Raw genomic sequence first — 144,179 nt, forward strand, 5'->3', positions numbered from 1 at the left:
TAAACATCTTGCTTATTTAGAAGACTTTTTAATAAGTATTTATGATAAAATATTTCAAAAGATTACTAAATCAAAGATTAAAAATTATAATAATAAAAAAATTTATATTAGTACTATTAAATATTTTATTAAATAATTAAGAAATTTAATTTTATAATAAATACATAAAAAAAATTAATGCACTATTTATAATAAACAAATTCCAAAACATTAATATCTTTGTCTTGTCTAATATGAAACTAATATTTTTTTATATTAAAGTTTTAAAATATATTTACAGAACTATATGAAAAAAACCATACAATCTTAAATGTGCTTTTATTCTAATTATAAACTATATAAAATACAAGAATAAAAAATATCTTATATCATTGTATATCTTAAATTATTGCAAAAGTCATCAAATCATTAAATTTATTAAATTTTGTATAAGATTTTAGAAATTTATTATAAAATCATTAATTTTTGTTTAATTTCTTATCTAGACACTCTTGTCTTGAACTAAAAATACAAAAAAAACAAAAAAGAAATTGTTGATAATTTTATTTTTAAAGATGTTTTAAAAATTAATATTTTTCAAATTAATCTTTTTGTAAGTTTTATAATAATTTAAATATTTTTTAATTTAAAATTATTCAATTCTACTTTAATAGATGCTTATGCCAAATATAGTTATGTTACTAAGTCATACTAACATGTAATTCAAACATATTATATCTTTGCATTAAAAGAATAATTTTAATTCTATAGAAAGTTATAGTTTCTCTTTACATATTTATGAAAAATTAGATTTATAATTCACTTTAAAAAATTAGAATCTTATGATAGTTTTTGTTATAGATAATATATTTTAAATCTTAAAAATCTTTTAAATCTAAAAAGTTATTATGGAAGTCTCTTGTGATATGAAAATTACTCTTACAGGTCTTGTTGTCTTTAAAAACTTTTACACGCCCTTTTCTTTCTAACAAAAAATATATATAAATATCTGTAAATATATGTATATATGGAAAGATAGACAAACTCTAGGTCATTATTATTTTTTTAGAATTCATACCTTATTTTTCAATCTTATCTAAAGAGTCAATGCTCTTGTTATGTTTAACAGTATCTATTCTAATTTGTTCTTGTAAATACACATTGTAAAAATATTATTTTTATAATTTTTGTAATTTCTTTTGTTTCTTTGAAAATATATATATATATATATATATTTTTAAATTATTCTACATGGATAAATTATGGATAGAAAAATGACTCTCATATAGTGGTTAGAACTATACTAAAATATAACTTTAAGTATAAAAGTACAGTCTAAGAAATTACTAAAAATAGTACTATGTCTATAAAATATAACTAATATTTTATATAAAACTCATATTTTTTATTTAATAGTTTAAAAGAATTATTTTTTAAAAAAATAAAAATACATTTTCTTAATCAATCAAATAAATCTAAGCAGATAACTAGACAATATTTTTATCAATTAGAACAAGATACTATAAATATTTTGTAAGAGTTTAACTTCCTTTTACTTTAAACCAATCATAGGTGACCTACTAATGATTATTTCTGGGCTTGCACAATATTTTTAAATCTCAATTTAAATCAAAATATTATATAATAGAATGATGTAAATTTTTTTAATATTAATACTATTATTTTTAAAATAATAGGTACTTCATATTTAAAATATATTATATTCTAATATATCTTACAATTCTCTATGGATAACACACAAGCTAATTTTAAATATTTATATCTAATTTGTATCTAAACCAAATAATTTAGTGGCATTATTGTTACATACGTTTTTTAGATATAATTATTTTTTATTACTAAAATATTTTAATTAGTGCATTATTTGTGAATATACCATACTAAATGAAAACCAGAATAAAAGTAATAGAAATTAGATTATTAAAAAGTAACACAATCTTATGAGAAAATAATATTTTTGGAAAAAATTAACATTGGAAATAATTTTAAAAAATATATATATATATATATATATATATATATATATATATATATATATATATATATATTACAGTTAATTTAAAATCTTAATTTAAATTCTAAATTATTTCTTAATATTTTATACTTTTTATAATTGTAAAAAATTATTATTTAAAATTTTAATACAAGATTTGGTTCAAGTTACATATTCAATTAAAATAAGTAAAAAATTAATTTATAAAATTGTTGAATATTAATTTTTTAATATTAAAATTATATTTTATTATTATCATTATTATTATTATTAATGCAATAACATTAAAGTGCAAAATAGCATAAAGAAGCTACATGAATGACTTTTAAAGCAATAGAAACTTATACTGTATTCTAAAGAATATAAATTTTTATCTCTAAAACAAAAGAAGTTTTATAAAACTATATTTAAAGTAAAATAATATAGGATGTATTAGATATATCATATATCATTAATTGAATCTAAATTTTAAAATCAAAATTATATTATTCTAAAATCAATGAGTTGCAATTTATAAAATATTTAAATACAAGTAGCTTAATTTTTTTAATTATATAACTATTAAAAATATAATCATGTTCTTATGTAGGGCCCCAATTTTTGAATTTTACCACAATTCATATAACTTACTTCTATCAATTCTCCTATAATTTTTATTTAAAATCCTCTTATAAATATTTGTCTATTTTTTATTTTTTTAATATACTCATATGAAAAATTATTTGATTTTAAAAGAAAATGAATTAAGTAATTTTTCAGATCACATAGTTCTATACTTAGACAAAAAATCAGCATATCAGTTCTTCATGTCTACTTATTTTTTCATTTTAAGTTGAACAAGTTTTCTACAAGACCTCCATTCTAGGTTTTCACCTCTATTTGTTTACAAGACTAACATTTTCTAATACTAGTACTAAATGCCATAGAAAATATAAAATTAATACAATGGTATACAATAAAATTATATATATATATATATATATATATAATTTATTTATTTAATCATAATTATTAAAATCTAAAAACACTAGTAACATTTTAAATTAAATTTGAGATTTTGTTTTTGAATCATTGATTTTCTTTATTATTTTTATTTTTTAAGTTAATATCATTGGTCTTAATATATGTTTGAGAAAGCAATCTTAAATCTATTAGATTTGAAGAATAAATTCTTAAAAAAATGATCATAAAATTTGCTTGAGATAAATTAATACAAAATTCAGAATAAGAGTTTAAAACTTTCTTTGATATAAGTCTGACTATGCTAGTTAGTTTTTCTATCTTACAATATATCATTTTAATATTTTCATAATTTAACTTAACTATATTCTTTATCAAACTAAAAAATAATTACTATCAATGAAGTACTAAAATTTTAAAAAATCGGTAACAAAATCGGAACGTTTATTGATTTTGAAATGATAATAATAATGTTATTATTATTAGTATTAAACAGCAACAATAATATGATAGAAGGAAAAGAAGAAACAAATTGGGTTTCAAAATGAAGAAGACTCTGTTGCCCCTTGCAAAAGCATTGTGTTCGTCACAAAGGTTTATTCACGTGGCAGAGCCATCAGTTCAGAAAATGCACATGAGTGTCTGCTGGCTTCAAATGAACTCTCCGTAGTTGAGGACCATCTCAACGTTGTTGTAAACGATTTCATGATGGTTGGCGTTTGTGTCGAAGAAGGCATCCTTCAAACACAGGCACTGACAAGTGAAGGGCTTCCATTAATCAGACTGATCTTTTGTATGCGACAAAAGTCCCCAGCTTCGAGAACACAACAGAACAGACACTGCCACACACATGCTGCAATTTCACAAACAAGAGATTCAATGTGGTTTACAAACATCGAATACTCATTTTGTGTTTTTTTTTTTTTTTTTTTTTTTTTTTATATATATATATATTTTTAGTCAGGGTGAGGCGACCTGAACAATGGTTACCCAGGTGGCTGTGGCTTGAGACCATCGCCTACAATAGCTGGAAATTCTTGTCTTATTTTCGCTGTGACTGTTTGAGGCGAGTTGTCTTGGAGAAGTTAATTGCACTGTCGGTGCCATATTGGCCAGTCTGGAAGTGAAGGTGAAATTGCTCTGTAGCATGACACAAAATGAATTTGCTGTAATCGAAGTAAAGCTGGCTTCAGAGTTTACTGAATGCTTTCTCTGTGTGAGTGCATTGAGTACCATGCCCTCTAGCTTTTCGCGAAGCACCCATGTGACAATCAGGGCAGGGAAAGCAACAGATTGAATGGCACTCGTGCAGTGATCATCATTATCTTGAAGGATCTTGAGAGCTCCACCGACTCCGGGTCCAACACCATGATTGTGGGGCGGGGTCATCAACTCGACAAGAAGTCGGATAGCTGCTTTTTCACGAACGTACATTGGCACCCCTTTTGAATCGACTTCACCTGAGAGTAGATGATGGTTATATCACACCCACTTTAATTCACTGCCTAGACTAATTCTGGCTCTTGTTTTTGAAATCATATTGCAATAATACAAAGTGTGTGTGTGTGTGTGTGTTTTTTTTTTTTTTTTTTTTTTTTTTTTTGTTGTTGTTGTTGTTGTAAATCTCATATCTGGCGGATCCGCTGTTGACCACTTTAATCAAGCGTTGATGCAGTTCGGGATGTACATTGCGACCTGCAGTGGGGCGGAGAAGTAAACGAGAAGAATGAACTGCAGCGGTAAGTGTTTGGCACCGACTTTAAGGAACAGCATTCCGGTAGACGCCGACCACACCGATAAAGTATGCGGTCCGGTGAGACGACGGACCGATTAACGTGCCCTTGCGACGGACTACACACTACCGGGTCAGGGCTGTAGGTTTGAATTAGTCCCGAGGGACGATGAGATTTTAGATAATCGCAAAGTTGTCAGTGTTACCCACACAATTTGAGGGGCACCGTGGTGATACCCAAGTTATCCAATGTTGAGATTTTGGTTTCGAAAGGTGCATGTGTCTGTTTCTTGGACACTGTAACTTCCGGATTATTTTTCTGCCCTCGAAAACCCTATTCCCTGAGGTACGTCAGTCTTTCACATTCAGGATCAAGTGGGTATCCAAGAGTACAGCAGTGACCTCGAAGTCACCGTCCTCCACCTACAAACGCAGACTTAGAGATGGAACAGTATTCTATCAGATACTGCTTCTGGATGGCCGGCACAAATGCCTCAACAATGTTATGTGGTTGCTACAGTGCTTTCCAAAATCGATTCAATCCAAGGACTGCAAGAATACAGGCATGGCCGTATATTTCTAATTATAACAGAATGGCTCTCGAAAGAGCGATAGTATCGTATCCTACGTGGGCTTCTTCCTGGTTACAGCGCTGGCGTTGAAACCAGCACCTCATAGTCTAAGTATGCAACGGAACCTACCGAACTGCATCGAAATTGTAGATAGAAAGATTCTTCCTTGAAGACGCCTCTTCTGGTCCCGAAGGTGAACGACCTCAGCCGCGTCCACACAAACAGTCACTTAGTTTAGAGAAACCTAATCACACTGACTAGGATTTAATTATGCGTCTCCGTACGAACATCTTCCCAGTGAATCTGTGCCGAGGACTTCCGACGAACACAGTCTAGTAGGATAACAAAAGAAATCCAAGTTGAGAGGAACTGTGTGAAAGGACCGAATTATATGCTGTGCGAATGCCATTACTTCATCCATGCAACACTAGCAATACGTGAATTCAAAGTTGCGGCTATAGCCGAAAGGAATTGAACACTGCATCATCCATAAGTTCTAATGGTTTGTATAAGGAGGCCACAGGGCAAATGTTGGCCAGGGAGCTTGGCATCGGGAGGGGGGGGGGGGGGGCATTCAGTTGAGCAACATGAGGATGGCAGTCGAGACTGGAAAAGAGGGCGACGGCCACCCTTTGAAGGTGCTGCCCTACCCGTGGTCACAAAATCCTGACCTCGAGCGTTAAGCGTACATATGAGCACAGATCAGTTCAGAGTGTGCTAATCCAAGCTAGACATCCGATAAAGAGGCCAGGATTCCAGGCCTGCCTTGCGCTGCCACCTCCTTTTTCTTCTCTCTTTCTCTCTCTCTCTCTACCCTTTCCTTTCCTTTTCTGTGCTGTATTAACGAATGGGTTGGAATCTGGAAGGCTGCGCTAGCCCTGCTGCCCAGCGGTGCCAGGCGTTGGACATCACCGGGCACCGACACCATCACCTTGTAAGGGTGAAAATGCAAGCGCCCACCCATCGGACCCGTCTGACCCCCCCCCCCCCCCACCAACCCCCACATCCTCGAATTAATCAATCCCACCATGGGTGCCGTTGCAGCGCCCTCCTCCCCCCTCCCCCAACACCCAATCCCTGCACTCCCAATCCTCCAATCATCTCCCAATTCTGCAAATGCACCCTCCAAACTAGACACTGGTACAACAGAAAGAGAGTGAATGATGTATCACATGAATGGGAGCACTCGATTCAATCTTTCATGTTCTCAAATGGGACTAAAATGTTTCAAGACCATAAACCAAATAAACATAAAATATAAATATAAAATATAAAAAGGAGCAAACTAGTAGTCATTTCCATGGATTTTAATGGTGGTTCAAAAACGATTTTGCAAAAAAGAAATTTTTATTACTAAAAGAACAGATGAATTATTTGAATTACAATTTCATTGCTTAAAGTGAAATTTTACTTGCACAATCTTACTACAATTAAAACCTATTATTTAGAATGAAATTTAAGCACTCCAACAAAATATATATATATATATTTATTCATATGATCACTATGGCAAATTTTAGTAAATCAATAATAATACTTATTATTATAATTTCCAATCTGAATGTTAGAAAATCAAAATGCAATGTTAATAGGATATAATATTTTTTTTTAGTATCTTTTTGCTAAAAGTCCCTTTAAAATTTATTTCGAAATTGAAATATTTTACAATTTTGTAAGTACAGTCAAAAGTGCAGTGTGTGTTGTAAGAGTTTCGAGTAAAAATAGAAAAAAATAAAAGAATTATATATATTTATTAATGCCATTCTTTGAAAATGGGTGTTGTGGAGATAAAGTTTCTAAGCATGGGACAAAAATTCTCTTTTAATTTTTGTAAAGCAGATAATCTATGATACAAATAAAGTTAATACAAGAACACGCATTGTGTCGACTAGTGAGTCCATTTGTTTGATTGTTTGTTTGGTTGTGTGTTTGTTTGTATGTGATGGGGATGTGTGCCACAGTTTTAGCACCACCAGGGCAGGAGGAGGGGGGCAAGGGAAGGGAGTACCGGAGGCAGGCTTTGGTGGGGAAGGGGTTAGAGGCTCGTCCACCATGACAAAGTTTGGTCGGAGCGCAGGGTCAGTGTACAAACAGAGGAACCCCTCCCCTTCCCCAAGAACAAAGGACATTTTACTAGGGAAAGGAAAAAGCCATAGCAGTAATAAAAGAGGCTACGGCGTCGCTGCAGGGGCAACAGAACAGGGTCCTCCACAGAATCCAGCTGCGGATGCAGCGTGGACGCCTCCGCTCCATCGCCGGTCGCAGGGCCAGGCCGGGGGCTGGGTAAACACTGTCGTCGCAGTAAAAACATCACCACCGCTGTCTAGCTCCCTGTGGATCTGTCTGTGCTATGTCAACGACTTGCTTTGTGTCTGATCTGCCCTGCCTTGGGTACGTCAGTGATCTTCTGCAGCTCGAGGTACCCTCTTCAGATCGCGTATTCGCTCGAGGAGTATCTTCTGGTCGGTTCCATGAGTAGACTTCGCATTGCAGCGATCCTCAGGCGTTTGTGGGGTTTCTGTTTATTGTACCACCGATTCGTCACTGAAGCCGCTTCCAAGCCACTGACGTATCTGAGTTTGTATGATCTCCGTCTTCGCCGTGTTGAGTTGCCAGCACCTGCAGCGTGATCCTGCTGGTGAGGGTTCACATGTACGGGACTGTCACAAACGCGTGATCCCTTGATTGGAGTGGACTGTTTAGCGAGATTGCAGCGGGGAAGAGCATATCGAATGCAGTAGCACACTTACGTAAAAGCAGTACTATTCTATTAGTTTGTCAAATTGACAATGGAGTTTGTGCCCTTCGGCATCTTGTGCAGGCAACTGTTCTGGCTTCCCGCATGCCACCTTTCCCTTCCTACCTTGCAGGGTTTCATAGAATTTCTTCGAACTCTAAGTTCATGCTTGAGCTCTGCATACATGGTCTAGATCGAAGCTGTCTCAAGAGAATATGCGACGAGTATGGACTAGTGGCCTGAAGTCGTAGAGCTCAACTCGCACTGTAAATCGATCCTTCACATCTTTGAAACTTTTGCCTCACCTCTAGCGCACGCATTGAACATCGATTCTTTGTGTAAGTATGTGGTTGCCACCGCAACTGGAACCTTTGCGCGCATCACAGTGGAAAGATTGAATTCGTGGGTCGGTTTACTGACGTGTTTGATTGTATGATGCAGATTGAGGACTTCCATGTCGGCCTGAACGAGGCATTGGCAATACAAGTGTAGCGCAAGGTGAGACGCCGCTAGCCATTTCATCGACTCCACAATCTTTCTCGTGGTGGCGGAGATGGCTATTAGCAGTACGGGATACTATAGCGGCCAGAATGAAATGTTCATGCGGGACGAAAGCACCTCTAATTCCTTGGCAGCAATGCTCAGCCCCTGCCTTCCTCAAGTGGATCTTCAAGGTTTATGTCCAATCCAACCTAGTCCGCAATTGAGCTCAGAAACCCAGCAGACTAGGATGTCTCTACCAAATGTGAAATTTGTAGTTGACTGCCGCCTCATAGGCCGGATGGACTGCCGTGAATATTGATTTGTGTGTTGGTTGTCACAGCACGACGATATGGTGGAGGAAATTTGGAAGATGATGGTCGTGTGCAAGGAGTCGGACAGAAGCGCCCTTCCTTTGCTACCAACGACAGCACAACTGTGGAGGATGGAGCGGAAGATGGAGACGAAGGCACAGCAAGTGCATCGCACCTGGAGAAGAAGCGGAGGCTGACATTAGACCAAGTAAGGTCGCTCGAGAGGAATTTCGAGGTGGAGAATAAGCTCGAACCAGATCGGAAAATGCAACTGGCCAAGGAGCTGGGCATGCGACCTCGACAAGTGGCTGTCTGGTTTCAGAATCGACGCGCGCGTTGGAAGACGAAACAATTGGAGCGCGATTACGAAACGCTGGAGGCTGGCTTTAAGAGGCTCAAGGCGGATTACGAGTTAGTGCTGGACGAGAAGAACTACTTAAAGGCGGAGGTGATGGTCAAAGTCCATTGTAGACCTTGATTGTCATATTTCTTGTTTGTTTGGTTTGATGCCACTGTAAGTTTTCGGCACCCCGGATAGTGCTCATTGGTGTTTTTGGTTTTCTCTCTAGCAGCTTCAACGGCTGTCTGGAGACACTCTAGGGTACAAACAAGGCGATGATAACCAAGGTGCGGAATCCTCGAAAATTCCCGAGAGAGATCTAGATGTGTCGATTTCCGTTGCAAGGCAGCACAATGCTAGAGCGTCTCCGACCGTCGATACCTCTTTGGCGAAGGAGGAAACGAGGGGCAGCACCGACGGGAGTTCTAGCGACATTGTAGACGCGGACAGTCCCCGAAGTACAGACAGCAGCCGAATATCAGCGATTCAGAGCCACGACTTCCCGCCCGAAAGTTTCATGGTCCACCCTGAGTTGCTCCAGATCTACTCCGAAGAGACACTGCACCCAGATAGTGCTGTGAAACTGGAGGATGGGTTCCACGAAGACCAGTCCTGCAACTATCTTTTGCTCCATCTGGACCATCAAAGCGGCGTACTTCCATGGTGGGACTGAGCACGAATCAGTGTCCACGAGTTCATGTACATACACATCAACAAGATCCTGGCTGAGATTCTCATGATCTCAATCTTCGTTAAGCAACATCCCAACTCTATAGCAAGTCCTTAAACCCGTTCAACAGGATCAATATTCGACGTTCATAACCTACGTCGCAATTGTTCAGAGTGGGTAGCATCATGAAGTCTGGGCTTGCGACAGTTGTTTTGATCAAATCTCTCTCTCTCCCGCGCGCTCGCTCTCTCGTTTCCACGACGAGATCCAACTGAGTTGCACACAGCAGTAGAAGCGGCAGAGTACCATCCTGGGATCTTGAGGCCATTGTGCGTGAAGCGGCTTGGCTTCAAGGCAGAGATCGAAATCATCCTCCATGCTGACAACTTCAAGACGATCTCGGTGTCAGTGGAACGCCAGGACTTGTGGTGGGATTGGCGATGGTGGGACTGAGCAGTGGGGCTGAGTTACAATCCGATGAGCGAATTGGCAAGCAGAACAAAACAAAGCCAAAACCAAAATAAGAGGCGAAGTTGAGGATACATCGTCTAGATATGTCCCCATTGTCTGTGTTATTATTATTATTACTATATTCCTTATTTTTTGCATGATTTTGTTTGTGTTGTGGGGGGTGGATGGCTTCGGAACCCTTTTCTTACATACTTGCCACGTCGGCCATGCTCCGTTCCCTTCGATGCCACATGTACCATGATCCCCGTACATACTTATACGCACACATGTATACATATGTACGTACATATACGGTGTGCAAAGCTGTAGTTGCTTCCAGAATGTTCCCCACTTTGACAAATAGATGGACTGACTCTTCCACTGTTCTTCTGGGGCTGTTCTTGTGAAACTTACATACTTAGCATTCTTGGATATCAGATCTCTCATCTCAACATTTACTGCCTTGTCCATTCAAACAGTTCACATTCGTTGAGGATTCATGTTTTTTTGCATGCACACTTGTTCTTGTATTGTTTGTGCACATTCATTCTTAGAAGTGCAAGATTGCATTTTTAATTTTTTTTTTTTTTTTTAACTTTTTGGTTTTTAGAAAATTAAATTCTGACATAGTTTTAGAGGTGAAAAAAAACCCTCACAATTTTTTTATGAATTTAAAATGTTTGTGTGAACTTCATAGAATTGTGATTTGATATATATATATATATATATGCGTATATCTATATATCTTAAGGTTATGACAAAACAATCTACTTCATTAAAATTGTATAAATATCAAAATATCAAAAGAAGGGAGGTCAAATATCAAAAACTATGTCGTTTGCCTCAACTCTCTTTTTTCTTTGATTCCATACTACACCACCTAACACCATGCCTTGGCGCTCCAAAAAATAGCAAACCCTTTGAAATATAGAAATGTTGACCACTTTTGCAATTGACGAGGAATTTGAAGAATTATTTGAAGAACATTGCTCTCAAATTGATAACAAGAAAACTTCTTTGAGTTTGAGAATAACGAAGAACTTGCAATGGTTTACAATACAATTAACAATTCTTATTTCATATTCGCTTAAAATCCTATATCTAAATTGCATAATTTCATTTTGAATTCTTTTATGAATGAGCTTGATATCAAGTTTTGTTAAACAGCAAGAACATCACAAGAGGACTTTCAGATAGTTCTTTCATCTATCAAAGACCATCTTATTTTTAAAAACGAGAGCCATTGACCACAAATCAATATTGCTTAGCAATTGGATTTAGTACTAGAATGTCTTGGGTCAAATGAGAATGGAACCAAAGTCAGAAGATTAAGAAGGATCTTGTATATTGGCAATAGCACCATTGTCATATTATAATTTTTTATAATATGTAAAAATTAATTAAAATATATAATATATTAATAAGTGTTGAAGTACTTTAGACTGGTTAGTAGGTTAATTTAAAAAGAATTGATGTAAGAAAATTTATTTTAAGATTTATCTAAGTTGATTATAATATTTAAAATATATAGGATATAGATATCTAATATAAAAATTAAAGAAAATATTGGGACTCAAAGATGAAGATCCAAAGCTCTAAGAAGCTTGTTTGGAAGGATGAAGGTAAGGTATGGATGGATGAAGGCTAAAAGTAAAGATCTTTATCCTTATTAGTTAAAGGCTATGCCCAATGGGCATTCAATAGGCTATTTGTGACCATAATAAGGATTTCGGCAACTTTAGAAGAGATATTTGAGAATCAAAAGCAAGGGTTATAAGATTTAGGATTTGGGCTACAATTTGTACACAAATTTTAGATAATTTGGAATTAGGGTGATGAAGTTATAGCCGCTTGAAGTTAAGGTATCTTTTTAAAATATATTTTTTCGATTTTTAGGATAAAAAGAGTTTTATGATAGATTTTGGAGATCAAGAGGTGCAACCACAAGAGTGATTTTAAGATATACATCTCTTGTGAAAGAATTTCTACATTTGAAGTTTTTATGGAGACATTATAGAGCGTTGAAGATAGCATATGTAATTCAAAGGCAATATGAGAGTTGTTTTATTGATAGTAATGGTTGGAGCCATATCTTAATTTTTTTAGTGAATTTTTGGCTCAAAATTTCTAAAAATGTGTATTATTAGGTTAAAAAGCTATATATTAAAATTTTATGGTGTTTGAATACTTATTTTGTGAGATATGAAGAAATTTGCACATGGGTGTATATAAGCAAGGGTTTGAAGCTACTACTAGGATTTTGGCAATATCTCAAGATCTGTAATAAATTTATAATTGAAATTTGTTGTAGTAGTTTTTAAAAGTAAATTAGTACTTTATGTAAAATTTGGATTTGTTTAGACAATCCAATCATGAGATATGAGCTATTGAAGTTTGGAAAAAATTCACCCTAAGGATATACAAGGTTTTATAATATTTTTATCATATTTTTGGTGATCTTTCATATTTAGGAGTTATGTATTAATGTAATTACCTTTATAGGAATAATTTTATATATAAAATTGGTATTTTTTTTTAATCTTGAGGCTTAGTTGAGCAATTAATGATAGCCAAAAGTCTAGCACTTTTTTAAGGCAAATTCTTTCTACCTAGATAATGTGAGCCTCTTTACAAACTCAGTGATTTAGGTCATTTTGTCATTGCAATGATATTATTTGTAGTAGCTAGATATTACCCAAAGCCTTAAAATTAGCCATTTTTTTAACCTACTTAGCTTCAAACATTACACTAGACTTGTTGACAAGACACAATTTTCTCTAAGCTAACATCCTAAGAATGACAAAGATACATTCTTTGACAAGAAGAAGAGATACTTCATAAATAATCATATTATGTATGACATTGACCACTATATCATTGGTCTAATTATTGATTGGTTTGGATCTTGTCCATATGCAACAATGTTTAAGAAGATGGAAATATTCAAAAATTTCAAAAAATATTTTGATTCTAGGTAGTACTTGTTAGCAAACTTGGCCTATGATGTAAGCCAAATAGTTATTTTTGGCTACAAGTATCTAACCATAAAACAATTGATCAAATGAATACTATATATAAAAAAAATAAGATTAGGCAAAAGCCATCAGAGAATTTTGTTACCGCATCAAGATAGGCAATTCTCTTTAGAAAAATTATTTGAAACAAAGTTGTGGCATACAATTATGCATTGGATGTTTTACTAATGTATGATTTAGACTAAAAGATTGCAACTAGATTTGCTATAACATTTTCAACCATTAAGATTTAGTTTGTCTAAACATGATATTCTTTGTATAATGTACAAGTAAAAATAAAAATAATAATTTTACATCTTGTTGCAACTTTTTTTTTCTTTGTATTGTTGTAAAATGCATTATTGAACTACGGTCTCCAAAACCTTAGATTCAAGGCTTCCAAAATTATATAAAAAAAATTAATTTATAAATTAAAATATAAAATAATATAAAATTAGCAAGGAAAGCTCAGCTCTTCTTATACAGCTATTATGTCTTATGTAGCATACATATCTATATTATTGAGTAAGAATCTCTATACTAATATTCTATATTTGATTTATTTAATATATAAAAGAATATGAGGTAAGTACTATAAAAAAGTGATTTATTATATATGATTTTGATATGGGAGAAGTGTCATGGATGGGACCAAATGGAAAGTGTTGTGAGGTGTCATTTACATGAGGTGTTTAGGAAATTTTATTAACATCTCTCCTTCCTCTTTTCTTCATTGTATTATAAATGATATTACATTGATTACTAAAAATGGAAGTTGTAGAGCACCTTAGAGGATTTGTCAAGGATTTATCAATAATGAGATATTATTCTTAATTTTATTTATTTAATTTAATTATAATAGTAACTATCTAATTTATCATTGACTTTTGGTATAGGTGGACTTAATTTTAATAATCTTGCGGCTTCTATTTGTTATAATTTCTTGAATTCGTAACACATTGTCTCTAAGTATTTTCTCCTATATTATGGATTCTAAAGGCATTGTGATCCATTCACAAAGAGCAAGAGCAATAAAAAAATACAAGATATTGTAATGAAATATGAATACAATCACCAACCTTCAATTGAAGCAACTATATCATGGAGACGTGTTCCATTGTCTTTGATCAAAGTGAATTCTTCATGGGACCAAGTTACTTTGTCATTGGTCAAGGTGTTTATATTATAAGAGGATTCAAGGAATAGTAATACTTCTTCACAACAAGATTTGCAACTTTTATCAATAACTTTATCTTATGGAGGATCAATGAGGTTTTACAAAGTTTGTCAAGATTAGATTCCAAGCATTTATTTATCTTGGTCAAATTGTATTCTTCAAGTATTCAGCTTTAGCAAAATAGAATACCAATTTTTCAAGACTCACCAAATGACAAAGGGCATAGTCTCTTTTTGAATCAAATAAGTTAGTTTTGTAATTGAATCATATGGATTTTATTTTATTTTTTTCTAAATTTTGAGTTCTATGCAAGAAAGGCTTTAAGATTGATAATTTTTTAAGATTAACAATTTTATAAGAAATGCATTGTATCATTCTTGGAATTTTATAAGATATACATCCCCATGATATAGTTGTCAAATAGGTTTGTAATATAAATGTATATATATATATATATATATATATATATACATGTGAAAAATACACAAATGACAGAACTAATTAAGTAAGTGAATGTATTAGAATGTATTAGAATGTACTAACTGGACGGTAAAAAAATAAATATCAAATGCTTTGGTATCTAAGTATTGTTGTCTTTGTAATGAGAAAAATGTAGTTCTTTTGACAGTGAAGATGAAATCTGACATTGGAAAAGTCTTCTTATGTTGAAAATGTATCAAAATTTAATCTAAACAAATAATTCTAAGTTTACCAAATTTTGATTACAATAAAAAAGTAACTAATTCATCATGTACATCTTCTTCCAATGAAGGTTGATATATTTTTTTTAATTTAGGACATTAGCCATGAAATCATCAAAAGTTATATCATGTATTAAGAGAATAGGAGAACATTTTTTAAACTTGTGGTTACAAGACGGCAATTTTGAGACATTAGAAAGTAGTTTTAAATGCAAAGCTGCCCTTCTTGAGAACCTCTTTTCACATTCACATTCACATTCACAATTATTTGTGTCTTATATTAAGTCTAATATAAGACATATAGAACAAGTTGTGTCCGACATTGCACAATGTAGGACAAAGTTCCCACAGTCCTACATTAGAAGGGCTTGATCATGTATGTGAATGTAGTAAAAGCATTTTTGAATGCAAATAACACAATGAAGTAATAAAAAACTTCAAACTGCAGAAGGAAAAATTTATCATGTATTTAACTTATTTTTAAAATTTCCATTAAAAGAATCAAACTTGTTAAGAAAATCTTGAGTACTATATATATGTATATATTCATGTATATTTATACATACATACATACATACATACATAGTTTGCTTAGATATATGGGTATAAACTGATTAATGTTTATTCTTGAAAGTAGTATACATGCTTTAATTGATGGAATTTCCTGTTCGTGCCATAATATAAAAACAGTTCTGATATTGAAGTTGAATATTTAACTGTACTTGATTGATAAATATTCTAAACTAAAATCATTTAAGATGATCAGTTTTTAGTTTTTCAATAAATCATATAAGACCTAATTACTTTCAACAGTTAAGATTTTTGACAACAGTATAGATTTTCAAGGTACAACTACCACCGACCTTTTAGAATGATGATTAAATTAATTTCTTGTTGTAGTGATGAATAAAGTTAGTGTGTTGCAAACACTAATTTTCTTTTGATTTGTGCAATTCTTATTTTGTGTCATCTTCTATTTTTACTATTAAAGCCAAAATTAGCACAATATGAAAACCTTAGGAAAGATTTAAACATGTTCAGAGTGTTTTTTAGCAAATGATCTACACAAACCACATTGATTTTTTAAAAACAAGTAATTCTCATGGTTAAAATGTTTAGATGCTCTCTGTGTATAGAATATTTCTTCTTACAGCACTCATATCTGATTATCAGAGATCAAATAGATAAAAAAAAAATTAAAAAATTAAAAAAACCCATTCACAACGTAACAACAATAAAGTTGAAAGACAATATAAAATAAAGTATACAATATTACAACTCTTGTAAAATACAAAAAAAAAAGAAAAAGAAAAAGAAAAAGAAAAGAATAATTTATTGAATTAGATTAATGCAAATAATTAAAAAAGCATATGCATAAACATTTTTCAAGAATATCATTAGCTTGATTAACTTCAAAATAGAAATTTGACATATTTTTTGTTTTTGAATTTATTTTTCTAAAATAAAATATAAAATAAAATATACCAATCAATCGAATTCTTCAAAATTCAACAACCATTTGAACATTTTAAATATTTTTAGGAATTATTTTTATAATAACTAAAGTAATCATGTCATCTTAGAAGTAAAAAAAGTAGTGCTGTTAGCAGATTAAATAAGAAATTAGGAGGTAAAACAGAATTTAAAATTAATCATAATAAATAAATTTTATATACACAACCACTAAATGTTTTATTTTGTTTTTATTAAATAAGAAATTTTCAAATAGAACCAAAACTGCCTGTTTGATGGTGATTCACAAACAGTGATCAATACAAAATAATTCTCCGTTCAAAATTGAAGTTTTATTGTTATCTAAAATACCAAACTCATTCCAACACCTAATTCTAGCATCACCTTTTTTAAAGCTACAAAAAGGCTTCAAAAATATTTCTTTTCTTAGTTAGTTAAAATCAAAAATATCATCTCACAATAGCCTCTAAAAATAATTATAATTTAATAGGCGATGCCAATAATATGTAATAAGAAAAAAAAAAAAGAAAAGAAAAAAAAAACGGCACACTATGGTGATTGCAATTGGAGGTCTCCATCAAATTCTTTCCTTGGGCATGTGTAAATGTGGGGGGGTCCAAAGACCTCTCAAATTTGGCGGGCTTTATACAGGCCACGGTATAGATACCAAGAAACTTAGCGGGGCCGGTATGGCGACTAGGCGGCGGTGTCGGCGCGCGAGGCTTCTTAATACTCGAGGAGCCACTCTTGACCATCAATGAATTCTAGCGACGTGAAGGCTATGGCTTCGACTTGGGTCATGGTGTTCCCCCACGCTTGTCCCGACGTCGCAACTCCAGGGCCCCAGCATTCATATATTCCATAAGTCACCGTCCTGTGAATGAATCACCACAACCACCACCAGTTCATCAAACACCGAAACCTGCAGCCTGGAAGAATGTCGCAATAGTTAAGCAGGAAGAATTCGATGGGAGAGAGAGACAAAGGATTGTTGGGGGGCTGTTACTACTCACTGGTCTCGATTTTTGCCGTCGTGGTTCCAGTCCGTGTCCCACAGTTGCGGCAGAATGATGTCTTCTATATAGCATTCAGAGTACACGATACAAGAGTACTTCCCCATGGCTCTCCCCAGGTAGTTGCTCCCGGTACCTGTGATTTGGCATCCCACAAAGGAGAAGCCGCTGGTGTCGTCGGGATTGTCCCTGTCCTGGGCCGCAATAGACCCGGTGCTGGTCGCAATAGAATGAAAAGTGGATCCCTGGTTACATACTCACAGTGAATGCTCGATAAAGGGGGGCGGGTTAAACGTGAGATAGTGAACTGGATTGATGAGTTAGGAGTGGAGGTGGCGATGGAGTCTTGTACCGTGTACATGGAATGACCGTTGCCGAAGACGAAATCTATGGAGCCTTGGACATAGCAGTTTTTGAAGTAATGGCGTCCTGTGTCATCGCAAAGTGTGTCTTGACCGCCGTAGAAAGCGCAGTTGTGCCGGGTGGCGGCACCTCGGCAGTGTTCCACATATAATTGCAGCAGCTCTGTGAGAAGTGGGTGGGTGTTTATGTATGTGAAGGAGTGAGTGAGATGTGATTGGAAGTCCGAGTGGGCTGTGGTCAAGGAGGTAAAGAGTGCGAGAGGAAGAAGAGGTTTTTTCAATCACCCTGAAAGAAATGTCTCTGGCGATGAAGTTGGAGGCGAACACCATGACGGTAGCACTGTTGAATGATCCGAGCTGTTTGCCGTCAGGGCCAACGTCACTTGCAATGTTGTTCCAGGAGATTGAGGTTGTGGCTGCGCCTGCTCCTTGGAACGTAAGATATGGCAGCGTTCTCGGCACCTGTACCTTTTCCCTGTTGCAATTTATAAGAACATCGGAAGACAGCTGAGTATCAACCCACGTTATTGCAGCTCACCAAACATTGGCGCCGGCGTCGTAGAGGCTCGCCTCTTTCGAATTCTCGCAACCTTTACATTGGTGGTTTAGAGTTTAAATGTCTTACTCATAGTTGCCTGCATTAATTCGAATGACAACTCGAAGCGGGTTTTCTGCAGGAACCGCGTCCACAGCAGCTTGCACACTCAAGAAATCGCCTAATCCGTTAGCATCCACTACGATTTGGCGCAATGTCATGGAACGCCCAGATGAAGGTATATCAGTGGCGGGATTTGCTTGCAACAGATTCCGGTAAGTGAAACCCTGCTCTTGTGGTTCAATTCTCGCCTCGGTTTCCCTTTCTTGGAAGAATATGAAAATGCTAAATAGGACGGTCATTGCAAGCTTCCTACATCTCAGGTCGCCGCCGCCGCCGCCGCCGTGGGCAGGTGTTAGAATCTTCATGACTATCGCGTAGAGTCGATCAATGAAGTCAATATTGCTACAATTTGATCTCGATTACATCTACGACGTATTTTGGCCAGCTCCTCTACCCTATTCACAGCCAGCGCCAGTCATGTTAAACCTCTTCACCAGTTGCTACGCACACTCCAACTCCTTTCAATAATGTCTATGAAACTCATATCTGAACTAACATCCTTCTCGCACTCTCACATTGCGAGAATGGAGTGTATCCTCTACAAATCTGTCAGCATTGCTACACTATAACCTAGAAATCACGATTCGTGATTCAAAGTTGAAGGCACGAATCCCCACGAAGTTAGTACTCGCAAAGGAAAATTCCTCTTATTGATCTGCTTTTACGGGGCCACTTCAGAATCACATTGCAGCTGTGGTTACGGCAAGGTTTGTCTGCACCGGCTAGTGTAGTACATCTTATAACGGCCCCGTGTATGCAATGACATCCACCTAGCCATTGTTGCAGCATGTGATCACAGAGCTTTAGAATTGATGGCCACTGTTGCTGCAGTTTGAAGGAAACGGCATGAAGCAGAAGGGAGAGTTGGAAGACGCTCGTTGGGGTTTCAACGGCGGGCAGGGAGTGCCATCAATCAAAAGGACCGTTTGTCAGTTACGCAGCGTCCCTTCCCCAGCGCTATTCACAGATTCGTCCACATACAACCATCACCAGCACACACTTGTCCTGCTCTGAAGCTAACGTAGAGTTTGACAATCCATCCCTGCAGCTCAACGTGTGGTCGTTTAGAATCGTAAGCCTCGTTTTACAGCCACTGCGGTGGTGATTTTCCACTCGTAAGATAACGATTCATTGAGGAGGAGGAGATCCTGATTGCATCAGCAATTGACTTGAATCCTCAAACAGACCAATCTTGTCGTTCGTCCTCTTGGTTTAGATTGAGGTCCGCCACAGAATACCCGCCTTCACACAAAATGCCGAGTGTAGGGATAACAATGAGCATTGGGTAGTAATTGCTGTCTGCAAGAGTGACTATGAGGACGAAGGATAAACCTCCTTCCAGAAGAAGAGATAGTAGAAGAAGAGGAAGAAGATAGTCGACCAAAGTGGTGTGGAATAGAACCTCGTACGCTGTTGAAATGTGTTCCAGGGTGGCTTTCGAGGTCCACTGTAGTTTTCGTATGACAGCAACGTTGGGATTTAGAAGTCCGGGAGCGAGGCGAAAGTGTTACTGCAGGTTATTATGTTGATGATGGTAGTTGGGTGATGGATGATGGTAGTTCGGAATCGTAGCGTTAGAGGGGTTTGATAAAGGATTTGATGGCAGTTTCCAGCTGCTTGAGTTGCCATTGGCGTTTCAGACAGGAAGGGGGATGGTTTGTTCAATGGTACAGAAAAATTGAGCTGCGGGTGGAGAGGAGATCAGGATGTTCGAGGGACAAAGTGTTCGTGGAATTAGGGTTAGGGCGCTACGGATGTACTTGTCAGGCAGCTGAGAACTATGAACCTGGATACAAGCGGAGTGCTCTCATTGAGGCGGATTTCGAGAAACAGGGAGAGTAAAGCTATATTGCTGAAGCTTGTGACGATGAGAGACATGCGTGGAATGCCTGGCAAGCGCCGAAGAATGTGGTGAGTTGCCTCAGAGTTAGTTGGAGTTCGTTTAATAAGTCATTACACACCTTCAACTTGTTTTCTACTGCTTCTCTTGCACAGTGTGCCGAATTTTTCTGTTTCTGCTACAGCGTGAAGAATCGGAATGTCTGTTTCTAGTGCGGGTCACAATATCGAAAGTGCTGCGATAGTTTATGATCAAGCAGTGTGTTACAATGTAAGCTTAGGCCGGGTGCTTAAGCCTTGAGATCCTTTGGTTGGAGATCGCTGATAGTTTTGGTTTGCAGACACCTGAGTGATACTAGCAAATCACTCAGGAATCTCACTATCTGAATTATTGTTAACCTTAATCCACTTCTCCCATGGCAGCATATGTTGATTACAATTTTTGGTTTTTATGTGTTTTTTTGTGGCAAAAAAAACTTCAATTGATGTTGATGATATAACACCAGTGAAATTGTTGAAGCCATAAAACTGGATCCATTCTAGACGAATCAGGGACAGTTGCTCTTACGGCTCGTCCCCAAATCGAATGGTCACAAATCGCAAACGCTCTCAATCAAACTAAATGTTCATTTAACCTCTGAAAACACCAAAAGTTTTTTTTTTTTTTTTTTTTTTTTTTTTTTCTATTTGCACCCATCCCAGGATTAGTAAGATGATTGTCTAGTGCAAATAGGCAGTACGAGTGAGGAGCAATATTTTCTCTTATTTCTCTAGATATGAGAGGTGTCTGGTATTTATGCTGTTTTGCAATGGACAGTATGGTCCAATTATTGCTTAGCTCCAGTCATACACTTGAATCATGTATATTGAAGACTTTCGGGTGGGGTCAAAGCTCCTAGCTCTTCTATTAATTTTCAGTGCATGCAGGCCCCTACTAATTTTGGAACCGAATTCTGTTTAAGTGTGATAGAGGAGTTCTCAACTTCTCACAAGGATCCTGTCTTGTAGGTTCTTGTTCTGCTATGTTTCATTGTATGAGGTGTGGCGAGTCGTGCGGGGGGCACGGTCGGTGGGCTGGACTTGTAGTGCGATGTGTGCGTGCGGTGCATCGGGGGTGGTGGATTAGGAAGTCGTCCGCATCCATTATAGACTAGATGGTTAGGAGGGTTAAGAAGAGCGAGAGCAAAGGAGCTGCGGAGGTAGAGTGGAAGCGATGGCGGCGACACAATTTCGAATAGGTTTGGTTTAGCAGGGCTCTAATCTTCGCTTAATGTAGTATTAGCAACTGGTTACGAATATCTAGTTTACAGAACTAGGGCTTGAGTACACCCTTGCCTCATACAACCAAAGTGCAATGACCATTTTTGCATGAACATGAGGCACTAAAGTCAATAGCCAAGGGTTTTAGGTGCTCTTGCTCCTTCATAGGAAGAGGCTTTTTGGAAATTACTTTCACCTCCCTAGAAAGGATACAACAGGCCCTCCGATCGACCCATAGATTTGAGGGAAGAGAGATTCCTTTTACCATATGGAACCCACACTTTTTGGCAACCAATCCAAAATCCTACAAATTCCTGAACTACATGGTGTGGGTTCAGTTCCTAGAATTAAGCCAATATCTTAGACATGAATAGTGCCTAAAGTTTATGGTATCTAGGCACGACAAAGTATTGTTTATCAAGGAAGAGTCCTTCTATGCATGTAAGATTGCAAGCCTTAGGATTAAGATAATTATCAATGACATTTTCAAGGTGCTAGACATGATTGATCTTCTAGGTCCAATCCAAATACTATATTCAACTACAAAGTTATTGTCCCTAGACATCCCAATTAATGCATGAAGTACAAAGGCATAGGCCACATATCCATAGAATGCAAAAGGCCCTACTTTCAACAAACAATACAAAGGAGCACAGGATAGTGACAACAATTCAAACCACCACAAAGTCAACTAATACATGGCCAATCTGGACATTAATAAGTCCATCAATAAGTACAAGGATGGAATAATCGAGCATATAATCCTCATCACACTCCATCAAAATATAAATCTTCTCTCCTTCTTCTAGTAATAGAATAACTATTATAATTTAACTATATAACTTAATTACTCCACCACGTGGCCACTCATGAAACAAGCCAAGTAAGAGGCTGGAGACAATCTCCTCCATGCTACTATTTTCTAAGCTAAAGTCAATAATTAGACAAGATGGAGCCTTACCACCATAAGAACATATAGTATACTATGCTATACTATCAATAACACTATTCTAGCTATAGAAGAAACACCATGCACACCAAACCATACAAAGAGCAAGGAGTAGTCTTCAATCACTATATTGGCCAATGAAACATCATCTCTTTATTGATTACTTTCACAAAATAAAGTCTTTCTAGAAATAGCACAACCAATAGCAGAACAAGCAATAATCAAGGACTCTACCACTTTGTCAAATAACATGTCAAATTTTCAATTCATATGGTAGAAGAGATTAGCGAGGAACATACAAAATCAACCAAAAAGCCTTGGGCTAAGCTCCACAAATCCAAATAGTAACAAGAAAGGGCATTGTACTTTAATGATATTAGACTCTTTTTTACATGTGATTTTCTTAATACTAGCCATCAATGTCCAAACTTATAAATGCAAAGTATTCTTGATATTACTCAATATGGAAAGTCCATATTATTATAACATGCTAGCATAGCTTAGCATGATTAATAGACAATCTATGGCATACCACTAGGTTACCATATTCAAAGAAACAAATTGCATGGTCATTCAAGCAAGGCCCAAATACTCCTTTTCAATGAAATAGTAGAAGCCTTCCTTGAGGTTATTGTGAACACCTACAACAACAAGAATCCCTTTTAGAGATGGAAAGACATAGTATGGGATTACAAATAGAAACAAGGTAAAGACAAAATTGTCCACTATATTTGCATAGTATTTATATAAGCCCCCTCCTCTCTCCTCCCATCCTCTCTTAGACATCAACCTTTAGAAATGAGATAGACATCTTTAGATTTGGCTAGTCCCAACTTCTTACAACTTTATTTCTACGGAGTTCCTAGAAACAATCCATCTTCTTTCAATCTAAGCAGCTTAATCCATATATGAACTACTAGACACAAGAGAATTTGGCGGCGATCCTTCATCAAAGAGACTTAAATAGAAGAAGCCAAATCCACTCTCTTTACAAATAGAACAAGTCCTAAGTTGCAAAACTAATAGCCTAGAAGAAGAAGAATACAAAGCTCTTACTACCATATCATGTATCTAACAAGAATGATTATATACTACATTATATTGGCTTTAATGAATATGCAATTTTTCAGACACAATATTCACAAGTTAAGAAAAAGTACCAAGATTAGGAACTTCTTTAAAAAAATAGATTCACAACTTGAAATTATTCTTCTATAGAAACATTACTATAGCATAAATGAATGCTTGTATTGAATCAAACATTACTATAGGATAGATGAATGCTTGTATAGAAATAAGATATACGTCCCCATGATATTGAGCCTTCATATATATATATATATATATATATATATTATCTTTGAAATATATATATTGAGCCTTGGTTTCTAGAAGCCACAACCTATACAACAAGTATACATGACAAAACTCATCAAGTTCTGCTCTTTCTTCCTATTCTACATTCAATTTTTTTCTTTCATACACCATCTTATTCTTCTTTAGTCTCTCCTTCATTTCCAATTCCTTTATAAACAAGCCTCAATTCTTTCATTACTTTACTTTATTAAAGCCAAGTGCTCTATCATTACGGCAATTTTTTGTCATGATAACTCCACAAACACATTGGCTATTATATGGCATTGCTTTAGAGATTTTTTTTGGACTTTAAAACAAGTTTTTGAGTCTTTTTTTTTTTTTTTTTTTTTTTTTTTTTTCGGTGAAAATGGCAGTGTTGCCAAGCAATGAATGTCTTATAAAGGATAATATTAGCAACAAGAATAGAAACCAAAGAAAAATAGAAGAAAATAAGAAATTATGCTCTTTCTAAGACACCTTCTTTGGTTCATTAAGTTTGTCTTATGGTCAAGCCTTCCAAATATCCTTGGGTAGCAATTTCTCAAGAAGTAAATTCAAATTGAGCAACAAAAATGGTGAATTGGTCATTGATTTTGTTGTGGAGTCCTAAAATGGCATTGACAAAATTGTATTTGTTATTGCAATAGAGTCCGTGTTGCAAAGAAAAATCACATTTGGTCTTGCATTGTACAAAACATGCATCCTTTCAAAGAATGAACATGTGTCCTCCAACTTCATGGCCACTATGTGTCTACCCTACTTTTGATCCTTCTTATTAAACCAATGTTGGTACTAATTGACCAATCATATGCAGCCATAAAAAAATTCTTCGAAAGTACATAGTCAACCTAGCATGTTGGCCACAAAGAGGTTGAACTTGTCCTTTGATGCCTTGTTCACTTAGACAACCAATTCCAACAAAGCTCTAATCTTGATTGTTTGCTTTGTGCATATCTCTATCTTGTTGGAATTGTGTACCTTTTAGAAATTTGTTAGGTCTTCCAATGAGCATACAATTGTAGCATATTTATTTATCCCAAATGACCTCTACCACTATCTATAGTGCTTGGGAACTTCTTTGGAGGCATAAAGAATAGAAAAAATGTTTGAAAATAATGGATGTAGAATATTAAGTAGACATATTAGATCAACTTGATATCACTTAATATGTTACCAAAATATCAAGGGATAATAAAGTTTGAATGGTGGTATTATGAATTTGATATTTCAAGTGATCTTGGAAATATTAAGTGTTGAATCCTAGTTATTTGATATTGCAAAAGTGTTATGTTTGAAACCCCCTATTATTCTTACCTAAACCCACTTTAAAGTCTCATTCCATCCCAACCATTAATGAACTCCACAAAATATAGAGTGACAAGCTCAGTTAAGAGATTGTCCATTTCTTGCATTATGCTTTTATCTACTTGAGGAATTATGGCTAAAAAAGCCAAAAAAAAAATACAAAAACTAAACAAAACAAAAAGAAAAACACCTTGTTTGTACACTGAAGTCTTCACAAGCATAAACTTCGATGATGCCTGCTCTTATTACTTGATGCACCTTTTTATGAATAGACTACGTTACCAAACTCAGGGATACATGGCTGGACTCACTTTGTTATACGACAGGCAGCATATCCATGAATCCACAACTCCCTTCTCCAACACCTGAGTTGACGAGCAGTTTTTTAACCTCGGCACAAGTAATTCTCCTTTTTGCAGCTAGTGGAGTTTCTTCGTTGCAGATATTTCGACAAAATCAGACATTTGCTGCAGACTCAGCTTGCACTTTTTGTTATGCACCAAGATCAAAATTCCTAGACCGGTGCAAGACTTATTAGTCACCAACATCGGTGGTGTGCGTCTAGAATAAGTTGCTGGTTAAGACAGTCTGCGACAACAAGGATGCTATAGGTTTGACGCTATTACATTGTATCGAAGCTTAATGGACAAGTACAGATGAGAAAGATTGCGTTCTCGGAATGGTTGATCTGTAATTCTTAGACTCGAAGACAAGAACCATGATGAAAATATACGCCGACAACAGGTTATCAACACGCTATGATAAATGAGGCCGGGAGCTATAGCAAGAGTACACTTAAAGTTCGGAATGCTGCTCAAGTGCAATGATTTACTCATATCGACTGAAATACTGACATGGTTAGTCATTTACTTCCACCTCCCACCGTATTCCATTAATGTTCCCGGTTCTAGAAGGAGAAAGCCCAAGGGTCAATTAATATTTAAACAGGATTATGGGACGACTAAATCTTGGCATCTTGGCATCTCCACTCAATTTGTCTGATACTGTACACTGTAACCTATGGTCTTCTTTTCTCAAAGTGCCTTCTTAATCCAGATGTGCATCGGAATGACCAATGTCAGAATCAGTCAAGTTTAGTTCTGCCATTTGCTCCTCAACAGGAACTATACCTATCTCTGATATGAACCTGAACATTCACACTTCAAATACCTCATTATAACATAACTCTTGGCAAGTTCAGGTACAGATCCTCGTGAAGATATAAACAGGAAGATCTAGAGAAAAACAATTCCACATTAGATAAAGTTATTAGACTAGAAATATTCACTTTAAACATCCAGACTCCATATTTGAGTGCATCATCCTCAACAAGGCGATGTTTGAGTAATAATAAACGCCTAGTATCCTTCTCTGCTGGATTTAAGAAGACCAAGACCAAATTATACGAGTATTGACATGTTACGCAAAGAAGAGACATCTTACCAATTAAGGAGGAGAAAGAGCGTGATGGCGACCAGTATGAGCACAAACACATGTAATAACGGTCCAAAACCTGAAATGTTGCTCGCTACCGCAAGCATGCACAAGAGAGATGCACAGAGGGACATCAAGACTATCCGCAAAAACGTCCATGTCGGTGCCTGAATGATACAGCCCTCCCAAAACCCAAATTACACTTCGAAATTCTCTACACATGTAATACATTACATGCATTGGATCAATACTTGCACATAGATGCGCTTGAAGCAGTCTGGTGACCTCCATGAATACACTCTCTTACCCCTAGCTGGGGTTTTCATGGCAGTTATGTGTTCATATATAAAAATGTGACAATATATTTTGCTGCATACCCTAATTCTACTTTCCGAAATGAGGAAAACTGCGACGCCATTCTTGTCTCTCACAATACATCCAAAAACCCCCTAAAGAAGGCTTAAATCCGATGCTTTGAGTACACAGTTTCTTGCCGAGAGAATTAGATTATCAGCTGATTGCCCTTAAATAGTAAAGATTTCATTTAATCAAGGAAAGAAGATTCACTCAAGGCAGATATGGGTGAAAACAACCATTCCAGTGACAGAAAAATTAGCTTCTAATCCTGATTGGATTCATCCAACATCTAAGTTCAAATTCTTACATTAACACCTTTCGCCAAAGCTCCCAGCAGCACAGCTTCACCTGCACCTGCCTTGGTCGGAGGCTCCTTCTCCATTCCCCTCTCCACCAAACTCTCGGGACCCCCTGACATCACCTCCAGCAACCTTTCCCTCACCTCACTCCTACTGAACGAATTCCAAGTTATAGTACCAAGTCTCTGTGACGAATAGGACCTAGCATTCACAAATTGATTGATCACGCAACTCTCCTGGTTCGTCTCACGAAAACACAAATCGAAGAATCCACGCAATGAATCTCTAAATCCCTAGTGATCAAACCCCACAAAAGTTGTCCTAACTCCTAGCCCTAGAACGAGACACACTCAAAGAGGACTGATACAAAGCAACTACCAAACATCGATATTCCCAATCCAGGACCCATAAACCTCTGTAGAGTTCAGCTGCATGCCGCTAAGAATCACAACAGATCAACAAGTGCATGAATAAGATATTCACTCCAATCCTCGCAAACTCGCAGCCCTATGTCGTCCTCCAACTCCAAATCTGAACTTCATCAAACAAATGACAACTTAAAACAGTATCACTAATTTTGAATCACAGAATTCATTAGCCCTAAGTTTCACAAACAGTTCTGTTGTATTTGAAAAACCCCATTCTGTCTTGTGCATTCGTATCAAGCCAAGGTTCCTATTGCAACAAAGCAGGCCAAAAACGCGACCGTGGGGCCAAATAACCTGCCTCCAACTCTACAATTAAAATGCAAACCAGAACTGAACAAGAAATCGCCAACCTTGCAGTGTCTGATGACCAGAAGTGAATCGGGATGATTCCTTCAACATGTGTATCCTCTCGTGGAAGTTCCGAGGTTCATGTCCCAACTGGCAACCTCCTCCTTCAAAAAAAAAGTTAAACAGTAAAAGGTAACTTTAGTGAAAAGTGGTGTGATTCTTTTCGTCCGATTGGTGTGATACTTCCAACGGCCACCCTGAGTACTCCTTGGCCTCGTGTGTATTTCTTCAGAGAAACTCGAAATGAAATTCACTATTCTAGAAGAGGGAAATCTGAAGCTTCGTCTTGAACATACTTGACACGTGTTTGCGATTCGATAGGACCGTCGAATGTTTTACATTTCTAATGTGCATTTAGGGTCTTCGAGCATCGCGTCGCTCAGTCAAGCAAACATGGGCCTCTGGGTCGCCCTCTCCTGAAAGATTTGGAGGGTGAAATGGTCTACTATTTTAGGAGAGAAAGACGCTAAGGCCTCTGTCTTATAGACGACATGCAACGCTTCAGTGATAGCCGTTGTGCTCTTGCAGCTGGTGGATCGTGAGCACGTCTTTAGTTGATGATTGAACTTTCACGGTGAAACCACTGGATGCAAGTTCCTGCGCGTGGACTCATGTCTTAACTTTTCTGAGCTTGCCCTTCGAATCTGTAGACGAGATTCAAGACAAGGAACTAAGCGTTGGTTTTGTGCAACGCCATTTAAGCTCAAACATATGTTGCTGAGACTGAGTGGGACATTGAAGGCTGGAATTTGCTGCATGTCATAAAAGTGGGTACACTGGCATGAAGTCCAGGCAAGAAATATTCAGCCCATGTTCTAATTTTGTTGTTAACATTTGCAACATATCTAACATTGAGCTGTCCAGAGGGAAATTCTAAGAGGATGATGGTTCACACGACATCTGGTCATCAGGTTTGCTATAGACCTGACGAGCAGATCGAGAAAAGCAAGCCCACGTAGTTATCCTAGACGACTTCTGCTGAACCTTTGCGGCTTGTGCGAATTCAATTGTATCAGGACGAGAAAACTCAAAAAACAATATCATCACCTTGTTTGCATCCTTCAACTGGCGACTGTGGAGTGAAGTTGAATATTGTAAATGTAGCGCTGTATTATCATCCCCAGGCAACCACTTCAAGATCCTTGAGCCCGTCTCCCCTGAAAAATTAAGCGCTCAAGCTCTTAACATTTTCAGGAGAGAAAGACCCAAAGACCCTAATGTGGCTGACACAATAAGCTCCTGCTGAAGCAGCTGCGCACGGGACGAGTTACTCACAGCTGCCTCGACAACATGGCCACAACTAGAGTCCGTCATGCACGGTGCACTTCGATATGAGTCGTCCTGCGACATGGGTCGTATTTCACTGCATTGCGTGGACACACTTCTGCCGCGTACTGGAGATTGAACGTACCTGACCGTTCAACGAGAGTCAATCTTGACGAGAACAATATGTTGACTCCAACAATGACTTGCCGGTGTATATACCCGCTACCTGCTGATGATTGTAGATTTTCCTTTACATTAGAGTTTATATTTACAATTCCTTTCAAGTTCGGCGTTGTCTCAATTTTAGTAAAGTTGGGAATTTGAAGTGTTGAAGACACTGATTTACTGCCACTGCCATGAGGCTGGGTGATAGTTACAGGATCTCAGACTCCAGCAAAGTCTGACCAATATTAATAAATATGGAATGGAAGAATAACGCCGGAAATTTGGTGGATTACTCCGTGATCCGTATGATGCAAGAGGTATATTTGGTGGATTGTCAGCAGTCAAAGTCTATACAGTGCTCTCGTCTGGTCAAAGATAATACTCCCGTTTCCCCATTAGCGCCGCAGGATATGAAGCGTGTAGCGGGGGCAGGGCGGCACTTGCAAGGTACTCAGACACTCTCCAGCTCAGAGTTACTTTCGTTGACATTGCACTCTCAAATTATACTTTTTCTTGAATTATATTTTCATGTTTTCGTCCAGTAACAGCCGTAGCATATCGTGTTCAACTTCTTGGTTTGATATTACAAATCCCTGCGTCAATAGTTAATTGGTTGTGAACGTTTTGTCAGACTCTTCGAGGTATTTGAAAATATCGCTCGGGGGAATGGGATCTTTTTAAGGGCACATATACCCAAATTCGAGCTTCTTCTAGATGCTTTAGAGAACCGCACCAATTTTTAATTAGCTGAGCTTGAGGTGCTGGTATTCTGCCATTTGCATAAAATTTCTTTAGACTTCTGGCAGCAGCGTCTTTTGTTGGCGATTCTTCTCACCCTCACTTTTTGCAATTGCGCGCTTCACTCGGATTCTACTGCCTCTTCTTCTCGTCAATGGGCAGCTATCAAACATGCTGTATGTGGAGATTCAGATCTTAACTACTGACACCAGGATATCGGCAGGATTTACGTAGTATGCTTAATTCAATTACGGTTGAGGTTCGACTGGCAGCAAGGCTGTCCGTCTTCCCAGTGATTGATAAAGCGCTCTATGCAACAAACTCGAATTATGCTGTTGGTATATGAATGGTTTCATGGTTTCCTTAAGTAGGACCACCGGGTGTCATAAGACGAGCTGAGGTTTAGGAACTGTGCTAGTTAATTGAAGTTAGTGTTGTACTTTTGGTGGTTTCGCAGGTAGGGGCCAGCAAATGTAGGTTTCAAACTGGTTTACAACAAAGAAGGGCGTTAAGTTGTCCTAGCTCATCTGCTACTATCTTTATAGTAAAGACACTGGCGTTAAGTTCGAGGCAATTCAATCGACACTCCTGACAGTTGAAGCAACTAGCCACGACTCTCCCACGCAGTAACGGTAAGTTAACACATGCGAACACATAGCAATATGCACTTGAGTGTAATGATTCTACGCAGTCGCTAGCAACTCGTTGAAGCGCACGTTGCTATTAGTGGTAAAAGTATAATCACCCGCATGGTAGATCCCAAGAATCGTGAAAACGATTCGTTCGTTCTATTTCGGTACACAACACTGTTCAACGTCAGCCTCTTCAGCTGCTTGAGGGTCACCTAGACCTGCCTCCCCACAACTTACATCCCGAGTAAACTGGGCAGCGTCTCTAAGCGTAATGGACTTCGAGACCACCTCCCACCTGCAAACTTCAATTGACACAATCTAAAGCAACATTGTTTAGACCAGATCTTGCTCAGTTCATCAGTGCGCAATGCCCGACGTATTCCTATGACTGGTGTGAACTGCTGGTCATTCATGATAGTCGTGGACACTTTTTTATTAATGCACGACGAGCTTCTGTCAGTCGCACGCTGGGCAAACGACCGAACTTCAAAGGTTGTGCTCTACCTTGAATCGTCTGCAACGCGTAAAGGCAATAAAATTACACTTGCTGTGAGCACATGCAGATCGTTCCACTGACATCGAGTGCCAGGATCAAGCCGCAACTATCGAACCTTCCAACTGATCCAAATTTGGGAATCACTGCCGCGCCTTTCTCCGTTAATTAATGGCAATCAGCCGCTACACAATCCCGAGTGAGGTTCCATCATCCACGCCGATTGAGGAGTCTGCCCCTTGTCAATTGCTCATACACATAGTGAGTGGAAGAAGTATGGTCACCATATATTAATACGTAGACAATTCAATTCTAACATTCAATTTTTTTAACTTCAGCTTTCTAACAACAATTTAATTTTTGAAAATTCTTCTTGTGATATTTCTTTAAATTTTGCAAATGTAATATTTTTATTTTTTTCTATATTTTTTATCTTTTTTCTTGTCATCTCATATTTAAAATTAAAGTAATTTTTTAGATCCATTATTTTTATAAATAAATATCAAGGACATGAATTAAACACAAATAAAATCTCAGTACATTCTTGTATCATTTTTTAAAAGTAGATATTCATTCAAAAATAATATTGAAACTAGAATAGCTATTGTCAAAGATAAAAGGACTAGAGACTTTGAAACAAGACTAAAAATAAGAAAGACATTGACAAGAGTGAAGAAGACTTCACTCTTGCCTCCATACATACTATCTAATTAGGAGCTATATAGCAATATTTTATAGGACCTCTAATACATGTCCAATCTCTAAGACACATGTCTAACTTGTTAGATGAGTTTCTTACATGTGTGCCACAATACCAACTTGTACCACAAGCCACCAACATGTGCAACACATGGCTAACTTATTGGATAAGTTGTCAATGTATTAATCAACTACAAACACATCTAAAGTCAAATTGACATCAATGAAGTTTCTAAGAGGCTATACCACAAGATATCAAATCTACATATATTTTATTTTTTACTTAATACTTCTTATCAAGATTAATATGTAGTTCTATAATAATAAATGCTACAAAATATGGACTATATGACCTTGAAGTACCAAAATCTTATATAAGTTGGTTGTATAAAAAAATTGTTGATGCCAAAATAAAGATCCACAAAGCCACAAATATCTTAGGTTGGTTTTTATCTTATTAAGTATAAAAATGTCTTACTTTTAGTTGAATTCAATTTTAAATTATTTCCTAAATTTATATATAATTATTTATGAATTTTATAGAAAATATAATTTATAATCTAAAGATAAGTTTGAACTTATTTTTTCTCTTTATACTATGATAAATACTCTTTTATGCCATGTAAGTTGTAGAAATACGGATTAAATTTTGATTATAGAAAAAATCTAAAAATACATCAAAAAATCAAAAAATACATCAATTTCTTTAAACCAAAATTTTAATCTATTATTTGGTTCTAAAGCTACATAAGGATTAGAAGTAGTTGTGTCAAATCTAATAACAAAAACAAAGAAAACCATATTAATGATTTATATGTGCTTAATTATTTTTTATTAATTCAACTTAGTGATGTAATATCATATCAAAGATAATTAATTAAATTCCAAAATAAGAATATAATATCCAAAATTAACAAAGAAAAGAGATATAAATTTTATAATAGATAATGAATAAACATAAAAATTAAAACATACAATTTTTGAAATTTCAAATTTTAGTTGTAAGTAGAGATAAGAATTAGATTATTTATTAATATATGAAAAAAATTAGAATAATATAACACTACATGAAAGATGAAGAAATAATACATAATTTACAATAAACTTGTGGAATTGGAATACAAGTAGAAATATCTAGATTGAATAGATAATGTTTCACTTACTAAGTTTTAATATAGGTCATGATTTCAAAATAACATTTTAAATCGTAAAAAAATAATTTATTGATATAGAATATAAAATTATTCATTTCTTATATATAAAGAGACAACATAGAATGAAACAATAATGATATCTTAACTAATAATTCAAGGATTTTTTTAAATAAAAAAAATTAATAGTTGACTAGATAGAAAAAAATATAACAATCAATGTCTACTACAAAGATGTTAAGTTTTTAACAAACACATGATATAGAATAATGACTTAATAATAAAAAAATCAAAAAGATAAGCTACAAAAGTCCAATGTGTAAATAAATTGACACATCAAAAGAAATATTAATAATTAAAAACTATTTATTAAAAAAATTAATAATATAATATAGTTCAAATATATAAATATTATAATGCAGTAAGAAAAGAAAAAAAGAAAAGAAAAGAAAACTTATTTTAAGCCAAAATATGATAGATTAGAATCATATATATATATATATATATATATATATATATATCACAAATAAAAAAACATCTATTTAATATTATTACTATAGTATCAATTGAAAGCATTGTAGATGGCAAAGTTGAAATTTTATAATAATATTAGCTATCAAAGTTGATAGAAATTGACAATATTTATATAAAAAAAGAAAAAAATTAAAATATTTTTGATTTATAAAAGAAAAATTATAATAAAATTCAATTTTTAATTACAAAAAAAAATCATGACAAAACCAAGTATAATTAAATAAATTATTTTAGTTAATAATTTTAACCTAAAATTCAAAGAACCACCAACATATTCAAAAATTGGCACAATAAATAATATTAAATTTATATTAATAATATTATATTCAAATAAAATATATACAATAAGCCTTTGTACTATTCAATTGACATTAATGGTATTTGTAAATTAAATGTTATAGATATACATATTTACTTCAATAATTGCCTATATAATAAGGTAGAAGTAAATAGAAGTAGATTAATTTCATAATATTTTTTTAGAATTTTTTTCTAGAAACTTCATAGAAGTGACTTTCACTATACATGTATTTGTAGTTGATTGGTAGGTTAGAAATTTGGTCAATAAGTTAGCCACATATCACACATGTTGATAGTTTTTGGAACAAACTAACTACATGGTGCACATATACAAAACTTGTCTTATAAGTTAAGATATGTATCTTGCAAAGTCAACATATGTTGGAGATCTTATAAAACATCACCACATAGTTCTTATTTAGATAATATACATGGAGACAAGAGTGAAGCCTTCTTCATTCTTGTGAATACCTTTCTAGTCTTTAGTTTTATTTTAAGACTTCTTTGTTTTTTCTTCTTTAGCAATAGCCATTCTAGTTTAATATATTATCATCTTTGAGTGACTTTTTAATCTTTTCAATGACATAAGACTATAATAAATTTTCTTTCTTTAAAATTCATATCCTTGATACTTAGATGCTATTAATAAATCAAAATTGATAATTATAATATAATAAGATATCATGAATATATATTAGTATTCTTATAAATACCTATATGATTAGATAGAAGTAAATAAAAATAGATAAAATTTCATAATACCTTCTAGAAAAGCTTTCTAGAAGCTTCATAGATGTTGTTTTGACTTTACATATGTTTGTAGTTGATTGATAGATTAGAAAATTGATCAACAAGTTAACTATGTATTAGTAGCTTGCAAAATAAGCTAATTATATGGCACACATATAGAAAACTTACCTCAAAAGTTGAGATATATGTCTTGCACTGTCAACACGTTTTGGAAGTCTTGTAGAACATTGCCACATAACTCTTAGATAAAAGTATATATGGAGGCAAGATTAAAGCCTTACTCATTCTTATCAATGCCTTTTAAGTCCTTAGTCTTGTTTCAAGACTTTCTATTCTTCTTGTTTTTAGCAATAACCATTCTAGTTTAATATTATATCATCTTTGAATGACTTTCTAATTCCTTTTAGTGATACAAGAGTGTATTGAGGATTTTTTTTCTTCGAAATTCATGTCCTTCACAGTTTAACAAGAATACTAATTTATTATTTGTATCTTGTTTTAGAGGTGAGTGGATTATCTTACTTCTATTTTTGTATTTTGAAGGTTGCAAACTACTGTCACGGACATACATATAATTACCTATATGAATAGATAAAAGTATGTAAAAGTAGGTTAATTGTGTAATATCTTCTAGAGAAGCTTCTTAGAAGCTTTATAGACGCTGCTTTGACTTTATAGGAGTCTATAGTTGACTTTTAGGTTAGAAACTTGGTCAACAAGTTAGCCATGTGCCACGCATGTTGGAAGCTTAAAGAACAAGCTAACTACGTGGTCTATCCATAGAAAACTTGCCTTGCAAGCAAAGGCATGTGGCCTAGAAAGTCAACATATATTGGAGGTCTTATAGAACATCGCCACGTGGCTTCTAGTTAGATAGTATATATAGAGGCAAGAGTGAAGCCCTCTTCACTCTTGTCAACTCCTTTTTTGCTTCTAGTCTAGTTTCAAGGGTCTCTAGTTTTCTTGTATTTTGGCAATAGCCATTCCAGTTTCTTTCTTAATATACATATTTCTATTTTGTCCTATTTCTTTTTGAGAAAAGTCTCACTTACTCTTTAGCTTTCATCGAGTTCTTGTCCCTGACAGATTGACAAGAGTACACTTACAATATCAGAGCTTTGTCTTTTCTTGATTAAGAGTGGATTACCCCTTTTTCTTGATAAGACATAAGCGCATTAGAAGTTGCGGATTACCCTCTTTTAAACTGATATTGTTCTTAGTATTTTCTTTGTTATCAATTCCTCTCTTCTATTTGTTTTGAGCGTTGTTAGACATCTTCTCTTTTCTAAGTGCTACTATGGCAGAGCTTGTTGAAATGAAGAGTGCAATGGCACAGATGCAAGAACAATTGAGGGAGTTAATGCTTGCGATGCATCAACTCAATTTACCACCACAAGGAGCAACAAGAATGGTAGGAAGTGAAGATATAGAGATGATTGGGGCTACTTCAACATCTGCACCAAACCATGTCCCTTCTCCCAGAATGGAACACCCTTCGAGTGTTAGAGAACCGAGAGTTGCCTTGCCCGAGAAGTTTGATGGTACCAGATCCAAGTTTCGAGGATTCATCAATCAGGTCCAACTAGTGATTGAACTTCAACCCCAGAGCTATCCAACTCCAGGGTCACAAGTAAGATTCATTGGTACACTTCTTTCAGGTTCAGCATTGTCATGGTTTTCATCTTTTCTTGAACGACGAGATCCAATATTGGATAATCTGGAGGCTTTTTTGGCGGAGTTTCGATCCATGTTTGGAGAACATGATGCAATTCGTGTTGCAACCAACAAGATCCGTATTTTGCGACAAGGCAATCGATCAGTAACATTATATGCTTCGCAATTTCGACAACTTGCAACTGATATCAAGTGGGATGATGCCGCACTTGTGAGTCAATTTTTCTACGGATTACAATATGAGGTAAAGAAATTGATGCTTAATTTACCTGATCCTCAAACATTGAGTCAAGCAATTGACTTTGCTGTGAAGTGCGACAATCGACTTTTTGAATTTCGATCCGAGAGTCGCACAAGTGGGCCTCAACGTTACTACAATTCAATGGCAACACCGACGTCTCCTCAACACATACCTTTGGAAGTAGAGGATATGCAAATTGATGCGGTACGTTTCAAACCTCTTACTGAGCAAGAAAAGTCTCGTCGTCGACAAGAAGGATTGTGCTTATATTGTGGAGAACCTAAGCACACTGCTCAACATTGTCCAAAGAAGCGACGTAACTACAAAATGAGGAGTACGGCTGTCAAAGAAGACAACATGTCGGAAAACGAGTACGTCCAGCTACAATAGGGACCGTGCGGCTGGAATCTTGTACAACTTCTAATAAAGGTCCTATCCTCTCCTCAAAACCATCTCCTTGTTTTATAATAGATGTGCGTTTAGGACCTAATAATTACAAAGCCTCTGCCTTGGTAGATTCAGGAGCCTCATCTTGTTTTTTAGATGAAGAATTTGCTAGATGTCATAGAATATCATTAATACAAAAAACTAAACCTGTACACGTAGAAGTCATAGATGGTCGTCCGTTGTCTTCTGGAGATGTAACTAATGAAACACTTCCTGTAGATGTAGTAATAAATGGTCATAGTAGTTGCGTAATTTTTAATATAATTAGATCTCCCTCTAATCCAGTAATTTTAGGCTTATCATGGTTAGAAAAGTATAATCCTCGAATAGATTGGATTTCTCGTAAACTTGATTTTCCTCAGAGCATTAGTAACAGTTCTATTAACCAAGTAAAAAACCATGAGTCTAGTATAGTAAAACTCACACCTATAGGTGCAAAAGCATTTATACACGCAGCAAAAGAAGGATCAACTTTTGCTATTTATGCTGCACCTATTTCTGAAAGCGTAAAGACTTCAAGTGGCATTCTAAGTCAATATCAGGATTATCAAGACGTTTTTGAGAAAAAGAATGCAGATATTCTTCCTGAGCATCGCCCATACGATTGTTCAATCGATCTCAAGGAAGGAACTCAGCCACCATTTGGACCAATTTACAGTTTATCGCAAGATGAGATGGCTGAACTCAAGACATATATTGACGAGAATTTAGCGAAGAATTTCATACGCCATTCAAAATCTCCAGCAGGAGCTCCAATTTTATTCGTAAAGAAAAAAGATGGATCTTTACGAATGTGTGTTGACTATCGAGGACTCAACAAGATCACAATCAAGAACAGGTATCCATTACCTTTGATATCAGGACTCCTTGACCAGTTAAATCAAGCTAAGATCTATACAAAAATAGATCTAAGAGGAGCATATAATCTAGTACGGATCAAAGAAGGAGATGAATGGAAGATTGCGTTTCGAACCAGGTATGGACATTTCGAATATAATGTCATGCCTTTTGGACTCACGAATGCACCAGCTGCTTTTCAACATCTCATGAATGATGTATTTCGTGAATTCTTAGACAATTTTGTCGTCTGCTACCTAGACGATATCCTGATTTATTCTAAGAATGTTGAAGAACATGAAATACATGTTCGTCAAGTATTACAAAAACTTAGAGATGCAGGATTGTACGCCAAGATGGAAAAGTGTGTATTTCACACTACTCAAGTTGACTTTTTAGGATACATCATTTCAAATGATGGTCTTATGATGGATTCTAAGAAAGTCCAAACAATCATGGATTGGAAGATTCCAAGGACAGTAAGAAATGTCCAATGTTTCTTGGGATTTGCCAATTACTATCGGATCTTCATCAAAGACTTCTCACGAATTGCAGCTCCACTTACACGCTTGACTAGTAAAGATAAATTCCAATGGAATCAAGAAGCGGAAGCAGCATTTGAAGCCTTGAAGACATCGTTTGTCTCTGCACCAGTCTTATATCGTGTTGACTTTTCCAAGGCATTTTTTATGGAAACAGACGCATCGGATTTTGCCTTGGGTGCAGTTTTATCACAAATGGGAACAGATGACAAACTTCATCCGATAGCTTTTCATTCAAGAAAATTCTCAGCAGCCGAGATCAATTATGAGATCCACGATAAAGAACTTCTTGCAATCGTGGATTCCTTTCAAGAATGGCGTCATTATCTAGAAGGTGCTTCTAGTCCAGTCACTGTGTATACAGATCACAAGAACCTCGAGTATTTCATGTCAGCACGCGTGTTGAATCGTCGTCAAGCTCGTTGGAGTACGTCTTTATCAAGATTCGACTTCATTATCACTTATCGGCCAGAAAAACAACAAGGTTTGTCCGATGCCCTGTCTAGACGTTCTTATTTTGCACCAAAAGAAGGAGATGCAACTTTTGAGCAACAAAGAACGGTTCTCTTGAAACCGGAGTAATTTCATCTCCGAGCAGTGAAATCAACATTGACTGTTGATTCAACTTTTCTCAAGCAAATCCAGTCCAGTATGTCCTCAGACCCTCTTATTTATGATATCAAGAATAATTCTTCCAAGTCTCATGATTCTTCTAAGTTCGAGTTCAAGAATAATCTATTATATTTTGAAGGACGCCTATATGTTCCAGAAGGAAAAACACGTTTGCGTGTTCTTCAAGCACGTCATGACTTTCCAGCAGCAGGGCACTTTGGATATAATAAGACTCTGAAACTCATATCAAGAGATTTTTGGTGGCCACAAATGTGGAAGTCAGTCAAAGACTTTGTACAATCATGTGATATTTGTTCAAGATCAAAAATTCCTCGACATCGACCTTACGGACTTCTTCAGCCATTACCTATACCAGAACAACCATGGTCTTCTGTTTCTATGGATTTCATCACAGATCTTCCAAGCTCAAGATCTTATGATTCTATATTTGTGATAGTAGATCGTTTCACCAAGATGGCACATTTTATGCCATGTACAAAATCTATCACAGGTGAAGAAACAGCTAAGCTTTTCATTGATAATATCTATCGCTATCATGGATTACCTAAAGATATCATATCGGATAGGGGAACTCAATTTGTGTCGAGATTCTGGAGGACTCTTTTCAAGATTTTAAAAGTGGACATAAAGCAATCTTCAGCTTTCCATCCTCAAACTGATGGACAAACAGAACGCGTAAACCAAGTCTTGGAACAGTATTTAAGGTGTACCATCAACTACCAACAAGATGATTGGACAAACCTTCTGCCATTGGCAGAGTTTGCTTATAATAATACGGTACATTCCTCCACGCAACAAACACCTTTCTTTGCCAATTATGGCTATCATCCACGACTTGATACTTTTGATTTTTCAAAAGTTGATAATCCTGCAGCAAAAGATATGGCAAATCGGTTGTCAGAGTTACATGCAATAATGAAGGCGCAGTTGAAGAAAGCTCAAGAACGACAAAAGATAAATGCAGACGTATATCGTAAAGAGCAACCACAACTCAACATGGGTGATAAGGTATGGTTACTTCGTGGCAATATCAAGACCACTCGACCTTGTGACAAATTGGACTATCGTAGGCTTGGCCCCTTTTCTGTTTCTGAACAGATCAACCCAGTTGCATATCGGTTACATCTACCGGAGTCAATGAAGATCCATCCTGTATTCCACGTGTCTCTTCTTGAACCATATAAGACAGTGGATATACAAGGAAGAAGACAAATGCCACCGCCTCCTATAGAAGTAGATAATAATAAAGAATTTGAGGTGGAAGAGATATTAGACTCAAGGCGGCGCCGAAATAAGCTGGAATATCTTGTTCATTGGCGCGGATATGATATTAGTGAGCGCACATGGGAGCCATCTAGGAATCTAGCAAATGCATCAGCTAAAGTCAAAGTTTTTCATCAACGACATCCATCAAAACCAAGATGAAAACCTCTCTTATAAAAGAGACAAGATTGAGACAAGATAACATTCAATTTCTTATCTTTGTTTGTAACTTCTTTGCATTTTGTAACGCTAATTAGATGGAGAGCCAACAACCAGCGGATTCAACTCAAGAACCTTCGTTTGCTGACTTATCGGATGAGACATTGCGATTGTCACAACCTTCAAGACGACGCAACCGAAATGAAGACCCTCAAGAACGACATGTTCTTCCTCGAATAGATGGTGAGATAGAACGCGTTTGGTATCACGACCTTGGAAGAGATTCTCGATGTTTGGTGATATTATTGGAGATAGGAACGACTCCTGATGGTGTTTCAAATGTATTATTTGAAGGAAGTTATGAAGGCCTCAACAGTGATCAAATAACAGGGTGGTCTTCTCGCCCTGGAATGGGACACTATCGATGGCTAAGAGGACCCATCAACTATCTTCGAAGAGAACTAAGATCAGAGTATGTAGCAAATACAATTCGCCGCATATTAGATTTTCTCAATATATAATCACCGCTCCTCGTGGAACTCGTCCCTAGAAGGGGAGGTAATGTCACGGACATACATATAATTACCTATATGAATAGATAAAAGTATGTAAAAGTAGGTTAATTGTGTAATATCTTCTAGAGAAGCTTCTTAGAAGCTTTATAGACGCTGCTTTGACTTTATAGGAGTCTATAGTTGACTTTTAGGTTAGAAACTTGGTCAACAAGTTAGCCATGTGCCACGCATGTTGGAAGCTTAAAGAACAAGCTAACTACGTGGTCTATCCATAGAAAACTTGCCTTGCAAGCAAAGGCATGTGGCCTAGAAAGTCAACATATATTGGAGGTCTTATAGAACATCGCCACGTGGCTTCTAATTAGATAGTATATATAGAGGCAAGAGTGAAGCCCTCTTCACTCTTGTCAACTCCTTTCTTGCTTCTAGTCTAGTTTCAAGGGTCTCTAGTTTTCTTGTATTTTGGCAATAGCCATTCCAGTTTCTTTCTTAATATACATATTTCTATTTTGTCCTATTTCTTTTTGAGAAAAGTCTCACTTACTCTTTAGCTTTCATCGAGTTCTTGTCCCTGACAACTACTCACCTTTAAACAATGTTTTTTATTTTCTAATATTGATATTTTTCTTAAAGAGAGTGGATTACTCCTCTTTGTAGAAATTTTCATTTAATATTAAAGATTATAGATTATCTTCTTTTAATTTTATATTTTGAATTTGTTTGAGTTTTCTATGGAAGAAAAGAATATGGATGCTACTCTTAGTAGAAGTAAGAATAGATTTGCAACTATTGTAGATCTTCAAGAACTTCTCAACAAATTAAAAGTAGAATTTTTACGTATTCCTAATATAAATCATAGGAGTACTATGCCTACATATATGGAAGAAGTTCAGAGTCTACAATGAAATTGTGTAATTGAAGGAAACAAGTAGATCAACTTTGCAACCAAATCCAAGGAATTTTATTTTTACAAGTATGTCGGGGACAAGGATTAGTATACTTTAGAAGTTTGATGGAATAAGATCAAAATTTTGGAGATTTTTGCAACAAGTTAAGTTTCATCTAAGATTCCATTCTTTCTTATATCTTGATGGATTTGCTTAAGTTGGATTCGTAGATACACTTTTATCAAGAAATACTCTTTGTTAATTTTTAATTTTAATGGAAAAAGATTTGCGATTCTTTTATAATTTGAATTCATTTGTAGAAGTGTTTATGGCCATATTTGGAAAAAATAATCAAGAAAGTGTAGTCGAAACTCTTATCTTTATGGCAAAGATTACAATCAACCACCAAATATATTCTTGAATTTCAAAATCTAACTTGTGATGTGAATTGTAATGACAAAGTCTTTATTAATCAATTTTGATATGGATTGAAGGATGATATCTTAGATTTATTATTGACAATGCCAAAGGTAAAATATTTGGAATAATTTATCACTTAAACCATGGCATGTGACAATCAATTATTTGAAAGACATTAAGAATAAAGATTTGGTTAGAGAAGAACAAATCAAATAATAATGGTAGCTCTCAAGTTTTTAAAAACTTATTCATCAAGATTAGAAGCAATACAAATTGATATGGTACATTTAAAATCCTTCATAAAGCAAAAAAAAAACTCAACAACATCAAGAGGGCTTATGCTTATATTGTAGAGAAATAAAATACACTGACCAATATTATCCAAAGAAAAAATGTAATCACAAAAAAGAAGCATGGTTGCCAAAGAAGACAAGGTGTCAAAAAATAAGTTTCTCCATTTACAATAGCGATCAAGTGACTAAAATCTTGCATAACTCTTTATAAAGGTTCTATTTTCTCCTTAGATTCTTCACCTTGTTTTATAATAGGAGTTTATTTAGGACCAAAAAATCACAACGTCTTAACATTGTTAGATTTAGGAGCTTCAGTTTATTTTATAAATGAAGATTTTGTCAAAAAAAAGAAATATTGTTAATCAAAAAAACTAAACATGTACATGTAGAAGTCATAGATAGTCATTTGCTATCTTTTGGAGATATTAAGTATAAGATTGTTCCTTTAGAGGTAGCAATTATAGATCATAATATCATAGTAATATTTAATGTAATAAAATCTCCATTTAATGTGATTATTTTAGGATTATCTTGATTAAAAAAATATAATCCTCAAATATATTGGATTTTTTATAAGCTTAATTTTTCTAATAGTTTAATTAAAAATTTCATTAGTGAAGTAAAAATACATAAGTCTAGTACATCCAAATTGTTATTGGTAGATGCAAAAGCTTTTATGCATACCACAAAAGAAGGATTATCTTTTGTTTTATATGCCATGCCCGTTTCTAATGGTGAAAAGACATCAAATGATATTCTTAGGCAATATTAAGATTTTTAAGATATTTTTTTAAAAAAAAATTAGATATTCTTCAAAAGCATCATCTTTATGATTGTTCCATTGATCTTCACAAAAGAGCTCAACCACTACTTGGACCAATCTATAGCCTATCTCCAAATAAGTTGGTTGCAATCAAAGAGTACATTGGTGAAAACTTGACTAAGAATTTCATATGTCATTCTAAATCTCTAGCGAGAGCTCCTATCTTATTTATGAAGAAAAAAGATGGATCTCTATAGATGTGTGTGGACTATCAAAAATTCATTAAGATCATCATCAAAAATAGTTATTCTCTACTTTTGATTTTAAGACTTATTAATCAATTGAATCAAGCAAAGATCTAAATAAAAAAAGATTTTCGAAGGAGCATATAATTTGCTATGCATTAAAGAAAAAAATAAATAAAAAAATTACATTTCGAACTAGGTATGGGCATTTTAAATATAATGTCATGCCTTTTGGACTCACGAATATACCAACTACTTTTCAACTTCTAATGAATGATTTCTTTTATGAATTTTTTGATGATTTTGTTGTTTATTATTTATATGGCATCTTAATCTATGTTAAGAAAACAGATGAGCATGAAGTTCATGTTCATTATGTGTTACAAAAATTTAGAGATGTAGGATTATATGCAAAGTTAGAATAGTGTGTATTCTAAACTACTCAAGTTTAATTCCTGGGATACATCATTTTTGATGAAGGGATGATGATGGATCCAAAGAAGATCCACACTATCATGGATTGGAAGATTTCAAAAAAGTAAGTAAAAGATGTGTAATATTTTTTGAGCTTTACTAATTACTATCACATCTTCATTAAGAATTTCTCTCAAGTTATAGTTTCACTTACACGTTTGACTTGCAAAGACAACTTGAGTGGAATAAAGAAGCTGAAGCATCATTTGATGCTTTAATAAAAGAATTTATTATTCCACCAATTTTATATTGTGTCGACTTTTTCAAGACATTTTTCAAAGAAATAGATATATCACACTTTATCTTGAGTATAATATTATTACAAATAGGAGCAAATAACAAACTCCATTCAATAGCATTCTATTCCAAATAAATTTTAGCACCTAAGATTAATTATGAAATCTATAACAAAGAATTCCTTGAAATTATGGATTTATCTTAAGAATGGTGTTATTATTTAGAAGGCACTTCAAGTCCAATCATCATGTATATAGATCACAAGAACCTTAAATATTTCATGCCAACACATGTTTTAAATTGTTGCCAAGTTCATTGAAGCATGTCTTCATCAAAATTTGATTTCAAGATCATTTATTAATTTGAATAACAACAAGGATTATTGAATGCCCTTTTTAGATGTTCTTATCTTGTATCAAAAGAAAGAGATGCATCTTTTGATCAATAAAGAATAATTCTCTTGAAGCCAAAATATTTTCACCTTTGAGCAATAAAATCAACATTGACTATTGATTCAATGTTTCTTAAGTAAATTCAATCAAGTATATTTTTGGATCCTCTTATCTATGATATCAAGAATAATTCTTTTAAGTCTTATGATACTTTCAAGTTTGATTTTAAAAATAATCTATTCTATTTTGAGAGACAATTATATATTTCAAAAGATAAGATATAATTACGTATTCTTCAAACTCGTCATGACTTTCTAGTAGCCAAATATTTTAAATGCAATAAGACTTTGGAACTAATATCACGAGATTTTTGGTGGCTTCAAATATTGAAGATATTCAAAGACTTTGTACAATCATGTGATATTTGTTCAAAATCCAAAACTCCTTGCCATTGCCCTTATAGACTTCTTTAGTCTTTATTTATTTCAAAACAATTATGGTCTTCTATTTCTATGGATTTTATTACAAATCTTTCATTCTCAAGTTCATATGATTCTATATTTGTGGTAGTAGATTATTTTACCAAGATAGCATATTTTGTACGATATACAAAATCTATTACACATGAAAAAATGACCAAGTTTTTTCTTAAGAACATCTATTACTATCATGGATTACCTGAAGATATTAAATTGGATAGGAGGACTCAATTTATATCAAGATTTTGGAGAATCCTTTTCAAGATTTTAAACATAGATATAAAGCTCTCTTCAATTTTTTATCCTCAAATTGATGGGCAAGCAGAATAGATGAATCAAGTTTTAGAAAAATACTTAAGGTCTACCATCAACTATCATCAAGATAATTAAATAAATTTTTTACCATTAGCTGTCAAGGATATAAATCTTGAAGAAAAAAAATCTTTAATATAATCTTGTGTCATTGAAAAGAACTAGAAAGTCACTCAAAGATGATATAATATTGAACTAGAATGGCTATTGTCAAAAATAAGAAGACTTAAAAGTCTTGAAACAAAACTAAAAACTAAAAAAGAGTTGACAAGTCTGAAGAAGGCTTCACTCTTACCTCCATATATATTCTCTAATTAGGAACTACATGGCAATATTATATAAGACCTTGAATATATATTGACTTTGCTAGCCACATGTTTTAACTTGCAAGATAAATTATCTATATATGCGCCACATAGATAGCTTGTTCTATTGAAGAAAAGAAGTCTAAAAGCTACAAACACTTAGCATCAACAAGGATTATAGTCTAAGAGAAGTGTGGAGAAAGATGATTCTTACTTCCAACACTCTTTACTTATAGGTAGTGGTTTGCTCACCAACGATGCAACTTCCATCCTTTTGATATTACATCCATTTCCACCTCATCCAATTAGATCCTTGATGCCACCACAATAACTTACTTTAATTCTTTGCTGCCTTTTTACTATTAGCAACATACTATGCTTAATCTCTATATCATTGTAACTAAGCAAATACTTGCTGATCTTCAACACTTCCACTTTGCTAATATTCAAAAGGCTTTTAATCCTAATCTCTCAATCAAGTCATGATGTCTATCCTTTAGTAATGCCTTTATAAGTACATCGATAAACATGTCATTTGTAGCACAATACTTCATACTTATTATTCCATCTTCAAACTTCTCTTGTATGAAATGATGTTGAACATCAATGTACTTGGTCCTTGAGTGGTGTTTTGGATTCTTGGCAAATGCAAGACATTCTTGATTGTTACACATAATTAGAGTTGCTTCTAATTACACTAGATCAATGTCTTCTAAGAGTTGCTTTATCCAATACGCCTCCATTGTACAATGACTTGCTACCATGTACTCTGCCTCCATCGTTGATCTTGGAATAATAAGTTGTCTCTTGTAATTCCATGAAATGGCTCCCACTCCAATGAAGAACACATATCATGTTGTGGATCTTCTATCATTTACATCTCCAGTCCAATCCGCATCACAATAACCTTGTAAGTCAATGTTCTTATGACCAAGGCATAATTTGAAGTCTTTTGTACCTTTTAACTACCTCAATATCCTCTTTACCATTTTCCAATGCATTGGTCCAGCCTTAGACATGTATTGGCTTACAACACTCACTACATATGCAAGATCCACTCTTGTGGCCACCATTGCATACATGAGTGAGCCTACTGCTACTTTGTATGGAATACTTTGCATCTCACCTTCAACTTATACAAACTCCTCATCCATGAGCTTCATCAACTTCAAATTTACCTCTAAGGGTGTTCCAATAGGCTTGCACTCCTCTATATTGAATCATTTCAATACTTCTTCAATGTACTTGGTTTGGCTCATTGTAATGATCTTGTTACCATGATTTCTTATAAATTCCACTCTTAAGCAATAGTGCAACTCTCCGAAATCACTCATCTCATATTCCTTATATAATTTGGCCTTCATCCAATCCATCTTTTCCATATTGTTAGCCAAGATGATCAAATCATCAACATAAAGAATTATAATCAGCAAGAACTCTTTAGATTGCATCATGTACAATGAATGATCAGCTTCACTTCTCACAAATCCTTCATTGACAAAGAAGGTGTCAATTCGTGGATACCATGCCCTTGGTGATTGTTTCAATCTATACAAGGATTTCTTTAATTTGCACACAAGATGTTCTTTGCCTTGTTGTACAAATCCTTGAGGTTGATCCATGTAGATGTCTTCTTGCAATTCTCCATTCAAAAAGGCCGTCTTCACATCTATTTGGTGTATTTTCAAATCCATTGCTGCCCCAATTGCTACAATGGTCATAATGGTGGTGAATTTAGCAACGGATGCACAAGTCTCATTGAAATCAATTCCAGCAACTTGTGAGTATCCTTTTGTAATTAATCTTGCTTTGTGCCTCACCACCACATCCATTGCATCTCTTTTAGTCCTAAACACCCACTTACAATCAATACTAGATCGATTTGCTGGAAGAGGTGCCAATTTCCATGTACCATTGTCTATAAGAAATTGGTACTCTTCTTCCATAGCCTTCTCTCACTTGATTGTATCTTCTTACTTCATAGCATCACACAAAGATAATGGATCAGCAAGAAGAACAACATTTGCATGTTCTTTACTTACTAGAAGAAAGATGTGATCTTTCTACTATTCACCACGTTGCCTTCTTTCTCTCAAAGGATATTTCTTTTCATTTGTAGAAGAACATTTACCTTGTTGCACTCCTTCTTCTTTTCCAACTCTTAAATCTTATCATTTTTCATTCAATGGTTGATAGTCTTCATCATTATCATCATCCCAATCTTCAATATCTTCATTTCTTTCATTGTTGGTCCTAGCAATTATAGGAGCCTTCATCTTTTCAACCTTCTTTGGCTTTTCATCTTCATTGTCTTCATCTTCTTGTTTCTTTGTTGAATTCAAAGATGTGTCCACAAATACACCATTACTTCCACTTAGACACATCTCCAAGTGCTCACAAGTACTCTTAAGTTCCAAAAACTCAACATCACGACTTTTGATGATCTTCTTGATTTCCAAGCACATTAGCCTATATGCCTTTGTACCTTCACAATAACCAAGTAACACACACTTTGTACCTTTTGTATCAAGTTTGGACCTCATACAATCTGGTGTTTTTGCATATGCAATGCAACCAAAGGTCCTCATATGGAAAATACAAGGTTGTCTTCCACTCCAAACTTCTTGTGGTGTCATTGATGCAAGAGCACTTGTTGGATAGCTATTTCTTGTATACACTGCATTCACCACAGCTTCTGTCCAAAAATCATAGCTAAGGTTTTGAGCATGAAACATGTTCTTTGTCATCTCTACAATGGTTTGATTTGCCCTTTCAACAACACCATTTTGTTGTAGAGTGTATGGAGTTGTGGTTTGTCTAGCAATTCCTTCATTCTTCAAATAAACATCAAATTATTTAGACATGTACTCACCTCCATTGTCCATACATAGCACCTTGATCTTGCATTCACTTTGTTTTTCAACAAGTGCTTTAAACTCCTTAAACCTCCAAAAGCATTCACTCTTGGCTTTAAGAATGTAGATCCAAATCTTTCTTGAATAATCATTAATGAAAGTAAGAAAATACCTTGATCCTCCAATACTTGTGTTTTTCATAGGTCCACATACATCCGAATGGACAATCTCTAGCAACTTAGTAGCAGGTGTTGCTACATTCTTTAGAAATGAGGCCTTTTGTTGTTTGCCTTGTATGCATCCTTTATATATAAGTTGTTTTGCATTATAGCTTGTATTGCCAAGATCTAAGCCAATTACCATGGTCTTGAGCTCTTTCATACTCTTCACATTCAAATGGCCAAGGTGACAATGCCATATATTCAACTTGTCTTAGTTTGATGTAAACTCAGCAAATGCGGCTACCTCCACTCCATTCACCTTCTTACAAATGAAGTAGTACAAATTTCCGTCTTTCAAGCCTTTGAAGACCTTATCTCCACTCAATGTTCTTACAAAACATCTATTCATGTTAAATTCAACTTTAAAACCTTTCATTATAAGTTTACTCACCGAAAGTAGGTTTTGCTTCATCTTAGGTACATGAAGGACATTTTTGAGTCTGATCCTATTGATTTGTCTATTCACAACTACCTCCACTATAATAGAGCCAATTCCAATGGCTTCACATATAGCACTATCTGCTAATACCATGTTGTTGTATGGCATGATTTGCTATCTGAGAATACATTGGATATTTAGTTGTAGAGAGTGTAGCTTAAATCTTTATATTAATCTTGTCTTAGCCTCCAAAACTCCTTTATTTTGCATAAAATTCAAAATATAACAAAATCCCTTCAAAATATATTTTTCCTGCAAAAGGTTTTTTTTTTCCTGAACTTTATAAAATCATAACTCTTAATCTAACCGTTTAATTTGTCTCAAATTTACAAGATAGGTAGAATTCACCTTTAAATTTTATCATGAAAAAAAACAACCGAAAATTCACTTCCAATCTTCTGACATCTAAGAAATTCTAACAGATTCTCTAAACCCTAATTTAGAAGCATCTGAGTACTATTTTTCTAACATCTCAAGAATCCAATACTCAAATATCATGAAACATATGCATAAACTTTATTAACATGAAATTACACATTTTTTGAAATTTTGAGCTAAGATCTTATCAAATTGTTTAAGATATAGGTCAAGAGACAACCACTAATAAATCAGATTACTTACTATCCTTAGATTGCATGTACTGACTTCAAAATCCAATAACTCCTTTAGTTTAACTTAGAATCCAATAAGCAGTATGTAAAAAGTGTAGTTGCAAAAGTTTTCTCTCTAGTTGCAGTCGCCGATCTTCAATTGCTATCCGTATGCACGCGTTATGCCAAAAAGAGTGACAGTAGCTTCCAAATCAATACCTTAACTTAGAGCGCTTGTATCTCCTTCATATAAACTCCAAATCATACAAAACTTGCACCAAAATCTTAGCTAAAAACCTAAAACTTCTATCCTAGCCTTCAAAACTCGAATGGATCCGAAAAACTAACCCTAATCTCTAATATGGCCTCAGGCTGCCTCCTCAAAGCTCATTGGTCATGATTTTTGACCAATAGGAATGGAGATTTTCATCATCCATCTCCATTCATCTATATTGGTACCCTAATTACTCTTTTTGCTACCAAAATCCTTCTTCAATCCTTTTTCTTATAAGATTTATATAATTTATGCTCTAAACACCAAATAAAATAACCAAAAGAAGTTTTCAAAGGTCACCAATGTCTAACAAGGTGACTCTAAATATTTAGAAGTTACTATCAACCAAAACTAATCTTAAAAGCCACTATCAAAAGGAAATTAAACTTATACAAGTTCTATAGTAATCTTTTTAAACAACCTCTTTTCAAGATAATAATCAAATTATATTCTACAACCAACTAAAATCTACTAACATGGCTCTCACCATGTTACTTAATAAATTATATATTAAGTACATAATTACATTATTTTCATATAATAGTTGAACCACAATATGACAATGTTTGATCTTGGAATAGCCTCATAAATATTAAATGAACACTTATAAGATGTCATATGCTCGGAACAACCTGAATCTACAAACCATCTTGATATGGCAACTATAGAGGTCCCATTTGTTGCCGTGAATGCATAATCTTGTCCTCCAAACTCATCTTGCATACTATTTGCATTCTCTTTCTTCAACTTTTTGCCTTTGTAGCAATTTCGAACAAAATGGCCTACTTTGCCACAAATGAAGTAAGATTTGATATTACCTCGTTGATTTGAATAGTTGTCCTTGCCTTGACATGAGTAGAGTGCTGAATCTTCACTTTGAGGCTCATTTTCTTTCTTCTTGGTTACTTCATGGATAAGTCTTGTTGTCATATAATCCATTGTAAGCTCTTTTTTAGCTTGATGGACTCCAATGCCACAATAAGATAGTTGTAGGATTCAAGAAGGCTCATTAATAAGGTCATAACAATATCACTTTCTTCTAAAGGCTTATCAACAATTGATAGTTGGTTTGCAAGAGCCTTTATCCTATTGAAATGAGTCATAAGGTCTTGACCTTCTTCCATCTTACAAGTAAAAAACTTCCTCCTTGTATAGATGATATTGGATAAGTTTTTGCTCTCATAGATGTTGCAAAGAGTCTACCAAGTTTCCGCTGGTTCTTTATAAGAGATAATGTGGGAGAAGTTGGCTTCATCCACATTCATTGCAATCAATCCAAAAGCCTTCTTTTTATGATGTTTGAACTCCTTCTTCTCTTTCATATTAGCATCTTTACTTGGAGCCTCTTCACTTTCATCTACAATTTCTCAAAGATCCAAAGATGCCAACAAAAGCTCCATTTTTACCTTCCAATGGTAGAAATTGTCACCTCTAAACTTCTCAATAACTCTCAATCCTTCATCCTCACTTGAAACCATGTCTAAAGAAGAGTTGTATCAAAAAGGATTGTAAGAAGAAGTCCTAATGCTCTCAAAAATCAGCAAGAAGGTTTTGTTGCCTTAGAATCACAGAATCCGTCTTTGTGAACAAACAAGTGTTTTAACTCTCAAAAAACTCTCTCAACTTTACTTCTAAAACTTGGCACAAGTCTAATGACTTATCTAAGTGTCTCAAATCTGATTTGCCACTCTAATATCTTTCTTATGCTCACAAATCACTTCTATACACCATAAAAGGCCTTTTAAGCACAATCAGCAACTTTAGGACATGAAATCGTAAAGTTAGATTACCAAAGATCTATCTCAGCAAAAGCACAATACAAACTTTGTTTGTAGGTGAAAAATAAGACACTAACACCAAAATACTCTTAACCACAAGTAAGAGCAAACCATGATCTAGATCTAGATCTGAATGTGAAAGTTAGGTTCTTCCAAAGCCTAACATCACCAAAAACAACTTGATCTACTCCACACTTACGAAACCACTTCAAAGAACTTCAAAAAATACTCAAGCAAATGTGAGTGGATCCATAACTTATTAAAGAAAAGAAGTCTAAAAGCTAAAAATACCTAGCATCAACAAGGATGGTAGTCTAAGAGAAGTGTGGAGAAAGATGATTCTTACTTCCAACACTCTTTACTTATAGGTGGTGTTTTGCTCACCAACGAGGCAACTTCCATCCTTTTGATATTACATCCATTTCTACCTCATCCAAATAAATCCTTGATGCCACCACAATAACTTACTTTAATTCTTTGCTATCTTTTTACTATTAGCAACATACTATGCTTAATCTCTATGTGGTTGTAACTAAGCAAGTACTTGCTGATCTTCAATATGTTCCACAAGCTACTAATATATGGTTAACTTGTTGGCTAAGTTTCTATCTTACAAATGCATCTAAAGTCAAAACTGCATTTATAAAGCTTTTAGGAAGCTTCTCTAGAAGACTTTATGAAATTAATACATATTTACCTACTTCTACGTAATCATATAAGTAACTATTGAGGTAAATGTATATGTCTCTGACATTCATAGAATTTGCATACAATAGTTCAATACATTCTTCCATTCAATAAACACTTTTTTTTGCTAACTATGGTTATCATCCACGACTTAATACTTTTGACTTTTTAAAAGTTAATAATCCTATGGTAGAAGATTTGGCAAATTCTTTATCAAAGCTACATAAAATAATAAAGGCCCAATTGAAGGAAGCTCAAAAATAACAAAAAATTAATAGAGATGCCTATGGCAAGGAACAACCATAGTTCAACATATGTAATATGATATGGTTACTTCATTGCAATAAGAAGCCTACTTGTCCTTATAACAAATTGGATTATTGCAGGCTTGGATCTTTTTCTATTAGCAAACAAGTCAATCTTCTTGCTTATTGATTTTATCTACCAAAGTCTATGGAAATCTACTTCATATTTCATGTATCCCTTCTTAAGCCATATGAGACAGTGAACATCTTGAGAAGAAGACAAATGCCACCTCCTCCTATAGAAATGGATAATAATCAAGAGTTAGAGATAGAAGAAGTTTTAGATTGAAGGCAATACCAAAATAGATTGAAATATCTTGTTCATTGGCATGGATATGATATTAATGAATGCACATAGTAGCTAGCAATCAATCTTATAAATGCAGTAAAGAGAGTTGAAGCTTTTCATTCATAACATCCATCAAAACCTAGATGAAGAATAAAAAATCTTTGCTATAAAAGAAATAATATCAAAAAAAGATAATACTCTATTTTCTATCTTTTTATATAGCTTTTGTGTATTTATAACACTAAAGAGATAGAAAATCAATAACTACTAGATTCAACTCAAAAGCTTTCATTTGCAAACTTATTAGATGAGATATTGTAATTGTCACAACCTTTAAGATGACAAAATCGAGATGAAAATCCTCTAGAATAACATGTCTTTCCTCTAATAGATGGCGAGACACAACATGTTTGATATCACAACCTTAAAAGAGACTCTTGAGGTTTGGAGATTTTATTAGACATAAGAAAAACTCTTGACGATTTTAAATATTTTATTTGAAGGAAGTTACGAAGGCCTCAACAATAATTAAATAACAAGGTGGTCTTTTTGTCCTAGTATGGGTGTCACAAATATATATATTTACTTCAATGATTACTTACATGATTATATATAAGTAAGTAAATATAGATTAATTTCATAAAATTATCTAGAGATGCTTCATTAAAGCTTCATAGATGTGGTTTGACTTTAAATATATTTGTAGATTAGAAACTTAGCTAATAAGTTAACTACATGTAAATAGCTTGTGGAACAAGTTAATTCTATGTAATAACTTATGAAATAAGCTAACTATATTATGTATACATAGATAACTTGCCTTACAAGTTAAGACATGAGGCTAGCAAAGTCAACACATGTTGGAGATTCTATAGAATATGGCCATGTAGCTTCTAGTTAGAGAGAATATATATGGAGGCAAGAATGAAGCCTTCTTCATTCTTGTCAACGCCTTTCTAGTCCTTAGTTTTGTTTCAAGTCTTTCTAATATTCTTATTTTTGGTAATAGCCATTCTAGTTTAATAATATATCATCTTTTGAGTGACTTTATAATTCTCTTTAGTGACAAAAAGAGTGTATTGAAGATTTTCTTTCTTCTAGATTCACGTTATTGACAGTTTGACAAGAGTGCTAACATACTATTTTTATCTTATTTTAAAAATGAATGGATTATCTTACTTCTATTGTTGTATTTTGAAGATTCCGGACTATCTATGTTTAAACAAAAAATCTTGTTTTCTAACATTGATCTTTTCCTTAAAGAGAATGGATTATCTCTCTTTGTATGAATTTTTATTAGAGGTTGCAAATTACCTTTTTTAATTTAAATTTCTGAATTTTTTTGAGTTGTCTATAGAAGGAAAGATTATGGATGCTACTCTTATGAGAAGTGAGAATAGATTTGTAACTATTGTAGATCTTTACGAGCATGTAATCACTCTAAGAATAGAAATCTTATATATTTTGAATGTGAATCATGGAGGTACTATGCCTATGCCTATAAAAGAAGTTTAAAGTCTATGGCAAGAAGTTGTACAATTGAAGGAAGTAAATAAATTGACCTCAGAACCAAATCCAATGAGTTTTGCTTCCACAAGTATGACGGATAGAAGGATTAGTATGCCTAAGAAGTTTGATGGAACAAGATCAAAATTTTGAGGATTTTTGCAACAAGTCAAGCTCTATATAAGGTTGAATCTTTTCTAATACCCCGATGAATTTACTTAAGTCGGATTCATATATGCACTTCTACTAAGAAGTACTCTTTGTTGATTTACATCTTTAATAGAAAAAGATTCACAAATTCTTTATGATTTGAATTTATTCTTAAAATTATTTATTGCCACATTGGGAGAAATTAATTGAAAAAGAGTAGCAGAGACTAAGCTCTTATCTTTATGGCAAAGATCACAATCATCCACCATGTATGCTACTGAATTCTAAAACCTTGCTTGCAACGTCGACTAGAATGACAAAGCCCTTGTCAATCACTTTTGATATAGATTGAAGGATAATATCAAAGACTTGTTATTGACAATGCCAAAGGTAGAATCTTTCAAAAAAATTATTCCTCAAGCCATTGCATGTGATAATCGATTATTTAAAAGACATCAAAAACAAAGATATGGCTGAAGAGGAAAAAATAAAATAATGACAGTAGCTCTTAAGTTTTCAAAAACTTATTTATCAAAGCTAGAATCAATGCAAATTGATACGGTGTATTTTAAATCCCTCATAGAGTAGAAAAATAGTCAACAACATCAAGAGGGCTTATGCTTATATTATGGAGAAGCTAAATATATTGCTCAATATTGTCCAAAGAAATAATGCAATTACAATATGAGAAGCACAATTGTTAAAGAAGACAATGTATCAAAAAATAAGTTGCTCTAGCTACAATAGGGATTGTCAAACTGGAATCATGTGCAACATCTAGCAAAGGTCCTATTTTCTCCTCCAATTCTTTTATCTTGTTTTTCAATAGAAGTTTATTTAGGACCAAAAAATCACAAAATCTTAGCCTTGTTGGATTCAAGAGCCTCAACTTCTTTTATAGATGAAGACTTTGTCAAAAAATAAGATATATTCTTAGTTAAGAAAATCAAACCTATACATGTAGAAATAATAGATAGACATTCATTATTTTTTGAGGATGTTACATATGAAACTATTCTTGTAGAAGTAGCAACTAGTAGTCACAAAAGTTTAGTAATATTTAATGTGATTAAGTCTTGTTTTAATCCAATTATTTTAGGATTATCGTGGTTAGAAAGATATAATCCTCAGATAGACTAGATTTCTTAAAATCTTGATTTTTATCATAGTCTAACCTAAGGACTTGCTAGACAAATAGAAATCTATAAGTCTAGTATATCGAAACCTTTATTGGTAGGTGAGAAAGCTTTTATACATGCTACAAATGAAGGATCATCTTTTGCTATATATGCCATACCTATTGTTCATGGTGAAAAGATATCAAGTGATATTCTTAGCTAGTATCAAGATTTCTACGACATTTTTTAAAAGAAAAATGTAAATATTCTTTCAAAGCATCATCCTTATGATTGTACCATCGATCTTCAAAAAAAAACTCAACCACCATTTGGACCAATCTATAGCCTATCACAAAATGATTTGGTTCTATTCAAAGAGTACATTGATGAAAATTTAGCTAAGAACTTTATACGACAGTTTAAATCTCCTGCCGGCTCTCCTATCTTATTTGTGGAAAAAGAAGATGGATCTCTCCAAATGTATATGGATTATTGAGGACTTAACAAGATCACTATTAAAAATAAGTATCTTTTATTTTTGATTTAAGGACTTTTTAATCAACTAAATCAAGCAAAGATCTATACAAAAATAGATCTATGAGGAACATATAACTTGGTCCACATCAAAGAAGGAGATGAATAGAAGTCTACTTTTCAAACTAAGTATGGATATTTTAAATATAATGTCATGCCTTGTTATTATATCAAATAGGGAGACTCAATTTGTATCAAGATTTTGGAGTATCTTATTCTAGATTCTAAAGATGGATATAAAGCTCTTTTCACCTTTTCATTCTCAAATTGATGGACAAATGGAATGGGTGAATCAAGTTTTTGAGCACTATTCGAGGTGTACCATCAACTATCATCAAGATGATTGGACAACTCTTTTGCCATTGACAGAGTTTGCATACAATAATTTGATATATTCTTCTTCTCAACACACACTTTTCTTTGCTAATTATCCTTAACATCTATCACTGAATACTTTTGACTTTTCAAAAGATTTTAATCTTGCAACAAAAGATTTAATAAATTATTTATCAGAGCTATATACAACAATGAAGACACAATTAAAGGAAGCTCAATAACTACAAAAGACGAATGTAGATGTCTATTGCAAGGAGCAATCACAATTCAACGTAGGTGATAAGGTATGGTTATTTTGTTATAATATCAAGATGTCAAGGACAAGAACTCCATGAAAAAACAGTTCAGACAAGTAAGCCTTCACTCAAAGAAAAGTAACAAAATATGAATAATAAGTATGTATATTGAAAAGAGAAACTAGAATGGCTATTGCCAAAAGACAAGAAAACTAGAGACCCTTGAAACTAGACTAGAAGCAAGAAAGGAGTTGACAAGAGTGAAGAAGCCTTCACTCTTGTCTCTATATATGCTATCTAATTAGGGGCTACGTGGCGACGTTCTATAGGACCTCCAATATGTGTTGACTTTGTAGGACACATGCCTTGACTTACAAGGCAAGTTTTTCTACGTGTGGGCCACATAGTTAGCTTGATCTTCAAGCTAACAACATGTGTGGCACATGGCCAACTTGTTGACCACGTTTCTAATCCAAAAAGTCAATTAAAGACACCTATGAAGTCAAAGCAGCGTCTAAGAAGTTTCTAAGAAGCTTTTATATTAAATATTATAGAATTAACTTACTTTTATCTACTTTTACTTACTTCTACCTATTTCTATATGTAATTATTAGCTTACATGTTTATGGCCATGACATTACCCCCCCTTCTAGAGACGAGTTCCACGAGGAGCGGTCATCATATGTTGAGGAAATCTATGATGCAACGAATTGTATTCGCCACATACTCTGATCTCTATTCTCTTCGAAGATGATTGATAGGGCCTCTCAACCATCGGTAGTGTCCCATACCAGGGCGGGAAGACCACCCAGTTCTTTGATCATTGTTGAGGCCTTCGTAACTTCCTTCGAATAGAATATTCGGAACACCATCAGGAGTTGTTCCTACCTCTAGCAAAATCACCAAACATCGAGAGTCCCTTCCCAAATCGTGATACCAAACGCGTTGTATCTCACCATCTATTCGAGGAAGAACATGTCGTTCTTGAAGATCTTTATCTTGATTGCGTCGTTTTGAAGGTTGTGACAATCATAATATCTCGTCTGGCAGGTCAGCAAATGAAGGTTCTTGAGTTGAATCCGCTGGTTGTTGGCTCTCCATCTAATTAGCGTCACAAATGCAAAGAAGTTACAAACAAAGATAAGAAATTGAATGTTATCTTGCCTCAATCTTGTCTCTTTTATAAGAGAGATTTTCATCTTGGTTTTGATGGATGTCGTTGATGAAAAACTTTGACTTTAGCTGATGCATTTGCTAGATTCCTGCATGGCTCCCATGTGCGTTCACTAATATCATATCCGTGCCAATGAACAAGATATTCCACCTTATTTTGGCGCCGCCTTGAGTCTAATATCTCTTCCACCTCAAATTCTTCATTATTATCTACTTCTATAGGAGGCGGTGGCATTTGTCTTCTTCCTTGTATATCCACTGTCTTATATGGTTCAAGAAGAGACACGTGGAATACAGGATGGATCTTCATTGACTCCGGTAGATGTAACCGATATGCAACTGGGTTGATCTGTTCAGAAACAGAAAAGGGGCCAAGCCTACAATAGTCCAACTTGTCACAAGGTCGAGTAGTCTTGATATTGCGACGAAGTAGCTATACCTTATCACCCACGTTGAGTTGTGGTTGCTCCTTACGATATAGATCTGCGTTTATCTTTTGTCGTTCTTGAGCTTCCTTCAATTGCGTCTTCATTATTGCATGTAACTTTGACAACCGATTTGCCATATCTTCTGCTGCAGGATTATCAACTTTTGAAAAATCAAAAGTATCAAGTCGTGGATGATAGCCATAATTGGCAAAGAAAGGTGTTTGTTGCGTGGAAGAATGTACCGTATTATTATAAGCAAACTCTGCCAATGGCAGAAGGATTGTCCAATCATCTTGTTGGTAGTTGATAGTACACCTTAAATATTGCTCCAAGACTTGGTTTACGCGCTCTGTTTGTCCATCAGTTTGAGGATGGAAAGCCGAAGATAGCTTTATGTCCACTTTTAAAATCATAAAAAGGGTCCTCCAAAATCTTGACACAAATTGAGTTCCCCTATCCGATATGATATCTTTAGGTAATCCATGATAGCGATAGATATTATCAATGAAAAGCTTAGCTGTTTCTTCACCTGTGATAGATTTTGTACATGGCACAAAATGTGCCATCTTGGTGAAACGATCTACTATCACAAATATAGAATCATAAGATCTTGAGCTTGAAAGATCTGTGATGAAATCCATAGAAACAGAAGACCATGGTTGTTCTGGTATAGGTAATGGCTGAAGAAGTCCGTAAGGTCGATGACGAGGAATTTTTGATCTTGAACAAATATCACATGATTGTACAAAGTCTTTGACTGACTTCCACATTTGTGGCCACCAAAAATCTCTTGATATGAGTTTCAGAGTCTTATTATATCCAAAGTGCCCTGCTGCTGGAAAGTCATGACGTGCTTGAAGAACACGTAAACGTGCTTCTCCTTCTGGAACATATAGGCGTCCTTCAAAATATAATAGATTATTCTTGAACTCGAACTTAGAAGGATCATGAGACTTGGAAGAATTATTCTCGATATCATAAATAAGAGGGTCTGAGGACATACTGGACTGGATTTGCTTGAGAAAAGTTGAATCAACAGTCAATGTTGATTTCATTGCTCGGAGATGAAATTGCTCCGGTTTCAAGAGAACCGTTCTTTGTTGCTCAAAAGTTACATCTCCATCTTTTGGTACAAAATAAGAACGTCTAGATAGGGCATCAGACAAACCTTGTTGTTTTCCTAGCTGATAAGTGATAATGAACTCGAATCTTGACAAAGACATACTCCAACGAGCTTGACGACGATTCAACACGCGTGCTGACATGAAATACTCGAGGTTCTTGTGATCTGTATACACAGTGACTGGACTAGAAGCGCCTTCTAGATAATGACGCCATTCTTGAAAGGAATCCATGATCGCAAGAAGTTCTTTATCATGGATCTCATAATTGATCTCGGCTGCTGAGAATTTTCTTGAATGAAAAGCTATCGGATGAAGTTTGTCATCTGTTCCCATTTGTGATAAAACTGCACCCAAGGCAAAATCTGATACATCTGTTTCCATAAAAAAATGCCTTAGAAAAGTCAACACGATATAAGACTGGTGCAGAGACAAACGATGTCTTCAAGGCTTCAAATGCTGCTTCCGCTTCTTGATTCCATTGGAATTTATCTTTACTAGTCAAGCGTGTAAGTGGAGCTGCAACTCGTGAGAAATCTTTGATGAAGATCCGATAGTAATTGGCAAATCCCAAGAAACATTGGACATTTCTTACTGTCCTTGGAATCTTCCAATCCATGATTGTTTGGACTTTCTTAGAATCCATCATGAGACCATCATTTGAAATGATGTATCCTAAAAAGTCAACTTGAATAGTGTGAAATACATACTTTTCCATCTTGGCGTACAATCCTGCATCTCTAAGTTTTTGTAATACTTGACGAACATGTATTTCATGTTCTTCGACATTCTTAGAATAGATCAAGATATCATCTAGATAGCAGATGACAAAATTATCTAAGAATTCATGAAATACATCATTCATGAGATGTTGAAAAGCAGCTGGTGCATTCGTGAGTCCAAAAGATATGACATTATATTCGAAATGTCCATACCTGGTTCGAAACGCAATCTTCCATTCATCTCCTTCTTTGATCCGTACTAGATTATATGCTCCTCTTAGATCTATTTTTGTATGGATCTTAGCTTGATTCAACTGGTCAAGGAGTCCTGATATCAAAGGTAATGGATACCTGTTCTTGATTGTGATCTTGTTGAGTCCTCGATAATCAACACACATTCGTAAAGATCCATCTTTTTTCTTTACGAATAGAATTGGAGCTCCTGCTGGAGATTTTGAATGGTGTATGAAATTCTTCGCTAAATTCTCGTCAATGTATGTCTTGAGTTCAGCCATCTCATCTTGCGATAAACTGTAAATTGGTCCAAATGGTGGCTGAGTTCCTTCCTTGAGGTCGATTGAACAATCATATGGGCGATGCTCAGGAAGAATATCTGCATTCTTTTTCTCAAAAACATCTTGATTCTCCTGATATTGACTTGGAATGCCACTTGAAGTCTTTACGTTTTCAGAAATAGGTGCAGCATAAATAGCAAAAGTTGATCCTTCTTTTGCTGCGTTTATAAATGCTTTTGCACCTATCAGTATGGGTTTTACTATACTAGACTTATAATTTTTTACTTGGTTGGTAGAATTATTAATAACGCTCTGGAAAAAGTCAAGTTTACGTAAATTCCAATCTATTCGAGGGTTATATTTTTCTAGCCAGGATAAACCTAAAATAATTGGATTGGACGGGGATTTAATTATGTTAAAAGCTATGTAGCTATCATGACCGTCTATTGTTACTTTTATAGGATGAGTTTCATGAGTGACATCTCCAGAAGACAAGCGACGACCATCTATGACTTCTACATGTACTGGTTTAGGTTTCTGTACAAAGGGTATTTTACGACTTTTAACAAATTGTTCATCTAAAAAACATGCTAAGGCTCCCGAATCTAATAGAGCAGAGGCTTTGTAATTCTTAGGTCCTAAATATAAGTCTATTATAAAACAAGGAGAGGGTTTTGAGGAGAGGATAGGACCTTCATTAGGAATTGTACAAGGTTCCAGCTGCACGGTCCCTATTGTAGCTGGACGAATCCGTTTTCTGACATGTTGTCTTCTTTGACCATCATACCCCTCATTTTATAGTTGCGTCGTTTCTTTGGACAATGTTGAGCAGTGTGCTTAGGTTCTCCGCAATATAAACATAATCCTTCTTGACGATGACGAATCTTTTCTTGCTTAGTTAGGGGTTTAAAACGTACCGCGTCAATTTGCATGTCTTCTACTTCCGAATGTACGTTTGACAAAGATGTTGATGTTGCCATTGAGTAATAACATTGAGGTTCCCGTGAATGATTCTCGGATCGAAATTCGAAAAGTCGATTATCACATTTTACCGGAAAATTGATTGCTTGACTCAAAGTTTGAGGATCAGGTAAGTTGAGCATCAATTTCTTTACTTCGTATTGCAATCCATAAGGAAATTGACTGATGAGTGCAGCATCATCCCACTTGATGTCAATTGCAAGTTGTCGAAATTGTGAAGCATACACTGTTACTGAGCGATTTCTTTGTCGTAGAATTTGGATCTTATTTGTTGCAACACGAGTTGCATCGTGTTCACCATACATAGATCGAAACTCCGCCTAAAAAGCTTCCAAATTGTCCAATATTGGATTTTATTGTTCAAGAAGAGACGAAAACCACGATAATGCAGAACCAGAAAGTAGAGTGCCAATAAATCTGACTTGTGATCCTGGAGTTGGATAGTTTTGCGGTTGAAGTCCAATTACCAATTGTACTTGATTGATGAACCCTCGAAACTTTGATCTCGTACCATCAAATTTCTCGGGTAAGGTAATTCTTGGTTCTCTAGTGCTTACAGGGTGTTGTACAATTGGAAAAGGAACGTGATTTGTTGCAGATGTTGAAGCAGCTCCGATCATCTCTATATCCCCACTTTCTGCTATTCTTGTTCTTTCTTGTGTTGGTGAATTGAGTTGATGCATCGCAAGCATTAACTCCCTCATTTGCTCTTGCATTTGTGCCATTGCACTCTTCATTTCAACAAGCTCTGCCATAATGACACTAAAAAGAAAAATTTGTTTGATACTGCTCAAGACAAAAGAAAAGAAAGACTTAATAACAAAGAAGATACTAAGAACAATATCAGTTTAGAAGTGGGTAATCCGCAAACTTCTAATATGCTTATGCCTTGTCAAGAGAAAGGGGTAATCCACTCTTACTCAAAAAAAATAAAGCTCTGATATTATAAGTACACTCTTGTCAATCTGTCAAGGACAAGAACTCGATGAAAAAACAGTTCAGACAAGTAAGCCTTCACTCAAAGAAAAGTAACAAAATATGAATAATAAGTATGTATATTGAAAAGAGAAACTAGAATGGCTATTGCCAAAAGACAAGAAAACTAGAGACCCTTGAAACTAGACTAGAAGCAAGAAAGGAGTTGACAAGAGTGAAGAAGCCTTCACTCTTGTCTCTATATATACTATCTAATTAGGGGCTACGTGGCGACGTTCTATAGGACCTCCAATATGTGTTGACTTTGTAGGACACATGCCTTGACTTACAAGGCAAGTTTTTCTACGTGTGGGCCACATAGTTAGCTTGATCTTCAAGCTAACAACATGTGTGGCACATGGCCAACTTGTTGACCACGTTTCTAATCCAAAAAGTCAATTAAAGACACCTATGAAGTCAAAGCAGCGTCTAAGAAGTTTCTAAGAAGCTTCTATATTAAATATTATAGAATTAACTTACTTTTATCTACTTTTACTTACTTCTACCTATTTCTATATGTAATTATTAGCTTACATGTTTATGGCCGTGACATAAGACTACTCATCTTTGTGATAAGTTGGACTATTATAAACTGGGACCTTTTCTTATTTGCAAAGAAATCAATCCTATTGCTTATGGATTACATCTATTAGAATCTATGAAGATCCACCCTATATTTCATGTATTCTTTCTTAAGCCGTATAAGATAGTGAATATCTTGGAAAGAAGACAAATGCCACCTCCTCCTATAGAAGAGATAATAATTAAGAGTTTGAGGTAGAAGAAATCTTGGACTCAAGGCAATGCCAAAAGATGTTGGAATTTCTTGTTCATTGGCATAGATATGATATTAGTGAACGCACATGGAAACCATCAAAGAATCTTGCAAATGCAGTAAAGAAAGTTGAAGCCTTTCATCAATAACATCCATCAAAATCAAGATGAAGAATTGCAAAGATTCATGAAAGATGATGACTGCTCTTTGTAAAACTCGTCCCTAGAAGGAGAGATAATGTCACAGACATATACATTTACTTCAATAGTTACTTATATAATAAGGTAGAAGTAGGTAAATATATATGAATTTTATAAAATCTTCTAGAGAAGCTTCTTAGAAGCTTTATAGACATGGTTTGATTTTAGATATGTTTGTAGGTTGGAAACTTGGCCAACAAGTTAACCACGTATTGGTAGCTTATAGAACAAGTTAACTCAGTGTAGAAGCCTGTAGAACAAGTTAACTATGTGGCACATACATAGATAACTTATCTTACAAGTTAAAACATGTGGCTAGTAAAGTCAATACATGTTGGAGGTTCTATAGAATATCGCCATATAGCTCCTAGTTAAGAGTATATATGGAGGCAAGAATAAAGCCTTCTTCACTCTTGTCAACTCCTTTCTAGTCTTTAGTCTTGTTTCAAGACTTTCTAGTCTTCTTGTTTTTGACAATAGTCATTATGGTTCAATATTATATCATCTTTGAGTAACTTTCTAGTTCCTTTCAATAACACAAGAGTATATTGAGGATTTTCTTTCTTTGAAATTCATCTCCTTGATATAAAAACGATATTCAATCACAATAAAAGGATACACTAGGAAGGTTGAAGCCTTTGGATGTCAATAACAAGCACAAATTCATTATTACCAAAACCTAGATTTATTTTTTATATAATATTATTATATATAAAAATCTAGTTTAAATTTTTTATTTATAGCAACTTTAAAAAATAATAATACAAGATTATAATGTGGTATAATAAAATTGACTTATATTACTTTTTTACTAAAAATATAAAAAAGAATCTAAGTAATGACTCAAATAATGTGCAATTATGTTTATCAAAAATGAAACACATGAGATATTCAATGTTATATTCGTCCTTCCTATTCCATCTTTAAGATGAAATTAATCATGTTTTTTTTTTTATATAATATTAGAGATTTTGGTGAAATGACTAAGATTTTTTATTTGAAGAACTACTCATATAGATTGTAATCAAAATATGAAGTTTTAATGCTATAAAAATATTTATTCTAAAAAAAGCAATTGAATTGCATAATTTGTTCTACTTCAAGGTTTTATGTAATATATATAATAATTGGATTAATTCAAAATCCAAATAGAACAAAGACTGAAGAAGTATTCTTCTTTCTTTCACCATATAAAGTATCTAGTAGCTACTATAAGCACTCTTATAGATAATTATGTATTATAAATTATACTAACAAACAATTTTAATAAACTTATAGGGATGAAAAACACATGTAAATGAAAAAAATAATTCTTCAATCCAATAATGCATAGTATGTATATATGCTCTTAGTCTCAAGTATCGTGTTCATATGTATGAGTGATTTCTTAGTTAGATATATATATATATATATATATATATATATATATACATTTATTTATTTATTTTCAGCTTATTTAGCCAGCTCCTTCCGGAAAACATCAACACCATCCCACAAGCCCCATTCGCAAATAAATAAACAATTCTGTCAAACAAATGTTGTTCTTCGTGATATTACTCATGATATGGAATGTTATGCTGAAACGAAAGCAGAACGGATTGTGCAACACAGACTTGTGGGAGTCATCCTCTCCAGTACGACATAAACTACATTCACAGACATCCAAATCATCCACTTCACACGAGCTTGTCCGAAATGCCTTGATCACAGTACGCTTCAGAACGAGACCTCACACAGGTGCCAAGCGAATCGCTATGCACATGACTATTCCACCAATGTACAAACCCCGAATTCATGGATCTCAGAGGCAGATGCACAAGCGCATGAAATGTTGACAGCGAGGGCGCGCTCTGCTACCGGAGTTCCCACCGCCAGGGACCAGTATAGATGAAACTAAAACACACTGAAAGAACAAGGGGACGTCTCAAAAACTTCATCAAACCCACTAATCTGCAGCCAGCAGAACGTGACACTTCAGCGCAGTGTTGCTGCTCCCCCTCATCCAGCTGGTTAGGGTGCGCTACGGATCGCAAAACCATGATCCGGTGTTCGTCAACCAGACGAACACGAGTATTTTCCGTCGAAATCTCAAAGTGCCAACAAAGTCGCAACCAGGTGCTGGATTCCAGCGCCGCTCATTCCGAGGACAATTTTCCTCGCGAGTCAGGTTACAGTTCAATCGCACTGAGCATCTCATGCACACGCACTCGTTCACGGATGGGTGTGCGGGTGCTTGTTCGCTTGATGGGTTACACCAGCAAGTGGAGGGGGAGGGGGAGCGGGAGATGTGCGTAGGTAGGGTATGCGGCATGTGAAGTCAGAGTCTGTTGCAGGAAGGGTGAGCAGCGGCACGACGATGCAGCACGGCGCAGCAGCGCGGAGTCCGGCAGGCATGGATGCAATGGACGAGGGTGGCATGGCAACGTGGGGGGGTGGCGTGGGATGTGCTGGGGAGGAGAGGCGTACAGCGAATTGCTCCGAAATGAGAGCCGGGGCGACGAGTACGGCAGCGGCGGCTGAGCACCCGTCGTCAGGTGGGCACGGCAGTCGCAAGCAGGCCTGGCAAGGCGGGGCGAGGCGAAGCAAGGGAGGTGGATAAGAGCTTCGATCGGGCGAGGGGGGGATTGATTGTTAGGGGTGTGGAAACACGCAGTCGATCTGGAAGGGCGCGAGCGTGAAGAATGAGGTTAAGGAGCTTAGGTGGTTGTCCTGCAGCATGAGCGGCGGCAGTGTGGTGTCGCGCGCATCCGCTGTAGTCTAGACGGTTAGGATACTCGGCTCGAGGATAGCTGGCTTGGTCGTGAAGGGGGCTCCGTGAAACGCGGAGCCGCAACTCTAACCTAGATCCGAAATTCAGGGATGTTGATTTGTGCGTAATCTAGCAGTTTAAGTGGGGTCTTTCGAGTAGTGGTACTATCAGTGATACGAAGTGCATCTGCAGAAGCACACTTCAACCGAAATACAGGTCAAATTCGGTAGAATGGACATGAATGCGGGAACTGGTCGAGCTGGAGCACCGCAGAAGGGCAATCTTTTTGTCAATCAAGCAGTAGCAGAGCCAATAAGTAGCACAGATGAGAGGATACCACATGAGCAGATATCAGCACAGGGAGCCATCAGAAGTCGGCGGGCACTTAACACCTATTCAAATATCAGACAAGGATCCGAATCACAGGAATTCAGGGATGCGCTCAAGGAGAATCTACACACCCACAAGAATCCCAAGGACCAACAACCGGAGGAACATCTCTTGTCGCAAGACGCCGCCTGGACAACCGGAACGCCAGCATACTGGACAAGCACACGCATACAGGTAAATGCTGAAACTCCTCTTCAATGAACTACTACACAGGAGGATGTTAAATGTCGTACACCGGAACAGGACAACCAGTCTACAGGGATACAATATTACTCGCAAACAGGATATACCATATCCTCCCTTAGGAAGGAGGAGGGAGAACTTCTGGAACATTAAGGAGATTCAGACCTAGAAATCTTTCAGGCTATTAGGAACCAAGTACAGAACCGAAGGCTAACTGGACAACATCTCCTAAGTAAGTACCCTCACTTGAGATTATCCTTCCCCAACTCGGAATATGCAGAGATAGCTGCTTTGGTGACAAGAGTAGCCCCAGATTTATCAAGATATCTCCAAACATACTACCCGTGCCCTCATAGCGAAACAATACCCATATCACAGAACAAAGACAATCCCAAAGAGGTACTCACACCCATCCTGGAGGAGCCATGTACTAGACAGACCTCAACCACAGAGACAACAGAACAAGCCAATGTGGGATCCATCAGCACACAAGAAAAGGAACGACCCCCACCTGTGCGTATTACTATGACTGCAGATAGGTTACAGACATACCAGGAGAAAATGAAAAAGCTCACCAACTGCATGGTCTTGGGACACATCTCGGGGCGCACACCCGGTGCCAGGAAACTATCTGTGTGGGCCAAAGCAAACCTACACAGATCTTTCCATCAACTAACTATCCGACCCAATATCTACTTCGAAATCCAGTTTTCTCAGGAAGAAGGTCGGATGAGTACGCTAGCGTCATAAGGTAGTACTCTAGAGGGGGGGATATAACGTTTTACAGTTGGAGTCCGTACTTCAATACAGATCACCCGCTCAATAAATCAGGACTAAAGATTGGAATCTGGGCACAAGTTAGAGAATTACCTCCATTTCTTCGAACCCAAGAGTTTCTGAGAGAAACTTTTGAGAATTTTAGCGAAGTGTTATTTGTAGATGATACAGACACATACCTTACCAGGCTATCAGGACCCAGATTACGCATCCTTACGAGCAACGTACAAGCTCTACCCCACTCCATAATTATTCCAAGACTAGACAATGAGGGAGAAATAGAATACTCCCTTGAATATAGCGGTCTTTCCACATAATGTAGTAGATGTCGATCGTTTGACCACTTGGTACAAAAATGCCAAGTAGCACGACGACCAGCAACCGAAAGACAGCACACAAAATGCACACAACGTAGCAATGGCAAGACACAGAATACAAACACAACAAGGGTTGTAGATGGGAACCCGACACCAACCCCACATACAAACCCACACAAGGGACCGAACACTAAACAGCCTACTTTCGTTTGGCAACCGAAACGGGATCAGCAGAGCAGCCAAACCTCTACAGATTCACTCCAGGCAGGGACATATGGATACAGAACACCAGATCTACACAAAAACTTTTGGAGAGCACTATCACCAAGCCAGATCTTGGAAACCACAGCTTCTGCAGTAATAGTCACGGGATTCTACAGAGAGAACAAAAACCTCCTAGAGGTACTCATCGAGACCGAGGTCACCCAAAAGAAACCGGAAAACATACTCTCACTGACACATGTACAAGGGGAAAAGGAATGGACCCAATTATCGGCTCGTACTCATGTCGTCATTGAGACCATGCTTCATGTACGAGGACAAGTCGTGTTGAAACACAAACATGTCAACCCACTCCAGGTGTGGGAGGACGCGTGCTGGCTCTTCACATGGTCAAAATCAACCACACACCCACCTTTATGCACAATCACAGCTTTAATCAAATACGATGAGGAAGTCTGTGCACCGCGTAACAGCACCAGGCAACAGTGGGAAGTACTCCCCATGACCATACAGGATGACCTCAGGCGATTCACACAGGACAGAACACAAGCTTGAGACTTAGATTCAAACGAGCTACCAGCCTTCATGGGCTATAGTTTTCCAGGGGTTACAACGACACAGCAGCACAATACTACTGTACTGAATCATAAAGATGATATAGAAGGGAAGTCCGCAACCCCACAGCCGGACGTGATAGATGAATAACCACCTTACTCTCACGTCGCTAAACGTACAAGGACTAGGACGCGACATCATTGGAGTCCGTAAGCGACGTGAGATACGAGATTTTTTCCAGAAATCTCAACCCAAACCAGAAATAATTCTGGTTCAAGAGCACAAGTTATCACTAGAAGAAGGGAAGAGGCACACAAAACAGATTGAATTTGCAAGAGGCGTCTCTCTTTGGAATGAGGCAACCTATTGCGCTGATAAAGATAGCTTTAAGGGGGGCACGGGGATACTATTACCAGAAAAAATAGCAAGCCTCATCTGCGAACATGGGGTCATAATGAAAGGAAGGGTTCAGTACGTTACCCTCCAATGGACACCCTTTCTGATAATCGGGATTATAAATATTTATGCATTTAACTGTACTGGATCTCGATCAAGGTTATGGACTAAAATACGACACTATCCACTGCCTGAAGCCCACTGGATCCTAGGCGGAGACTTCAATATGATAGATCAATTAGATGATAAACAGGGAGGGCAAGACACCATTGGCCGTGGCCAAAGAGAACAAGTAGCCTGGGGAGACTTACAGGTACACCTAGGCCTTCAGGATAGTTTTAGAGCGGACGAATTTAGGAAACTATCCACGAAGAAGTTCTCCTGGGATAATAGACGTTATGCCCCAGGAATGATCTGTTCCCGCTTAGATAGATTTTACTTAAACCATACTCTTATCCAACTTGGAGGGCAGACTTCTATCTGGCCTTCCCTTACTCACGTCTCAGACCATGCACCTGTAGTCTTAAAAATTCATCAGCAACATTTTAGAACACAAAACCCACCAGCCTTCAATAGGCATCTATTGGATGATGAAAACGAAAAGACATTGTTGCTGGCAGAATGGACTCGGGCTATGGCACTGAACTCAGACAAAAATTGGATTCGAGCATATGTCTGTACATATGTCTGAATGGACACGCATTGGTGATCAATGCAACTGGGAATTTTTCGAATTCCATACGGGATATAAGAAACCGACCTTGATTAGTGAACTCATAGACGACGAAAGATCACTCACCAACCAAGAGGAGATGCAACGTTATGTTGACTCCTTTTACATTCGACTCTACACGTGAGACGACATAGTAAAGGCCAATCTGATAGCTAATAGAATGATTCCCTATCTCCCTATCTGGATACGAAGCTCTCAGACTGCATTTGTACCGGGACGCTGCATCTTCGACATCTTTATGGCCCAATCCTCAATAGACTGGGCTTTAGAAAGCAACCAAGATCTCCTCCTCCTGCTCCTAGACTTTGAAAAAGCCTATGATAGGATAAGTTGGAATTTCTTGAAAGAAACCATGTTACACATGGAATTTCCCATGGACTGGGTCGAACTAGTTATGACATTATACTCTGAGGCCTCTGCTAGAACTATGCTAAACGGGGTACCTAGGGAGCAGTTTTCTCTCCAACGTTCTGTGAGACAAGGGTGCCCGTTGGCACCCTATCTATACCTTCTTGTTGGAGATGTGTTAGGGCACATACTCTCGGATCCTGATCGATCCTTGGTAGGATTCACTCTACCTGATGGTAAAACAACAACAAACCAAATGTATGCTGATGACTTGGTACTCTACATCCACTGAACAGAGCATAATATAGATATTGCCATGGAAATACTGAATATCTACTCCAAAGGGAATGGCGCTAAAATAAACTGGAGTAAATCATATGGAATCTGGTCATCAAGACAACCCTGCTCGTTGTAGTGGCTACTAGATCTGGGTCTTAACTGGTTACCACCTGGCTCTACCACCAAATACCTTGGATTCTCAATTAGGGCCTTAGCACTGGTAGAAGTCATCGCTAATAAAGTGATCCAAAGCTTGACTGCAGGCCTCTCAGTTTGGGAATCAAAAAATCTATCCCTGGTCGGAAGGTTCATGATTGCAAATCAAACAATATTAGCCATAATTTGGTTTCTATGCTCTTGTTCAGCAACCTTAAAAACTACCTTCAAAACAATTAGAACACTCACACTGAACTTCATCTGGGGAGCCAAGCTGGATAAGAAAACGAGGGCAAAGCTAAGCTGGATACTCTTGATTCAAACAATAGCCTTGAGAGGGATTAAAATACTAGATCCCAAACTTCAGATCCATGCGCTAATGATAAAATTAGTAATTCGGAGTCTTCAATCAGGATACGAACAGTGGAAAGTCTTTGCGAGACATAATCTAAGAAGTACAAAATCCACTGGGGCAGGAAGTTGGCCCAGACACATACATTGGATCAACGCAAGCCAAACAGTGCTTGCAAGATCCACCCCGCGCTGGCGAGCAATGTTTCAATCTTGGAATTCAACAAAATCTAGCCTAGAACAGATTGCTCCGGCGCACCCAACGGAGGTCCTTAGACAGCTGCTATACATTGATTCGACAAGCTTTTAGCACCCTCTTTAGCATCGAAGCATATTCTAGATTTTATACATGGGCGAAGAGAGGTGTTTTTTAGATTAAAGATGTGGTATTTCAGCCAACAGGATGGTGACACACGGAAAACTTCATCAAGTTAGCTACAAGCTCACGCACAACAACCATACAATGGGCAAAACTTAAACAGACTATTCCTTGGGACCCTCCTTCTCAAATTCCTCTGAAAACAGGCGAGTGGATAACACTCACAACCTCAAGTATTGATACCATATACCATATACAAAAAACAGACGGAAGAGAGTGGTTTTGTAAAGTCTATATTGTCCTACCTTCAGAGGAAATCAAATCCATTAACGATCGACTACAACTGCTACCACGAGGTAACCACCACCATGTCAGAATCATTCGAACAATGGTAGCTAAATGTGGTGTGTTATCATATACCTCGCAAACCATGACTGGAGATGAAAGATTATGGCTCTTTGATACAATTTGGACCGAGATGCAATGCCATATGGACGAGAAGATCTCATCCACCTAGTAGACTCAGCCCGAAGCAACCTATCGTTCTGAGGCAGCATTACTGCCCTAGAAATTTATGCAGACATAGGTCAGGACTTGCATAACGCCAACTTTCAAAGATGGATGGCAGACAGACGTTAGTACTTCGACCTAGGACGAAGATACTCAAGATGATAACACAAATATCTATAGTGTAAGAATACTAATAAAATCTAAGGTGAGACCGTTTTCAATTAGTACCAATTTATCAATCTTAACTTAAAGATATAAGAATAGGCATGCAATGGATCTAAATCTCAGGAATGGCACATGCCAACGAAGACCAATGGTAGCGCTACACGTATCAAGGCACTTTTGTAATGCACTTTGGTACTTGTTTTTAACTCCGGTCGAGATTTCACGATTAGGATACTCGGCTCTCATCCAAGCGACCCGGATTCGAATCCCGACAACGGAACTACTCAAACAATATGAAATTAAGTACAATGATTAACTTCCATGTTTACGCCTCATCCTTTAAGCATTGCCCTTGTTATCGTTGCGGTCTCCTTGACCAGAACCTTAACCAGGGAATACTTTGCATACTTAAAAAAGCTGCCCAAAATATCTTTTGCTTTTCTGGGATTTCATGAGGCACACCTCACTTTGCCTCTCAGCATTGCTCTTGTGAACAAATGGATTGGATGGCTCTCTATGACACCCAACCATCTCCAGTATGTGCCCCTAGCCCTACAAACTAGTGGACAATCCCAAGCACATAGGGATGGGACATACCAAATTCCTCATAACATCAATAGTATTTTAGAAAGGATTTAGAATTCTCCATGTCTCAGTTGGTATCACTTACCACTGAAGAATTTTGTGCAGTGACTTCTCTTCATTCCTGGTTTGCATGGTTTGAAGGTGTTTTGGTATGCAAGGCAAGTCAAGTGTTGGAAGGACTTATAACTCTTCAAAATCATTCCAACAACCACATTAGTGTTGTATTGGAGTACCTTTGGGATCCTAAACCTTAGATGATTCTTTGACCCATCATGAAAACTTGGATATGGAGGTCTTGTTACATATATTGGAGAGTGTTGTAGAAAAATTTTAAAATTTATCCAACAATGTCATTTGAAAAGTTTAAAAAGATTTGTTTAGGTATCTATAGCCACTACGAAGGTTTCAAAATAACAATTAGAAATTTATAGTTTACATTATTTTTGAAGTAAGTCAAATGATGGAATGTTCATCAAAAGAATTCATCCAAAAATGGCATGGCTACTATAAAGGTTTCAAAATAACAATTAAAAATTTATAGTGAACATTATTTTTGGAGTGACTCACATGATAGAATGTTCATCAAAAGAATTCATCCAAGAATGGCATAGTCATTGTATTAGGATTGGATCAATAAAGATAACTCTTAGGTTTGTTACATTACAAAGTAGTTTTGCCCTTGTGTGGTCATTGGCACATACAAAATGCACACATGTGCTCAAACAAGATCTTTGGAATGTAGCTCAAGGACACTTGGAATGAGTTGAGATGAGATCAAAGTATGTAAGCAAACTATTTATGAGCACATAGGAGGTTGGGATTTACAATTTTGTACCATATCCTTGAGAAATTTCACAAGCACTAGAACAAAAGGCTTGAAAATGCATGATCACATGTATCTAATGTTGTGGAACTTTAATATGTAGAAGAGAGTTGGAGCATTACTAATGAATAAACAACCATAAAAAACAAGTTTGTAGACTTCCAATGAAATGTAATGCGACTTAAAAGTAGGATTGTAGCAAACTAATTGTTGATTGAACTGGTTCAATAATACTGAACAAAAAAAACCTTGTGAGATCAAGGTTTGGTGGCAATAGCAAAAGCTGTGGTGGGATTAGGAGCACCTCAAACAGAGCCTCAAACAGAGCCTCAAACAGACATGGATAATTTCGGCTATTTCATTAGCGGCTGTATCGAATCAAAAGCTGAGGCCGTACAGGGTAGTTAATCACCAAATTCTCTAAGTACTTATTTTAGCGTTAAGCTCTAGTTGGCCACTGAGTGTAATGTTATTATCCATACAATGTATTTCCATGGTAACGGTTGGTATAGAAAGTACTCCCGTTATATTTATGTTGAAAATACCTCCGCTAGCTCAGGAAAGTGATTGGAATTTCTGGCAACATCAACCGCGGTCAGGCCATCTCTGTCTCTGGCATTCACATCCGCCCCAGCTTTGAGGAGGAGTTTACATATTTCTGCATGTCCCCATCCTGTAACAACCCACACAGAGTCGCGTCAATATGATTTTGCACTAGATCGGACTAGAGCTTAACCCTAAAAGAACGACACGGTATTTAAGCTGGTGAAGATCTGAGAGAGTAAGGTCTGCGGAAGTTCATTTCTTTCTAATAACAAGGTATATTCAGCACTGTAAATTGTCAGCAAGACAGCCTTCATTTTTATCAAAAATTTCAATAAGAGAAGACTCTAGATAAGCTTGAAGAAAAGTGAATAGAAGCCGCGACATAACCTGCTGCAACGTGGAGAGTTGAACGGTACATATTTGCAGCTGACGGGTTGGCTTTTACCACCTTAATCAAAAATAGTACCATCTCTAACTGTCCCCTGCTAGCGGCCCAATATAGGGCAGTTGAACCCTTGCAATCTTTCGCTTCCACGTCAACACCCTTCTGTGCAGCCAGCAGAGCCACATGTGAACACGGAGTTCAGAACACTTCAAAAAATTATAAAATGTTTAACACAGTAACATCTGAGCTAAACTCTATTCCTCGACCCAATCAGGATGTTTAGAAAGACAAGCTAACTGTTCCCAAATCTTTGAACAGAATGGGGTGCAATTGATCCAAGAAACACCTCAGCAAGCCAACAAGCTGCCGTCACATGTCCAGCTGATGCAGCACAATGAAGAGGAGTGCATCCACTAGCGTCACGAGCACTTAGGTCTGCACCCCTTGAATACAGTAATTCCAGACAACCCACGTGGCCCCCTCTTGCTGCTTCGTGTATGGGTTGCCCACCACCATTATCCATTACAGATGGATTTCCCCCAGCATCCAGTAAAACTCTTAGCACTTCAATGTGACCGTGTAACGCGGCGGTATGCATACTACAAGCCCATGTTAATTTGTAAGCACAAATCTAAGGAAGCTACTCAATCAAATACCGAAACAATAGCAAACAGGTCCAACTTCAACAAACAATCCCAAAGTAGAGATAAGATTGTAGCCTTAAACATGTGGTCTATCATTCCGTCGTACAATGTCAGATCAATCGTGCATGGCAGCACCTGTAATAACCTACTCGTGAGAACCTGATAGAGTGACAGCTCATATCTCAGAGCTCGAGTGGAGAGATGGATCGAACAACAACCAGGTTGAATCCAGAAAAATGGTAAAGACCTACTGCTGCCTGGCGTTAAACATATGAGGATTGCTAAATGCATAGGTAATTCCAATTATGATAACACAGTCGATAACATGGGCATACCAGCTGCGGCCATTATTTGTTCGAGAGTTTGCGTCAGCTCCGTATTCAAGGAGGGATTCCACAACGCTCACGAATCCAGCCCGAGCAGCTACATCTATTGGTCGCTCTCCTTTGTGATCTCCCCCATCAACTGCCGCACCTCTGCCAGTTACAAAACCCCAATGCGAGGGAGTACTTCATGTTCAATAATTTCTCAGCAGCTAAATGAGAAAACTCGCTAATACCACGCTGGATTTGTTATCAAAAGGGTGGGGCACAGCAAGCAATTTGCGACAGATGAAAGTTAGTGAAGGCACTTGTAATTGAGAGCATGCTTGTAAATCGCGATGTATCTCACTAACCTAGATATCAGAAGGCGAACAATAGATACGTGACCACCAGCTGCAGCATAATGTAGTGGAGTGAAACCATTTGTTTTATGTGCTGAACTCAGTGCTCCATAATCCAATAACAACTTCACACATGCTTCATGGCCCTGTGCACATGCCTGAATACACCAACGCCTATCCACGATAAGGATGAAATGCCAAAAAGAGGAAAAATAAGAGTCAACCGCTAAGAGTAAACAATTCGCCCACAGTTATATTGGGTAGTTGAAGTAGAATTCCGAGACACGCCAAGAAACAAAAATAAGTTCTCGCTGTTAATTTGTGCTAGCAAAGGTACTGTGAAGGATTTCGGGAGCCAATGCGAAGCTTCTGTTATCATCAATATCTCTTCGGTCATTGCTCTTCCCAAGAGATGAATGTATATTCTGTCCATTAATTCGATTCTTTTTTGACATGCATGTAGTTACATGAAAGGATACCAGCCTATACAGCTCCTGATGATTTCTCTGCAACCTCAATTTCGAACAGAAGCCGGAATTAAGAAACAGTTGCAGTGTTTAAAAATGGTGAGTGCACCTCATGAATTGGGGTCTTCGACTTCTTGTCTCTGACGTTTGGATCTCCAAAAGCCTGCCCTACAATGACTCATAAAACATGAGCGCTAAGCAGACTATATTCATCAAGAAACCCACCACACAACAAATTATTTTCTTCTCCAGCTACCGTCATATTGTCATTTGAGGGAGAAACCCCACGGTTTTACAAACGGGTGAACAGAAGCTTGAGCAGAAACTTCATAAATACTTGTCGTTATGAATTAAGGACCTCAAGTAGCGCTCTCAGCGTCTCCCACTTGCCAGCCCTTGCAGCCCTGTTCAGTCAAATGCATCCCGCAACCAAACCCAGTTCATCGACACTAACAAACAACATCCCGATTCTACTCAGACATGTGATCACTCCAGCACAGCGTTGCAAAGTTACGAGTGCCTGAGAAAAAACACAAAGTAGGCTGGGAAGACGAGTCTTCATACTTGTGCATGTCCGTGCTGCCATCTCCATGGCAGCGCATTGCTCCATCCATACTCCCTGACTTGATCGGAGGACGCGGAGAACGAGAGAAACACCCTCCTCAATCCAATCCTCAAATCAAATCCGAGCTCAAGTAAACGACGGTGTCTAACACTACACCATAGACCAGAACAGCAACCCTAAATCCACGAGGCCACTCCACCCCATCGCCACTTCCCGATGCTTTGAACAAATATTGCCTCTGTTGACAGACCCGACAACCCTATTCACACTTGGGTTTCCCACGCCCCCAAGGCAACATCATTTCACACACAATGACATTAATTTGCAAGATTGTTTTGAGATGCCTAAACAACCTCAAGACACATACCATACCTTTAAACCTGTGATGTTTTTATCCAGTCCTCTAAAGAACAAAACCTTTTAAAGTTTTCATAAATTTTTTAAAATTATATTTCATCTATTGAAAGTTTTTATAGACTCCAAAATATAAAATAGACAATAAAATGGGACTGGAATATTAAATATATTAAATACTAAATATTGAATATTAAATAAGATATGTATATATATATATATATATATATATATACATATCTTATTTTTCACAAACAGAAAGTACAGTAATAAAATTATTTATTTATTCATTTATTTTAAAAATCTATTTTCTTAGTCTCACAATTCAAAAAATATATTCTCTAAGTAACAATAATCTATCACAAATCCACTAAACTCCACTTGGCAAAAAGAATTCCAATAACAATATTATGATTAAGCTCAAACATTTATTCTCAAATACATGTTACACATTTGAAAAGATATTATCAAAGTCCCACACCAAATCATATTTCAACTCATGTTTAACATCAATTCTTTTAATTCTAATTATTCTCATATCCATAAAATATATAATATACAAAAAAACTAATCCTTGAGAGATATTCAATATTGCACTTATATCTATAGATTCTACTTAGAAACTTGTCACAATATTTTATAAGATTTAAAAAGACTTAGCTACAAGAATTCTACAGGTTTTTGAAAGCATTTTCTTGATATTTATGCAAACATACATACATGATTTCCAATATTTCTTAAATGTAGTAAACTAAAATCTCCAAAAATAAATTTAAAACTTCTTTTACTTTTTATGTTTTATTAGGTTTCTTCTTTTCTTTTCTAATCAATATTATCATGCCATTCTAAAAAAAGACTCATGAATTACCAAGACTACTTGTAGAATAATAATCCAATTCCAATATTGATCCAAATATCTCTAAAACTTGTAGAACAATTCTTCAAAAGCTATGTATTCGCCAAATAGTGAAATTTATCTTCTTGCTATAATTACAACAAAATAAAAAAAAATAAGTATATTAAAAAAAATTAAAATTGAGAAATCTGAAGTTTATACATCTCAATGATACAATCCTACTTTCAAGTCACATTACATCTCATTGGAAGTCTACAAACTTATTTTTTATGGTTGTTTATTCATTAGTAATGCTACAACTTTCTTCTACATATTAAAGTTCCACAACATTAGATACATGTGATCATGCATTTTCAAGCCTTTTGTTCTAGTGCTTGTGAAATTTCTCAAGGATATGGTACAAAATTGTAAATACCAACCTCCTATGTGCTCATAAATAGTTTGCTTACATACTTTGATCTCATCTCAATTCATTCCAAGTGTCCTTGAGCTACATTCCAAAGATCTTGTTTGAGCACATGTGTGCATTTTGTATGTGCCAACGACCACACAAGGGCAAAAATACATTGTAATGTAACAAACCTAAGAGTCATCTTTATTGACCCAATCCTAATACAATGACTATGCCATTCTTGAATGAATTCTTTTGATGAATATTCTATCATGTGAGTCACTCCAAAAATAATGTTCACTATAAATTTTTAATTTTTATTTTGAAACCTTTGTAGTGGCTATAGATACCTAAAAAAATCTTTTTAAACTTTTTAAATGACATTATTAGATATATTTTAAAATTTTTCTACAACACTCTCCAATATATGTAACAAGACCTCCATATCCAAGTTTTCATGATGGATCAAAGAATCATCTAAGGTTTAGGATTCCAAAGGTACTCCAATATAATACTAATGTGATTGTTGGAATGATTTTGAAGAGTTATAAGTCCTTCCAACACTTGACTTACCTTACATACCAAAACACCTTCAAACCATGTAAGCTAGGAATGAAGAGAAGTCAGTGCATAAAATTCTTCAGTGGTAAGTGATACCAACTGAGACATGGAGAATTCTAAATCCTTTTCAAAATATTATTGATGCTCCAAAAGCCATGTAGTATTTGTTATGAAGAATTTGGTATGTCCCATCCATGTGTACTTGGGATTGTCCATTAGTTTGCAGGGCTAGGGGCACATATTGGAAATGATTGGATGTCATGTACAGCATTTTGGGCATGTTATTCCTAGATTTTTAGATCCATTAAATACTTGTCTTTATTACTTCTAATTATTATTAATATACTTATAATAATTAGATGTGAATTTATCTTAGTTTTTATTATTATTCTTATGTTGTATTTGTTTGTATCGTCATGTCAGGTGTCTTGGTCCTAAATCAAAGTTTGATGCCCATCTACCATCTATCTTTGATAGTTGAATCTATACATGTATTGAATTTTTGTTATATAAATGACTAGGTCAATGATGTTGTTTTAAAATAAGGGATTGCCCAAACTGTGTCTATTAGATGGATGAAATTGTCTAATTTATATGACACTACATTAAACCATCTTTATCTATCTTTGTTAATTTGTTGTTGGTATTGAATCATTTGGGATGAGTTAAGATATTTTTTCAGTTGTTTATATTCCATCTTAATTAAAATCTCTTTGATTGGTCTTTCCATCTATTCTTTGTTAAGTTGGATCTGATGTAGGTTGTTGTCTATTTTTGGTTGTATTTATTGTAGATTATTAGCCATATCCATTGAAATTATTTCAAATGTCTTTGTTTATTTGAGGATGTCCTTATTTGAAAAAGAGAGAGGCTGTGAGTTTGTATTGGAATAGAAAGCCCAATGTGTTATTTGTGTACGCCTTTGTCTACTTCATCAAAAAGATCATCTATAGCTAAAGAGAGTTCTTTGCTAGAGTTAGAACCTATTATTTTTTTTGATGAGATTATCTTCCTTTGCCTTAGTAGAATCTAAAGGATAGATTTTATGAGGTCCTACAAGAAGAAGGTGGCTAAAAATAGTCATTTTCAGCTTGGTTGATTATTAAGGGTGGCAAATATCTCCTATTCAGTCCAGACCCCATTAAAAAGGATTGTTAGTTGAATGATCTTTTTCCTAGCTATGCTTGTATCTAAAATTGCTCCACCACACCTCTATACCAACATAGATTACAGTTTTCTACCAGTAAAAGAATACTTTGCCAAGAAAAAAGGAATGGCCGTTCATTTCTTCTTCAAACTTTTAGATTCAAATATTTCAGTTTATATTATATCATAGTAAATCCTATAATATATTATCTTTAACTTGTATTTCAGCTCTTACATTCCACGAGGATGTTTATGCAATGTCTATGCTATTAGCTACATTTAATATACCAAATCAAATGTTGTTCTATTGGGAGTAATTCTCAAGGACAAGAACTCGATAAAAAAAATAATTCAGACAAGTGAGCCTTCACTCAAAGAGAGATAACAAAATATATATAAACAAGTATATATATTGAAAGAGAAATTGGAATGGCTATTGCCAAAAGACAAGAAAACTAGAGACCCTTGAAATTAGACTAAAAGCAAGAAAGGAGTTGACAAGAGTGAAGAAGCCTTCACTCTTGTCTCTATATATACTATCTAACTAGGGGCTATGTGGCAACATTCTATAGGACCTCCAATATGTGTTGACTTTGTAGGACACATGCCTTGACTTACAAGGCAAGTTTTTCTACGTGTGGACCACATAGTTAGCTTGATCTTCAAGCTAACAACATGTGTGGCACATGGCCAATTTGTTGACCACGTTTCTAATCCAAAAAGTCAATTAAAGACATCTATGAAGTCAAAGCAACATCTATGAAGTTCCAGGAAGCTTCCATATTAAATACTATAGAATTAACTTACTTTTACCTACTTTTACTTACTTCTACCTATTTGTATATGTAATTACTAGCTTACATGATTATGTCTGTGACATTACCCCCCCTTCTAGGAACGAGTTCCACGAGGAGCGGTCATCATATGTTGAAAAAATCTATGATGCGACGAATTGTATTTGCCACATACTCTGATCTTTGTTCTCTTCGAAGATGATTGATAGGGCCTCTCAACCATCGGTAGTGTCCCATACCAGGGCGGAAAGACCACCCAGTTATTTGATCATTGTTGAGGCCTTCGTAACTTCCTTCGAATAGAATATTTGGAACACCATTAGGAGTTGTTCCTACCTCTAGTACAATCACCAAACATCGGGAGTCCCTTCCCAAATTGTGATACCAAATGCGTTCTATCTCGCCATCTATTCGAGGAAGAACATGTCGTTCTTGAAGATCTTCATCTCAATTGCGTCATCTTGAAGGTTGTGACAATCGTAATGTCTTGTCTGACAGGTCAGCAAATGAAGGCTCTTGAGTCGAATCCACTGGTTGTTGGTTCTCCATCTCCTGAGCATCACTACTACAAAGAAGCTATGAACAAGAATTGAAAGTAGAATGTTATCTTGCCTAGATGTTGTTTCTTTTATAAAAAAGATTTTCATCTTGATTTTGATGGATGTCATCGATGAAAAGCCTCCACCGCCTTTGCTTCATTTGTAAGATTCTTTATTGGCTCCCATGTGCATTCACTAATACCATATCCGCGCCAATGGATAAGATATTCTAATTTATTTTGGTGCCGCCTTGAATCTAAGACTTCTTCTACTTCAAACTCTTCATTATTGTCCATTTCTATAGGAGGAGGTGGAGCTTGTCGTCTTCTTGGTATGTCCACTGTCTTGTATGGTTCAAGAAGAGACACGTAGAATACTAGATGGATTTTCATTGACTCTAGTAGATGTAAACGATATGCAACTGGATTGATTTGTGTAAAAATAGAAAATGGTCCTAACCTTCAATAGTTTAACTTGTCACAAGGACGAGTGGTCTTGATATTGTGACGAAGTAGCCATATCTTATCACCTAAGACGAATGATGGTTATTCCTTTCGATAAACATCCGCATTAACCTTTTGTTGTTCTTGAGCCTCTTTTAATTGCGCCTTCATCGTTGCATGTAGCTCTGATAAATATATTGCCAAATCTTTTGTAGCAAGATTATCAACTTTTGAAAAGTCAAAAGTATCAAGTCGTGGAGTATAACCATAATTAGCAAAGAAAGGTATTTGTTTTGTAGAAGAATGTACCGTGTTATTGTAAGCAAACTCTGCCAATGGCAAAAGAGTTGTCCAATCATCTTGTTGGTAATTAATGATACATCTTAAATATTGCTCCAAAACTTGATTAACACGCTCCATTTGTCCATCAGTTTGAGGATGGAATGTCAAAGATAGTTTTATATCCATTTTAAGAATCTTGAAAAGAGTCCGCCAAAATCTTGATACAAATTGAGTTCTCCTATCTAATATAATATCCTGGGATAATCCATGATAGCGATAGATATTGTCAAGAAAGAGCTTAGCTATTTCTTCACTTGTGATAGATTTTGTACATAGTACAAAATGTGCCATTTTGGTAAAACGATCTACTATCATGAATATAGAGTCATAAGAACCTGAGATTGGAAGATCCATGATGAAGTCCATAGAAACAAAAGACCATGGTTGTTCTGGAATGGGTAATGGCTAAAGAAGTCCAAAAGGTTGATGACGAGGAGTTTTCGATCTTGAGCAAACATCACATGATTGTACAAAATCTTTAACTGCCTTCTACATTCGAGGCCACCAAAAATCCCTAGATATCAACTCCAAAGTCTTATTATATCTAAAATGTCCTGCTGCTGGGAAGTCATGACGAGCTTGAAGAATACGTAAACGTGCTTCTCCTTTTGGAACATATAAGCGTCCTTCAAAATAGAGTAGGTTGTTTTTGAATTCAAATTTAGAGGGATCATGAGATTTAGAAGAATTATTCTTGATATCATGAACAAGAGGGTCTGAAGACATACTTAACTAGACTTGCTTAAGAAAAGTTAAATCAACAGTCAATGTTGATTTTATTGCTCGAAGATGAAATTACTCCGGCTTCAAGAGAAGTATTCTTTGTTGCTCAAAAGTTGCATCTCCTTCTTTTGGTGTAAGATAAGAATGTCTAGACAAGGCATCAGACAAATCTTGTTGTTTTCCTAGCCGATAAGTGATGATGAACTTGAATCTTGATAAAGACATGCACCAACGAGCTTGGCAATGATTTAATATGCGTGCTGACATAAAATATTCGAGGTTCTTGTGATCTGTATACATGGTGACTGGACTAGAAGCGCCTTCTAGATAATGACACCATTCTTGAAAAGAATCCACAATTGCAAGAAGTTCTTTGTCGTGGATCTCATAATTGATTTCTGCTGCTGAGAATTTTTTTGAATGAAAGGCTACTGGATGAAGTTTGTCATCTGTTCATTTGAAATGATGTAACCTAAGAAATCGACTTGAGTAGTGTGGAATACACACTTTTCTATCTTGGCATAGAGTCCTGCATCTCTTAATTTTTATAATACACGACGAACATGAAGTTCATGTTCTTCTGGATTCTTAGAATAGATCAAGATGTCGTCTAGATAACACACCACAAAATCGTCCAAAAACTCTCAAAAAACATCATTCATTAGATGTTGAAAACCTGCTGGTGCATTTGTAAGTCCAAAAGGCATGACGTTGTATTAAAAATGTCCACACCTAGTTGGAAACGCAATCTTCCATTCATCTCCTTCTTTGATGCATACCACATTGTATGCTCATTGAGATCTATTTTTGTATAGATCTTAGCTTGATTCAGCTGATCAAGAAGTTCAGATATTAAAGATAGTGGATACATGTTCTTGATGGTAATCTTGTTGAGTCCTCGATAATCAACACACATCCGCAATGATCCATCTTTTTTCTTCACAAATAGAATTGGAGCTCCTGCCGGAGATTTAGAATGGCATATGAAATTCTTGGCTAGATTTTCTTCAATATACTCCTTGAATTCAGCCAACTCATTTTGTGATAAACTATAGATTAGTCCAAATGGCAGTTGTGCTCCTTCTTGAAGGTCAATTGAGCAATCATAGGGACGATGTTCTGAGAGTGTATCCACATTCTTTTTTTCGAATACATTTTGAAATTCTTGATATTTGCTTGAAATGCCACTTGAAGACTTTTCACCAGTAGAAACAGGTGTGGCATAAATAATATATGGTGATTCTTTCATAGCATCATGCAAGAAAGCTTTTGCACCTATAAATACGGGTTTAATTGAATTGGACTTATGACTCTCTACTTGATTAACTACACTATTAATTATACTTTTAGAGAAAGTAAGAGTTCAAGAAATCCAATCTATTTGAGGGTTGTATTTTTCTAACCACGATAAACCTAAAATGACTGGATTAGAGAGAGATCTAATGATATTAAATAGTACAAAACTATTATGACTATTGATTATTACTTGTATAGGAAGGGTTTTGTGAGTAATATCTCCAAAAGACAATGGACGACCATCTATGACTTCTACATGAATAGGTTTAGTTTTCTTTACTAAAGATATGCTATATCTTTTAGTAAATTCTTCATCTAAAAAATATGCTGAGGCTTCTGAATCTAACAAGGCAGAGACTTTGTAATGTTTAGGTCCTAAAATAATATTTAATGTAAAACAAGGAGAGGGCTCTGAGGAGAGAATAGGACCTTTACTAGATGTTGTGCAAGGTTCCAGCCGCACGGTCTCTATTGTAGCTGGACAAACTCATTTTCCGACATATTGTCTTCTTTCATAGCCATACTCCTCATTTTGTGATTGCGTTGTTTCTTTGGACAATGTTGAGCAATGTGCTTTGATTCTCCACAATATAAATATAATCCTTCTTGACGATGATGAATCTTTTCTTGCTCATTAAGAGGTTTCAAACATACTGCATCAATTTGCATATCCTCTACTTCTGAATGTATGTGTTGAAGAGGTGTTGGTGTTGCCATTGAATTATAGTAACGTTGAGGTCCACTTGTACGGTTCTCAGATCGGAATTCAAAAAGGCGATTGTCGCACTTCACAACAAAGTCAATTGCTTGACTCAATGTTTGAGGATCAGGTAAGTTGAGCATTAATTTTTTTACCTCATATTGTAATCCGTAGAGAAATTGGCTAATAAGTGCAGCATCATCCCACTTGATATCAGTTGCAAGTTGTCGAAATTGTGAAGCATATAACGTTATTGATCGATTGCCTTGTCGTAAAATATGGATCTTATTAGTTGCAACACGAATTGTATCATGTTCTCCATACATGGATCGAAACTCCGCCAAAAAAGCCTCTAGATTATCCAATATTGGATTGCATCGTTCAAGAAAAGATGAAAACCACGATAATGCTGAACCTGAAAGAAGCATACCAATGAATCTAACTTGCGATCCTAGAGTTGGATAGCTTTGGGGTTTAAATTCAATCACAAGTTGTACTTGATTGATAAATCTTCGAAACTTGGATCTAGTGCCATCAAACTTCTCGGGTAGGGCAATTCTTGGTTCTCTAACATTTGAAGGGCGTTCCATCATGGGAGAAAGGACATGGTTTGGTGCAGATGTTGAAGCAGCTCCAACCATTTCTATATCTTCACTTCCTGCCAATCTTGTTGCTCCTTGTGGTGGTAAATTGAGTTGATGCATCGCAAGCATTAACTCCCTCAATTGCTCTTGCATTTGTGCCATTGCACTCTTCATTTCAACAAGTTCTGCCATGATAACACTTAGAAGAGAGAAGATGTCTAATATCGCTTATGACAAATAGAAGAGAGGACTTGAGAACAAAGAAAATACTAAGGACAATATCAGTTTAAAAGAGGATAATCTGCAACTTCTAATATGCTTATATCTTATCAAGAAAAAGGGGTAATCCACTCTTAATCAAGATTAGACAAAGCTCTGATATTATAGGTGTACTCTTATCAATCTGTCAAGGATAAGAACTCGATAAAAAAAATAATTCAGACAAGTGAGCCTTCACTCAAAGAGAGGTAACAAAATATATATAAACAAGTATATATATTGAAAGAGAAACTAGAATGGCTATTCCCAAAAGACAAAAAAATTAGAGACCCTTGAAACTAGACTAGAAGTAAGAAAGGAGTTGACAAGAGTGAAGAAGCCTTCACTCTTGTCTCTATATATACTATCTAACTAAGGGCTATGTGGCGACGTTCTATAGGACCTCTAATATGTGTTGACTTTGTAGGACACATGCCTTGACTTACAAGGCAAGTTTTTTCTATGTGTGGGCCACATAGTTGCTTGATCTTCAAGCTAACAACATGTGTGGCACATGGCCAACTTGTTGACCACGTTTCTAATCCAAAAAGTGAATTAAAGACACCTATGAAGTCAAAGCAGTATTTATGAAGCTTCTAGGAAGCTTCCATATTAAATACTATAGAATTAACTTACTTTTACCTACTTTTACTTACTTCTATCTATTTGTATATGTAATTACTAGCTTACATGATTATGTCCGTGACACTAATCATCTAAAAATCAATTTTGGGATTTAAGTGCATTGAAGCGCTCCCATATAGGTGCAATCTTTGAGCAGTTAAATAAAGCATTGTTGTATAGTAACACAACTATATGGTAAAAAATAAAAACATGGATATTGATATAAAAGAGCTTAGTAGGAATATGTGGTAGAAAAACAATGATAAATGATAGAAAGGTAATAAAAAATTAGACTTAATGATGTCTTTTAGAAAAGGAGCTTCTATTTATTTTAAAGAGGCATAAATGCTTCATATAAAAGTAAATGAGATAAGTAATTAATATGAACATGTTCAGAAAGAAGTTATCAATAGGTTCAAGCAAAAATTACCTCACATTACCAAATATTGATATCCAAAGAGGACAACTTGTCAACTTAGGTTGAAATAAGATCCCGAGGCACATAACCACATACTTATGGCAACTTTGAGGTTCTATGGTAGATCAAAAAGTGGAATTTAAAAGCAAACTAGTAAAGAAATTTTTGAGCATTGATTTTATGTCAATCGAATTAATATTAAGTTTTTGGGAGATTTTCAAAGTTAGTGATGTTCTTGATTGGATTAAATTTTGAAAAATAAAATTATGTTTATAAAATTGACGATTTCTTAAGTTCTATAGTGTATGTATGGATGAATTTTAGGAAATGTATTGGTGTTTTAGTTTTTAGTATTTATAAAAATTTTGAGATCAATTGAACAATTAGATCAAAGTGTGTGAAGGTTTTTGTGGATTATAGTCTCAAAAATTGGAATTTGAAGGTTAATGAATATTTTTAAGATCTTGAGGAATCTATTGATTGGATTGAAGTGAATTTTTTTTTATAAAGACTAGACTTGATTTATCACAATTTAAGTATATTTTGGAAGAAATTCAATGCTTCAAAAAGGAGATATTGGCATTGAAAGTTCAACATTCAGATTGGAGTAGGAGGCCAGCCAACACCTAAGCAGAATATAGGATCGATCTTCTATTTGGTAAGTTTGATCATCTTCAAATTTTTTGTGCTTGTTGTGAACTTAGTTGTTGAAAGGTGTGTAAAATCTTAAGCAAGATCAATGGTATAATTGATAGATATTGAGATTCTAAATTATCCTAGTGTTAGGTTATTTTGATTAGGATTTGGTTTAGCATTTAGGAATTGGTTAGGATTTAGGATTTATTTAGGATTTGTATAGGATTTATTTAGGATTTGACTTATAATTTAAGTAAAGACTATTAGAATTTTAATTAGAATTAAAATAGTATTTGATTGGAATTTATTTAAGATATATTTTTGATTTTATTTTAATACTTCATTTGAATTTCTTTAGGATTTCTTTGTGCTTCTTTTGTAAATTCTTTGAGGTTTCTTTAGATTGATTAAAACTTTGTTAGCATTGTTAAGATTTAATTGGATTTATTTAGGATTCTATTAGAATCAGAATCTTATTTTATAATACTCCTTCTACCTTCCACAACTACGTGCTTTGTGCATTCTCAAGCAAGGCATCATGTAATACAATAGTGTGTTCACTTGTTTTTGTTGCTTTGGAGTCACATAGTCTGCATGTACTTACTCATGAAGCTCCAGCTGTTTATTCTCTAATTGATAAGTTTCTTCCAAGATATAGCCATTGCTTTGCTACAATCTTGTAAGGCATCTAAATATACCAAATCCAATGTGCAAATAGTCTCTATTACTTAGACGAGTAATCTAGTACCTCTGGATTGTTAAGACCATGCATTTGTTTGATTGTTTTTCTAAAGGCCTCACAATAGCCTTCCTTGGTTGTATTTTGAAATTCGTTATAAGTTTTAAGACATCTCAATTTGGCTCATTATGAATCCTTGAAATTCTACCCGAATTGACAAATAGGAACTATACCAAAGAACCATAATCTTTCATCTTCAGTAATAGTTTTTGGATTATATAATAATACATCACATTTAGCTTCCATTGTTCGTATGATTCTAATACGTTGGTGATTACCTTGTCATAGCAATTATAGTCAATTATCAATGAATTTAATTTCTTCCAACAATATGATAGTATAGACTTTATAATGTCACTTCTTTCTAATAATTTTTTATATATAGTATATAGTATCAATACTCAAGGTAGTAAGTGTTATCCACTTGCTTATTTTTAGAAGAATGTCATAAGGAGGGTCCTAAAGAATAACATGTTTAAGAACTGCTTATTGTATGGCTATTGTGTATGAGCCTAGACCTAACTTGATGGAGTTTTCTATAAGCCTATTACCAACTTGATGAAATTTTTTGTGTATCACTATCGTATTGGCTCAAAGACCACGTCTTTAATTTAAAGAATATCTCTCTTTATCGATGTCAAAAATCTAGAATGACCTTTGATGCCAAAGAAGGTACCAAATGTTTGTCAAATCAGTGTGTTTTCAAATAGCGGTTGTCTGAGGATCTCTATTGACCTGCGATGATCTAATGTAGGTATTTAAGCCATCTTTTGGCCCTGATGGATTTTGTACGTCTTAGATTGTGTCTTGCATAGACTTTCTATAATTTGAATCTTGGTTGAAAACTCTAAACTACTAGTTTTGTAATTAATATATGAATTTGTAGTTTTGGATCTAGTATTTTAACTCCCCCTAAGGCTACTGTTTGAATTAAGAGTATCGAACTTAGCTTTGCTATTGTTTTCTTATTCAACTTAGCCTCTTAGATGAAATTCCATGTGAGTATTTTAACTATTTTGAAGGTAGTATTTAAGGTTGTTAAACAAGAGCACAAAAATTAGATTATGGCCAATATTGTGTGGTTTGTCATCATGAACTTTTATCTAGAGATAGATTATTTTTATTTCCAACCTAAAAGATCTACAATCAAATTTTGAATCACTTTGTTAGTGATGACTTTTGCCAATGCTAGGGCCCCAATTGAAAATCCAAGATACATAATAGTAGAGCCAAGTGGTAGCCAATTAAGGCCCAAGTCTAGTAGCCACTACTACATGCAAGATTGTCTTGCTAACCAGATTCCATACAATATCTTCTAGTTTATTTTAGGACCACTCTCTTTGCATTAGATGTTCAATATTTTCATGGCCGTATCTATATTATATTCTATTTTATGGATGTAAAGCACCAAATTATCAACATACATCTGGTTTGTAGTTTTATCATCCAATAGAGTGAATCCTATCAATGGTCAATCGGGATCTGAAAGCATGTGCCCTAGCACATCTCTTGTAAGAAGGTATAAATAAGGTGCCAACAAGCATCCTTGTCTCACACAACATTAGAGAGAGAATTGCTCCTCAAGTACTCTGTTTAGCATAACTCTAACAAAGGCTTCAGAGTATAATGTCATAACTCGTTTAACCCAATCGGTGGGAACTATTTTGAATTTTCTCTCAAGAAATTCCAACTCATACAAGAAATTCTAGCTCATCCTATTTTAGGGCTTTTTAAAGTCAAGAGGATGAGATTTTGGAGGATGAGATTTTGGTTGCTTTCTATAGTCAAATCTATTGAAGATTGGGCCATAAAGATGTTGTCTAAGATATAGCATCTCTTGAGTGGGTTGATACGTTTGTGTTTCAACACAACTTGTCCCCTCATATGAAGCATGGTCTCATTGACTACATGAGTACGGGCCGATAGTTGGGTCCATTCTTTTCCCCTTATCCATGTGTCAGCGTGAGTATGTTTTGCGGTTTCTTTTGGGTGCCCTTGGTCTCGGTGAGAACCTCTAGGAGGCTTCTGTTATCTATTTAGAATCCCGTAATTATTACTGCAGAAGCTGTGGTTCCCAAGATCCGTGGTGTCAGTGCTTGGTGTCAGTGCTTGGTGTCAGTGCTCTCCAAAAGTTATTTTGTGCCTTGCCACTGCTCCATTGTGTGCGTGTTGTGTTCTGTCTTTCGATTGCCGGTCGTCGTGCTACTTGACATTCTTGTACCAAGTGGTCAAACGATCGACATCTACTACATTGAGTGGAAAGTTCGCTATATTCTAGGGAATATTCTATTTCTCTCTCTGTCTAATCTTGGTATAATGATGGAGTGGGGTAGAGCTTCTACATTACTCGTGAGGATGCGCACTCTGGGTCCTGATAGCCGGGTAAGGTTTGTGTCTGTGTCATCTACAAATAACACTTCGCTAAAATTCTCAAAAGTTTCTCTCAGAAACTCGTGTTCGAAGAAATGGAGGTAGTTCTCTGACTTGTGCCTAGATTCCAATCATTATCCCCCCCCCCTCCCCCCCCTCTAGTGGACTACCTCGTGACGCTAGCGTACTCGTCCGGCCTACTTCCTGAGAGAACTGGATTTCGAAGTAGTTATTGGATCGGATAGTTAGTTGATGGAAAGATCTGTGTAGGTTTGCTTTGGCCCACATGGATAATTTCCTGGCACCAGGTGTGCGCCCCGATATGTGTCCCAAGGCCATGCAGTTGGCCATGAAGTTGGTGAGCTTTTTCATTTTCTCCTGGTATGTCTGTAACCTATCTGCAGTCATAGTAATACGCACAGGTGGGGGTCGTTCCTTTTCTTGTGTGCTGATGGATCCCACATTGGCTTGTTCTGTTGTCTCTGTGGTTGAGGTCTGTCTAGTACATGGCTCCTCCAGGATGGGTGTGAGTACCTCTTTGGGATTGTCTTTGTTCTGTGATATGGGTATTGTTTCGCTATGAGGGCACGGGTAGTATGTTTGGAGATATCTTGATAAATCTGGGGCTACTCTTGTCACCAAAGCAGCTATCTCTGCATATTCCGAGTTGGGGAAGGATAATCTCAAGTGAGGGTACTTACTTAGGAGATGTTGTCCAGTTAGCCTTCGGTTCTGTACTTGGTTCCTAATAGCCTGAAAGATTTCTAGGTCTGAATCTCCTTAATGTTCCAGAAGTTCTCCCTCCTCCTTCCTAAGGGAGGATATGGTATATCCTGTTTGCGAGTAATATTGTATCCCTGTAGACTGGTTGTCCTGTTCCGGTGTACGACATTTAACATCCTCCTGTGTAGTAGTTCATTGAAGAGGAGTTTCAGCATTTACCTGTATGCGTGTGCTTGTCCAGTATGCTGGCGTTCCGGTTGTCCAGGCGGCGTCTTGCGACAAGAGATGTTCCTCCGGTTGTTGGTCCTTGGGATTCTTGTGGGTGTGTAGATTCTCCTTGAGCGCATCCCTGAATTCCTGTGATTCGGATCCTTGTCTGATATTTGAATAGGTGTTAAGTGCCCGCCGACTTCTGATGGCTCCCTGTGCTGATATCTGCTCATGTGGTATCCTCTCATCTGTGCTACTTATTGGCTCTGCTACTGCTTGATTGACAAAAAGATTGCCCTTCTGCGGTGCTCCAGCTCGACCAGTTCCCGCATTCATGTCCATTCTACCGAATTTGACCTGTATTTCGGTTGAAGTGTGCTTCTGCAGATGCACTTCGTATCACTGATAGTACCACTACTCGAAAGACCCCACTTAAACTGCTAGATTACGCACAAATCAACATCCCTGAATTTCGGATCTAGGTTAGAGTTGCGGCTCCGCGTTTCACGGAGCCCCCTTCACGACCAAGCCAGCTATCCTCGAGCCGAGTATCCTAACCGTCTAGACTACAGCGGATGCGCGCGACACCACACTGCCGCCGCTCATGCTGCAGGACAACCACCTAAGCTCCTTAACCTCATTCTTCACGCTCGCGCCCTTCCAGATCGACTGCGTGTTTCCACACCCCTAACAATCAATCCCCCCCTCACCTTGTAATCAATCGCAATTGCGCCCGATTAATTGTAGGCTCCCCCTCGCCCGATCGAAGCTCTTATCCACCTCCCTTGCTTCGCCTCGCCCCGCCTTGCCAGGCCTGCTTGCGACTGCCGTGCCCACCTGACGACGGGTGCTCAGCCGCCGCTGCCGTACTCGTCGCCCCGGCTCTCATTTCGGAGCAATTCGCTGCACGCCTCTCCTCCCCAGCACATCCCACGCCACCCCCCCACGTTGCCATGCCACCCTCGTCCATTGCATCCATGCCTGCCGGACTCCGCGCTGCTGCGCCGTGCTGCATCGTCGTGCCGCTGCTCACCCTTCCTGCAACAGACTCTGACTTCACATGCCGCATACCCTACCTACGCACATCTCCCGCTCCCCCTCCCCCTCCACTTGCTGGTGTAACCCATCAAGCGAACAAGCACCCGCACACCCATCCGTGAACGAGTGCGTGTGCATGAGATGCTCAGTGCGATTGAACTGTAACCTGACTCGCGAGGAAAATTGTCCTCGGAATGAGCGGCGCTGGAATCCAGCACCTGGTTGCGACTTTGTTGGCACTTTGAGATTTCGACGGAAAATACTCGTGTTCGTCTGGTTGACGAACACCGGATCATGGTTTTGCGATCCGTAGCGCACCCTAACCAGCTGGATGAGGGGGAGCAGCAACACTGCGCTGAAGTGTCACGTTCTGCTGGCTGCAGATTAGTGGGTTTGATGAAGTTTTTGAGACGTCCCCTTGTTCTTTCAGTGTGTTTTAGTTTCATCTATACTGGTCCCTGGCGGTGGGAACTCCGGTAGCAGAGCGCGCCCTCGCTGTCAACATTTCATGCGCTTGTGCATCTGCCTCTGAGATCCATGAATTCGGGGTTTGTACATTGGTGGAATAGTCATGTGCATAGCGATTCGCTTGGCACCTGTGTGAGGTCTCGTTCTGAAGCGTACTGTGATCAAGGCATTTCGGACAAGCTCGTGTGAAGTGGATGATTTGGATGTCTGTGAATGTAGTTTATGTCGTACTGGAGAGGATGACTCCCACAAGTCTGTGTTGCACAATCCGTTCTGCTTTCGTTTCAGCATAACATTCCATATCATGAGTAATATCACGAAGAACAACATTTGTTTGACAGAATTGTTTATTTATTTGCGAATGGGGCTTGTGGGATGGTGTTGATGTTTTCCGGAAGGAGCCCCTACTTTCGACTTCCTGTGGCATTGCCATTGCTGAGAACCCTCTCCAGCTTACCATACGCAAACACTGTACATTCCTTTTTTAAAACATGTCGCCACTGTCGTCAGTCAACCGCAGATCAATTCGCAACTTGATGGGGAGATTATAACAAACACGGGCCAATCTCACCTCGCGTGACTGAAACTCTGCGACCTAGAACATTGAGTGTCAGCACTCCAGCCATGGAATCAGAAAACCAACTGTTTAATTTGGATATCAAAAGTACTTGGATGTCCAATGAATTTGTATCCATGCTCATGTGAAGGGGTTTACAATTTTGAAAACTATACCAAGTCATGAAGAAGAAGACCACTCACGTGTAATGAATCATGTGGCTGCAGTTACTCTAGAATGTAGCGAGGAGAGGCAACGAACTTCGGCGTGTATGTGGAGCGGGGTGGGGAGGCCATATACGTCGAGGGACAGCATTACAAACCCCTGATATGTTTTCAGTGTCACCTTACGCTGAAGAGTATGAAAATCCGTCCCGCTCACATGTCTACCAGAACTGCTTTAGCACTTTTCTAGTTAATATCATCTGTTCCCTGATTGGGCTCAACGGCGAACTGGAGATGTGGACAGATCTACCACCTGTGTCTGGGACTCTTCAGGTTTCCGCCGTCTTCTGTTCCAGGATTGCCTTTCCGCATCATGGCTACGAACTCGTCGTAGTCTATTCTTCCGTCGTGGTCTGTGTCCACCTCGTTGATGATCTCTTGAAGTGTCTCGGGGTCTCCCATCCCTTGCTTCTCCATTGCTTCTTGCAGCTCATATATAGTAATATATCCACTGTTGTCCGTATCAAAGTGCTGGAATGCGGCGTGAAGGTGATCCTCTTTCTGGGTCTTGTTCATGTGCATCGTTGCCGATATGAACTCGTTGAAATCTATCTTTCCATTCCCGTCGACGTCAGCAGCTTCCATCAACTTCCTAACGTCCGCTTCAGTGAGCCTAGTGCCCTGCTTTAACAATCCTTTCTTCAACTCATCAATCGTGACGGTACCGCTGTTATCGGTATCTATGGATTTGAACAATTCTCTCAACCCTACGATCTCTTCCTCCGACAAGTTGTCTGCTATCACCTTCAAAGCCAGCTTCTTCATCTTGTTTGCAGCTGAAAAGTTCCTCAGTCTAGTCAACACCGCATTGTCTAGTGGTACGTCGGGAACACCGTCCCTCTGCATCCATGGATGGTTCAACACCTCCTGTGCAGTCAGACGCTCCTTCACATTAGAGTTCAACATTTTCTTCACCAGATCCTTCGCCTCGTCCGAGATCTTCGGCCATGGGTCGCTCTTGAAGTCAATGTGCCCTCGCATGATCGTATCGAAAATTTCTTTCTCTGTCTCGGCCCAGAACGGTGGGACCCCACACAACAGAATGTACACTATCACACCTGCGCTCCAAACGTCAGCTTCGGGCCCGTAGCTCCTCTTCAAGACCTCCGGAGCCACATAGTACGCACTTCCAACAATGTCGTGGAACTCATCCCCGGGCTTGAAGAAAATTGACAGACCAAAATCCGTGGCCTTCAGTGGTGCATTCTTATCCTTGCTGGCTAACAAGAAGTTCTCTGGCTTAAGATCCCGGTGGAATACCCCCAAGGAGTGGCATCTGTGCACTACGGTTACAATGACCCTGCACATATCGGCAGCGTCTCGCTCACTGTAATGCCCCTTCGCAATGATGCGATCAAAGAGCTCCCCACCTGCACAGAGCTCCATTACGAGATTCACATTCTGCTTGTCCTCAAACACATCCTTCAATTCCACGATGTTAGGGGTCCCCGACAGGTGATGCATAATCTGAACCTCCCGCTTGACATCCTCGATATCATCCTTGTTGGTTAGCTTCCGCTTGGCTATGGTTTTACAGGCGTATGAAATTCCGGTCTCTTTGTCGGTACACAAGTAGGTCACCCCAAACTGGCCTCGGCCAAGCTCCCGGCCCAAAGTATAGTGTAGTTTAATATCCCTTAGGGGTTTACCCAAGATCCCTGTTGAAGATGATTTCATTTTCGGCACATGACGAGATTGACTCCCACCGTAGCTACCTCCCCGATGGCTACCCCCAGGATGACCGCTATCGCCATGGCTGCTTCCCTGGTGGCTCTTTGGTTGCACGCTATCGTTCCCCTGGCTTGCTTTATGTTTGCGGCCATCCCTAGGCCTTGCGCTTGTGTTCCCCATGTCACAGATTTCCGTGTCACAACACCTAAATCACGCTCGACACACTGACGAGCCACGGCAACCATTCTAATTTAGCGCGTTGTGCAACTCCATCAACATTGCAGAAACTGACCATTTTTATCATAATGATCCCAGACGAACAGAGAAACTCTCACTCACAGATAGGAAGCACAAATAATTCATCACGAAAATATGTTCACGATATTAATGAGCAACTCTCAGTGCAGACCTAGAAGTTGAGGAGTTTAGAGTGCTATCTAAAGCACAAATCAATTTATACATCTTTACAATTACTTGCTAAATCCAACAGGAAGATTTCCAAGTTGCGCCCATCCTGAACTAGAACGCTGGACACGAACGAAGAAGTAGACGACAGATTCCACTACATAACGAGCACATCATTCATCACACTTGAACGTCTGTCCAGGGGGTTTCTGATACAAATTTTCCTTATTATTATATCGACGGATTAGAACCTTCTACTGCTGCATGTCCATTACCACAGTATAAGAATGAAGAAAATAATACCTCCGCGAAATACGACTCTACTGAAAGGTTATATGCAACGCTTATCGAAGAAAACTACCCGAGATATTAATTGTCGGGAACAACACTAAATAAGACTTCAACGAGAAAACACTAAACTTCAAAAGTCACAAAGGGTTTGCGAAGCAGGGAGAATTAAAGGGGTCTACTGAAAAAAAATCTTCCAAGCCAAAAACATCTCTATCACACCCTCCCTAACCCAAGGTCAACTTCGCAAACACACTTCAAAACTAGACACGATCTCAAACCCCCACCAGAACCATCTTCGACAACATACATATATAATATGAAAACAAAAAAAACTATAATAATAAAAATAAACATGTAATCCAGCTTGATGGAGAAAACATTCTTGCCAGCGTCGGCGAAGCTTACACATATTATAAAGGCACACATAACCTGGGATAAATGCAATTTAGTCCAAAAAACCGACACTAATCGAACGGAAGAGATCTAACTACCTGTAATACACTCTCGTCGCTTTGACAGGACAGCTGAAGGAAGCCGAATACCGGAGATTAACGCGCACCAGTGCACCACAACGAGGCCGCTCAAAACACCGACCTACGAGCCTCCCTGCCACAAGAAGAAACCGGGTCGCTGAAGCACCGTTGCCCCCAACGCAGGCGGATGTGTAGATGCTTCATCTGCAGACCCAGAACCTGTAATACACCCAGAAGTGTGCGAAATGACGAGAGGAGGGTGGTGATGATGCGTCCGCTGCTGTCGGGCGAGGAGTGTCTAAAAATTCGGATACCGCAGTGTTGGCTCCGCCTTTCTTTCCTTCCTTCCTTCCGTCCGTCCGTCCGGCGCGAGTCCGCTGCGTTGCAGAGTCGGTCCGGTAGGTTTTTAGCTGCCCCGCTCTCTCTCACTCTTGGCAGATCTCTTTCTCTCCACTCTCTCGTGCGAGCTTCCGTGACTTCCCCCGCTACTAGCGTCCACACTCGTGCCTAACTCGGCCTAAGTTTGGAACTTTTGTATCCAAATTTGGGACTTGTTCCGTGTGGCTTGGAAATATGGTTGTGTGGTTTGGCTTCATCGTCATTTCTGAGTCACTTCACTGCTTATATTGGTTGTGTGAGTGGAAATATGTACTTCACAGCAAAATGGTTGTTAATGGACAACAAATATGCTCATTGTGTACCATCCACCAACGATGGATTGAGTAAATATGGAGGATCAGTGGTTGGGTATGGTGGAATCCCTTGAATTGTCATTTTTGTATGTGATTCCCTTGTGTTGGCTACTTTCAAAGTGAATTCGACAAACAGTAAAGACTTTTTATTTTGAATAAATTGTTCTACATATTTGGACGTTTCGATCAAAAGTTTTTTCTGAACTCTGTTTATTGTTTTAAGTGTGCTTGTTTTTTAGAAGTCTTCGTACAGTTTTTTTTTTTTTTTTTTTTTTTTTTTTTCATGTGATCAGATAAACTATGATCTTAGATTTATTCTATTTTAGTTTGAACTTGGTCTTTTAAAACATGATGTAAAAATAGGAATTGAGTCTATTTTAATATACATAAGTCAATAGTCAATATTATTATTTTTAAACTCTTAAAATAAATTTTGATAGATGATGTTATATGTAGGAATATTATAAAATAGGGTATTTTTAAAAATTACAATTCTACTAAATAGGATTACAATTATTTGATTTATCTACTATTGCAATAAACTCTTTATTTTCTATTCCAAAATTTTCACTTTAAATTGTTGTAAAATTCACTCTTAAACAGAAACAATCATACGAGTCTTGTTTATATTGTATTATTTTTTAATTTGAGATAATAATGCACTACACAAAAAAGGTAAAACCACGATAGAAAACGTGAGGGCAAGTTATCCTGAAGAAGAATTTTAAAAAGTTATCTTACTATGGTTTTAAAAAGTTATATTTAAGATTGCCGTTTCAAAATAGACATTTCATTTACCATTGGATGGGAGCTATGCATCCAGCATGTAGAACATGCTTGTGAAACAATTGCATTATGTAGCCTGACCTTACTGGTTTAAGACTTGCTCCACCTCAACTTCCACAATGAAACAACTCACTTTTTCACATAATACAATCTGACAAAGTTGTATGTAGTTTGTATGAAGCTTTCAACGGTTCACAGGTACAAAGCACATGCACTATGGACATGAGAACTGGGCAAAGTGGATGACATTCATGGCATGTGGAAAATACAGAGTGAAGCCAAAATGCACCAGGAGGGAGACTGCACTGGATCAGAAGCTCCGCAGAGAAAGACACCAAGATTCAGAATTGACAAAAGAAGCAAAACTGATAAATAGAATTTAAAAGAGCAAAAGGAGAAGGAAGAGGAAGAAACCGGAGGGGCATCGTTGAACGGCAGACCTTTCCACCCACAGGGCGGAAGAATCTCCCGGGGGGGGTGCAATTTACTGGCGCTGCAGGACTTGGACAACCCCCCTCGCAGTTCGCCTCGCACCCTGGCTGGCTGGCGGGTCAGGGCAGGGCAGAGCAGGCACCCCTCCCACCCTGCAACTCTGCGCCTCGATTGTGCCGAGACCCCCACCAGTGCCCTCACGAAATGCTCTGCGAGAAATTGGGCACATTTCCTGCGCCCCCCAACTTGTCACATGGTGCATTCCGACGTCAGAGTACCAGCACGGACACCTTTGTTTCGCTTTGACAACAGTTCAGAACGACGTGTTGGAAGAGACGTCAGCTACTGCGCACAATTTGTCTTCGTGCGTGAATGGTGTAAGGGCCCTGGGTGCAGGCAACCTCACGCATTCACAAGCTTGTCACTCCCACACAACACCCTGCAGGGTTTCCAATACTATGTGGGTGCTGCTCTAAACACTTCATGCCAAATTCAAGCACCCCGTTCCCTGCGACACCAGTCGAGAAATCCTGTTTGAGACCTCTCCCGACCTACTGGAATCGTGACATTTTGATGAATGTACTCTAAATTGCTGAGAATGTTAAGAAAAACAACAGGATTGGGATGTTCGAATGAGGACAAATGACCAGGAAGCACGCCCTCTTTAACAATGAAAAAGGCATCCGCGGTTCAAGGGATCTTACTGTACAAAAGTGCCTGCATTGCACAACCAGCAGTAACTCCGGAACACGACAAGACGAGAAAAGTGGGCGACAATAGAATAAATGTGCTCTCTGCTTGTGAAAGCATGTTCGATGTGCAAATGCACAAATTCCTTTATCTTGTACACAGATAGTTTTAGTGTACGGATTTACTATTTAAACCATAAATGTCAAAAGTAATAGAACATGGGCCATTTGCCGCGGAGGCAATCCCAAATTCTTCTCCAGATGGATTCACGTCCTAAATTGAAAAATATGTAATTACGAGATCGAGAGCAGGCATCTAAAATTTTCTCAGGCGAAATTGTAAGTAGCGTTAAAGGTTCGACATACTCATAGCCGGGGGATTTGGGGGATACGTATTTGTCGGAGCTACGTCGAGAGCAGGATGCGCTTCAGAACGACACAACTTAAGCCGCGCCTGATAGCTTTCAAGCACACACACACCAAGGGGCACAGCAACTCCGCGAGGTTATGGAATTGGTAAAAACTTGTCCTGCACACTGGGTGTAGGGATCTACAAATCCTTGTAATTGTTCTTCATTTAATCTACAGCATGTGGTAAACCTATTCACCCTATTTTGAGTAATAAAAAAGATCACAAGTGGCATTCGAATGTCTATGAAACTTCAGCGCAACGCGAAATCATGCTCCACAACATACTCGTAAACTCCACAAGGCTCTGGTTTAATTGTTCACCTACATTTGAAAGCTGGGAGGGTCCCTCTGCAAAACCATTCTACGACTTACAACTTACTACTTACTGCAGAAATGGAAATGTAGTTGTGATGGCCCTGTTGTGGCCTCTTCCCTCCCATTGCCATTCATTGTTGCGGTGGGGGACCAAAGCCGGCAGTGGCGGCGGGATAGGTACCCACGGCCTGGTACTTGATATTGGATGAACAGGAAATCTGAACAGCTCCTTGGATCAAAACTCTTTTTTAATAATTTGTCAAATCTAATCTTGCTTAATTGCTCCTGAATGATTTTGTGTGTTTTTATTTTATTATACATCTCAAATTAATAATATGATTTATCTCAACTGATAACGTTGATAAATTTATCTCAATTGTATCGTTGATAAATTTAAGTATTGGCACATCATAGATGTTTCCAATTTTACAACTGGAAGCTTTTTGACATGCAAGGATTTATTTATAATTTATAATTTAAAATATGTACTGTGGTGAGTTTGAATAATTAGTGTTATATGGTATTTTCTACCACTTCTACATAATTTTAACTCTATACCGCCCAATGAATCTGTTGTTGGAAATTGCACCATTCTCTTATAAGAGTGGATGTACAAAATTGCCATCGTAACCACCAGCTTCAGCATTACTTATATGTGATATCGACAAAATATTTGATTACAACATGTAAAATGCTAATAAAAGTGGGCAATACAATTGGATGATTTAAATTCTAGTAGTATATAGACCTGCAGAGAGAATTATAATATTGAGGTGCAAGAAAAGAGGTTTTTAATTAATTTATTTTATTTATTTCTTTTTTGCTTGACTCATTAGTTTGGGGAGCAGTGAAGATTGTAATGCATAATTAGGTGCTATATTGGATGAAGTATCTTCATCATGGACGGAAAAGTGGACATACGATGGATGAAGTTTCGCGGTGGGGAGGGGGGCCTGAGGGTGCAAAGGGCACGAGAGAGTCAAGTTGCACCCAGTTAGTCGACTGAGACCCTCGTGCGCGTTGTCGGATCCACTGCACCGTGTTGCTAGATCCAGATTGAGCGTGCGAAATGAAGGCCGTGTTCACCGAACCATGTACCCACGATCTCGGCGATCGCTTCCAGAAACTATAAGCCAAGGACACATTTGTTGTTGAACAATACAGTTGACATAATCTTGTAACGGCAATCACATTCCGACAGACGCATCTGCTGCTGCTGGTTGACTAGTGATTGCATTGCGCCGATGGTGACGGGCCGTCGGGAATCGAGATTCTTCTAGCTTAATATGTGGATTTGTGTGATTCTGGGTGGATTTTGCCGGTGCTTAGGATCTGGTGTTCCAGGGAGGAGACCAACTCCTCCAGGGCGCCGCTGGGGTTGTCTCTACGTTGGATCATAATCTCGCTCACTTGCGCGGGCGTCACCTTGGCGCCGCTTCGCAATAGCGTTTCCACCTTGGGAAAAAGGAGATGACTGTCTACCATCAAGTAATTGAGCACCAGAGTCTTGAACGCGGCATACGTGCAGAACGACATGTGGATGTGGAGGTCCATGCGGCCTGGGCGGAGCAGTGCGTCGTCCAGTTTCTCAATGTGGTTGGTCGTGAAGATCAATATGCGTTCATTGCCGCAGCACGACCACAGCCCGTCGGTGAAGTTGAGAAGGCCAGAAAGCGTTATTCTCTTCTCGACCCCCTCTGGAGTCCCCTCTTCTGAGGATTCCAGAGACGATGTTTCATAATAGGACGGTTTCTTGCGCCGTAAGCGCGGGTGAGCAAGGCAGACGGAGCAGTCGATGTCTTCGATGACGATAACGGACTTGTTCGTCGTTTGAATGAGTAGCTGCTTCAGCTCGGAGTTGCTGCGGACCTGCGTCGAAATTCGATTGCTGCCTCAGGATTTCCGTTACTTCAAGAAAGTAATGGTGTATGGAATGATAGAGAAGTGCGGAGGATGTTCGATACCTGAGTAAGTTCCAAGTCGAAGACGTCCCACTTGAGGTAGTTGGCAATGGCGGCTATCATGCTAGATTTTCCCGATCCCGCAGGTCCGTATAACAAGTAGCCACGCTTCCACGGCCGGCCTACTCGCTGGAAATACTCCTTTCCGGCTACGAAAGAATCGAGATCTGCTTTTACGGATTGAAGCTGTGACGAGTCCATGGCTAATGTGTCGAAGGTGGACGGATGCTTGAAATGCACAGCTTGCCAGAGGTGCCTGCCTGAGGAGTATGTCGACCGGTTGTTCGAGTAGAGAAGCATCTCTCTGCATTTGAAGAAGCTAACATGAGCTAGGAAGAATGGTGTGTGGTTTCACATGGATCAAAATCCATAATCCGATTGTACTCCCATCAAACAAACAGAGCGGGTTTGAAGGGCATGGCCTGTTGCGAATGCCAGGACTTTACCTGTTTTTATGTTGGAAGTTGTAAGCGTTCTCACGGATTACGTCAAGGTACGCCGAGATAACTCTATCTCTGTCGTGTTTGTGCACCTTCATTGTATACGATCGCTGGTCTTGGCTGCTGCCATCGGTTGCTTTGTTTCCGTGCACTGTGTGCGTCCACCAGATTTTGGCACCTTCGAAGGTCTCCATCACTGCTTCACCTCCTGCCATTTCACTAACAATGCGGTAAGTAAATTGAATTTGTGCCGAGATGTTGCAACTCCGAAATAGTCAAGTTTCTGTATAGAATTTTTTGCGCGAATTTTTTAGATCTCTTGAGGTGAAAGTCTCTACCTGCGAGGGTAGAGATTGTGTTGGCGGAGTTCTTCATCCTGCAGAGCACGGTTTTGCGAGCACTTCGACAAAGCCCCTTCGCAGTCAAGTGGAGCTGCACGTTTTTGTAGAGCTCGTTGATACTGGCACCTTCGAATTCTGGAATCTCAAATACGACGTAGGGCATCCAATGAGAATTCAACCTTCGAAGCCCCCTGTTAATAGCCTCAGCGATTTCGAGTGGTAATAGACCCCGCAAAAAGGCCAAGCATCCCAAGATTGTCCACAAGTATGAGAACTCCATCTTGAACATGCTGACGGTTGTAAAACCTACGCATTGAATGCACACCTGCCTGATTCAGCTTCGCCGTCATGCATTAGCTCAATGCAGCTGAGTTCTAAGTATCATCAATTGCATACGCTGCCACACGTCGACAAAGATTTCTCGTGGTTCGACGAGAAGGCTACGACAGTCATTGTGGTTAGCTCGGCAATAACTTTGAAGCTACTGTGAAGACTATTGAAATCTGATATACTCGACTACAATGCCACTTAGGCACTCATTTGCACGAACTAAGCACTCACAGACATATTATTTACTGAAGTATGATGATGAGCAGTGAAGATAAAAAAATTCCTTTTTTTAATACAAAAAATCATAGAGTAAGAAAAAAGAAAAAGAGAGATAGAGTCATCATCAACAATCAGTACGACAAAGCCCGTCGAGGTAAATATGGTTATGGTCGTGTTTGGAAAACATGTAAGGGAAAGGCGAGACACGTGACGTCAGCGGTGAATAATCCCTCAGAAACAGCAAGTTACGCTTTCCTAAACTCATGTCAGGGCGCTCTCGTCAGCCAGAAAACCCATTGATTGTCACAATGGCAACATCAAGAGGCCAAAGGAGTTCACTGCCTCGACGAGGTTAGATATGGCTGTAATTGGGTGAATCCATCCTACCTTATTCGGTGAGTTGATTTCTAATGGACTTGGAGAGAGAGTGTATCAGGAACTAGATTGATGTTGATTAGAACAAACTTCAATGCGAGAGCAGGGTCGGAATACCTTACAAGCTGGGTCTGTCGACAAATAGATTTGATTTGAACCCGATTACGATCGACAGGAGTCCGCAGCTCCACACAGTATTTACTGCGTTGTGAAGTTGCTACTAACACAATACATGTCAAAATTGTTTATTTCCTTCACAAGTAATCGAGACCTGAGCACAGCGTCGAAGTTCATCCTTGGAACCAATCAATCAACTAATTTTCACTCAAAGTTGGCGCTGGTCGAATGCAAATCACAATCATTCACGCCCGTCACCGAAACAATTGAACAGCAATCAAGCCACTAGCAGCCCTTCAGCGACGACGACCACATCAGCAGCAGCTGCAGGAGCACGTATACGAACAACCCAGGCGTGAACCAGTCACTCTATCTCACTCCCTTCGTAGACAATCACAACCACTCTATGGACTTAGATTCAAGCTTCAGCTGCAAGTTAAAGCTTGCATCAGAAAGAAACGATGTGATGAACGAGAGAGGGAGAGAGCGAGAGTGAGCGCTGACCCCCAGCGAGACCACTTGGGCCAATGACTAGACACAACAGTGATGAGCAAAGGAAAGGGTGATTTCATGCGACTTAAGTAGTTAAGACAGGCTACTGTTTCTTCAGAATCCCAATTTGCCGCCTGTTTATAGGCTCATGATTAGCAGAGGATTGATCGGCTAGTCTAGAGGAGTAGGGGGGATTGTAGGATGCCGGATTGGGATGGAAGGAGGAGCTTACACAGCGGACGAGAGCATCAATAAGGCACTTAAAAGACAGACGATGAACCGGATCCTCGTCGCCCAACGGTGAGTGGTGGGCTCGCTCGCATGACCAGGACGAGAGACGAGAGACGAGATGGTTGGCGAAATGGGTGGTGGCCAACACCGTGGTCCATCTGGTCGCAGCTCGACGACGACGACGATGGTGCTCTCGCATCGGTGATGCCTGGATTGGTTAGGTACCCGCATCGAGAGCAGCCCCGATTCTTTTCTCGTGAGAATTCGCACTGTCTGTCTGCCTGGCTCCAGTGCGGACTGCCACGGTGACCAGCCCCCCCCCCCTCCTCCCCTCCCTTGTCGCGGTATGCTCGATTAGCGGCTACAGGTCTGATCCGGAGTGGTGGCATTGTCCGCGCCACCACGTCGGTGCCGTTGCCATTGGCCGTGTGAGGGGCGCTATTCCCACTGAGGACAGAAAGGTAGTGAGAATCTTTATTTATGTATTTATTTAAATGAATTTATTTATTTATTGAAGTTCCATGGACATTGTCCTCCTTCTTGAGTCCACGTCATCCTTGTGGTGTTCATATTTCAAAAAACAACAAAAATAAAAAAGACTATAATTTATCATTTGATGTCATTGAGTGTGTGAGCATGATTAGAAAGATGTTATAAATTTCAATGCTGAGATTGTTAGAGCATGTTATTGTTATTGTTATTATCTTGATTACGTTTTTTTTATTCATTGAATTTTTTAAAAATAAAATCTGTGTGAATTCCTTGGAGAAATAAACTGAGAAATTTACTATTTTAAATGCGATAATTTGTTTTTATTTTTTATTTTACAAAAAGCCAATAAACAAAGCCATTGATACCAAAATGTTCATTCATTGATAGTTTAATTCTCTAATATATATATATATATATATATATATATTTTAAATTTTATTTATTTGTGCACTTATAATTATAAACTCAAATCAATCAATTTGTAAAATATCTGCAACACTCACAAAAATCAGTTTGAATCATTGATTTTAATACCACCATTGATGTGTTTATAGACCTCTATTATATTCAATTCATCCATGTGGCAAAATGCACAACATTTCTCTTTCTATTGATATATTTGGTTAGGTTTAAATAATATTTTTTAATGCTTGAATACACCAATTTTTTAAAAAATAAATTAATAGTTTTTTACATAGAAATAAGATAGCACCAAAGAAGCATAATTATTAGTATATTTCTATTTGCAAAAAATAATGTATTGATATTTGTAATATTAGTATCAAAATATTAGTTGTAATTATGTGTAATTAAAATAAATTAAAATATAAATAATAATGTACTTAAATCTTAGCAATTAAAATATTTAAAAACTTTCAAATATAATATAAATGTATATAATTTAAAAGATTGAGTAATCTAATAAATCAATTGCAATAGTATTTAAAATCAGTAAGAAATAAAGCTACACTAGTAGTTTTCAAGATTATGATTTATGAAGAATCAACAAATTAATATTCTCTTGTGTTACTTGAAAAGAATAGATATTCACTCAAAGATAGCATAATATTAAAACTAAAATGACTATTGCCAAAGACAAGAAGACTAGAGACTCTTGAAACAAGATTAAGAACATGAAAGGCATTGACAAGAATAAAGAAGATTTTATTCTTGTCTCCATATACACTATCTAACTAAGAGCTACATAGTAATGTTCTATAGGACTTTCAACACATGTTTAACTTGCAAGATAAGTTTCCTATATGTTCACCTTATGGCCAATTTGTACTACAAGTCACTAACGTGTCCAATTTCATGGCCATATTTTCAACCTATCATTCACTTATAAACACATATAAATTTAAATTTGCCTACAAGATATCACATATTTTTATTTATAAGATAGTACAATCAGCTATAAGATATTACATATTTTTATTTGTTTCTATCTTATTTTTTTTATATATGTAATTATAAGTATCAATAATATCCATTAAAATAGATAAAATATAAATATAAAATATACTATTTAAAAATAAAATATAATAAAGAATATTATTAAATAAAGGCTTAAGTTACAAGTACACATCAAGTTATTATATGTACACCTATTATGTCTATATATATATTCAAGGCTTCCATTTGGCTCATTTGAATTTCTTTTCTCTTGTATTGGCATGGATCTTAATCCTCCTCCTTCTCTCCTTTGACTTGACGTGGGTCTCAAATCTTCCTTCATCATTTTTTTTTTTTTTTTTTGGTACAAATCTTGGCTCTCTTCTTTCTTTTTCTTTCTCTCGTACCAATCTTGACCTCCCTCTTTTTCTTCCTTGGCTTGATATATAGATGGTAAATTATAGAAAAAACCATTATGTTTAATCCATGCAAGCAATGTTGAAATTGGCAGCAAAGATATTAAACTTTTCTAGTTGGACCTATCCAAATTGAAACTCATCAATATTAGAAATGAGGTAGTAGTATGATTTAATACAATTACAATGAAATTGCAAATACATGATTGTTAGAAGGTAAACTATATATCTATGTGATTGAATCTTCACTTTTTATAAGTAGTTGTTTTCATGCCTTCATTTAGGCTTATGAATCAAGTACAATTTCTTGTTCATTACTAGAGCTTTGATAATTTGAATAGTTTAAATAATAATTTGAAGTTATGTCAAATTAGTCACATTTTTTTTGAATGATGTTTTACAAATAAATATTCTTATGCATGTTTGACATAGTTATATTGACTAAGTAGTCAAGAACTTGATAACACACTTAAAGAGTTGTGGCACTGATCTAAATGAAGCTTAACACTTGATTAATTATCCAAAGTAATGGCAACCTATTCTGTTCTATTGCTGGATTGTAAAAAAAACAATAGAAAAATATTGAGGAGTGATCAGATAAAAGATGTGTTAGTAAAGTACTCTTAATTCATGCAAATAAGTGCTTTGATGAATGAATTGGAATTCGTACAATAGTTGTCATTCTAAGCAATATTTCAAAGATGAATATTATATGATTATGGTGAAAGGTGAATAGAACTTAGAAGAAACATGCTAAAGGAACAAAAACATGTGCAGGGTCAATAGTGGTGTAGGCTTCGAGTTGTAAAAGACATTGACTAGCATTGGAGGCAAAGACTTACGCCAAGAAAAAAAAAAAAAAAAAAAGAGGCAATGAGACTCACACCAAAGCAAAGAAGAGAATGAAGGTGGTTGGAACCTTTCTTGGAACAAAGAAGAGAGGTTGTAAGACTTGTGCCATAGCAAGGAAGAGAAGAAGGTTGGTTAAGATCTATATTGGAGCAAGGAAGAGAAGAAGGGTGGTTATAATCTATGTTAGAAAAAAAAAAAAAAAAAAGGCAGCAAGACACATGCCAAAGCAAAAGAGAAAAGAATAAAGATTAAGATCTATATCAAGATAAAAAAAATAAAAAAATAAAAAAATATATATTTGGGATGAACCAAAAAAAAGCCTTAGATGTATATATAGACATAACGAATATATGTATAACAACTTGGGGTGTACTTGTAGCTTGAACCTTAAATATATTTATAGTTATAGAGTGTTGTCTTTTGTATTTGAATTTGTATGTTCTTTTGCATGTATTCTTTAATATTATATATTTATAAATATAAAAATTTAAGATAAAATATGATTAAATTTATATATATATATATATATATATATATATATAGTATTATCTTTCCTAAGTTATAAGATTGATTTGCCTTCTTTAGCATAACTTATAGGATGTTAATACTTACAAAGGCTGTGATAATATCAATTTGATCAAAATATGCTTTATGTATAAACTTATTGCTTATCTAGTATATTTTTTCTTATAAGTTGTTGTAATATAATATGACTATATTGTAAAACTATAATATAAATTGATTTTTTAATTAATATCTAATTATCTTGATTCAATAATAATTCAAGATATCTAAACATGGCTCTATAAAAGCTTCTTAGGTTATTTTCTTATCTTAATAGTTAATAGATTGAAGGTTAATCAGTAATTTTACCTTCTATGTTGTAGAGACTCTTTTACTACCTTAGAAGGGCCATAAATTGATAAAATCAAGTTAGAAGAGATAAATAATTAGTATTGTTGATACTAAGGTTAAGTTGAGGGTAGGATTGGGCTAAAAAGTCCTTAGGATAGGTTAGATTGATACTCGGAGATCGATTTTTTGTAAGACAGGATCAAAATCAGACCTTTGGCCACTAAAACGACTGCCTAGGGCAAAATAGGGTTTCATTTGAAGATCAAAGATTAGGACTTGAGAACTAGGTTAGAGCTTCTTTAAAGACATGAGATTGGTTTTCATAGGATTTGGAGAAGGTTAGCAATTATTGTTGGAAGTCAAGGTTTGTATTGACAACTTGGGATTTATACAATGAAATTAGGGCTAACACTCTTTGTTAGTTTGTATAATTGGTGTCACATCTATAGTTCAAATTTTGAAAATGCTTGGTTAATAAGTGCATGTGAAAGTTTGTGGTAATCCAATAGTGCAATTGGGAGATATCTGGGTTTTGGTACAAGAACTTATCGGAAGTTGGCAGTTTGGATTTGAATAGGGTTTCTATGATATCTAGAGATCTAATAGTTGGATCAAGGTGAAATTTAGCATGGTGTTGAAGGACTTCAAGATCAAGCTACATACCAATTTTGAAATGAAGTTAAAGATTAGAAAAGGAGAAATCACTACTGGAACTTTTGCTTCACCTTTCAAGTTGGTGGCCGAGTAACATCAGTGTAATTTTTGGAGATTTTCTCACAATCCATAAAATAGATTGGTCTAAAAATTCTTAAGCATATCGAAGACTTATATTAACAATCACATGAAAAATTTCACATCAATTGGATGATCAAATTAGAAGTTACAGCTTGTCAAAATTCACTGATTAGAGTTGAGGCTTATAAGAAAAATCTAAATTATTTAAATATGAAAGTAATGAGATAATTGAGGTTTATGTGTGATTGAGGCTACTAAGAAGAGTATTTTTTAGCACTTTTGAATTGGAATTTGGATTATATTCTTTTTATATGGATGAAACTTATTAGGGTTTCTTAGATGTTTGTGAAACACAACCTCACCTTCCACAACTAGGTACGTGGTGCATTCTCAAGCAAGACAACATGTTATATGACAACGTCTAATACCTTGTCACTACATGTAAGTAAAAAAAAACATGTCAATATGTACCTTTCAAGACTTAGAAAACTTATAAAGAAAGCATTGTAATTCATCTCTTTAAACTAAAAGGTTTGACCAATGTACCATAACAATGTTACGCTTCACCAATATGCAGATCTACAAACAAAAGAATATGTGACCTTTGATGTCATAGATGATCCTTGCCGAGTGGCCCAAAACTAAGTTTAATCTTGTAAAAGTATACTTACAAATTAACATTAATAAGATCTTGAAGAACTATGAGAAGTACAAAATAATAGATAATAACCAATTTCAAACAAAGTGCCTAAAGCTGATTCAATTTTTTGATTTTGAAGAAGCGCTTGCTTTGTGGATTTTCCAATGTTAAATTCAAAATATGATGATGTCATTAGAATTCATTAAAGAGTACAATCAATAATTTGTAGAGATGCTTATAATTACCAAAGGAAAAATTAAGTTTTTAAATGGTTGCTTTGAGAAGTTTCTTTCATGCCACAAGTTGAAAATTATCAAAATACATAAAGAGGCAGACTCAACTAATCAAGTTGATATCGATACAATGATGCCTACTTTGTACATCAATATTGCAAGCTATAATATGTGTGACATTTATAACATTAATGAAATAAAACTATTTTACAATATGGTGCCAAACTCAACCATTGCTCAACAACAAATCACCAATAATAAAAAAATAAAAAAATAAAATATAAAGATCACTATTGCATTTATAGCAAATGTCAATGGAAATCATAAGTTGTTACTTTTTTTCATTAGCCATGCTTACAAGCTCCATTTTATAGGCAAATAGTTGGACTTTTGTTGTCGTTTCAAGAAGAAAGCATGGATGATCAAGGTTTTTTTTTTTTTTTTTTTTTTTTTTTCAAAAATTGCTAAAAATGCTCAATAAAGAAATGGTAAGTGGACATTGGCAGATCCTTCTCCAAATGGATAATGCACCATTATAAATTACAAAAAATTATGTGACTTCAAACATTGATATTTGTGCCTTTTTTTTTTTTAACATCATAGCAAAGATCTAGTCAATGGATGCTGAAATTATCATGGCATTGAAATGGCACTATCAGCACTTCCATAAGCACAATGTGCTTAGTTAGGACAAGCAAAATGAGCTCAGTATTTACAAGATCAATTAACTAATAACAATACATTAGTTACTTGCAATTGGACAAAACTATCTCCAACAATAATAAAGAACTGCTTGAAGCATATTAGAATATTTGAGCAAGCACTTGAAGTTTTAGAAATCAACAATGGTAAAAAAACAATCAAAGAAAAACTAGTGGACATAATTTGGGATCTTCCATTAAAGAATCTAATCTCAATCAAGAACCACTTAATTCAATTAAAGAGAATGATGTGCATATTGAGCTAGATAATTATGAGATGGTTAAGCATCATCATCAACAAGTAGAAGAATGTGAAGATATTAACAACACCCTTGAAGAAGAATTAGCGACTGTATTGATCACATGCACAAAGAAGCTACAAAGCTTTTTTGTTGTTATCTCCATGCTTAACATTGGAGATGTGGATGAATATGCTACCTACAAAACTCTTTGCAACATTTAGCGAAAGTTGTGTATGGAAAGTCTCCAACAATGCATGTTCAATTCCTAGATATGAGGTAATGGCCCTTTTGGCTATTTGTGCTCCTTTTTGCTTTCTCCATCCCTACTTTTTTTCCCTCCACAAAGTTATATTTTTTTGTCAATGCCATAACCTATAACTTAGGAGAAATATAACATAACCACCATAGAACCATGTCAATTCCTTCAAATTTTTATAATTTACGAGGGATTAAAACTTAGTAGAAGAGAACTTAGCAGAGGTAATACTATATATATACATATATATACATATATATACATATATATACATATATATATATATATATATATAGTCCAACAAATAATATTTAAACTTGTATTCAAATTATATAATGTGAATAAAAGAAACAATTTTATTTTACCAATCTTGCAATGAATACTTTTCAAAGATAAACAAGAAAAAGTTAGAAAATACAGTACTGTTCTAAAGCATCAAAATCTCATTTATACAATAATGAGAATAATAATAATCTATGTTAACTACATTGCATTACTAGTAAGAATACAAGTGTGAGAATTCATGAAAAGAATAGGAGAAATGACCGATGTATATTCTATAATTATGAATGTGAATGACAGCATTTATGGCAATGGCTGCTTTTTAAAAGCCCACCAGCATCCCTTTCGTGTGAGCACAGGTGGATAATTTCCTCACCTACATTCATTCATTCAATACATACATATCTAGTGGACAGCATAGCCTAGAAGTGCTGACCTGGAGGCTTTGAAGAGCGAGCCACAGTGCCAGCCCACGTTATTTGTGACTTTGGATTTGGCACCATTTAGTCGGTAGCTCATGGCGTGGCTTCTTCATCGGTGGAAACTTTGGTCTTCCTCTCCTTTTTTTTTTTTTTTTTTTTTTTTTCGTTTTTGCTTTGTTTCTTCACCAGAATTCCTGATATTGCATTTTCCTTTTCATTTACAAGGGTGTGAAGAGAAATGTGGTATTGCCATTTTGATATTCGAAGTTGGACCATCAGATGTGCAATCCAGAGCAGGATATCGTTTCAGATGGCCTCACAAACCAGTTGAATAGTGATTCCGGTTGTAGTAGAATTCCAGGAATCGATTTATCGACAAGTCATCATGTGGTATTGAACTGCAGAGCCGCCGCGAACGTACGCATGCAACGGTGCAGTGATAATTGGTGATACCTGGTTTCTGATCCCTTTCAGCACCGGCCTCATTACTTTTTCTCGCTCTACAGCTTCGTGGCATTTCGTGCTTGAGCTGTAGAGAGTGGTGTACCCCACGCCCTCGTTTGATCGCAGTGTGATAGGAACAGCTATACGAATGCAGTTGACATTACGTTGCAACCTTCGAAATTGTGTTTGCTTTCCTTTTTTTCCTTTTTTCCGAAACTTCTCGTCATTCTCTACCAGATCCTGGCTTAATTCTCTAGCTTTGACACTGGAGTTGGCTTGATACGTTTCGTGGTTCTCAGTGGAAATCAATAAATCGTGATTCTACTGCAGGTACACAATCCTTGATCAGATAGCCGAAATCATTGGGTTATCATGGACGGTACGTGGCTGGAGGACTGAAGAATGCCAAGCACGACGCTCCACAAAAATGATGGCTCGAGGAGACACAAAAGTATTCCCCCGAAAATGCCAACACCATTGCCACACCCTTCCTTGAACCTGCACGCCCTTCACAGTGGGCCCAGTAGATCCACCGACCCAATCCATACAAGCAGTTTTGGTTTTGGTTTTGGTTTTGGTTTTGGTTTTTTTTTTTTTTTTTTTTTTTTTTTGCGGTACGCAGTGTGCGAGTTTCATTCTCCAGGTGTCAGAGTTGTGGGAGCTTGACACTCTTGTTCTAGAATCCAGCACGAGAAGCCAGATTGGCTTAAACTGCAAACCTTTTTTTGTCATCAGGGTCGGTGGGCTTTCCACCACGGCGCAGCTTTCGTGCATTCTTCTCATGCATGTGCAAGAAAGTTCCAATATCTAACCATCGATCAATTTTGTTCTTTCAATTATCGATTCTAAAAAATATATAAATATAATTATTATTTTTACACTTTATATTATTCTGATCGTCGGGTTATTTTCTGATTTTTTAAAAATTCATCTCTATTATATTATTTTACTTTTCCTTTTTTCTACTGGGGATTAAATCTTGAAACTGTAATTGAAGATTTATCTCAAATTGATTCTACATAGGTTTCTACTTCATGTCCTTGTTTTATGACGTTATCATTCTAACAAATGATTTATAAATTTATTACCAAAGATAACCTGAGAAGGTTGTAATTTTAAAAAAAAATCACAAGGTAGACATGACGCATAGCAAGGAAGATCTCGTAAAATACACGAACATCAAGTAACAACTTCGGATAAATATCACCATCGTTTTGGAAATTACGCATGCACGACATCTCATTGATTTAATCTAACAAACATGAACTCATGGCTACTTACAGAGGAAACTTGCCAAGTAACGTCATTTTACTGATGAGGACCTCGGTGTTACTTGAAGCAGAGTGCTTATGACATTCAAAGAACGAAGGAGCTTTGCACAGTTGGGAGGATTTTACAGGCCATCGTGTCGGAGTCTGATCCACGTTACTTCCACCCAAGGAGAAGATTCATACAACGGTGCCCTTCTGAGCATCTCATTCAAGGCTCTGCATGCTTGGGTTGCGAGGTTGGGCGGTACCATTGATCTCGTGTGATGGCTTTCCACATCACTTGAACAATGCATAAATTGGCAGCGTTTCCACAACGGTAATACAGCTCACCGGGATTCGAGATCCCCTTCGATTAACTTACCTACGCTCAATTTTATTTATTTATTCTGTAATATTCCTTTTTGAAAAGTCATGAGCAGAGCTCTGACAAAGTTCTGAAACGAGTTCAAGAAAAAAATAAAAGTTGAAAAAACGTCGAAAGCTTTTATCTCGGTGGACAGTGGTGCAGCTGCACTGTAAGAGGCAACGGCATTTCACCTTATCTGACTGCTGCAAGGATGCGAGATCGAATGGAAACGCTAGGCTAGATGCTGTCCAATGGGGGCGAGTTATGTTGCGTTGAACTTTCACCTTTCAGGATTCTTTCAAAGGATGTGCAGGTCCAGTATTTTGAATATCACTTGTAGGCCCCATTACAGGTGGTCGGCACAAGACCAGGTTGACAAAGTGGCCCTAGTCCACGGAAAGCTTCTTAGTTGAAAAAGTCATGTGCAGCTCATCCTGCACCGCGGTAGTGGCCTCATCCTTCGCTGAGGGGTGACTCACAGGATTCTCAGCAACCTTGGAAGTACTCTCGCGTGTGTAAGTGTTCGTCAAGTCTGTGAACTCATGAGCTTGGCAAATACCTCACCAGCCCGTTTGATACAATGGATAGCAGTGGAATTGAAGAGCATACGATAGATACTACATGATTTTCCTGAAGATCTAAATTATAATCTGGATAGACCCGAAGATTCATTGTTTGAGCTGACTGTTACTGTTGCGCTTTGGTGCGCCGCAATCCCTTTACAATCTGCTCTTTCAGCACACGCCGCAGGATTTTGCCCGCCGGAGACTTGGGTACGGATGACACGAACTCGACATGCCTTATCTGCTTGTACGTAGAAACCTGTTGAAAGAAAACACCCAGGATACCATCAGGTGGTTTCTGTCATTTTGACGATTGAAGGAACTCACATCTGTCCTAAGATTGAAGTTAGTGCGGAACAGTGACTTGAATTTCGCTCCTGATTCGTGAGCTGAATGCAAGATACGACACCTTGGAAGCCACAAACGCCTGGATTTCGGTTGGTGGAACGACAAAACCATGCTTGAGCACCACGCAAGCTCCCGGAATCTCTCCTGCCACTTCATCTGGAATTCTGCAAATCTGAGTTTGGAAGTAAGTAAACTCATCAACAGAATGCTATTGAACTTTGAATCGGCATCAATAGACTTGAAATGATCACTAGCAGTTATTAGATTGAAAAGTCTTACGGTACGACTGCAGCGTCCGCTATGGCTGGGTGAGAGATCAGGATTGCTTCTATCTCGGCAGGGGAACCTGCACAACTCTCATAGCAAACTCTCAAGATCATTTCAGTGAAGTGTGACGTGTTCAAAACGGATGATTTAACGCTACATTGCATTACCTGAAGGGAATTTCAATAATACTATAGTACCATACCTGAAAGCCATTGTATTTGATGACCTCTTTCATTCTTTCAACGATGAGGATATCTCCATCGTTGTCAATGTAACCAATGTCACCCGTGTGGAGCCAGCCCTGAGAGTCTATGGTCGCCGCTGTTGCTTCTGGATGCTTGAAGTACCCTGAATTTCACATCGGAAACCACAAGCTCATACACATCCAAGGGTGTGAAAAACATTTTGTTTCCATTTCAAAACATCAAACGGCGACATCCAGACATTCATTTATCAAAAGGATCCTTTCTCAACCCTCGTGGGTGAAGACATTGAGAATTTTTAGCTCTATTTGCGCGGGATTGAACATATTTTATACACTCGTTATCAAAGAATCTTTATGACTAAAGTAAAGATATTTTGTAATTTTCAGTATGGTCTAATCGTTTAAGGTGTTATTGCTTAAAATGGACGACACGTCCATAATTTTAACATCTCCTGTTCCTAATTAAATTCCTTAAGGGGTTCAACAAGAGATCATCAACATTGGATGCCAATGAATGTGAGAAACCATCTGCTTGCGCAACCAGTGATCGTGCTGACGAAGGATTGCCAGGAAGACTGGGAAATCCCATGAACTGATGGAATTGTTACCTTTCATGGTGGGTTCGCCTCTTACACAAATCTCCCCTGATGAATTTGCAGGCAACGACAAGCCAGAAGTTGGATCTTCAAACTTCACTTCCAATCCTGGCACGATGAATCCCACAGTGCCCGGCTTGGATGGTCCTCTTCCATGATTGCAGATGCAATGTGAGACAGTCACGCAGCTGTACTCAGTCAATCCATATGCCTACAGGCATGATGTTCACTGTAAGACAAAGAACTGATTACTATGGACTTTCATAGAACACTTCTGTTTTTGTGGTCCACGATTTTCACCTGATGGACTTCAACTCCTGGAAATATTGTCTCAAAGGCCTTCTGCAGCTCAATGCCCAGCGGATCTGCAGCGGTCAACACCGAATTCAGTCTGAACTTGCTGCAGTCCAAGTTATCAAAGTCGGTTTTCACAAGCTGGAGAAGTATCGGGGGTGCTACAGGCGCGAATGTAACGCCGTAGTTCGTCAGTATGTCTAGAAATTCCTCCAAGCTGTACCTGAATTAGATTCAGATGCGGAGAGGGAAGTTAAAATGATTAGTGTTTTTTTATTTTATTTTATTTTATTTGGTGCTCCAGCAATCAAGTGCGGAGATGTGCAGCTTTATACCTGGTCACGACCACTTCTTTGCCCTTCATGCGCACTGTCGCACAGCAAATTCCGATTATACCATAGATGTGAAAGAAAGGCATGAGTCCCAGGACCACACGCTCGCCATCCGGAATGATTCCATCTACATTCTTACTCTCAACGTCGGGCACGGTTTGGTTCAAGTTCGCAACAATGTTTCGATGAGTGATCATGACGCCCCTCGGTACACCTGTAGTACCTGAAGAGTATGGTAATGCACACACGTCGTGCTCCGAGATCTCTACCGTGGGAGCTAAAGACCCGTCCGCCTCGAACAGAGACGTGTAAGAACGCGATCCTTTTGGCACGTCCTCAGCTACCACCACAACAGGGAGGCTCAGGGCTTCAACCTTCTTGTGCGTTTTCAAGTCTGTGATGACAAGTTTTTCTCCGGAATGCTTAGCTTGCCTCTGAATCTCGGACTCATGTGCAGCTGGATTTGACCCCCTGTAAATAGCACCAAGTGAAATGATGCCAATCACGAATATGAAATACTCAGTAGTGTTGGGCAATACGATGATCACAACGTCGCCTTTTCTGATACCGAACTGAAACCACAGCCCTGCTGCAACATTTCTAAGCAGCTGTAGCACTTGACCGTATGTGTACTGATGCCCATCAGTTGCGTCCAAGAATGCCACCCTGTCCAGATAGTTCTCTATGTTTTGTAGGACGTAACTGTGCAAGGTCAACCCGGGGGGTGGCACAACGACGGGATCAGATGAAAATGTGCTGCGGAAGATGCGAAGCTCTTGATCTGGACGTAATTCATTGATAATATGCTCTGACATCAACTCAGTCGGGACACTCTCTTCCACTCGGCTCAAGGGATCCATTCTGTCCTTGACAATATGTATACACTTGCAGTAGCCCGATGCGGTCTTCTCAAGTCTTTTCAATGTCAATAAAACAAAGCAATAACATCTGCAGGTTGCTTCTCTAATCAATATCACTGGAGTGGATTCCAAGCTAAGGTTCGAGTCGGACAGGCACTGAAATCCAATAAAGCAAATGGGGCGAAAGATAGCTCCCTAGGAAGCGAATCAGCGACTCAGAGTACTCAACCAAAACGCCTCAAAAGGCAAGAAAAGAAGGTCCAAGTCAAAACTAGGACTACTGGAATGACCTGAACATGAAAGCGTTGGGTTGGGCTCAAATAACAAACAAGCAGCACTGTTACATACAGAAGAAGGGGAGCTGGCAGAATGCCCAGAACTCAGCAAGCACATGAGAGAGAAGCAGCAGCATCAGCAGGTGAGGAAGAGTGTGTGGATGGAGGAGAGAAGTGGGCAACAGCAGGGAAGAGAGAGAGTAGGAAGGCAGGAAACATGCAGGAAATGAAAGGGGGGGGGGGGATTGCTGGGCACACTGCAGGTGTGAGAGAGACGGGGCAGAGACACAGAGAAAGGCCCCAGTTGTGTGACCATACACGGCACTCACTCACTCCCCTCCTCCTTTCCCCCTTTCTCTTCTCTTCTCTTTGCTTTGCTTTCTTTCTTCTGCCACGCTCTCCAGCTGCTTCTTCTTGCTTGTGCCCTTTCTAGCAGCCCCAGTCTTGTGTGGATGGATGAACATGGAGATGGATGCATGAGTCGAGGGACAGATGAGCCTATGAACGAATGGTTGGATGAATGTCAGTATGTAGATGAATGTGTTGCTGGATGAGTGGATGGATGATGGATAAACTTTTGTGGTTTAAAATATATATATATATATATATCAACCCCACCAGCCATCAATTTGATCCACCCATCATGAAAATTATGAAAAATTATATCATTATTTGATTATAATAGTACCCATATAAATGTAAAATTGAAAAATAGATTGTTAAGGTGCAATATGTTATTATAAATATTATTGGAAGAGCAATTGGATTAATCATGGTTAATATATGCATAAAAATAGAAAATCTATAGAGACTTAACTAATAAAATACTTCAAATTTGGTAGCTATAATAAATGGTAAGAATAGGATGCTATATATTTATAATGTTCATGTTGCCTATTTCATTGCAACTCTAAATTTGTATAAGTCACTTTGACCATGTTACACTTTTACAATCTTAGTTTTGTAATTTTCTATTGTGTTATCTTTTATTTAGGGAAGGAAGCAATAGGCTCTTTGGTGTTGTTCTATTTCAAAATGAAAAATGTATTCAATATAAATCCTCAACTAGAGAAATCATTTGATATATATGAAGATATAAAAAAAATACTTATCTTCATATACACACATTTAATGTTATGTAATTCATCAACGTTGCTTTAATAAGGGTCATGTCATCTTTAGGTATAATAGAGGTTGCACTTACAATGGATCTAAAAAAAAAAAAAAAAAAAAAAAAAAAATTAAACATAATTCAACCATGTGATTAAGATGGTGTCTATTTGAATTCTATAGTTGTTTGTATGTAGACAAATACTATCACTTGTTGGTTCAAAATAGAAGTCATAATCATGATCCATCTGTATTATTGGTAAAATATTGAATTGCTTGTCATCTCTAATATGCACAAAAAGCTCTAATGCTTATTGATGCTCAGATACTTATTATAAGAATAGCTCCAAAGGATGTTGTCACTACTGTATACCAAAGAAACTCTATAAGCTTAGTAGTTGCATACACTATGTATAATAAATGCTAATATCTTTGTTAAGCTCACCTTTATGGTTGTTTGTGTATTTATTTTTTAATAAAAAATCTTTACAATATTGCATATTAATATACATACTATTACAAATATACATGCTTCTTCTAATAATTACCTATATGATTAGGACAAAGTAGATAAAAATAGATAAAGATTGATACTAGGATTAAATTGAGGGTAGAATTGGGCTAAAAAAATAATGGATAAGTTAGATGGATACATGAAGGTCGACCATTTGTGGAACTGAGTCAAAATCAGACCTCTAGCCACTAAAATGATTGCCTAGGATAAAGTAAGGAGCATTCAAAGATTGACAACAAAGATTTGGGAGCTAACTTCAAATTCATTCTAGTGATGTAAGGCTTGTTTTTAAAAGTTTTTGAATGACTTTGCAATTATTGTTCAAAATTAGGGTTTATATTGGTGTTTTGGGATTTATACAATACAATTAGGGCTAGCACTCTTGGCCAATTCATTCAATTTGTGTCACATCTATAGTTCAAAATTTGATAATATTTAGTTGATTGGGTGCACTAAGTGTGTATAAAATTTTGTATTATTCTAATAATGAAATTGAAAGATATCTAAGTCTTGATATAAGATGGTATTAGAAGTTGGTAATTTGAGGTTGAATAGAGTTTCTATGATATTTGAAGATCTACTAGTTGGATGAAGGTGAAATTTGGCATAATATTAAAAGACTTCAATATTAAGCTATTTATTGTTTTTGAATTGAAGTTAATAGTTAGAAAAGGAGAAATTACTATTAGAATATTTGCATCAACTTTCAAGTTGACAACCAAGTAACATCAATGCGGTTTTTGGACTTTTTCTCACAATTTGTAAATTGAATTAGCTTGAATTTTTTTTGAATATATAAAAGATTTATTATCACATTTGTGTGCAAAATTTTGCACCAAGTGGACAATTAGATTAGGAGTTATAGCTCACCAAAGCTCACTAACTAAGATTAGAGTTTACAAGGAGAAATCAAATTACCTAATTATGAAAGTAATAAGACAATTGGGATTTATGTATAGTTGAGGTTATTAAAAAGAGTGTTTTTGAGTACTTTATATTAGCTTTAAGTACTTTTGAATTAAAATTCGAATTACATTCTTCTTATATGAGTGAAACTTATTAAGGTTTCTTAGATATTTGTAAAACATGACTTCACCTTCCATAGCTAGGTGCCCAATGCATTTTCAAATAAGATGACATGTATTACAACATAAGTGGTGAATCCAATGTGAAGGTTTGAAATAGAAGGTGTTAGATTGTATTTGTGGTTATTTGAAATTGATGGCACAAGGAAGAAAGAAGGTTGAATTTGGAGTTTTTAATGGAGCTTTAGATGGAGCTTCAAGTGGATCTTCAAGTAGAGCTTTAAATGGATTTTTTTATTGGTGGATGTAATTTGGTTCAAACACTATAAATATGTTTCAAGCATTTACATTATTTATGCAATAGCAACAAAGCAATGATTGCAAAGAGACATTAACAACCAAAGCATTACAAGTAGTGATCAATAAAATTGACTAATTTCATGGAAGAAATATTTCAAAGTACTTAAGATGTTATGTACAAAAAATGGAATTAAATTGAGTTTTTGAAAAGAAGATGATTGAACTATTTGAACTTGCCATGATACTAGAGATAAGAAAATATGTTACATCAATTATGAAGCATCATGGAAATTCATGGAAGAAATTTTTATATACATTAAAAGACAAATATTTCTTAGAAGATACTAATTATGTTACTAAGAAATTATTTTTGAAATAGATTGAGTAATCTAATAAGAATTTATAAGCAAAAAAATTATTGAAGGAATTTAAAAGATAATATTCTCAAATATCAAAATTAGAAAAATTAACATTGAAACCAAACAAAGTTGAGTTATTTCTTCAAGCTACCGATGAAAAATTACAAGAAAAATTGGAGTTGGTACTTAAAGACAAAGAAGAAGAGGAAAGATTGACAACGAAGTAAAAAAATGTTGAAGATGTGATGGATTTGCTTGTAAAAAGAGAAAAAAAGAATAAGATTAATATTTTAAGAGTAGTATAAGCACCTAAAACTCAAGTGCATACAACACAATTGGCAATGTCTATTATTCAACCTCCAATGTCTACATTAAAGAAAGAAGACATAAGACTTGAAGAGATTATTTTGAGGATGCGAGATCTCTTAATCAAACTTACAAGGCTTGAAGAAAAGACTTCTATAAATAATTCAAGGGCTAATTCTAAACAAAAATATGTATAAAGATGTATTTGGTATAACGATATTTTTTATTTTCAAAAAGATTGTAGTGAATTTAATGAGACAATACAACAAGACATTATTTTTTAGAAAGATGGAAAAGTGGCATTGAAAGATACTGGTCATCTTTTTCAAACCAACTTTGGTAAGAAAAGTATAAAAGCATTAGTTAAGAATTAATTGGATGTACATGGGCTTAGGAAAATAGAAGCTAAAAGTTATAGTACTAGGATAGATGATGATTTTGATAGAAGTATAGAGACAAGTGGATTTTAGATTTTTTCCATTTCTACAATGCAAAAAGGAAAAATACATTGGGAAGTATTATTGAGAACTACAGCTACAATACATGGTATAACAGATTGAAAAGATCATGTAGAGGCTCTTTTGATTCATGCATATATTGCTAAGAGCCACCATGAAGCCTTGATGGAAGAAAAGAAAAGAAGAAATTTTGATGATATAAGACAAGAAAATTCTTCTCAGAGACAAACTCAAGGAGACAAGGCTAGTAAGATGGCTTCATAAGAATTATTAATAGAAGATATTTCAGCAATGTCAAAAAGAAAATCAAAAGATATAAAAGACAAAGATAAGTTAATAACTTATAAACTACTCTCTGATATTGAAGTAGCAACAGATTTAAAAGAGATGCTTGAAGAACGTGTACTCAATGCTAAGATTGAGAATACATTGATGGAGATTTTGAGAATTGCCAAGAAAGAATTATATGATGTTATTATTAATAATATTAAGGAGAAGAGATAATTAATGAGTAGAATTAGATTGAGTCATGCTATTGATGTATACATATGTGAGGATGAAGAAGATGTACTTGATAATTATTGCAAATAATCAACAAGTGAGAGGAGGAGTCATCATCAAAGAATACGTTTTAATGATCAAAGTGATAAAATAAAAAAGAAGTTTTAAGCCATTATACTCAAAAGCATTGGACAAGGACAACTACATAAGTATTTGTAAAGATAGGAGATATAGAAGAATTGGTTGTTGTTTTAGTTGATCACGGTTTTGAAATAAATCTTATGTCTAAGGATCTTTATAAAAAATAGAAATAGTTAATTGATGTGGACCATAGATAGGTAATACAAGCAGCTAATAATATGTAAGGTGAATTATATGGAGTTTGTCCAGATGTTAAAATTTGGATTGGAGATGTAGTAATAGAGTAACATTTCTTTATTCAAGTTACAATGTCTTATCCATTGATTTTAGGAGAATCTTATATTATAGCGATATGGATGGAAACAAAAGTATTTGATGATTGTTCTACCTATGCAAGGATACATAGTGAAGATAGAAGAAAAGCAATATAATTTCTAATTGTGCTTCCTAATCATGAACAAAATCAAAATATATTGTAAGAAAAGCCATTGTTTAGAGTTGTTGAAGAATTTAAGGATTTTAGAGAGTATCATTATAAAGCGTAATTATAAAAGTACAAAAAAAAGAAAAGAAAAAGATGGTATGATACCAATTACGACATATGGTTCATTTGGTACATATTAAAAGATGTGTAGATTTGGAGGAGATAGATGTTGTATTGTAATATGACTATATGGTGAAAATATAATCAAAAATAAAATTTTAATTAATATCTAATCATCTTAGTTCAATAATAATTCAAGATACTTAACCATGGCTTTTACAAAATGTCTCTTAGTTTATTTTCTTGTCTTAATAGCTAGTATGTTAAAGGTTGGTTAGTAATTTTATCTTCTAGGTTGTAGAAACTCTTTTACTACCTTAGAAAGGCCATAAATTCAAAAAATCAGATTAAAAGAGATAAATAATTAGCATGATTAATACTAGAATTAAGTTGAAGGTAGGATTGGACAAAAAAACCAATGGATAGATTAGATTGATACCCTAGGGTCGATCATTTATTGAACTGGGTCAAAATCAGATGACTAGCCACTAAAATGATTACCTAAGATAAAGTAAAGGGCATTCAAAGATTAGCAATCAGGATTTGGGAGCTAGCTTCAAGTTGATTTTAGTGATATAAGGCTTTTTTTTAGAGGGTTTTGAATGACTTTGCAATTATTGTTCAAAGTTAAGATTTATATTAGTGATTTGGGACTTATACAATATAATTAGGACTAGTACTATTGGCTAGTTCATGCAATTGGTATTACATCTATAGTTTAAAATTTGAAAATATTTGGTTGATTGAGTATGCTTAGTGTGTATAAAATTTTGTAATAATCTAATTAAGCAATTGAGAGATATCTAGGTTTTGATACAAGAGGGTATTAGAAATTGACAATTTGAAGTTAGATAGAGTTTCTATGATATTTGAAGATCTTTTAATTAGATCTATGTGAAATTTGGCATCGTATTAGAAGACTTCAATATCAAGCTACATACTATTTTTGAATTGAAGTTAATAGTTGAAGAAGGAAAAATTGCTACTAGAAAATTTTGTCATAGACATATATATTTATATCAATAGTTACTTATATGATTAAATAGAAGTAGGTAAATATAGAATAATTTTATAAAGTCTTCTAGAGAAGCTTCATAGAAGCTTTATAGATGTGATTTTGACTTTAGATGTGTTTGTAGGTTAGAAACTTGGCCAAAAAGCTAACCATGTATTGATAGCTTGTGGAACAAATTATCTCCATGTACTAGCTTGTGGAACAAGCTAACTATGTGGCACATACATAGATAACTTACCTTGCAAGATAAAACATGTGGCTAATAAAGTCAACATATGTTGGAGGTCATATAGGACATCGCCACATAGCTCTTAGTTAGATAGTATATATGGAGGCAAGAGTGAAGCCTTCTTCACTCTTGTCAATGCCTTTCTAGTCGTAGTCTTGTTTCAAGACTTTTTAGTCCTCTTGTTTTTGGCAATAGCCATTCTAGTTAATATTACATCACCTTTTGAGTGACTTTCTAGTTCTCTTCAGTGAAAGTGTCACGGCCATAATCATGTAAGCTAATAATTACATATAGAAATAGGTAGAAGTAAGTAAAAGTAGATAAAAGTAAGTTAATTCTATAATATTTAATATAGAAGCTTCCTAGAAACTTCCTAGACGCTGCTTTGACTTCATAGGTGTCTTTAATTGACTTTTTGGATTAGAAACGTGGTCAACAAGTTGGCCATGTGCCACACATGTTGTTAGCTTGAAGATCAAGCTAACTATGTGGCCCACACGTAGAAAAACTTGCCTTGTAAGTCAAGGCATGTGTCCTACAAAGTCAACACATATTGGAGGTCCTATAGAACGTCGCCACGTAGCCCCTAGTTAGATAGTATATATAGAGATAAGAGTGAAGGCTTCTTCACTCTTGTCAACTCCTTTCTTGCTTCTAGTCCATGTTCAAGAGTCTTTAGTTTCTTGTCTTGTGGCAATAGCCATTCCAGTTTCCTTTTAATATACCTACTTGTTTATATTTTGACTTATTATATCGAGATAGCCTTTTGGTGTATATTTTTCCTCATCGAGTCTTTGTCCTTGACAGATTGACAAGAGTACACTTACAATATCAGAGCTTTGTTTTTTCTTGAGTAAGAGTGGATTACCCCTTTCTCTTGACAAGACATAAGCATATTAGAAGTTTGTGGATTACCCACTTCTAAACTGATATTGTTCTTAGTATCTTCTTTGTTATCAAGTCTTTCTTTTCTTTTGTCTTGAGCAATATCAAACAAATTTTTCTTCTTAGTGTCATTATGGCTGAACTTGTTGAAATGAAGAGTGCAATGGCACAAATGCAAGAGCAAATGAGGGAGTTAATGCTTGCGATGCATCAACTCAATTCACCAACACATGAAAGAACAAGAATAGCAGAAAGTGGAGATATAGAGATGATCGGAGCTGCTTCAACATCTACAACAAATCACATTCCTTCTCCAATTGTACAACACCCTATAAGCACTAGAGAACCAAGAATTGCCTTACCTGAGAAATTTGATGGTACGAGATCAAAGTTTCGAGGGTTCATCAATCAAGTACAATTGGCAATTGAACTTCAACCGCAAAGCTATCCAACTCCAGGATCACAAGTCAGATTTATTGGCACTCTACTTTCTGGTTCTGCATTATCGTGGTTTTCGTCTTTTCTTGAACAACAAAATCCAATATTGGACAATTTGGAAGCTTTTATGGTAGAGTTTCGATCTATGTATGGTGAACACGATGCAACTCGTGTTGCAACAAATAAGATCCGAATTCTGTGACAAGGAAATCGCTCAGTAACAGTATATGCTTCACAATTTCGACAACTTGCAATTGACATCAAGTAGGATGATGCTGCACTCATCAGTCAATTTCTTTATGGATTGCAATACAAAGTAAAGAAATTGATGCTCAATTTACCTGATCCTCAAACTTTGAGTCAAGCAATCGATTTTGCGGTAAAATGTGATAATCGACTTTTTGAATTTTGATCTGAGAATCATTCACGGAAACCTCAACGTTATTACTCAATGGCAACATCAACATCTTTGCCAAACGTACATTCGGAAGTAGAAGACATGCAAATTGACGCGGTACGTTTTAAACCCCTAACTGAGCAAGAAAAGATTCGTCGTCGTCAAGAAGGATTATGTTTATATTGCGGAGAACCTAAGCACATTGCTCAACACTGTCCAAAGAAACGACGCAACTATAAAATGAGGGATACGACGGTCAAAGAAGACAACATGTCGGAAAACGGATTCGTCCAGCTACAATAGGGACCGTGCAGCTGGAACCTTGTACAATTCCTAATGAAGGTCCTATCCTCTCCTCAGAACCCTCTCCTTGTTTTATAATAGACTTATATTTAGGACCTAAGAATTACAAAGCCTCTGCTTTATTAGATTCGGGAGCCTCAGCATGTTTTTTAGATGAACAATTTGTTAAAAGTCGTAAAATACCCTTTGTACAGAAACCTAAACCAGTACATGTAGAAGTCATAGATGGTCGTCGCTTGTCTTCTGGAGATGTCACTCATGAAACTCATCCTATAAAAGTAACAATAGACGGTCATGATAGCTACATAGCTTTTAACATAATTAAATCCCCGTCCAATCCAATTATTTTAGGTTTATCCTGGCTAGAAAAATATAACCCTCGAATAGATTGGAATTTACGTAAACTTGAATTTTTCCAGAGCGTTATTAATAATTCTACCAACCAAGTAAAAAATTATAAGTCTAGTATAGTAAAACCCATACTGATAGGTGCAAAAGCATTTATACACGCAGCAAAAGAAGGATCAACTTTTGCTATTTATGCTGCACCTATTTCTGAAAACGTAAAGACTTCAAGTGGCATTCCAAGTCAATATCAGGAGTATCAAGATGTTTTTGAGAAAAAGAATGCAGATATTCTTCCTGAGCATCGCCCATATGATTGTTCAATCGACCTCAAGGAAGGAACTCAGCCACCATTTGGACCAATTTACAGTTTATCGCAAGATGAGATGGCTGAACTCAAGACATACATTGACGAGAATTTAGCGAAGAATTTCATACACCATTCAAAATCTCCAGCAGGAGCTCCAATTCTATTCGTAAAGAAAAAAGATGGATCTTTACGAATGTGTGTTGACTATCGAGGACTCAACAAGATCACAATCAAGAACAGGTATCCATTACCTTTGATATCAGGACTCCTTGACTTGTTGAATCAAGCTAAGATCTATACAAAAATAGATCTAAGAGGAGCATATAATCTAGTACGGATCAAAGAAGGAGATGAATGGAAGACTGCGTTTCGAACCAGGTATGGACATTTCGAATATAATGTCATGCCCTTTGGACTCACGAATGCACCAGCTGCTTTTCAACATCTCATGAATGATATATTTCGTGAATTCTTAGACAATTTTGTCATCTGCTATCTAGACGATATCTTGATCTATTCCAAGAACGTCGAAGAACATGAAATACATGTTCGTCAAGTATTACAAAAACTTAGAGATGCAGGATTGTACGCCAAGATGGAAAAGTGTGTATTTCACACTACTCAAGTTGACTTTTTAGGATACATCATTTCAAATGATGGTCTAATGATGGATTCTAAGAAAGTCCAAACAATCATGGATTGGAAGATTCCAAGGACAGTAAGAAATGTCCAATGTTTCTTGGGATTTGCCAATTACTATCGGATCTTCATCAAAGATTTCTCACGAGTTGCAGCTCCACTTACACGCTTGACTAGTAAAGATAAATTTCAATGGAATCAAGAAGCAGAAGCAGCATTTGAAGCCTTGAAGACATCGTTTGTCTCTGCACCAGTCTTATATCGTGTTGACTTTTCCAAGGCATTTTTTATGGAAACAGATGCATCAGATTTTGCCTTGGGTGCAGTTTTATCACAAATGGGAACAGATGACAAACTCCATCCGATAGCTTTTCATTCAAAAAAATTCTCAGCAGCCGAGATCAATTATGAGATCCACGATAAAGAACTTCTTGCGATCGTGGATTCCTTTCAAGAATGGCGTCATTATCTAGAAGGCGCTTCTAGTCCAGTCACTGTGTATACAGATCACAAGAACCTCGAGTATTTCATGTCAGCACGCGTGTTGAATTGTCGTCAAGCTCGTTGGAGTATGTCTTTGTCAAGATTCGAGTTCATTATCACTTATCGGCCAGGAAAACAACAAGGTTTATCTGATGCCTTATCTAGACGTTCTTATTTTGCACCAAAAGAAGGAGATGCAGCTTTTGAGCAACAAAGAACGGTCCTCTTGAAACCGGAGCAATTTCATCTCCGAGCAATGAAATCAACATTGACTGTTGATTCAACTTTTCTCAAGCAAATCCAGTCCAGTATGTCCTCAGACCCTCTTGTTTATGATATCGAGAATAATTCTTCCAAGTCTCATGATCCTTCTAAGTTTGAGTTCAAGAATAATCTATTATATTTTGAAGGACGCCTATATGTTCCAGAAGGAGAAGCACGTTTACGTGTTCTTCAAGCACGTCATGACTTTCCAGCAGCAGGGCACTTTGGATATAATAAGACTTTGGAACTCATATCAAGAGATTTTTGGTGGCCACAAATGTGGAAGTCAGTCAAAGACTTTGTACAATCATGTGATATTTGTTCAAGATCAAAAATTCCTCGTCATCGACCTTACGGACTTCTTCAGCCATTACCTATACCAGAACAACCATGGTCTTCTGTTTCTATGGATTTCATCACAGATCTTTCAAGCTCAAGATCTTATGATTCTATATTTGTGATAGTAGATCGTTTCACCAAGATGGCACATTTTGTGCCATGTACAAAATCTATCACAGGTGAAGAAACAGCTAAGCTTTTCATTGATAATATCTATCGCTATCATGGATTACCTAAAGATATCATATCGGATAGGGGAACTCAATTTGTGTCAAGATTTTGGAGGACCCTTTTTAAGATTTTAAAAGTGGACATAAAGCTATCTTCGGCTTTCCATCCTCAAACTGATGGACAAACAGAGCGCGTAAACCAAGTCTTGGAGCAATATTTAAGGTGTACTATCAACTACCAACAAGATGATTGGACAACCCTTCTGCCATTGGCAGAGTTTGCTTATAATAATACGGTACATTCTTCCACGCAACAAACACCTTTCTTTACCAATTATGGCTATCATCCACGACTTGATACTTTTGATTTTTCAAAAGTTGATAATCCTGCAGCAGAAGATATGGCAAATCGGTTGTCAGAGTTACATGCAATAATGAAGACACAATTGAAGGAAGCTCAAGAACGACAAAAAATAAACGCAGATCTATATCGTAAGGAGCAACCACAAATCAACGTGGATGATAAGGTATGGCTACTTCGTCGTAATATCAAGACTACTCGACCTTGTGACAAGTTGGACTATCGTAGGCTTGGCCCCTTTTCTGTTTCTGAACAGATCAACCCAGTTGCATATCGGTTACATCTACCGGAGTCAATGAAGATCCATCCTGTATTCCACGTATCTCTTCTTGAACCATATAAGACAGTGGATATACAAGGAAGAAGACAAATGCCATCGCCTCCTATAGAAGTAGATAATAATGAAGAATTTGAGGTGGAAGAGATATTAGACTCAAGGCGGCGCCGAAATAAGCTGGAATATCTTGTTCATTGGCGCAGATATGATATTAGTGAACGCACATGGGAGCCATGCAGGAATCTAGCAAATGCATCAGCTAAAGTCAAAGTTTTTCATCAACGACATCCATCAAAACCAAGATGAAAATCTCTCTTATAAAAGAGACAAGATTGAGGCAAGATAACATTCAATTTCTTATCTTTGTTTGTAACTTCTTTACATTTGTGACGCTAATTAGATGGAGAGCCAACAACCAGCGGATTCAACTCAAGAACCTTCGTTTGCTGACCTGCCGGACGAGACATTACGATTGTCACAACCTTCAAGACGACGCAATCGAGATGAAGATCTTCAAGAACGACATGTTCTTCCTCGAACAGATGGTGAGATACAACGCGTTTGGTATCATGATTTGGGAAGGGACTTCCGATGTTTGGTGATTTTGCTAGAGGTAGGAACAACTCCTGATGGTGTTCCGAATATTCTATTCGAAGGAAGTTATGAAGGCCTCAATAATGATCAAATAACTGGGTGGTCTTCCCGCCCTGGTATGGGACACTACCGATGGTTGAGAGGCCCTATCAATCATCCTCGAAGAGAACAGAGATCAGAGTATGTGGCGAATACAATTCGTCGCATCATAGATTTCCTCAACATATGATGACCGCTCCTCGTGGAACTCGTCTCTAGAAGGGGGGGTAATGTCACGGCCATAATCATGTAAGCTAATAATTACATATAGAAATAGGTAGAAGTAAGTAAAAGTAGATAAAAGTAAGTTAATTCTATAATATTTAATATAGAAGCTTCCTAGAAACTTCCTAGACGCTGCTTTGACTTCATAGGTGTCTTTAATTGACTTTTTGGATTAGAAACGTGGTCAACAAGTTGGCCATGTGCCACACATGTTGTTAGCTTGAAGATCAAGCTAACTATGTGGCCTACACGTAGAAAAACTTGCCTTGTAAGTCAAGGCATGTGTCCTACAAAGTCAACACATATTGGAGGTCCTATAGAACGTCGCCACGTAGCCCCTAGTTAGATAGTATATATAGAGATAAGAGTGAAGGCTTCTTCACTCTTGTCAACTCCTTTCTTGCTTCTAGTCCAGGTTCAAGAGTCTTTAGTTTCTTGTCTTGTGGCAATAGCCATTCCAGTTTCCTTTTAATATACCTACTTGTTTATATTTTGACTTATTATATCGAGATAGCCTTTTGGTGTATATTTTTCCTCATCGAGTCTTTGTCCTTGACAGATAGAAGAGTGTATTGAGAATTCTCTTTCTTTGAGATTCATATCCTTGACAGTTTGACTAGAGTGCTAATATATTGTTTCTGTCTTGTCTTAGGAGTGAGTGGATTATTTCACTTCTATTGTTGTGTTTTAAAGGTTGTAGACTATCCACCTTTAAACAAAAAATCTTTTTTTTTAACACTGATATTTTCCTTAAAGAAAGTGGATTACCCTTCTTTGTGGGATTTATTTTTAGAGGTTGTAGATTATCATCCTCTAATTTAACTTTTGAATTTGTTTGAATTGTATATAGAAGGAAAGACTATAGATGCTACTCTCAATGGAAGTGAGATAGATTTGTAACTATGGCAAATCTTGATGAGCTTGTCAATACTCTAAGAGTGGAAATCTCACGTATTTTCAACGTGAATCATGGAAGTACTATGCCTATGCCTATAAAAGAAGTTCACAGTATGCGGCAAGAAGTTATGTAGTTGAAAGAAGCAAGTAGATCAACGTCACAACCAAATCCAAGTAGTTTTGCTTCTACAAGTATGACAGGGACAAAGATTACTATGCGTGAGAAGTTTGATGGAACAAGATCAAAATTTCGAGGATTTTTGCAACAAGTCAAGCTCTATCTAAGGTTGCTCCCTTTCCAATATCCTAATGGATTTATCCAAGTTGGATTCATAGGCGCACTACTATCAAGAAGTGTTCTTTCTTGGTTTGTACCTTTAATAGAAAAAGATTCATAAATCTTTTATAATTTGAATTCAATCTTAGAAGTGTTTACAGCCACATTCAAAGAAAGTAATCGAGAACGAGTAGCAGAGACTAAGTTTTTATCCTTACAATAAGGATTACGATGAGCCAATACATATGCTGTCGAATTTCAAAACCTTACTTGCGACGTGGACTGGAACAACAAAGCACTTATCAATCAATTTTCATATAGATTGAAGGATAGCCTCAAAGATTTATTATTAACAATGCCGAGAGTAGAATCTTTGAAATAATTTATTACTCGAGCCATTGCATGCGATAATCATTTCATTGAAAGGTTTCAAGAAGAAAGATTTGGTTGAAGAGGAACAAATCAAGTAATGGCAGCAGCTCCCAAGTTTTCTGAAACATATTTGAGGGCTTCTTGAGAGGACAATGCCTCCTAATTTACCATAATTCACAGGCTCTAGAGATGAAGATCCTACAACCCATGTAGAAAGATTTTTGGAATTAATGACCTCTTATATGGTGTCTAACGATGGTTATTATTTGATTTGGTTCCCTACCACATTAGTAGAAGGTGCATATGCATGGTATAGGTCCCACAATGCACAAACATTCAAGACATGGGATGAATTATTAATGGCATTTTTAGGTCAATTCCAACCTTGAATGGGACAACAACAAGCAGTTGCTGATTTAACAAGTACATGCCAGCATCCCACAGAGGAAATTTCAGCATATGTAAGGCATTTTAAAGAAGTTTGTAGTAGATTTGTGGATGATTTGCTCCATGATACTACTATTAGAGATTACTTTCTTAAAGGACTAGATCGGTCCTCAGTATCTCAAGAAATTTGGATGCATAGGCCACAAACATTGGATCATGCAATCCGAGTTGCTCTATTCATTGAAGAGACTGAAGAAGAAAATGAAAGGGCTAGGAATGAAAGAGAAGATCCAATTCCTAGCTACCTTTCAATAAGATATGACCCTCATCTAGTCTATGCACAAAATCCTATGAAAGATTCAAGATATGGTCAATATGCATATCTACAGGTACCACAGCTTAATTTTGTGCAACCTTTGGCTTCAAGAGAACCTCCTCTTTTAGAATCTACTGTTTATAATCCTGTAGTAACTTTGGAGGGATCAGATATTGACAAGGCTAGAGAAGCACAAAAAGATAGAATGCTTAAGGCCATAGAAACTTTGAGAGAACATATTTCATGCTTCATGAAGGATGGAGGAAGGCCTCTATCATTTCAATATGAATCGGGAGCTCATACAACAGGATTATGGTGTCCAAGTTGTAGACAACAAGGTCATTCAATGCAAAATTGTCCCTATGTTCGACAATCTCAAGATGTAAGGCAAGCTAGTCAATTACTACCAACTTATAGGCCTCCACATCTTCACCAAGGCAAAGAGGCTTCTCAACTACAAAAACAAAGATATCCACCATGTAGAACATGTAGAAAATCCCATATTCCTGGTACATACTGGGTAGAAAATGGAGTTAAGTGTTTTAATTGTAGAGGAGTTCATCCATCAGACCGATACACAAGACCTGATAAGGTCATTCTATTGCAACCACTAGCGGGAAATTATGTAAGGTAAGCGACAGAAAATTTGCAGGATATAAGGCAATTGGGGCCTGAATTACAACCAAAAGGACCACCTAATCTATATTATGATAGAGAGAGGGATAAACAAATACATCATCTACTAATGGTTGTGGACAAACTTTACAAGGTGTGGTCTCTTTATCACATGGACAAAACTCTCAAGATAATTGTTATATGGAGCATCAAAAATTACCAGTACAAGGTGCCAATTTGATATCTGCACTACCAATTGAGAACTTATTATCTAAGTTATACTTACAAAATTTGGTGGTTACACAAGGAAGTGCTACAACCACTCCCTTAGAACCGAGAGAAAAAGAAGTGGAAGACGTGGAATCCCCATCTTCATCAGAAGAATCACTTCAGTTCCAAGAATTCAATAAGACCACTAAAAAAACAGCAAAAGAGGTACAATTTGAAGATGCATATGAGATGGAGCTATTTGATCATGATGAATTTCAATTTGTAAATAACAATGATTTCCAAGCATCCCTCCAATCAAAGACTAAAGCCAAGAAATCCAAGGTGAACAATCCAGCAGATCCTTATGATTTGTGGCAAGACCTGGCCTGTGTAAAGGCAAATATATCTTTTAGGCAACTCATCCAACTAAAGCCTTTATTGCAAAAATAATTGAAGGAAGGTACCACAGTGCCAAGGCAATCTAAGAAGTTTGAAGAATCTCGAAGGATTAAAGAAGAAGAGTTGGATTGGCTTAATTCAAAAGAAAATTATGATGCAGTTGAAATAGAAGTGGAGATTGTAAATAAATTTATATCAAGTACTATTGTAGATGATGGTAGTAACGTCAATATCATGCTCCTATCCACAATGCAGAAGTTGGGACTCCAAGTCATATACCCTTCCATTTTCAATCTGAAGACCGTAGACTAAAGAAGTTGCAAGCCACTGGGTATGATTAAGAACTTAAGGGTTAGGACCGGTGGAGTTGATTATATTCTCAATTTTGAAGTAGTGAGGATGAAAGAAGAATAAGGTAGTTATCTTCTATTATTAGATCAGAGGTTTTTAAAAAAATATGGAGGTATTGTAAACTGGTTATCAAAAAGACCATACTTTATTTACGGACCTCAAGAAAATAGAACAACTGTATTAATTAAGCTTGTATTCTTCATAAAGAGAGGTGAAGAAAAGGTAGTAAGACAAAAAGACTTTGGATTTTTGTTGGTGGGATCTTCCACAGACCTAGGACCTAATTATTACATTGGACCGGATTTATATGATTATGAAGATGATGGAACTTTTGCACAATGGTTGGCAGAGAATCCCTATTTGGAAGAGGAACAATTATTATATTTTTTAGAAGCAATACCAATTATAGAAGAATCCTCAGATTCTTTTTGTTGGAATTTGGCCATGTTGTTTGAAGAGGTGGAAGAAAAAGAAGCCTTCTGATTTGAAATAGATCGTATACATTTAGAAGAGTTTAAAGCTTTAATGCAAGAAGAAGACATTCAACTCCCTTTGCACTTCAAAAAGACTTCAAATGGCATCCAAGTAGGCCATAATCTCTCAATCTATCCTCCGGTATCCAAGGATTGGTACCATGGACCTACAAACCCTGTGCATGTATGTCCTTGTAATTGGCAAGAGATAGACATGGCACTAAAGGAAGAAGAGCCCAAATTAATTAAGATTGGCTCTCATTTAACACATGAAGAGGTATCTCAATACAAAGATTTAATTATGGAATTTAGGGATGTCTTTGTATGGTCTTATTTAGATCTAAGAGGGATTCTAGCATACATTGTGCAAGATGACATTCCTTTACTTCCTGGTATTATTTCCATCAGACAAAAAGAACGGAGGATGAATCCAAAGTTACAACTTATAGTAAAAGCAGAATTGGAGCGACTTTTGTAAGTTGGATTCATTAAACCAGTAGAAATCATGGATTGGGTGTCTCCAATAGTATTGATAAAGAAGAAAAATAGAAAACTCAGTATATGCATTGATTATAGAGCCTTGAACAAGTATACTTGCAAAGATCACTTTCCTCTCCTATTCATTAATACCATTCTAGATAAAGTGGCTGGAAACGAGCTCTATACTTTTATGGATGGCTACTGAGGCTATAATCAAATTTCAATAATACCAGAAGACTATCATAAAACAACCTTTACCATGCTATGGAGAACATTCATTTATGTAGTCGTGCCTTTTGGTCTTTGCAATGCACCATCTGCATTTCAACGAGCAATAACATATGCATTCTCGGACCTCTTACACAAGTCAATGATGGTGTTTATTGATGACTTTAGTATTCAATCTAAGGCTATAGACCACTTAAGTTGGGTAAAAGAGGCATTAACTCAATGTCGTCAAATTGGTATAGCCATTAATCTTGAAAATTTTTATTTGGCAGTACGACGGGGTGCATTGCTTGGTCATATTGTATCTCAAGCAGAGAAAGAACCAGACTCTAAGAAGGTTAAGGTGATAGTAGAATTACATCCACCAAAAGATGTGAGTGGAGTACGGAAGGTTTTAGGTCATATAGGTTGGTATAGAGATACCATGAAGGACTATGCAACTTCAGCAGCCCCCATCACTAACCTAATGAAGAACGGGACTAAATTCCAATGGACAGAGGAGTGTCAAAGAGGATTTGATGAGTTGAAGGATAAACTCACTAGTTTTCCAGTTTTGAGACCTCCAGATTGTTCCAAACCATTTCATATATACTGTGATGCACCAACACTAGCATTAAAAAGTGCATTATATCAACCAACTAATAGAAGCAAGGTAGACTATTCCATAGCATTTGCCAGTAGGCAATTATCAGCAGCAGAGAGAAATTACACTACTACAGAATGAGAATGTTTGGCAATGGTATTCTCGGCAAAGAAATTTTGACATTATTTGTTAATGAATCATGTAGTCTTTTTTGTAGACTACATGGCTATCAAATATTTGGCAAATAAGCCAGACTTAAACGGAAGACTTGTACAATAGGTACTACTGCTGGCAGAGTTGGATTATACACTTCATTACAAGCCAGGAAAGATGCATCTCTAAACGGATCATTTGTCAAGGATTTCTAACAAATTGGGAATGAAGGATGTAGATGATGAGTTTTCAAATAGTAAATTATTCATGATAAAGGCCATTCCTACATGGTACAACCACTTGAAATTTTTTTTATCATCTCAAACTTATCCTGAAGGATTAGATAAAGAAGAGAGGCAAAAGATTAGGGTGAACAGTACACATTTTATCTTATTAGGTAGAAAGCTCTACATGAGGGGCATTGATGGAATTCTAAGAAGATGCGTGACATATGAAGAAGTTTGTGCTATCCTAGAAGCTTGCTATGATAGTGCTTGTGATCGTCATTTTTCAGCAAGACTCACCTCACAAAAAATCTTAAGAGCAGGGTATTTCTGGCCCACTCTCTTTACAGATGCAAAGGCCCATGCTCAACGTTGTGATGCATATCTAAGATATGCACGTAATGATCTATATATGCAATTGCCTTTGCATCCACTACTGCCATTAGTATCTTTAGAACAATGGTGAATTGACTATGTTGGACCTATGGTATCTACTTCTTCAAAGAGAAACCAATTTATTATAGTGGCCACAGAATACTTGACCAAATGGGTTGAAGCCAAGGTAGTGAAGTGTGCAGATAGCAAATAATTATAATTTTTTTATATGAAAATATCATTACAAGATTTGGAAGCCTAAAAATCTTAATAAGTAATAGGAGAACTCATTTCGTCAATGAGACTGTCAAAAAAATCATATCTATCTTTACCATCCAATATCAGAAAACTACATCTTATCACCCTCAAACCAATGGAGCAGCAGAACGAGTGAATCAAACGTTAGTAAGGATTTTACGCAAAATTGTAGTAGACAACAAGAGGAATTGGGATGTGAAGCTCTCAGCAGCTCTTTGGACATATAGAATCACATATAAGATAAGTACGAGGACTACACCATTTGCATTGATATATGGAATAGAAGCCATTTTACCTATTGAGCTTGAAATACCTTCACTACAGATTGCAATCCAGGAAAAGTTGTATTCATCCAGATCAGTGAAAGATAGGATGGAGCAATTAAAAGCTTTGTATGAGTTTAGAAAAATGGCAATCCAAAATATTGAAGCCATTCAATGCCAAAGAAAGGTAACTTTTGATAAAAAGATTAAAAAGAGGGCATTGGAGCCTAGTATGTGGATCATGCTTCAAGATGCACGAAAAATAGAATTCTCAGGAAAATTTGATGCTATATGGACTGGCCCTTATATTGTGGTCGATGTCTCTACCAACAACTCTATACAATTGAAGACCTTAGATGGCTCATTATTTTTTACACGAACAACAGCAGAACGTTGTAAGGAATATAAAGTGTGACGATAGGAACAAAATTCTTTTGTGGATTATATTTTTCTAACGTCAAATAGTTTATTGGAGAACAAAATAGAAGCTATAAAAGATTAATATTAATCAATCTTCAAAGATGGTTGATTGGGGATTTATTAGCAACCACAAAGCTGAAATACCAACTAAGTGCCTCTTTTTATAATATTCTTATTATATCTCAAATTTTTCTTCTTTATTTATTTATTTATTTATTTATTTTATAGTTCCAAGAGAAGAAGTTAATATTATGAAGTTAAGCGAGATAGTATGATTTATAGGGCATTCACATATTTATTAAAAATACATAAAATTAAAATATAATATAAATATTCTTCCATGTGTTAGGCCCAAGACATAGTGTGGAGGGCATTGAGTGAGTAATTTTCATCTTTTGCTCTTACTATTCAATCTTATCTCACTTCTTGAACTTATATTAGATGATTTAGATAGATTAGGTCCAAATTACTAAAAAAAAAGACAATGTTTCTCATGTAGTAATTAACATCTTCCTATTTTATTATTCTTCTTCCATTTTTACTTCTTTTCTTTTAATCCAAATCCACTTTGATGGAGGAGGAAGGCCGGTTGAATTAATTTATTATTTATAGGTTAGAATTTATTCTAAGAAGGGAGGACATGGTTATTTTTATTTTTAACTTTTTAACTTCTAATTATTTTTTTTATAGTGCTCCAAATTGACATTATTTGAGGAGGAAGGATGAGTTTCAATATTTTAATTTATAATATTAATAAATAGATATTAGAGTAGAGAGGATTTGATATCGGATTCTATATTATGATTTTATTGTTTTTAAAAACCTTATTCTTCGAATTTCTATTGACCATGTGTCCTGGGACAAGACACTACCTTTGTTTGCAAGAGACTCAAGGATCCATTCTATTCGCATGGCAAATAGCCTACAGATGGTGCACCACATGTCAACTCTCAATTATACTCTAAAATTTAAATTTTTGTTATTTTCCTATTTTACAATAATTAAACATGTTAGATTAAGATTTATAAAAGTAGAATTCAGTTTTATAGAATTTTTAGGATTACAACCTCTCATGGTATAAATCATAGCCTAATTCCTTGAATTAGGTTAATTAGGACTAAAGTGATAAGAGTTAGAAAATTAGAATAACAATTTAATTAGTTTAATAATTTAGAGGTTGTTAGTCATTACTATAAGGGTTGACTAAAAGCCAATGAGTATGTCTATAATCATTCACATGATTTAGGGGTTGGAATTATAATTCTCTAAAAGATTTAGGGAAGTTAGTAATGGTAATTTTGGATTTTTCCTCCAACTTCAACAAATTTAAGCGGCATGGTGGTTCTTCTACTTAATGGGAGTCTCTTTAATGCAATGGTGGCACCGGATTTACCTCGTGGAGTGAAGAAAACAAGATCAGCAACCTCTCCTTCAAAATACAAGAGAAGCAATGAAATTCTCATTTTGAAGAATTTCACAAAAAAATTACCAAGATCCTTGTAAATAAAAACTTCCATAGAAATTATAATTGAGCATGGATTCGGGCATGTGAGTAGTCGATCTTAGCTTAAAAAGGTGTTTTGAACACAATAGTGAAGTTAGATTTACAAAAAAAATGCCTTCTTGACCACTTACAAGGGCCATTAGCCTTGATAACGAGATTGGCTCTTGGATGAATGAAGGCCATAGATCTAGATTAGGGATCTAAAAAATCAAGGGTAGAGATGTAGTCACCCTTCTAGGAGCCTCTACTCAATTGTATAAGAGAGGCTTGGTTTTCCAAGCCCTCTCTCTCTCCTCTTTTGGTGAAGGGCAAAGCCATGCTAAAATTTGGCCAAAAATCCTAATTTTAATTTCATTTAGATTTTAAATCTCATTGTGAATTTTGTGGGTGGGTGTGCATGGATTTCGAGTTCTAAATAATAGTCATTGGGTCTTAAAACACGTTTCATTGTGGTGAATAGCTCCCTTGGCCTCCCAATTACTCCAAGGATTTCAAGAGCCTCAGATTTCCCTCCATCAGTCATTCAATTGTTTTAATTCCAAAGTGATTTTTTTTGTAGTTTTAGCTTTTGTTGTTAGCTTTCCAACAAGGTAAGACTCGCTCCATTTGGAGGTGAACTGAATTTCTGGTGAAATTTTGAGTGTGAGGGGGTCGACTGCCTTCGCAGTTTGGATTAATCGAGTTTGGGAAGGCATTTCTCAGTGCTTGATAACTGGACTCGTTTGAAATTTTGGAAGCATCAAGATTTGTAAGCTAAGCTTTGAAGGGCACAAGTTTCGCTGGATTTTAAGACAATTTGAATTTTTAGCAAATTTCTAAGTGAAGGGGGTTGGTCACCGCGTCAGTTTGGATCACTCAACTTCAAAGGAGCAATTCTCACGACTGGTTCATTAGATTGCAACGAGATTTGTTGAGATAGGAGAGCGTTTAAGTTAACCTTGCAACAAATTATGAATTATTCAATTTTGAGCTATTTAAAATTTTTGGCGAATTTTGGAGTAGAAGGGGGTCGCTGCCTTCAATCCTTGGTATTGTCAAGGTACCTTTGCTTTTACCCCTCTTATTTTATTTTTACTTTTATCTTCACAGTAACTCATAATCTCCACATTTCAACTTTTGACTAATAAATTTTAACTTTTAACTTCTAACCTTTAATATTCTCACTTAAATTTTTAAACTCTGAACATTAAATTTTGAATTTAATATTTAACTTTAATTTTTAACTTTTAATTTAACTTTTAACATTAACTTTCAACTTTTAATTTAAACTTAAGTTTTTATTCTTATTGTGAATTAATAAGAAAAACTTAATTAATTACTCTTATCCTTTTTTTGTATGGTGAATTTCATCTGATATTTTAATTTAATATTGGTAATCATTGCTTGGAAGGCATTAATTTTAATTGAATTATAACCACCCACATTTTAATTAACCTAACAATTTCACAATTGGGAGTTCTTCCATTCTATCTCTTGAGCATGTTGTGTAGTACTAAATCCATAGAATGGTAGATTTTAGGCTCACAATAGCAAAGTTATATCAATGCAATTTTTGGGATTTTTCTCACAATTTATAAGTTGGATTGGATTGAATTATTTTTCTAGTATATAGAAGATTTATTATAGCATTTGTATGGAAAATTTTGTACTAAGTGGATGGTTAGATTATGAATTATAGCTCACCAAAGCACACTAACTAAGATTAAAGCTTTGAAGAAGAGATCAAATTATCATGTTATGAAAGTAATAAGGAATTGGAATTTATGTATGATTGGAGTTATTTAGAGGAATGTTTTTGAGCACTTTGTATTAGCTTTAAGTACTTTTGAATAAAAATTCGAATTGCATTCTTCTTATATGGATGAAACCTATTAAGTTTTTTTAGATATTTGTAAAAGATGACTTCATCTTCTACAACCAAGTGTCTAATGCATTTCCAAAGAAGACAACACATATTACAACAACGTGTAGGTAGCTTGTACAACAAGTTGAGTTTGTGGTGCACATATAAAAAATTGACTTGTAAGTTAAGACATGAGGCTTGCAAAGTCAGCATATATTGAAGGTCTTATAGAATATTATTATGTAGCTCCTAGTTGGATAATATATATAGAGGCAAGAATGAAGTTTTCTTTGCTTTTATAAATTCTTTTCTTGTTCTAGTTTAGCATCAAGAGTCTTTAATTTTTTTGTCTTTTGGAAATAGCTATTTTAGTTTCTTTTTACTGTACATATTTTTTTTATCTCTATTTGATTATATTTCTTTGAAAAAAATCTCACTTGATTATTTGCTTTCATTGGATTATTGTCCTTCACAGATTGATAAGAGTAGACTTATAATATCAGAGCTTTGTCTTTTCTTGATCAAGAATAAATTATTCTTTTTTTTTTATAAGTCAAAAGCATATTAGAAGTTATAGATTACCGACTTCTGAACTGTTATTATCTTTGGTATTTTTTTTTTTATTTTCAAGTCTTCTCTTCTATTTGTCTTAAGTGTTATTAGACATCTTTTCTTCTCTAAGTATTATCATGGCAAAGCTTTTTAAAATGAAGAGTGGAATAGTACAAATATAAGAGCAATTGAGGGAGGTAATGCTTACAATGCATCAACTCAATTTACTACCATAAGGACCAATAAGAATGGCAAAGAGCAAAGATATAGAGATGTTTGGAGCTACTTCAATATCTATACCAAATCATGTCCTTTTTCCTATATTAGAATATCCTTCTCGTATTATAAAACTAAAGGTTGCAGTGCTTGAAAAGTTTAATGGCACAAAATCTAAATTTCAAAGATTTATCAATCAAGTAGAACTTGTAATCAAACTTCAACTTCAAAGCTATCCAACTCTAAAATTTCAAATTAGATTTATTAATACACTTCTTTTAGATTCAAAATTATCATAATTTTTATCTTTTTTTTTACCAATAAGATTATCTAAAAGCTTTTATCAATAAGATTATCTAGAAGTTGTAAATTTTTTTTATCAATAAGATTATCTAGAAGCAATATCAATTATAAGTTTAGTGGAATTTTGATCTATGTATAGAAAACATAATATAATTTGTATTACAATCAATAAGATTCATATTTTATAATATAGCAATCAAATAACAATGTTATATGCTTTACAATTTTGGCAACTTATAATTGATATTAAGTGAAATGATATTGTACTTATTAACTAATTTTTCTATGGATTATATTATGAGGTCAAAAAATTGATGCTCAACTTACCTGATTCTCAAATATTTAGTAAAGCAATTGACTTTTTGAATTTTGATCTAAAAGTCACATAAGTGTGCTTCAACATTACTATAATTTAATAGCAATACCAACGTCTTTTCAATATATATATTTGAAAGTAGATGATATATAAATTTATGCAATATATTTCAAATCTCTTATTGAGCAAAAAAAGACTCATCGTGATCAAAAAATATTATGCTTGAATTGTAGAGAACTTGAATACATTGCTCAATATTATTCAAAGAAGTGATGCAACTACAAAATTAGAAGTATGGCTATCAAAGAAGATAGTATGTTGGAAAACATGTTTATTCAACTACAATAGTAACACTGTAGCTAGAACCTTATATAACACATAGTTAAGGTCTTATTTTTTTCTTAGATGCTTTTTCTTGTTTTATAATAAATATTATTTTAGGAACTAAATTTCACAAAGCCTCTACCTTCTTAGATTTAAAAGCCTTAATGTGTTTTTTAGATAAAAATTTTATAAAAAGACATAGCATATTTTTAATAGAGAAAATTAAATCTATTCACGAAGAAGTCATAGATGGTCATCTATTATCTTCAAAAGATGTTACTCATGAAATACTTCATATAGAAGTAACAACTAATGGTCATAGTAGCTTTATAATATTTAATATCATTAGATCTCTATTGTTCTCATTGCGTTCAAGCTTCAGTAGACCAAAGCAATTGAACTAATAGAGGTGGATTCAAATACGGGGAAAGATTGGTTATATGAATTGGATCTGTTAGTATCACAATTGACTATACTCTGGCTATCTGAAATCAATTATCAAACTACAAAATACCAAGGCTTACTACTTCCATCTTAATTCAATCCATAATCCATTCTACGATTATCAATTGAATAATACTTCTCTCAATCACAATTCTTCATAAGCAAATAATAAAGAAAATAAAGAGGTAGCACCAAGCTTACTCTAGCTTACGACTCTCAGTCTGGCTCTTGGCTTACGACTCTTAGTTTGGCTTTCGGCTTATGACTCTCAGTCTGGTTCTTAACTTACTTTCCTCAACCTATTTATCCTACTAAAAAGATGATCTTTCGGCAAGCGGATTCCAAAGGTTATGATCCTTTGAATTCTTAACCATTTATTCCACTAACAATCTATTGTTATCAACTAAACTGCCTAGCCATCAGTCTAATTCTCAA

The 144,179-nt window shown here is 36.3% G+C and overlaps 7 protein-coding genes and 3 long non-coding RNA genes across 18 annotated transcripts; 3 read left to right on the forward strand and 7 right to left on the reverse strand.

Annotated features, from left to right (window-relative positions):
• Window positions 1–7,507: 7,507 nt before the first annotated feature.
• LOC112285581 (uncharacterized) lies at window positions 7,508–10,634 on the forward strand. 6 transcript variants are annotated; one of them, XM_073535646.2, is made up of 5 exons: window positions 7,508–7,909; window positions 8,079–8,332; window positions 8,436–8,668; window positions 8,818–9,236; window positions 9,361–10,634. In XM_073535646.2, exons 3-5 carry the CDS (start codon window positions 8,548–8,550, stop codon window positions 9,799–9,801), a joined length of 981 nt encoding a protein of 326 aa, XP_073391747.1. In that variant the 5' UTR covers window positions 7,508–7,909; window positions 8,079–8,332; window positions 8,436–8,547; the 3' UTR covers window positions 9,802–10,634. The 6 variants fall into 6 exon arrangements, with proteins under 6 accessions (XP_073391747.1, XP_024382288.1, XP_090108389.1 ...); XM_024526520.3 differs by having other exon boundaries at window positions 7,508–7,895; XM_090252263.1 differs by having other exon boundaries at window positions 7,508–7,895; window positions 8,079–8,260.
• A 6,172-nt stretch (window positions 10,635–16,806) lies between these two features.
• Window positions 16,807–19,393, reverse strand: LOC112285943 (putative pectinesterase 68). Its single transcript, XM_073535645.2, has 5 exons — window positions 18,614–19,393; window positions 18,274–18,463; window positions 17,979–18,149; window positions 17,627–17,871; window positions 16,807–17,487 (listed from the first exon to the last, which is right to left on the reverse strand). Exons 1-5 carry the CDS (start codon window positions 18,949–18,951, stop codon window positions 17,340–17,342), a joined length of 1,092 nt encoding a protein of 363 aa, XP_073391746.1. The 5' UTR covers window positions 18,952–19,393; the 3' UTR covers window positions 16,807–17,339.
• Window positions 19,394–19,513: 120 nt separating this feature from the next.
• On the forward strand, window positions 19,514–22,237 carry LOC149988405 (uncharacterized). Its single transcript, XR_016504338.1, has 2 exons — window positions 19,514–20,557; window positions 21,494–22,237. It is a non-coding gene; the product is annotated as an uncharacterized LOC149988405 (long non-coding RNA).
• Window positions 22,238–24,375: 2,138 nt separating this feature from the next.
• LOC149988406 (uncharacterized) lies at window positions 24,376–111,158 on the forward strand. Its single transcript, XR_016504339.1, has 2 exons — window positions 24,376–24,411; window positions 111,114–111,158. It is a non-coding gene; the product is annotated as an uncharacterized LOC149988406 (long non-coding RNA).
• Window positions 26,151–29,340, reverse strand: LOC112285277 (uncharacterized). 2 transcript variants are annotated; one of them, XM_090252264.1, is made up of 6 exons: window positions 29,269–29,340; window positions 28,518–28,997; window positions 28,224–28,325; window positions 27,454–27,976; window positions 26,799–26,956; window positions 26,151–26,502 (listed from the first exon to the last, which is right to left on the reverse strand). In XM_090252264.1, the coding sequence occupies exons 4-6, from the start codon at window positions 27,562–27,564 to the stop codon at window positions 26,403–26,405; spliced, it is 369 nt and encodes a 122-aa protein (XP_090108390.1). In that variant the 5' UTR covers window positions 27,565–27,976; window positions 28,224–28,325; window positions 28,518–28,997; window positions 29,269–29,340; the 3' UTR covers window positions 26,151–26,402. The 2 variants fall into 2 exon arrangements, with proteins under 2 accessions (XP_090108390.1, XP_024381719.1); XM_024525951.3 differs by lacking the exon at window positions 29,269–29,340 and having other exon boundaries at window positions 28,518–29,159.
• LOC112285304 (uncharacterized) lies at window positions 74,327–77,710 on the reverse strand. 3 transcript variants are annotated; one of them, XM_024525991.2, is made up of 8 exons: window positions 77,404–77,605; window positions 77,198–77,243; window positions 76,949–77,002; window positions 76,385–76,530; window positions 76,044–76,184; window positions 75,411–75,663; window positions 75,067–75,223; window positions 74,327–74,806 (listed from the first exon to the last, which is right to left on the reverse strand). In XM_024525991.2, exons 1-8 carry the CDS (start codon window positions 77,451–77,453, stop codon window positions 74,664–74,666), a joined length of 990 nt encoding a protein of 329 aa, XP_024381759.1. In that variant the 5' UTR covers window positions 77,454–77,605; the 3' UTR covers window positions 74,327–74,663. The 3 variants fall into 3 exon arrangements, with proteins under 3 accessions (XP_024381759.1, XP_024381758.1, XP_024381760.1); XM_024525990.2 differs by having other exon boundaries at window positions 75,067–75,226; XM_024525992.3 differs by lacking the exon at window positions 77,198–77,243 and having other exon boundaries at window positions 75,067–75,226; window positions 76,949–77,007; window positions 77,404–77,710.
• Window positions 92,535–94,517, reverse strand: LOC141045701 (uncharacterized). Its single transcript, XR_016504337.1, has 2 exons — window positions 94,377–94,517; window positions 92,535–94,205 (listed from the first exon to the last, which is right to left on the reverse strand). It is a non-coding gene; the product is annotated as an uncharacterized LOC141045701 (long non-coding RNA).
• LOC112285859 (calcium-dependent protein kinase 17) lies at window positions 94,245–97,786 on the reverse strand. The gene is made up of 2 exons (XM_024527160.3): window positions 97,256–97,786; window positions 94,245–96,292 (listed from the first exon to the last, which is right to left on the reverse strand). The coding sequence occupies exon 2, from the start codon at window positions 96,246–96,248 to the stop codon at window positions 94,644–94,646; it is 1,605 nt and encodes a 534-aa protein (XP_024382928.1). The 5' UTR covers window positions 96,249–96,292; window positions 97,256–97,786; the 3' UTR covers window positions 94,245–94,643.
• Window positions 101,003–103,593, reverse strand: LOC112285474 (AAA-ATPase At4g25835). Its single transcript, XM_024526335.3, has 4 exons — window positions 103,302–103,593; window positions 102,970–103,171; window positions 102,527–102,827; window positions 101,003–102,431 (listed from the first exon to the last, which is right to left on the reverse strand). Exons 1-4 carry the CDS (start codon window positions 103,591–103,593, stop codon window positions 101,844–101,846), a joined length of 1,383 nt encoding a protein of 460 aa, XP_024382103.1. The 3' UTR covers window positions 101,003–101,843.
• A 4,179-nt stretch (window positions 111,159–115,337) lies between the features above and the next one.
• Window positions 115,338–118,115, reverse strand: LOC112285944 (4-coumarate--CoA ligase-like 1). The gene is made up of 7 exons (XM_090252781.1): window positions 117,259–118,115; window positions 116,930–117,146; window positions 116,642–116,840; window positions 116,026–116,176; window positions 115,841–115,915; window positions 115,623–115,725; window positions 115,338–115,472 (listed from the first exon to the last, which is right to left on the reverse strand). The coding sequence occupies exons 1-7, from the start codon at window positions 118,113–118,115 to the stop codon at window positions 115,338–115,340; spliced, it is 1,737 nt and encodes a 578-aa protein (XP_090108907.1).
• Window positions 118,116–144,179: the final 26,064 nt, after the last annotated feature.

Source organism: Physcomitrium patens, chromosome 8 (assembly GCF_059467195.1).
Source record: "Physcomitrium patens ecotype Gransden chromosome 8, ASM5946719v1, whole genome shotgun sequence".
Classification (NCBI taxonomy): Eukaryota; Viridiplantae; Streptophyta; class Bryopsida; order Funariales; family Funariaceae; genus Physcomitrium; species Physcomitrium patens.

Excerpts from the sequence above, each read along its gene's own strand:
- LOC112285581 (XM_073535646.2), top strand. The coding sequence starts at position 8,548 with ATGGCTATTAGCAGTACGGGATACTATAGCGGCCAGAATGAAATGTTC. Across the intron at positions 8,669-8,817 it reads TCCTCAAGTGGATCTTCAAG|CACGACGATATGGTGGAGGA; the intron begins GTTTATGTCCAA and ends TGGTTGTCACAG. Across the intron at positions 9,237-9,360 it reads AGAACTACTTAAAGGCGGAG|CTTCAACGGCTGTCTGGAGA; the intron begins GTGATGGTCAAA and ends TCTCTCTAGCAG.
- LOC112285943 (XM_073535645.2), bottom strand. The coding sequence starts at position 18,951 with ATGAAGATTCTAACACCTGCCCACGGCGGCGGCGGCGGCGGCGACCTG. Across the intron at positions 18,150-18,273 it reads CCAGAGACATTTCTTTCAGG|CTGCTGCAATTATATGTGGA; the intron begins GTGATTGAAAAA and ends CTTCTCACAGAG. Across the intron at positions 17,872-17,978 it reads ACGGTCATTCCATGTACACG|GGATCCACTTTTCATTCTAT; the intron begins GTACAAGACTCC and ends GTATGTAACCAG.
- LOC112285277 (XM_090252264.1), bottom strand. The coding sequence starts at position 27,564 with ATGTCAGGGGGTCCCGAGAGTTTGGTGGAGAGGGGAATGGAGAAGGAG. Across the intron at positions 26,957-27,453 it reads CTTTGGCGAAAGGTGTTAAT|GCACCGACATGGACGTTTTT; the intron begins GTAAGAATTTGA and ends TGTATCATTCAG. Across the intron at positions 26,503-26,798 it reads CTCTTTCTCCTCCTTAATTG|GTTCATATCAGAGATAGGTA; the intron begins GTAAGATGTCTC and ends GTGAATGTTCAG.
- LOC112285304 (XM_024525990.2), bottom strand. The coding sequence starts at position 77,453 with ATGGATGGAGCAATGCGCTGCCATGGAGATGGCAGCACGGACATGCAC. Across the intron at positions 77,244-77,403 it reads GGCAGCACGGACATGCACAA|GGCTGCAAGGGCTGGCAAGT; the intron begins GTATGAAGACTC and ends TTGACTGAACAG. Across the intron at positions 74,807-75,066 it reads AACTCTCCACGTTGCAGCAG|GATGGGGACATGCAGAAATA; the intron begins GTTATGTCGCGG and ends GGGTTGTTACAG.
- LOC112285859 (XM_024527160.3), bottom strand. The coding sequence starts at position 96,248 with ATGGGGAACACAAGCGCAAGGCCTAGGGATGGCCGCAAACATAAAGCA.
- LOC112285474 (XM_024526335.3), bottom strand. The coding sequence starts at position 103,593 with ATGTTCAAGATGGAGTTCTCATACTTGTGGACAATCTTGGGATGCTTG. Across the intron at positions 103,172-103,301 it reads CACAATCTCTACCCTCGCAG|GAGGTGAAGCAGTGATGGAG; the intron begins GTAGAGACTTTC and ends GTGAAATGGCAG. Across the intron at positions 102,432-102,526 it reads TCGACTTGGAACTTACTCAG|GTCCGCAGCAACTCCGAGCT; the intron begins GTATCGAACATC and ends ATTTCGACGCAG.
- LOC112285944 (XM_090252781.1), bottom strand. The coding sequence starts at position 118,115 with ATGGATCCCTTGAGCCGAGTGGAAGAGAGTGTCCCGACTGAGTTGATG. Across the intron at positions 117,147-117,258 it reads AAAGAAGTGGTCGTGACCAG|GTACAGCTTGGAGGAATTTC; the intron begins GTATAAAGCTGC and ends AATCTAATTCAG. Across the intron at positions 116,841-116,929 it reads CAGGAGTTGAAGTCCATCAG|GCATATGGATTGACTGAGTA; the intron begins GTGAAAATCGTG and ends TCATGCCTGTAG.